Source organism: Calonectris borealis, chromosome 9 (genome assembly GCF_964195595.1).
Source record: "Calonectris borealis chromosome 9, bCalBor7.hap1.2, whole genome shotgun sequence".
In the NCBI taxonomy this organism is placed as follows: domain Eukaryota; kingdom Metazoa; phylum Chordata; class Aves; order Procellariiformes; family Procellariidae; genus Calonectris; species Calonectris borealis.
Window position 1 is genome coordinate 12,242,933 of NC_134320.1, and position 114,960 is coordinate 12,357,892.

The window sequence follows — 114,960 nt, forward strand, 5'->3', positions numbered from 1 at the left end:
TTTCTGAATAATCTGACATTAATGAGGTACACATTCTGCAATACATTGCTTTGCCTATTTGCAGTGAATTTACCCAGGCTAAAGTGATTGTATGCCAGTGTACAAAACTTTCATCATCAGAGAATCTTGGTGTCCTACAGCAGTGCACTGAGTAGCATAAATAATGACTTTTCAAGAAGGCATAAGAAGTAGTTTGACAGAAGAGGAAATGAGGAGAGACCAACAGGAATGTTTTAATCATGTTGTACATGCTGTCTATGGGCATAACATGGTGGTTCAGAGTCTGTTAAAGAGAATTGGTTTGGGTGGTTTTAAAAATACATGTTTCGGACTTTTTATATTTTTTTTCTATTTTTGACCATACTCTTTGGCCTATGTGCCGTTTACACATGCAAATCTCATCTATTTATTCATAAAAGTTTAATGTTCTGTTCCATTATATATCTAGTCCATCAAATATATCAATATGAAACACTTTTATCTGGTTTTGTTTCAAGTGTATGGTAGATTATGGGCTATTGCTATGGCTTCAGTCTTTACATAAATCTCATACTATTTTGCATCGTAGTCTTAAAAAGATAATCCTTTTCCAGAATAAACAACTAGATTAGTGTCAGAGACTTGTGATTGGGTTCATTTACTTCTCCTTTGTAAACAACTAGATTTCCTATTTTGAAAGATTATGGTATTGCATTGCAAATGTGTGTCATTCTGAAGTATACATGTTCCCGATTAGTTTGTGTTTTGGAATACCTTGCCCAACAGTGTATGGGCATTCATATCCCAGATTTTAACTTTAGCATTAGCTTTTTGGCTGCAGTCTGGTTTTTTAAAAGGTTTAATGCTAGGGACTTGACACTTGAAATTTGCTGCTTATTGGCTAGTGTTATTACCCAAGTTTGAGACACACACATTTTGATTTCTGAATCACAGAATCATAGAATCATAGAATCATACAGGTTGGAAAAGACCTCTAAGATCATTGTGTCCAACCATCAACCCAACACACCATGGCCACTAAACCATGTCCCTAAGGGCCTCATCTACACGTCTTTTAAATACTTCCAGGGATGGTGACTCAACCACTTCCCTGGGCAGCCTGGTCCAAGGCCTGACCACTCTTTCAGTAAAGAAATTTCTCCTAATGTCCAATCTAAACCTCCCTTGGCGCAACGTGAGGCCATTTCCTCCTGTCCTATCGCTAGTTACTTGGGAGAAGAGACCAACACCCACCTCACTACAACCTCCTTTCAGGTAGTTGTAGAGCGCGATGAGGTCTCCCCTCAGCCTCCTCTTCTCCAGACTAAACAACCCCAGTTCCCTCAGCCGCTCCTCAGAAGACTTGTGCTCCAGACCCTTCACCAGCTTCGTTGCCCTCCTCTGGACACGCTCCAGCACCTCCATGTCCTTCTTGTAGTGAGGGGCTCAAAACTGAACACAGTATTCGAGGTATTCATCTAACATGCTGACATACTTTATTAAGCTCACCACAGAAACAGGTTTACTGTCACAAATATATTTGTTTGGCTGTTAACCCATGTTCCCTCTAGTACTTGAGATGCCACCTGCGTGCTTAAATTCTTGTGCTAACAGAGATTCTGTTTTTACAGTTTGATCTGATGGAGAATTCACTTAGCTATGTCATACTGCTTCAGCAGTTCTGGTTCGTATGTCATTGTGGTTCTGGGCTAAAATCTTGGATTTATGTTGCCTCTTGGGAAGATGAGTATGTATGGCTCTATTTGAATTTTAACCATTAAATTGTGCAGGTCTAGCAGCGAGGGTACAAATGATGTTCAGTGAGGAAAAAAGTCCCTTTTGTAAGAATGGGAAGAACAATGCTACGGTATCAGAAAAAGTTTGCAGTTTTTAGCAAAGATGCATAAGGTGCCTGATCCAGTAAAATAAGACGTAAACAAAGTCTGACAGACCTTGGTGCCTTAGAACTGTATAAAATGATTGCGTGGCAAGCAGAGTAACACCAGCTGAAAAGGAAGGACTTTTTACTAGTCCCTTAAACATGATGGTAATTACATGTCATAATATAACTTAAAGGGAGAGAGGAACAGAGGGGTGGAGAAAGGGAGGAAGGCAGGAATAGGAAGAATTGGTAACTCAATTTTGTTTACTGTCTGGGGACCACTATGGTGGCTTAGATTTTTGCAGTCATAGAAGTGGTGGTTGGAAGGGATCTCTGGGGTCCACACAGTCCAGCCTTCCACTAGAAGCAGGATTGTGACCTGTGGTATTTCAGGTCAGCCATGGCTTTGCCTAGCCTGCCCTTGAAAGCCTTCAAGGATAGAGACTGGACAGCCTTTCTGGGCAGTATGTTCCCGTGCAGCACCACCCATGCAGAATCGCATGCATCCAGTCACAACTCCAGTGACTCAATTTGTGGCCTTTGCTCCTTGTTTTACCATTCGCTACAACTGAGAAGAGTTCAGCTCAGTGATCTTTGCCACTCCCCTTCAGATAGTTGTAGATTGTTATCGGATCTCCCCTTATATTCTTCTTTGCCAGCCTAACCAAGCCCAACTTCTTCAACGTGTCTTCACAAGTCATATGCTGTAGGCTACTTACCATCTCATCAGCCCTCTGCATGCCCCCCTCCTGTTTCTTGGCATCCTTCTTAAACTGGGGAACCCAAACCAGGACATACATAGACTCACTAGCACTGAATAAGGAGGGATAATAATTTCTATTCATCTGCTGCCCATGCTCCCTTCCTAATGTAGCTCAGTCTATGGTTCACTTTATTCACAATGAAAACATCCTGTTGGCTCATATTCAACTTAGTGTCCACTGTGACAGCCACATGCTTTTCGGCTGGGCTACTGCTCAGGCAGCCTGCACTGGTGCCTGGCGCTATTCAACCCCATGTGCACAGCTCTGCACTCCTTGTTAAACTTCATGAGGTTTCTGTTGACCCAATTTTTAATTTTCTCAAAGTCCTCTCAACTGAAGCTCCACTGTTTGGTTTGAGAACCACCCCTTCTAAGTTAGTATTGTCTGAAAATCTGCTGCAAGTGCATCCTGTGTCATCATCCAAGTTACAACGAAGGTAATTAATAATACTGGCCCCAGTATTGACCCCAGAGTGTTCTGCTTGCACTGGCCACCAACTAAACATCAAGCCATTGATTACTACCCTTCAAGCCCAGCAATCCATCCAGTTTCAACCCATCTAGCAGTTCATACTCCTCAGCTTTTTCCTCACCTTGGGCTTTAACCACTTGCTTAATCCCCATTGCTCAAAATGGCAGCTGTGCTGGAGAGCGTACAGACTGTTCAGCCCTCTAAAAATGTGTATCGATGAAAATATAAAGTGCTGATTTAGCTTCCCAGCACTTTTCCTCTACTATTGCTGCAGTGCTGATTACTGTCTTCCCTAAAGCTCTCATTAAATCACCACCCTACTTCCCATTAAATGGTAGTATTGCAGTGATTGATAAGGAAATAAAGATTTGAAGTAACAGCTTGGTTGCTGTTCAAGATACAGAAGAGAAAAAGCATCTTGCTCCCAGTTTTGTTCGATCACTGAACTTTTAACCAGTGCAAAGTATCACCAAATAACCTGGTCAATTCTTGCTACACAGTTATTGCTAAAAAGAAAGATAATTTATGGTATTTAAATATTTCACCTCCTCTTTCTTTCAGTAACCTCTTTGGGTTACTGAAGAATTCTGTATATTTGGAAGGGCATGTTACATTGGTCCTGAGTTAAAAAGGAAAAAAAGGAAAACAAGCCAAACTTAATAATTTAATTTGGCATAGCGATTGCATGGTAGTACAGCTTTCTTATAACACCCTAAACACTTTTGGTTCCTCTTCATTTTGGCAACTCCAGAGACTGCCAAACGGAAATAATGCATATTTTCTTGGTTTTCCCACTGCCTTTTTGAAGAGAACCCTTGGTATCTTTGGTGGATTTACCGCAAAACATCATCTTCAAAGAATACCCCGAGCAAGTATGAACATTTTCAGCAACTCTCCCACCTCCTCCCATGCTAGCTGCAAAGTCTTACCCAAATGGTAAAGAATGAACTAACTTGCTATCTTCAAGTTCACCCAAGACTGAGGATAGACCATGGGAATGGAATTCCAAAGTGGAAGAAAAAGCAACATTTTTATCATTACTGGCATGGAGATTTCCATTTGGACAATAACTACTTGCCTTTTCTCTTTCTTCCCTCTCTAAAAGCTGATGCATTATAGCAGCTACAGGTACGGGAGGGATCAGGAGGTCCTGTCCAATTTTCTTAGATCCTTCAGAGACATCATGTCCAAAAAACTTAGTGTATCCTGTGAGAGATGTGAAAGTTTCCTGAGGTGTATTAATAAAAGGACAAAAGGATGGTCCTCAGCGAATGCGGATGCTGAAGAGGTTAACAATTCTGCCTCAGAGTGGCATGGCTATTTCATCAGTGCCTTGTCAAGATGCACATTAGAGATTCCTCCAGCAAAATTGAATATTGCTATTCCACACATGAGGAGTGGGGCCAGGTTCTTCCTGCCACAGGAAAAGGGAGTGCAGCAAGAATGAAGAGGGAAAGTGAGTGGGAGAAGGACTCTGAACTAGAGGAGAAGCCTAAAGAGCTGGCAGGGGACATTGGATGGGTAGGAGTATGTATAGTGGCTTCTGCTTCTGAACTGAACTGCTGCCACCCACATACTTTTAAGTCCTTCAGGGGCAGCAACAGCACCAAACCTGGGTTTCCAGGTTGTAGATGAAGAAGCCAATGGGAAAATGGATGTCCTGCGACTCCTTATAGTTATTTCCCTGCTTCAGAAAGTCACAGCACAGGAGAAATGGCACTTTCTCACAAAACAAAAGAAGGTGTGATAAAACAGTCCTTTTTTGCAGCATTACTTAATTTCAGCCTCGTACATTAGCAATCCAAGTTGCATATTGAGAAAGTAAAATAAACTATCTTATCAAAAAAATCCTGTTAGTTGTAAGTGCTATTGTAACACTAACATGTTTTTCACATGCTGGTATCTCGCTTTTCTGGTTTAAAACGCGTGAGCATAAGGGCGTGGTTGCCGTTGGTTAAACATCAGAAGTACCATACTAGGAGATAGGACTCAGGGGCCCTCTGCTATGACTCACAGTTGCGCTGCAGTCACTTCCTCCTCTGGGTCAAACCTGTGCATGAAGAAATCTCAGAGCATTCAGTGAGAACTGTATGACTTGGTCATGGGTTGCACCTGTTGCAAATATACCAAATTAACTGCAAATTCCCCTAAGGTCAAATTAGCACTCAACTAGTTAATATAAATTAAAGTATTGAGTTCAGTGGTACCAGGGTTTAGTCCTTCAGTCTATGGCATTCAAGTCACAGTATTAATCTGTGTGCAGCATTTTCTAAATTTTCACTCTTGAAGTACTTTACTCCAGTGGGTACAAAGTAAATGTTTTGCATATGTCTTGTCTAAACCGATAAATTTGTTTTTACTGCAGATTAAGCATAATTTTTTAAATGTATTGCTAGCTTTGTTCTGTAATTTCCTTTATGCTTATCTTGACAGACTCTTAGATCGGAAGAATCTTCTGATCTGTAAGTATGTTGAAAATATTATATAAAACAGTATTTGTGCCTGTAAACTTTGAGTTCTTCCGAGGTGGATTTGAACTGTGTGATTTTCTCTTCTGTTTCTCTTTTTACTCTGTAGCACCACTGCCGAAGTATTGCATTTTTTTGATAAACAGTTCACAAAATATCATCACTTTTATGAAATATTAAGATCAACATTTTAATAACTTGATGTGTATAAAATCCCAAAGCAATATCTTTTCAGAAAAACTATTTTTAAACACAAGAACTGCAACAATATTATGATTCATGAGAACAGAGCAAGTAAACAATGATTAGTGACAGGAGGAGAGACATACACTGTCCTCCACTAGAATGAGAGCTGTAAGTATTTTAGCCAAGTTACAGTAGGTAACTTATTCAGTTCGCAGCTAAGTTGCATTGTGCGAGTAGTGGGTCAAATCTCATAAGGTCACCTGCATCAGTACTTGCACCAGATATTCTCAGGTTGCGGGAAGCTGCCAGGGTGTTCTCGCTGTTCCTGGACTTTGCTGCTGTCGTGCTCTCCAAAGCTGCACCGGCCGTTTTGGAGGGCCAGAGTGTGACTGATCTGCATTAGGCCAACAAAACCCAGATGTCCTGTAATAGAGATCGCTGTGAGAGTTCAGCCAGAACTATTTGTACAAAAGCTGATGTTACGTGTCCAAGATAGAGTCATTCCTTCCATATCAGTTACTGTTCCGATGTCACTTGCTTCTTTTGTTGGGTTTTTTTATCTTTGTTTATGTAGCAGTCATATTTTCAACAGCCACAGTTTTCCCTAAACAGAGACAGGGAAAAGGAATGTAATCCTTGGACCATCATTTTTCAATCTTTACTGCCTCAAGATCTTTAGAAAATGTAAATAAATACAAACAGGAGTGCAGAATAGAAATATATTTTATGCTTCTTTTATTTGTTAGCATTTTGTAAACTTCAGAATGAAATTCAAACATTTATATTACAGCCTGGGTTATGTTTCCTTGGTAAGTTTTCACTCCTGAGCAGTAAACACAGGGCTTCCTTTGAAATCAATACGAGCACAAACTAAACAATTGTTGCCTTGTGCTTAGTTTGTCCATATCTCAGTATATAAAGAAACATTTGCAACTTTTCAAAGTCAATTAAACTTTCAGTGCTACATTATCGCTATGCCAATCTACGTATGAACCCCCTCCCAGAATATTTCTTCTTCCCCTTTCTGCAGTACATTTCTCCAGTGAGTCCTAAGTGAAGTCAACATTTCTACCTTTGATTATATGCCATCCATGGTAGTCCCAACAGGTACTGCGCATCTTGCGCCCACTTTCCAAAAGACATTACACGCATCAGAAACCCGGTTTTGTTCAGTAGTCTCTAAAGCTAGACCGAGCATCTCATGCTTTTGTGAGGGGGAGCAATTCCCACATGCTGTGTGGGGCACACAGACCACTATCGCTTGTTTTCTCACCATATGACAAACTGCAAACCAACAGGATCAAGAGGTCGTAGGACTAAAAGTGGTAGATCATTTGTGTGGATATCATGGTCTGGATAATGAGGGTTTTTATAGGAAAAGGAAACATCCACAAATTATGAGCAGTTATTGTCAAATTGTCCTTGGGGAGGTAAGACTTCTCTGAGCTTCTGAGATAAGGGTGACCTGTTGGGTGGAAGGCCTGCATTCATGCTCTGATTCCTGAGCAAGCAGTGAAAACCATGTATTAGCTGTAAGAATGGTTCCCATTCAGTACAGAACGAAAGTACAATATAGGTCATTTTGTTTCATTGTCAAATTAGTAACTGTTTTTCAATATTACCATTTCTATTACTTGTGCTTTAATATTTTAGAAATTACTTCGTATTTGGTAATATAATGAACTAAATTGTTCTCTTTTTTTTCTCCCAAATTTGACATTATTGCTTTAAATGAGGTAGAATTAAATTGTTTTCAGAATCTGCCTAGCAACAAAAGATGCTCTCGCTCCCTCTAGTGGAGAATAATAAAATAGTTTTCTTTCCGTTTTTGCATGTATAAACCGTCAAATACTACTACCAGAGGTTGAAAGCTTTTCTGAATAAGAACATATCATAATTTGTGTTTAATGTTTAACATAAATGTTATATGACTAGTAGTTTAATAAAAGATATTTTCATATTAATATTTTTTCTGCAAGTGTACTGTTTTTAAAGTGATCTTTAATGATATGTATTATAAAATACTTATTTGTGTAAATATTTACAGATATCTAGTCACATTTTAAAATAACAATAAAGGCCCAGAAGTTAAGATTAAAAATAACCCCTAATCTCAAAAATAAAATACAGCGTGCTTAATGTTGAACACAGGAGCAGCTTGCATGTTGGTATTTGCCAGATTGATCCTCCGTTTAAAAAGCATGTGCCTAAATGATAAACTTTTTATTTTAAACCAAATGTTTCCAGCATTTGTGGTGTTCACCTTAAGAGAAGGAGGAGACTGCCACAATACTTGGATGCAATGTGTATCCATCTCTTTTTCAAAATTAGATGTTACAATCTACTGTTTTGTTTCAGTCTCCTAATAAACAAATTTTTAAAGAACAGCATAAACATCTTCCAAACATTTAGTATTTGTTTTAAGTGCAAATTGCTTATGTCAGTAATGATTTAATCCTAAACTAAGGATTAAACTAACTTATGTTAAGTCATAAACTAACTTATGACTAAGTCCATAATTAGGGTAGTAGAAGATACTTCTTCTGTATTACTGATTAAACAAGATATGCCTAGAATTACTCCACTTCTAGTTTCCAAAGTATAACAAGACCATTGTTTCTTGGCTAGATTCCTGTTACTGTTTTCAGTGGAAAGCTTGTTTTCTTATTCTGCTGCTGAGCTTCTTTTTAGCATATTTTCCTATTTTGTGTTTTTATTATCTCACGTTCTCTATTACTATTTTTCTTTCCCTTCCTTGTTGCCATGCAAAACTGCACATAGGTAGGTGGAGAAGCTGCCAGTCCAAAGGAATCTAAAAGATGATCCACATGGAGGTAACTTCACAGTCTTCAGCTTCTAGGGAGCGGGGCTTTCTCCACCTGCAAGTCACTGCCTTGCACTGGGTGTGTCACTGTGAGCATTTTAGTTCAAATTAATTTGAGTTTGCCCATTTGTTGTTCTTACCAAGTCACTAAAGGGTAACAAAGCTGTGTGTCTTAACAAGAAGTGTTGGGTGACAGTTCTGGGTTGCCACTGTCTCACTCAAGTACCAATCTCTTAGCAAGGAGGAAAAGCTTTTATGTTCTTGTACGGGGGAGTGACTCCAAGGACTGCAGTGCAATGAGTCACTCGACTTGTAATTGCTGTAAGTAGCACAGAAACTTAAGGAGTGGGGTGAAACAGTGACAAAAAGAATGTACAGAAGAGATGGTGCAACGCTCTTCAGAAATGCCAGTATGGCCTCCTGACTGAATCTGTACTTGAAAATCTCCTCCAGCATGAAGAAGAGAGGTAATGGAGGGACAGAGGGATGTGAGAGACAGTGCTTTTGTGGCTGCCGCAGCAGCTCTGCACTTCCGTCCCGATAGAGAGAGGCTGGCGTAAACGCATCCCAGGCTTTGGAATTTGACAAACTATTTACAGCCCGGTTGGCTTGTGTGGTGTTTTAGGGAGGGTGACAGAGAACAAAAAGCAGAGGAGCAAAGTGTGAATGGGACATTTGTCCACTGACTGTTCATATTATCAAATGGGGAGAGAGAAGTAATAGATTGCTGGCCAGGATAACGTCGTAATGTCATCACACACACCAGCCTGTATTTGTTGGTTATATTTTCCCAAATGCTCTATTCCTTTCCCTTTAGTGTAATAAGAATGTAATAAAGATCATTATTTGTGAGAGAGAAAGCGTCGGCTCCTGGGGCATTCAAAGTCAGTTGTTAACTTTTCCCTGGTTTCAAAATGGAGTCTCGAGCGCTAGTGGTCGGTAGTTTTCAAAGGACATGGCAGATGTTTGGAGATGCCCCTTCTCCTGCTGCGACGGCTACAGCTGAAGCGGCACCAAACACATGACATGAAAAAGAAAAAAAAGGAAAAACTATTAAATGTTCTCTAATTTAAATCAGTTGATCATCTGTGGAGTTGCATTAATAGGGAGTGCAAGTATGATTTTAATACAACTTTATTTTTTGTGTTAAGAAACGAAATTATTGTTAACCTTTATAAGCGTCATTTTGGAAGCACTTTTTGTTCATGTTCTGGAATGTTTTTTCACCCAATTAGTGTGTTCTTAACTTTGAGATGATGATTATTTCAGCCTCTTAGTATTTTCTGGTGCACCGTCTTTGTTTTCAAGATTAAATATTGCAGACCCACTTCTCAAGATTTTCTTTAAAAAGGCATGTACTTTATTCAGCTCATTTCATTACTGACCTGGCAGTTCCCTGAGTTTGTATTTTTTAATTTATTTCTTAACAGCAATGTAATGAGGCTGTACTGAGAAGCTGTAATTGGTATTAATGAGGCTTCCTGGAATGACGAGCCACCACAACATTTTACCGTCCCTAAAAATAACACGGTTTCTGCGCCTCCGGTCGCTCCTTTCCCCCCGATGCCCATGTGGAGATACCGCTGCCCTGAAGGGCTGGCGGCGGGAGGTAGCGGCTTCCTTTCGCCGCCCCTGTCCCGAGCGAGGGCGTCTCTGCTGCTCCCGGCCCCGCAGACCCCGCCAGGCCCGGGCGGCTCGCGGAGGAGAACGAGCGGAGGTGTCCCTCCCTGGCGCCCGCCCGCCACGCCAGGGGGCGCTGTTGGCGCAGGCAGCCCGGCCCGGCCCGGCCCGGCCCGCCTGGGCGCCGGAGTTGCGGGGCCCCGCGGCGGCGGGCGGCCACAGGCGCAAGGCGTGAGCGGGGAGACCGGGGCGGCAGAGCCTTGCAGTTAGGGGGTCTTACCTTCACGGCTGCTTGCTTTGTTTTGTAGAAGCTAGAATTTGGCACCTCTTTAACCTTATTTTGTCACGGATGGAAACAGCAGCTCAGTAAGGTACGTCACATGCAGATGTGACATTCCAGACTCTTCGGTCGGGTGTGAATCAGGAGTAATACCAATTACATCAGTGGAGTGACAGCCGGTCACACTGGAATCAGACACGTTATGGTTTCTGAAAATGTTGTTGAATTATTTGGTAAGGATACGCTATTTTTTAATATTTATTTTAACCAAGATCCCTCTGAAAATGTTGCTACTTCACATGTAGCTAATTAGATTAAAATATATTTTAATTTCTATATTAATTTATCTTACAGCTATTGCCAATTTATTGAAGTTTTGACAGGTGATTTAAGTAAGGCCATTATAGAAGAAGCAGGTTTATTGTTCAACAAATAAATTAGTCTACATCCTTGGAATTTTATAAAAGTTTATTGCACTAAGTAACAGCTGTTAATGCTTGTTGAGTATCTTTAGTATGCACAATTCATAGTGCTTTGCAAATCATTATAAACATTATATTGTTTCACAAACAATGCCATTTACGTCACGGAGAAGCCAAGAGACATACTCGGAGCAGACTGCTGAGAAGACTGGAAATAATGACCTCTGACCCCATTTTGATGACTCTTTGACCCAAAAAGAGGGTAGTGCTTGATAGGCGGGTAAGGCTGATAATCCTGGGCGTCTAAGGAGGTTACAAATTACGTGCAGTAAGCCTTAGAATATCTGGTGTTCACATCAGACTCAGAAAACTATCCATAGTTTCAATATTTATTGAAATACACCTGATATCTGTTAGAAGGAAGGGTTCCTTGCTGTCAGCTGCAGTATTCTGAGAGTATAGAATATAATACAGAAAGTGTATGTCTGACCTTTGTGTCAAAGTTAAATTACCCTAGTCTTTCTCCCTGCAGTTCTTCAGGGGAGGTGGGGAAGCTTCTGGGTCTCACCATTGACCTTATCCTCACTTTTTGAGAAAAAATGTTGTGGACTAACTAGTAAATGAGGAGGTCTTCATTTGCCGTAGTTACAACAGCTTTACAGAACCAAATCTAATCTTACTCTGTCAATAGCCAACTACAAACCTTCATTACCTTTTGTAGAGTTAGCATCAAGTTCCTTGGCCTGATTCTGCCAGAGAGCTCCAGGCAGTTTTAGATAACTGTTCTCACAGTATCATTTGTCAGACTAAGGTTTTGACTTACGCACGATCAGAACAGACATCACCCAATTGCCAAGTCATGGTTTCAAGTGGGAGAGCGCAAGGAAAGAAAACCGCTACTAAATCTCTCAAACGTTAAATTATTTTAATTAATTTCACCCTCAGTTTCATTCACCACTTATTAAAGTTCATTTATAAACAGAAGAACAAAAAGTCCTACCCACCGATAAAAAATGTTTTATGAAGTGCTTCATTTATCGTAAATAATGGAATACATTGGAAAGAAGTCTGGATTCTGTAAGTGTGTACATATGGAGTCTCATGAAAGACGGAGGTTTCATTATTGCCAATTACACAGGACCAAGTCCATAACAAGTTAACACGTATGACACTAATCTTGCAATGCGCACATCTGGGGCCTAAACAATACAGAATATTTTTCTGGGGTTTTTTTTTTCCTTATGTTTAGAGAGCTAGATTTGCATTTCACGTTGCTGCCTATGTTAAGTCTCTTGTTTTGGGAGGTTATTAGTTTTTTAATATTTTAGAAGTCTTATGTCTATCTGCTTAGTTCCTTCTGAACTTCTGGCCTCTTTAAGGTGTTTCACATTTGACGCCTAAAAATTGAGATGCTAATGACTTCTGTTGCTTTGATAGCAGTACAGTGTGTTGTATTGTTAAATGTATCTTGATTTATGTGTTTCTTAGTGCAGTGTGCTGGTTTTGGCTGGGATAGGGTTAATTTTCTTCACAGTAGCTAGTATGGGGCTATATTTTGGATTTGTGCTGGAAACAGGGTTGATAACACAGGGATGTTTCAGCCCCTGCTGAGCAGGGCTTACACAGAGTCAAGGCCTTTTCTGCTTCTCACCCCACCCCACCAGCGAGCAGGCTGGGGGTACACGAGAAGTTGGGACGGGACACGGCTGGGACAGCTGACCCCAAATGACCCAAAGGATATCCCATGCCGTATGACGTCATGCTCAGCATATAAAGCTGGGGGAAGAAGAAGGAAGAGGGGGAAGAGGGGGACGTTCGGAGTGATGGCGTTTGTCTTCCCAAGGAACCGTTACGCGTGATGGAGCCCTGCTTTCCTGGAGATGGCTGAACAGCTGCCTGCCGATGGGAAGTAGGGAACAAATTCCTTGTTTTGCTTTGCTTGTATGCGCGGCTTTTGCTTTACCTATTAAGCTGTCTTTACCTCAACCCACGAGTTTTCTCACTTCTATCCTTCCGATTCCCTCCCCCATCCCACCAGGGAGGAGTGAGCGAGTGACTATGTCGTGCTTAGTTGCTAGCTGGGGTTAAACCACGACATGCAGTTAATAACTTCTTTGCTTACAGTTAGCTGGAGTGGCCTGCAGCTGCTCCACTGAAATCTGTGGGTGTTTTTTAGCTTTGACACCAGCGTGAGCCTGGCTGTGCTCTAACCTAGCGGCTATGCAGCTGGTTTTTACCATACTTAGCTGGCTATGATAACATTGTATTAGTCAGAACAATGAGGAGGCAGAAGCAAAGCTAAAAGTGAAGCTTTAAGGATCTGACTCATGCAGTTTCTGGCACAAGGAGGTGCAAATTGCACTTCCTGAGTTTGCAGCACACCTAGCAAACCTCAATTACAGCCTACACCAAATGCGCTATGCTATGAAAAGGCCTGCTCACTGCCTCAGCACGTATCCATCTAACTTGCATGTTGTTGCTTCTCATTGCTAATTTAATGTTGGTAACGGCTTCTTGTAGGATGTTAGCTGAACGAAGGCTTTGTGTTGTTGCAATTCGCCTTACCGGTTTTGCAGTCTTTGCTCATTGCCACACAGAGAGGACAGCTTGTAGTAACAGTATCCTGATAATCTTCAGTTGGACAATAACTTGACAGACGTAGGGCTCTCATCGTCTCTGCCCTTACTTTTTGATATTGATAGGTGGAATACTAGTAATTGCAATACCACTCGTGGTAATAAGCAGCATATTGCCTGGTGCTTTTTTTCTCAGACATAGAAATAAACCTGCTTCTCAGATGTGTTCCATCTGTTCCATCAACCAGAATAATTTTATAACCCCAATTACATATAATTGTATCCAAAAAAGCCCGAAGATGGCAAGTGCGCTGGCGTCTTGCTGAAAGCATGTTGCAGCCCCTTTCAAGTCACAAGCCTTGTCTGAGAAATATCAACAAAATTTAGTACGTTGTAGTAATGTAAGATTCAGCATATACTGTGCATGGAGATAGCCACAAGGTATGCTCAGCATGAGGAACCAGCAAAAGGAAATTCTGTCTGCAAATCTGTGGTGGCTAGAGCAAAGGAGGAGCTTTCGAGGGCAAGTCAGAGAAGACAGTAGACATTTTTTACCCAGTGCCCTTGTCATTACACAAAATATTCTGGTGCAGATACCTCTGCTTGCTGAATGCTGTTTTCTACAAAGAATACCAGCTTGCAGCTGGTAGTGGACATGAACAAAGCGAGGCATGCTCCAGCTAACTTTTTAGGACTTTCATAAACATCTACTTTGGGGGAAAGGCTGTTGTCATTCTAAGGCTTGGAACCAAAATTTGTATGAAAAATATGGAGGTCTTGTGGTTGTTTCATCCACATTTTCCAGGCCACTTATATTTTTAATCCACAATTAAAATTCACTGTGTACATTTGAGATTCTCGAAAGTGATGAAGAGAGTCCCAGGAAAGAATTTTCCTTAAAGGTGAGTTAATTTTTCAGTGATACTGTTATTTATATGTATTTATTTCTACAGCACTTAGAAGATGCTCTCTTAAAACTCCCTGGACAAATGGAAGGTCATAGTACTCCATAAAAACAGCAATGATCCAATCACAGATGCAGAATTGAGTAATAAGCAGTGAGAATGGGTAGTGCTAATGTAGAAGGACCTTTCATCTTGCTCATCTATACTTGCCTGAGTGCCATGACCTTGTAAGAATCACTCAACCTATTCCTATGGGCTATTCTTTTCCCTATTCCTTCTCATATTACTTTTAATGTTCTGTTATTTAAGAGGATTTATTTCTAAAATATTTGTATGCATTTCTTAGAAAATTTTGAAACAGCTTTGAAGGCTTCTTTGAGGTGTTTAAGCTGGCTGAAGGGACAGGTGAGGTGAACTATATGCAATTAAATAGTTTATATCATTCATGCCATAAGAAAAATACCAAAAGCTCTTTTTTTTTCCTATTCTACCTGGGTGGATGAGGGATTTTTATAAAATTTTCAGAGAAGAGTCCTAGAAGACATATTGGGAACCCAAAGAATATTGACAGAGTGATAGAATGTCCTCCCCAAATAACAAAAAAAATTGGACAATAAGTGTTTATATTCTCTTTTCTGTGAGAAAAGAGAATCAGAGCAGCTCAGTTGTGTAAAATATGCCATAGGCTATTAACAGGTATTCTCCTTAACACAATTAATTAATTAGGAGAATTACATTCTAAGTAAGAGGATCTGAGTTTTGTTAGTTTTCCTGTTTCTATAAAATTTCAGAAACCACAGTAAATCTATGATAGCTGTGAGGTTATTGTATTTATTACAATATTTGTATGTCTTGCTATTACTGTTTTGGTTGAGTCTGTGGTGGCATAAAAACAGTGTAAATGCCTAGAGAAAGACTCACATTCTAAATATGTAAAAACATCTTAGACATTTTGGTTTTTAAAGTAACTTCTTTATTTTAGCTTCTCTCTAATTTCTTTTGCTTCTTCTTTTACAATGAGCAGTATTTTAACAATACAGAGAAGGAAACAGAAGCATGAACTAATCCAGTTTCAACAGAGAAAAATACAAGGTAGGTCAACCTTTTCTAATATACAATCAACTTACATCATATTCCTTTAATTATCAGGTGTTGATAGGCATGAGTGTATTGTTGAAATGGACATTACTTATTTTTTTTAAATTCATGTTTTCCAAATAAAAGCCTGGATATTCTCTACATGAAACTCATTAACAAAGGGATGAATTTAAGACTACAGTTTGTGTGGCACTGAAAGAATAAAACTATAGCCGGCAGCCTAAACTTCAAAAGAATGGGAATACACCAGGTTATTCTTCTCGGTAGTAAGAAAAGCGATTTCTGGAAAGGGTACTTTTATATTTAAACTCTGCAGGATATATTTGAAGATTACTCTTTATATTCTTCAGTGAGTCTGCTCCCTAAGATTTGATGACATATATGTCTTTAAGTATTGCCTTAGTACATTCAAACTTATCAAATTTTCCTACTTCTGAATTATTTTTAGTTCATCATCCTCCTAATTTACGTTCACCGTGTTCCTATACTCTTTTTGTATTGTGAAACTTCTCCAGATGACATTCCTAAATTTCAGAATAGATTATTGGTACAAAACCAAAATACCTTTGAGGGTGTCCCGCCTTCTTAACTTTTTACCTGTAGTTAACAACATTCTTTCTCATGAATTTGAATAAAACTGGGACACAAACTAGAAAGCATTCAGCATCAATTCCCATGCTTCCGTCTTGATCCAGTCCTGTCCCATTGAAACCAGCAGTACCCTTTTGCTTCAGTAGAAGAGAGCCCATTATTTTAGCAGGAATTACACATAATTTTCTGGCATCATGTACTTTGGTCTCTGGTAGTTATTTACATCTAAGGACAGTAAAGAAATCAGAAGTTATCCCTCCAGGCATCTAGGTTTCCTTTGTTCTTAGTTATGATGAGGATCATTGTGGTCCTAGGCAAGAGGAAACGAAAAATCAGAGATCAGGCGTTTAGATCATAAATAATAGAACATTTTGGGTGCATATATAATAGTTTTGAGAGGAAAGATGTCATCAGGATGTAAGTAAATAAGGAGCTTTTGCAGTGTAGAGAGATGATTGTCTTTAAAATGACGTGGTGGTTGTAGTAGTCCTGTATTGCAACAAGACATTGTTCCTGCTAGTGCGTTGTTACTGTATCACATAGGTGACAGAGAAGCCTACGGACATATTGCAAATGTGGATAGTTTTTCAGAATAGAATTAGATTCAGTCAGCTTTACGACATTACGAAAAGTTTAGAAATACCTTATCTGAACATCAGTGTGACCTGTTCACAAGTGATGCCTTCCTAGCATCTCACATTATAATTCACATTTTTTCTTGTTTGAAATCTCTCCCATATTAGGATTACAATTAGAATTAGGCCAGAATCAGAGCTGTTCGTACGGTGCTATTTGGGATGAAATTCAGTTTCCTAAATAGAGGCTTACAGTGCCTTTTAAAACACCTTGAGTTGCCTAAGACATCCATATGGGGCTGTCAGATATAATGGGGCTGTCAGAATAAGGAGACCCTTATTCTTCTGGAGCACAAAGTGGTTGAAAGGTGGGACACTCTATAGCATCCTGGTTTTAGGTAGGTGAAATCCCGTCCGTACTGTCAGCAAGCAAAGAGTGTAGAGTCAGTACTATCACAGCTACCACCACTCTTGAAAGGGGACCTCCTTCTCAAGTCACGTAGCAGCATCACTGACTGCAGGAAGAACCACATAGTCTACTTAGATACAGACACTTCACCGTGATCCTGGCTAAGCAGTGAGTGAATACTATGTCCTGAATGTCAGATTGGCCTGCCCCTCTTGAGAGGGAGGAGTTTCCTTCTGCTGGGAGTGTGTTCTTTTTGAATTTGCATCATCAGACCACTTCAGCAGCTAAATATATAAGTATTATAAATCTTTTTATTTCCACAGTGACCAAACATCACTTTCAGATTTTCAGTTACTCAGATTATGAAAAATTTGCAAACCTGTTTAGTCAAAATTAGTATGGAGTTTTGAAAGTCAATAGGTGCAGCAATTATAAAAGATAATATAAGACAGGTTAGAGTGGTAATCTGATTGCAATTTCCTTTAAATCTTTCCTAATTGATTTATCAGTGTAATATCAGTATAATGCCCATTAGTAGCGCCTGAAATAATACAACTAACATATCATGGGTTTATTATTTTGCATAAGTCCCAAACTGGAAGAGCTTTACTTCTATAGATAGTCTAATTAAAAACTCCAAATGAAATCTGTGATGCTTTTAAAATGAAGCCTTAGCTTCATGTATAAACATTGCTGATGCACAAACAGGTTTAATTTCCTATCAAATTCAGTGTTAACATTTTTAAGCTTTTGTAATACTGGAAAATCTGCAAGATGAAGACTACTATTCTATACCGGAAAACTCCTTCAACTATGGCAGAGGGCTACAGAAAATTTCCTAGAAGAACAGAAATATTCCTAGAAAAAGATTCCTAGAATATCCTAGAAAGGTATCAGTGTGGCATTGAGTCATATGCAATCTAGACTTTACAAGAAGTCTTGTATTGTTGTGGTGAAGCCCATGAAATGTTAAATTAGGGTAATCTATCTCTCAGTGTCTGCCAGGATGATCCCAACGCTGTTCTCGGTTATTTTGGTGGTTGAATAGTCTACCAAATGAGGACAGCTCAAAGGTGACTTAAACTTCAGCATCTCAGAAATCCTGTTTCTTCAGCCAGACAAGTAAAACCTGTGGGACTTTGTTTCAGTATTTCTTACAGGTAATTACTATTAAGCTAATATAGTCACACTAGTGTAAAGCCAGTCCAATCTAAATAAGAGCAATAGACAATGATTTCATTTGTGGCAGATGAAAACAAAATCTTGTTTCCATCGCAGTGCCTCAACTCTCAAGTTTCCAGTGAAAATCCCAGGGAAGTTCTGATACGCTACGTGAAAGAAGGCTCTGCCACGCCAGACCATGCATTTAACCTTGCATTTTTTTAAACAAACAAAAAAAATCACTTTTGCAGAGTGACATATATACGATATTCTAGAAAATATTCTATGAATTTCTATGAATTTCTATGAATTTCTAACCAGACAGGTAGTATAAGGATTTGTAGCATGTGAAAGTTTTGCTGTAATATGATAGTGCTGAGTGTCTGTATTGAATCAGTTTGTATCGTTCACAAAAGATTCACTATGGTAAGACACATTGATGTTGATCATTCCCTGTTAAAGATTCTTCTGATTTTGCGGACTACCTCCTAATAGCCACCTTACATCTAAGCACAGAACTGAGGTTCCTGTTAAATGCCAACTAGGAACACTGCAGACACCATGGAGCTGCTGCCTACACTGGGCATGAAGCCATGCTTGAATGTGTTGTGGGTAAAGACTTCATGAACAGGCCCCATGACTCCGGTACAAGAGCTGTGAAAATTCATAAATTGACATTTTACAATATGACTGCATACTGATCTAAACCAGCATACAGATCTAAACTGCAGATAAGACCCTTAAGCTACTGTTTCCTTTTGTCCATACACAGGAAATGAACAACTGATAGACGAATGACTAAGCAATGCATTAATTATTTATGCACATATAAAGTTGACTTTCTAGGGCCCCTGACAAGCGCAGAAGACAGTGGTTGAATTTTACTCTGTCTATTCTGCATATTCTAGCAAAAACTATAGCAGTTTCTTGCTTATTTAGTGGATACTTTCAGTGAGTTCATCCTTCTACACAATAAATGGAAAATAGACTGCCTACTGTATATCTGTGTGTGTATATATATATTTATGGCTGAAGTAGGTAAATGCTCCACTTGCTAAACATATTATACTAGGAGACCAGAAGGCTGATTTGTGACAATGCAGTGTGTTTTAAAAATGGTTCCAGATGCCAGTATTGACACTGTTAAACTGAAGCTGTATGACTGCACAGAGCCCCAGTAAAAACAGAAGCTGGCCTGTGTGGAGTAGTTTAAAGCTTTGGAGCCATAACTCTGAAGTGATGCATTAGTGTTAACAGGTTGACACAAAGAGGTGACTGCCTCCTGTGAGGGAAGCTGTAGTCGCTGGCCACTGCTTTCCCTTTTGCTTAAATAAAAGAAAAAATGTTAATGTTTCTCTTTTTGTGAAAAGGAAGTACACATGCAATGTCTGTCCCTGATATATTCATAAAATAAACTTCCTATACTCTGTGTTTTTCCCAAAACTTTTTGCAGCATGTGTAGATCATTTTAAAGCATGCTTATCTCTTCTCCATGTGCTCAAAGGCCACTTGTATCTACGGAGACTGTATGTCACTTTCTTGAACCATGCAGACTCAGTAAGGAGATGCTGACAGTGCCCCATCCATATACTGTCTGTATTCAGAAGTATTCTTGAAGAAGATAACTATAGGTGAATTATGTAAAATCTAGCTATACAGTTTTGTGAAGTCAGAAACTATACAGAGTACCTGTGTTTATGGCTTACTGTTACCTAACAACCAACCACAGGCTGGTCATAGATCTAATAAAAATTAGGCCACTGTGTTCTCAGAAGCAGCCATATTAGCCTGGAAACCTGCTTGTCTGTGGTAAGCCTATGGCTAACAGTTGAGCAACAACTAGCCATGAGCAAAATGAAAGCTTGCGTCAAAATTGTTATATGACTTTTGGAAACAGGACTTATGCTCTGAATTTACCTAACCGCTTTGGAAATGCTTTAACTGCAGTATTTGTGTACATACGTACTTTCTTAACTGTTGGTCACACAGAAGCAGCTGAGACTACTCAGATCATTCACAGTATCCTTGCCTCTGCAATATCTTTTTTGAGTGCTTGTCTCTGTTCTCAAGTGTTAAATTCAGACTTCTCGGTAATGTGTACTTTGATTAAATGCAGGGACCATCTATTAAAGATGTCTGAAAATCAAACACAAAATAAATTGCAAGTTATGTCAAGAAAACCCAGCATTTAAGACTGCATTTGAAAGATTCTGCATTTAAATAAAATTAAGAAAATATTGGAGGTTGGGGAGGCATTGAAATATCAGAAGTACAAGAACCTGAGACAGCTAGATTTCAGTGGAGGACTGATGCTTACAACAGAATAGTTTCAAAGACTGTGCACATAACATTTGTGTGTTTTTATATGTGGGGGGTTTTTAAGTTGGTAAGTAAAGCCAATTGCTAGTGACAATTGGCAAAGCCAATTTGTCTTTAAATGAAAAATTGTTTCCTGCTGACAAAAATTTTATCTCAAATACTGTTCAGAACTGTCATCTCTTTGGATATTTGAAAGCAAACATTCAGAGCAGATTATGTCATACTAAGTGCCGGGTTGATACTATCATGAATGTACCTTATTTTCCTAGTAAGTATAGTACTTGTGAAAGATTCTAGAGTCATGGTTTTGCAGGCTGAAATATTTTAGCCATTACGGTTATTGCAAGTTTATTTCCCTGCACTACCCATCTGCCAATTGAGGCACCATCAAGAAGGCTCAGCGAGCAGCTTATTCTCTTTATTTGCTTGCTCCTTGCTTTGCCCTATGAAATAGCATCAAATGAATAAATCTAGCTATCAAAAATGGTGCTTTTTATGATGAGGATACTTTTCATTTCCATACTTTCTATATTCATCTTTCTGCTAAATGGCCATCAAAAGGAGACAGTTAAGGATATGCTTTACAGGTTCTGGTATGATTTTCTTTCAACCATGAAAACAAATATATCACATGTAAAGGTTACAGCAAAATCAGCTAGCAAATGTGTGCAGACAAAGCTCTCTTATTGTGAATAGCTGCTAACTCTGCTTGTGGTTGTGGGGAAAAATAGATCAAGCTCACTGTACAAATTATGATATCTTTGGGGTTTTTGTTTTTTTTTTTTTTTTTACAGGACCTGGGAGCTGGCTTTGAAGGACATGAACGTGTTCGGTAATCCATCCGAAGGAAAATGCTCAGTATCAGTGCATGTAGAAAATGTAGTAAAAAACATCCCGTTATACACTTGATTTCATTTTTATTACTTCAGTTAGGTTGCTAATACCAAAGATAGTCTGAAAATGCTTTCAAATGAAGAAAGAAGTTCAATATTTTCTCCTGTGCCATCACCTCCTCTGTTGTCCCCCTTCTGTGACCTTGGTGCCACCTGTTATACAGTACAAGTACTTGATGTGAGAACTCCACCATTTGTAATCTGGATAATCTTCGTACAAGTAGCAAGTAGCAAGCAGGAGAAGAACTTTTACTTTGATGGCATTTAACCAGTGTCTTGCTGCATATGCTGGCCTTTGCAGTATTTACCACTGGGGCACTCAGTGAAACACCAAGTCATCATTTGTGCTTGGATTATAACAAAACTTAAAGATATTTGCCTATTACTAATAGAAGGCATAAAAGAAAGACTGGAAGATATATTCAAAACAGAACCTCCTTGGCCAACTGTGGTTGGAGCTACTTTTGCCAGAACAGCTGGAATTGTTTTAATTGTAGTTATTGTAGTTCTTATAATCTTCATTGTAATTAGCTACTGCCTCTTCTGCAGAGAAGGAAGACATGCTGGCCATTTAAATAGCTCAAATAAAAAGGCCAGAAAAACTATCACCATTCATGGACTGCAAATGAGTTTGCATCTTCTGGTAACAACTGTTGGAAGACACACTGGTAACACTATTTTACATTTATTAGCCTTTCTTGTTTTGTTGCACTGTGCTTTAACCCTGTGCTTTATGGGCAGCAAAACAAAGAACTGCAAACCAAGCTATTCAACGGACAAAGACTTGGTGCATTTACTCACCACATGGCAAACAGTAATGACGTAGCAGCTATTTAGTTTACTGAGTTAGGTGACTGATCCTAGATGTAAAACTAGCTCTTCCACCTCCTAAGAAAATATGATCATCAGCACTGTAAAATAAAGAAGAAAGCCTCAGATACTCCTGCACAAAGTGTTTTGATGACACTGGCTGGAACTTAAAGGAAGTTGAACTGTTTGACTTTAACAATTTTCAGATCTTTGTTATTATGGCCATAACTCTATAAAGCTTACTATGAAACAAGATTAAGCAGAAGACTGAATATGAGTTGGCATGTGAAAATGCTACAGGTTTGCCAAAGAAGATTTAAAACAGGATTTATTTTAAAAGAAATGGAAGCGTACTTTCACGGGGCTGTAGTAAAAGTGATTATTATAGAGAATACAGTGGAATCCAGTGGCAGGTAACTATTGTTAGATAGGAAAATAAAAGCAGTAAAGTAAGTTGGGAAACTCAGCCTTTCCAAATGCAAAATCAACTTGCAGAATCAAGTATCAGAATTGTTTTTAATATTTGAAAAGATGTACATAATTTTGTCTTTACTCATTACATTTAGAACAATTAAGTTTTATTAAGATTTTAAGTTTTTTGTGAATTTGTCCTTTTTACTGTTGTATTCTGAAATACGTCAAAATTAGGAATACGAATCCTTTTTATTTAATTACTTATTTAAAGCAATGAGTTCTTGATCTAACAAGGCTGATACATTGTTCTTGTAGGACCTCTAAAAGTGTCTATACTTGAGGGAAAGACATACATATTTTTTACCTCTTGCTTCCCCATGTTCACTGTATCCCCTGAAAAGTCTAGAGGTTGCCTTTTGGAGGAAGGTAAAGCTAATAAAATCTTTGAGTTTTTATTTTTAGAGAGGCTACCTAGACATAGAAATTTGAAAAACTAGAGTAATTTTTGTTGAAAATTTTTCTAGCATTGTCAGCTGCAAGAGACCCATTCATGAGTACGTACACCAGAAAATGAGTCAGCTTTTAAATGATTATAAAACTAAAGGAAAGTGAATCTGGTGTTCACTTGCCTTTTAACATTTAACCTTTTAGGGTATGCATGCTTTTAGCTTTGATATACATCTGTGAAACTAAAAATTATTTTAAAACAAAAAAAAAATTTAAAATAAAAGCTAATATTCTTCCTAATAATAGGATCCCAGAATCCTACCCTACGATGCTGTGATGAGGAAAAAAAGTTACACTGTATTTCAGGATAAAATTTTGGTAACGGCTACATTACTGTATGATTCACTACATATTTATATGCTTAACTTGTGACATTTAAATTTAAAAGCAGTGGCCTTGTGTATGTGATCTGACTTTTGCAGATCTAACAAGCAGATGAAAAAGAGAAGAAGAAAACTGCTTATTTAGCAGTGAGTTCAGATGAACCAATGAGATCCTCTACTGAAACCTGAAATACAAAAAAAAGGAGGAAGTGTGAGCCCAACCACTTGCCAATTTCTTCCGTGATCAGGCAGCAGATAAGCTGTTTTCAGCTTGGCATTTATTTTAGCTTAATATCATCATAAGTACAGCATGATTTGTACAGGAACTGAAAACTAAAGCCAGCTGATAATGAGCTCCACTGTGCCAGTTGGAATGAGCCCTGAATTTTAGGTATGATGGGGAAAAAAGGGTTTCCTGCCTCACAGCATAGCGTAAACAGAGAATGGTATCCAAGTAATCACTTGGAAAAAAATGGCCTGAGGTTTGTGTGTAAGCTGAGCCCTGCTTGGAGGGTAGTGCTGCCTGGTGCCTGGCAGGCCCCTGCCCGGGGCTGCCAGCTCGGTGCTGCTCACCAGTGCCCTTGCACAGCCGCCTCGGAGGGCCGAGGGCTGCGCTGCTCTGGGGGGCCTTTCAGACTACTGGGGGACTGCGCTTTCCCGAGCCCTTGTTGAAACCTAGAGTTCAGTGAAGAAAACATCACAGGATGTCAGAAACAACACATGAACTCTGAAGCGTACATTCACACCTACTATACGTGTCTTCCAGAGATGTACACGTTTCAGCATGACTGAAATGCTATGTAAAAATATGAAAACAAACTATATAATGATACTATAGGTCCATATGAGCAATGGAAGTTAAAAATTATGTCAGACAAAACAAAGGTGTGGGGTTTAATTATTAATATTTTTTTTCGCCATAAATAAATTGAAATCCTGCAGCTTTTCTTATTTCATCCTGTTATGCACAGTGTTGAAACCGGGGAGGAGAGAGAAGGTGAGAAGAGTCCTGCTACAGGGAGGTGGGGAAAGTCCAAGCTGATAGATGGAAAAAAGTGCTGTCTGTTTGAAGACTGGAGTAACACAGTATGAAGCGGTCTGTTCTGAGTATCACTTAACTGCATTGCAAATACAGTACCAGATTTAGAATAACCGCAAATTGAAACCTGAATAGTGGTGGAAACTGTCATCTCTACAGAATTTTGGTAACACGAGTAGAGTGATAGAGGGGGTCTCTCTTCTGAGTGTCTTGATCACAAGCGCTTGTTGCCCTGGCAAAGATTCTTTTACGTCCTAGATATCAGGAAGCAGTTCTCGGTTTTCCCTTTCTATGGCTTCTTTGGCTTCCCTTATAGCCCTAGGAGCAGGTGGTCCTAACTTCAGTCACTAGTGCAGATTTATGGTGGCTGTTATAACCATAGTAATTTCAGTATCTTTTAAAGGCAGAGTTTACAGTTAAATTAAATTCCAGTTGATAAACCTTTAGGTAATACCAGATTTTGGCATAGTTTAATCATTAGTAAGGTGATTATAGACCACAAACTAAGGCAACCACAGACCTTTTCAAACAAGTATGCTCAGCAAGTTACATTTAATAAGATGCTGAACATTCCAGAAGCATCAAATCCTTTTTTCCAATAGAGCTCCTCCTAATGGAAGTAAGTGGTAATGCCAGTGGAATTTTTGTCAAGTAGGCAAAAGCTAATGAGGGATGTAACTAATTTCTGACTTTTCCCCCCTTATTCCATATGAAAGTTCTAAAATTGCTACTTTTGCTTTGTTGTGTTTTTATGCTTTAGCTATTTTGTCCCTGCTCTTCCTCTGTATTTGTCTGGACATTGGTCAATTTTATAGCAACAGAGAAGCAGCCAACCTGCTTTCCCACAGTAAGTAACCACAGGCTTGAAATGGCTGAAAACTATATGCCACGTAGAAAAAAGGGACATAAAGACCGATTGTCCTTGTTCTGATCCTTTTCCCTTCAGTGGATTATGATAGTTATTGCTGGATGATATACTCTCACATTCTCCATTCTTAATGGAGAGGATGACTTCTAACAACTTATACAGAGGATTTCAGAGTGATGATGGCTGTAGATGGGTTATCATTTCAGAGAATGTAGATAGAAACACCTTGGAGTGTATCTTCGAGCTTGCCTTCACTACAAATGTTCTACTGTCCTTTTCAACACTAGTTCCAGGAAGCTCTCTTAGGCAATGTGGTTTTGCCCACGTGTAAAGATAGGTTGGGAGCTTTTACACATGCTGATTGAAAACAGTCCTTGGGTCTAAATAGGGTGGAGGCTAGACAGCAGTTTAATAGACCAGCAAATATGTTCTCTTCCACAGGAGCTGACATCTGCTAGCAGTAACTGCAATCACCAGATTAGTTTTCCAAATTTTAGATATTTCAGGAGAAAGCATGCTTTTATACATCTTTTTGCCTTTTAGTGTTTCTGCTCTGAAGTAAAGCTGGCATCACGTATATCATGAATCTCTCAGTGTCTTCAAAACGAAAGGTGATAGGTTTTGGTCATATGTCTTGTCTTCTGTATTCACAAGCACAGTGAGTAGTGTGGGCTCTGACAGTGAAGCAGTGCGCTTTTCAGTGCCTTTTTCGTTGATAACAGGGATCCTGGAAATCAAGTTTTGCCCTTACTGGGATATGTTCAGCCTGGCTTCCTAGGCCTAGAGCTTCAGTAGCACTTCTAGTAGGACCATATTGACTTCACTGAATTTGCAGTGATGTCACAGATTGAAATTCAGCTTGAGAAAGAAGGAAATAGATTCTCAGCTGAGTAAAGAGAAGTTGAACTTACATGATTACTTTCCAAAACAGATTCACTCGCAGCATTAGATATTTCCAACAAAGCTGGTTAGCACATTGCTGGCAAAAGGTTTTGTGAGCATGTTTTGCTTGGATTGTTCTGCTTTGTCAGCGTGACTTGGAACACAAAGGCTATTGTTTAAAAAAACATGAATGTTAATTTGCATTCCATTGCTGGGTTATTACACAGGGTGTGGAAAGAAAAAGCAAGCTCTGATTTAAAAAAAAAAAAAAAATACATTGTTTCCTTTTCCCTTTCTTCTTCCTCGTGCCTGATTCTCCTTTATTTTAGCGTTTCTTCTCCAGACTATGCTCTTTGAGCCAGTAAATGTCCTCTAGCACTTTAGGCAAATGTAAGCAATTCCACAGCTGTGTCTGTAGAATAGAATAGAATAGAATATTTCAGTTGGAAGGGACCTACCACAATCATCTAGTCCAGCTGCCTGTAGATCATCTAGCAGAGCTCTATAAATGTAAAAATTATTTTAACTTACAGAATCAATTCTGTAATGATATCTGTGAGCAGTGACACTTGCAATATACCTGCTCTGAAATTAGGAGGTAATTGCAGTATGAAAATCCATATCCAAGCTATTCTAGAAAATTCTGGGTGTAGTTTCAGAAGTGGCTTAGACCACACTGCCACCGTATCTGCCACCATCCATTGATTCTCAACCCCGAGCCACATGCTCCAGCTGCCTCCGTAGCCCTGGTTCTAGGGTTCATATAGCAGCGTGGAGAGATGGATGAGCTCGCTGATATAACCAGAAATAACCTTACCAAAAGAGGGTTAGTTTGGGTTGAACTGATGAGCTGGTCTGACTCAACCCGCAGCCTTGCAAGCGCTAAGGCTAGCATAAGGAGGGTGGGAGGAAGAGGACACAGGAAAGGGGAAAGAGAAGGACTGTCAGGGCCCGAAGGCACTAATAAGCCTTTATTAGCCCCACCTGGGGCCTCCCCACACCCCTGCCCATGGGCCCAGGGGCTCTATTTAAGCTCAGATGTACCTATTTTTGCCACAGCCATGCTGGTGCCTGTCTGTAGTTCCTGTTGATCTGTCCTGACAGCAGACCTGTGGACTGACTTCCCAGCCTGACCTTGGCTCTCTCCTGTCACTATGGACCTGCCTGGTGATCACGAGGCTGGGCCTCATCCTGACCTGTAGACTGGCTTGACCTCCGCCCTGCTCTGGCACCGTGGACCTGCCTGGCAATCACAGGGCTGTGTCTGACCCTGACCTGCAGACTGACTTCTCAGCCCGGCCTTGGACCTGCCTCATTGCCATGAACTTGCCTGATGATCTGGTTTGACCCTGGCTAGTACCCTTAGCCTGCCCTGCTCCCTTATTTTAGGACAGTAGGATGGTGTCTGGTGAGGCCCCTGCTCTGCTTGCTGTGGTTTATCTCCCTGTCCCTTGGGGAGCAGCCAGCCCTCGCTGCCCCCTGACAAGGACCAGGCACTGGTAGCAGTGTGGTCTCTGGCTCCCACCAGTCTAAAATAATTACAAGACTGTTAAGAGGTGGCAGTAACAATGAAGATGATGTTAGTTCTTCCAGGAGCTGCTTCTCAAAAGCAGCAGTCCTGCCTCTTCCCCAAGCACAGGTACTTGTTCCCACCCCCCTCCTTGTGCCAGCTCAAGCGTTTGTGCAGCAAGGCAGTGAACCAGAACAAACAAAAGTGATGAAGCTGGTTCTTGAAGAATACAAGGCATGGATTTACCTGGGGCAGGAACAAGCACCTCATGTTGAGAAGAGTGCTGACACAGCTTCAGCCTCAAGTGTTTGTGGAAGTCTGGCTGAAAGATCACCCAGGATAGGGGTTTAGCTCTGATCATACCAGGTCTGTCTGGGATCCTGGGAATTTGTGTGACTGGCCTAGGCTGAAGGGAGTGCTGGCATGTCTTCCTTTCTGTCACTACCCAAACTAGCTCAGGCATGAAGGTGCTGCTGCAGTTACATCCTGCAACTGGCAATGTAGATACAGCTGTGGTTGTTTAGGCCTTTCTTACACAAGTAAACAAAGCAGCAAACATGCTTGTCCAGATCCAAAGGTGCTGGGCACAGGGTTTACTTTCGGTTGATATTGAATGAGAAGAGCGTCAAAACCTAGGTGCTTGACTCTGCCAGCTTAGTTGTGTGAGGATCAGCCCATTTAGTTCTGATGCATTGTTTTGGGTTTTTCTACTGCCTAGTATTTCTATTGTTCTTTTCAAATGTCAGAATTGGCATGGAAGTAATGTCATGACTGGTGTGTATCTGAACCAGCAGTGTTCAGAAGATGTTAACTTCTAAAATCTTTAACCCCCTAAGTGAAATCTCCAAGAAAAAGCTCTCACCATTGACCATACTTGTAGTAGGGAATACAGTAATTAGTTGGAAATGGAGACTAAGCCATGCTCTTGATCATTAAGGTGTTCTCTCCAGATCTGGATTTAGGCATGCTGAAGAAGCTTGTGCTGCAGTTGATTGCTCTGGATCTGCTTCATGTCTTTAATATCCAGCTCTTATGTTATGCTAACTTAATTTTTATTAAATGAGTAAGGAGGGAAAGTTTGTGTAAGAACTGATAAAGCCAGAACTGCCCAGCAAATAAAAGGTATCTTCAACATAAGGAGGTAAGAAACCTTTGAGAAGATTAATGAAGAGAGAAAATGGTAATCATCAAGAATTTATTGAGTACGTTATAGGGGAAAAATACATTTTATAAATTACTTATTACTTATTGTTGGATATTCATAAGAGAACATTTGCTTTCTTCTGCCATTAATATTGAGGAATCTGTTAAGGACTTAATTAAAATTATTTGCTTTGGCACTAACAAGATACATTTGCATAAAGATTGTAATATTCTAGAAACTTCTGAAGTTCCAGAATTTATCAAATATCATGGACATATTAGGAATCATTGAAAAAGCAGTCTAAAGGGTAGTAAAACCTTTAAAAGCAGGCATGTGAAACAAACTGCTAGTGTAAGTAAGGAGCAAGTGATGAATGGTATCAAGGGTGGAAAAAAGACTAAGGATTATTTTTGTCTGGAATAGAGTCCCTGATGCTTGGTAAAGATGAAACTGTTGTGCATATTGTTGTGAGCTATATTCAGTCAGATTAAGATTAATGAGTGCCATATTATGCATTTTCCAGGGTATTCAGTAAGGAAAGGAAGCCAAAACAGCTGTTAATTTTTTTTTTTTCCAAGAGCTGAAAGTGTTGAAGGAGATTGGAATGGTACTTGGAGAGACATTTTATTATTTTAACTGTTTTGCCCTTCTTTCTATATCCAGCTTATGTTTTAAAGAAAAGTGGATACAGTCATGCTATCCTCTTCTTTGAAGTCAATAACACAGATGATTGATTCAGGCCTGATGGCCGTTACTTAAAATATCTCCACTTTTAGATTTGCAGCTGAGTAAACCAACATAACCAGTAAGAAATTCTTGGTGCTTATGAATGATCCTGCAAAGGTCCAGTGAGAATTACAAATAAAGGAACAAATGAAAGAAACTTACTGGTGTTAGTCCACAGCAACACTATTTCCTTGTCTGGTGAGCACTTCCTCACAGTAATTATATCATGGTTTTGGAAGCCTTTTATAACATTTGTATCTGACATCCTGCTTCCATTTGTCTGACAACACTCCTTCTTGGTTGGGATAACCCACTTGTGCATGTGGTTCTGGGTTCTATTCCTGAGTGAATCACTTAACCTCTCTGTCTTTTTCTCTTTCCATCCATAAAATTAGCATAATAATGCTAATTTATCACAGGCTATAGTTAGGCTCAATTAATGTTTGTAATGATCTCTGAGATTGTTGGATAAAACATTCTGTAAAAGTGTATTATTATTGTTAATAGAGCCTTTCGTACAACTGCACTCTAACAAAGCACTACCATTGCTCACTAGCTTTAGTCCTAAAATTTCATTGAAATTCCTAAGGACTTAGTGGGATACAACTTTCTGCTAGTGTGTCCATTTCTTTTCCTGACTCACTCACACCATCAGAAGAACAGCTGCAGTTCTGAAACACGGAAGAGCTGCGGAGTTTGTGCGAAGAGAAATGATGTAACTTCATAAGTAATCTAGGATGGAAAGCTTTTTAAACAGGGCCTCATTTACACTGACCTCAGTTCTGGCTGAACTGGTTCAGACTTCAGAGAGCTGCGATTTGTAGAACAGCTTTCTTAAAATCAGGTACCTGTCTAGTTGGGAATATAAATAGTACTTAACTGTGGAAATGATGTAAGTGTGGAAGTATAAGAGAGTGGTAGTAGAAAAATCTCAATCTATACCATTGGAGGAAAAGATCAGTAGTCTGGGGTTCATAATTAATGCTCTTGGGTTTTGGTTACATATACCAGGTTAACAGTTGGAAGACAAAGGCTTAGAACTCCCCCCCCCCCCCCATTTGTCAGGGCAGATGAAACACAAAGGAACAAGTTTCACAACTGGACTGGTTGGGAGAAATGGTTTGAGCAGATCTGCACGCCTCAAGGAGCAGCCCACACTTAGCAGCGTAATGGATAGCTGAGTTTGAGCAAGTAAGCTTGAAATGGATTTTTTTGTTGCTTTGGTTCTACGTTTGTTAGACTGTTTGGAGCTGTGAGACAGTCATCTATACACATGCGTTTTAGGAAGTGACATTTCTCTGTCCTATTATGTGACATTTGATTTTACCAAATGCTAAACACTTTTCTTGGAGCTTCCAAAACATTTTCTCTCTGCTGACACACTTAAGCTTTCTACACCTGCTTGTTCTGGTACTTGTATTATTCAAATTTGATTTCTTAATATTTTTAATAATGAGAAATGTGTGTTATTCTCATCTTGCCTTTTCTTCAAAATAGCTGAGTAGTCCCTATTCAAACTTTGGGAGGCGGGGGGAATCAGTAATTGAGAGAGACCATGTCCACAAAACTGTTCCTGCTTAAAGTCATATGTTTCAGAAGTAACTTTAATCAGGAGCTTATAAAAGGAAGTTTTCTGCTGATTTACTTCTAAGAAGATGTAAAATGCCTGAACTTCCTTTTGCAAAGAATGGATTTTATGTTGACTGCTCTGAGAAACTTCCTTTTTTTCAACCTAATTCTTACTGCCCTTCTTGTCTACTGTCTAGTATTAACAAGAATGATTTGGCTAAAATATCTGTATCTCTCTCCAGGATTTTATGTGACTAAGTGAAACCTCCTTCCATATCAAATCCTTGAGTCTGTTACTCTTTAAATGAAAAGTCTGTCCCTTAAAACTGGAGGAGAAGAAATAGGTGATGTGAACATGGAAATGCTCATCAACACGAGGGAAGCACAGGAAAAATGTAGGTATGGGTGTCAAGCAAGTTGTGCCATTTAGTACAGAGAAAAATAAAATTGATAAGAACAGAGTAAAAATACCATACCTAAATTCATTAATCAGGTAAATTAGCCAGGAGCGGTAGGAGACAGAAATCTGAAACCTTTGGCATAGTGTCTGGCAGCAGTTTAGAAAGCAAATAGGGCCTTAGGAGGTATAATGAGAGGGAGATACCATGCTCATCAGTAATTAAAGCACTATTCAGAGAAAAAGCAAGACAAAGCTACTTGTTATTGCCAACTATTTTGAGTGTCATGTTACACGGAAAATACAGAAGTACAACCTGTAGAGGTGAGTGCAAATACCTATAAAGGCATCACTTCAGATTCTATGGATAGATTTACAGTTTTTAAAGAAATTCTCTTTGCTGTTTGTTTACAGTGAATCCCAGGTATTCTAATCCTTAAAGATTAGTTTAGTCTATAGTTTATAGAGTACTAGACTGTAAGTGGCTGTTAGAAGTGTTTCACAAAAAAGCATATACAGCATGTCAATATATCTCAATACATGACTTGTCTGTGATTCTTCAGTTTAGGCAAGCCCATGCTTTTTCATAATGCAGATTCATAACACATTGATACAATGCAGTATATCAGAATACATTTCATAATATTCAAATATTTGCTATTTTTGTAGAATCTCAGTATTTGCCTTTTATAAGAGGAATTGCCTTTAAATGCTGCTCTGCTTTTAATTCAGTAGTGCTGAAAAACAACCCCATCTAACAGGAATAGCAGGAGTTTGAATGTGCATCTTAATCCACTTAGATACTATTTTCAATGGCCTGTTTATGTGAGTGTGGCAATTAAGAATGAAGGTCTGTAAATCATGTATAGGAATAACGAAGAACAACTGTTTTCTGTCCCAGTAAATAATGGAAGAATTTGTTTAGCCATACAGAGACACAGAAGGAATTATGGGAAAGCCTGGGAAAACTGTCAACACTCAACTGATTTAGTCTGTATCCCTGGGGCAACTTGAGCTAGATGTGTACACAAATGGAAGTCCAGGGCATGTTAGCTGGATCAGGTATACAAGTGCTTTACTTTGGCTCTGGAAAGGCAAACTGTTGAGGTTCTATCATCAGTCCTTTTTTTCCTTCCCCCCCTTATTTTCTGCAGCCCGACAACAACTAGTTGAGGTTTCAGTACTGAAGAAAGTAGCTTCTCAGTCATGTAGTGAGCAGTAGGATTTTGGACGGAAGGCATTTGACCAGCGAGTTTATTGCTAGCCTGAATGTGTTGGTATACAGATGCTTTCCTGAGTGTGAGTGTGAAGTCAGAGAATTTAGTTCATAATCAAGGGTGTGTTTTTTCTTTTCCAAAGTAACTCTAATTTCAAAGTGAGTATTCATCAACAAGGTGTTTTTTGCAATGGCACTAGTGGAATGATGAGACAAATATAATTGATGCAGCTAAATTCAAAGGCTGAAACAATCATTCCAAGAGCAGGTTTGTTGAAAGGCTGTAGCCGGTTCTGGTATGCACTTTTGGAAACACCCACCCTGGATTCCCAGCTGTGCTTCATGTTCCCTTGTCATTGCTTTGCAGTGATGGTATCACAGAACAGTTGACTACAGTTTCTTGAGGGCTGGGATTGATTCTGTCCTTTGTTTTCTGTATGTTGCTCGTTTACTTGACAAACAATTTAAAAAAAAAAAAAGGCAAGTACTGAGGTAGGAATGAACCCAAGTGTATGTATGTCCGTTCGTTCATTTATACGTTACTAAGCGTAACTCCCACATCCAGGGTGTCCTCTATGGGTAGAGGGACAATTTATTCTCTTGGCCCAGCGTGGGCCCATGTTGAATAAAGACAGCAGTGAGCTGATCCATATAAAACTGAAAGTGTTTGTCACTTTTTTCTCAAAGTCTGCTAGTCTTCCAGATATTTACTGCTACGAGGTTGGTCCTTGGCAGAGTTCCCAGTCTACCAGACTACCCTCATGTATTTCCTTCTTAGCATGACAAGGTGTGGCAATACTTTCAGACAAAAATCAGTACAGTTTTAGGGACTTTATGTGAGTCTTTCTTTCAATACCCTATCTCCTTTTGCTTCTGCTCTCCAGATGATCAATCTGGAGGACTTTTCCTTTAAGAAACCATATACCACAAAGCGAAGGCTGCACTACAAAGTGGCATTGGGACTCCTCATTCCTCACCAATTTTGATAAGCTATAGTATGTGAGGAGAGATTAGATGCTGTTGCCCTTGAGTGGTGATAAATAGAGGAAGAGGAAGCATATTTACAAGTAGGAAGCTTGAAAGTGGGAAAGGTTGCAGCACAAATGGCCTGTGAGATCCAGCAAGGATACTTGAAATAACCTCACTTTAAGCTAATTGAATAAAGAACTGACACAAGCTCATAGCATGGGCTGAGATAGTCCTGGCCCAGCACAGGCAGGGAATTTTGTAGTCAAGGATCAGGAGAGCCAGTGCCTTGGGTCTATAACAGTTTTAGCACAAATCAGGTTAGAGCTTAAATCCGAGTTTCTGACTGAGAAATACCATGCAGGGTGAATATATCTCTACCTTGAAAATTTGGGCCTACTTTGTGCAACCTACAAGTGCAATTTTTTCAATTTATTTATTTACTATGCCATGTATCATGCAGCTGTAGAAGGGCCTAGACTGATTTCTGAACTGAAATTATGTTGAGTCTGAAGCAAAATCATTGCAAATCTAAGCCTGGAAAATTATTACTAAGCACTGAAAATGGCCTATTAAAGCAAGAGGTAAGCATAAAGATTTGGACAAGCTCACTCTCCTCTTCACTGTGAGATGTTTATTCCTCTGCTGCGTTCGCAGCCAGCAGGCTTTTAGCATTTCCTAACTCACACAACCCAAAACACCTTGCTGTGTCTCTCCCAGAACAGTACTTCTCTGGGAGAAAGAGAATGCTAACCTCAAGAATGCAGGAACGGATATATTTGTTGTGAGACTCCGCTGAAATCTGTCTTTTGCTGAAAATCATTGTCTTTAAACAAACCTATCACTTGGTTCTGAAATTGTAATATCATAACTTTCTCATAAACCTAACAGACTGCTATATAAGGCCCAAATCGTCCCTTCTTGAAATCTATAGGAGCTTTGCCATGGTTTTAAACAGGCCATGACTAGCTTGATAGTATACATTTGACTAAGAGATGAACATTAAAAAAAACATCAAAATAAATCCATATTTAACATTCATAATTTAAAGTTCATATGGTGGCATGTATATAACCAGACAGCTCTTAGTTTAAAAAAACTCAAAACAAACAAACAAACAAAAATCCAAATAAAGGGTTGCTAAAATCCTAACTTATTTTGTAATCATGTATTGGAATAGCAGTTGTTTTTCCTGGTCTGGTCTGCCTTTCTGCTGGCAGGGTTTCCTTTCTGTGTGACAGATGTGCTATTTATGGAAGGGGATTCTGAATATTTTAAAGCACTGACTGTTAGGATCATCTCATTCCCAGCCTTTAAAATGAAAGAGAACAAAATGCCAAATAACTTCCCAAAGAAAAACCTCCAAATTAAGTAGATACCTATTTAATCACTAAAAAAGAAAGAAGAGGGAAAAAAGCAAAATCAGATTGTCTATTTTTTACAAGAAGTGAATATGTACATAGAGCAGTCTAGTTGTTGCTGTGCAACATTTTCTGATTTAACACAATACTTGGTATTAGTTTTCACTTTTAAAAGCAGGTGCTCTTTTAGGAAAAAAAAAATCATAGGGTACACAGGTTCCTAGAGAAAGAGTACGTGGCTGAAAATTTGGCTGCTTTCTTTCTCAGATGTATTGGCAGGTCGAATGAAAGAGAGTGCTTCTCTGTACAAATCTGGCCTCACAAGGATCTATTTATTTCAGGAGTTGGTCAGAAACCATTTATATTCAGTTATACATATGGTAAACAATATTTACCTAAAGAAATCTTTCAGTGAAATATTTTCAGAGCTAACATATTAATCTTCACAATTCTGTTCCTGCGTTGGGTATCAGCTTGCGGTATTTGCGGGTAGAGAGGAAGCTGTGAGAAGTCACTGAAATAGTGTGTGTGGGATTCTGCTCTCTAAACAGGTAGATCTTATGGTTTGTTTTACCTCACCTGATGGTTTAGCCTTCTGGGAAGGTAATTCAGGTTATAGTAAACTGTGGCATGGTTCTTTCATTCCCCCTTTGGAGACACAGTGACAATGAAAATAAAACCAGTTTTGCTTATTAGGCATTTAAAAAAAAAATTCAGATTAGCAGTTTTTAATGCTTTCTTCTCTGTAGATTTTTCATTATATATGCAAAATATTTTATTGTATTTTGAATTTTTCCAGAAAAGCTTTTTTTAACACTGATTTATAAAAATCTAATTCCCACAATTACTCTTGCACTCTCTGCAGAGGGTGATACCAATTTAACGTATGCGGCTGAACAATGTGCATGCTATTAATCTCGGAAGGTAACAGAAAGACGTTAAGTAGGTGATGTGAAATTTTTTATTATTATTATTATTATTTTTGCAGCTGTGGTTTAATATTTCAAAATTATTTTTTTCTTAAAGACGACAGCACTTTAGTATCTGCATTGACCTCCATGATGTCAGAATGTCATTGTGCAACCGTAGCTAAGAAAAGCCTCCGAGGAAAAAAAAAACAAAGGAGCTTTGCATCTTCCAATAACATGAGATGTGCATATACAGTATGTAGCACTTTGGAATTCATACTGTGGTAGTGAGTTGTTGCTTTCAGTTTGATTAGACAATCATTGTTTCGTTTTGCTTGCTTTGACAGTGAGTATGCTTGTACGCTGCTTAAGTCTTCTTAGTGCTATCTAGGTCAGTATACTTAGGATAGCTTTTATGTTCTGTAAGTCTGACAGATACCATGCCTGACAGAGATCAGCACCAAATTTTTTTATTTATTATATTTGAGGATAGAAAAATATTTTATAATTGATCAGAATTGTATACCACATAGCACCTACCGTTTCTGCATTGCAGATATATTTAGCTCTAACACTGCTTGTGGTTAACAGGGTGTAGCGTAGACACAGACAGCTGATCATGCAGTCAGACCCTGTGCTCGTGTGGTTTGTCAATACTGCTCAGGATTTTGATGGACTGTAAAAGAGAGAAAACAGAAAGGAAAGAAAAAGAAATGTTTTATTTGTATGAACATTAGACCTTTAGTTATGCTATTTTTGCTATCATTGTTTTTTTATTCTATTTTTTAATTCTGAGACTTAAAAATTAGAAAAGCACAGCAAGTGCATCCAGGATTTAATATGTGCGTCGTGAAATCTTTCTGCATCAAGAGGATGTTACTGTAGTCAATCCAGCGTTTCTCCAATAAGCAAGAAGATTGTTTTGTTTTCCTCGGCAGGCGGACTCAGCCATTGCAGAGGCAGATTTTGATAAGAGTTTGAAATGCTTACTACTGTATCATTGTAGAATTTGGAGTTTGCTAACAGTGTTAGTGACTGGAGCTCATCTTGCATCACCAGTTGATGACAATTTTCTTTGTTCCCTCCCACCCAGTTGAACCAAGACTCTGTAGCTGATACGCAATGTCACTTACAACATTAATCAGATACTGCATTTAAGGTGAGCTGTCCCTTGCCTCCTCCCTTACCAGAGCTGTGCTGCAGTGTGTATCTTACTCCTGCAAGCCTAAAATGGCAGGCAGGATTAACGTTGCTTGTGCTGTGTGCATGCTGTGTATTGAATTCATTATACTGTGCCTAGTATCTCAAATGTGAGTATGTAAATGGTCTGTGTGCCATGTCATGCAGTAGTGAAGACTGGTTTGTGCTTCATTACAGGCTTAGATATTTGAGCATCACCTTAAGAATTATTTTTTTCATTTGCAATGTGGTGAGCTGTTAGCTTGTCATCACATTCAAACTACATTATTAGCCCTTGGAAAAGGGGAAAAAAAAAGCAAACTGTGCTTCCAGATGGTGTCACCCTTTTTCTTCTTGCGTTTACTGTAGTTTAAATAATGTATATTGTATTGTTAATTAATGTGAATATCGAATTAAAGCACTTGAAACTTACATATTTATTATGCAGGTAGGAGGCACGTCGAATCTATTTTTAACTCTTACGCAGTCCACGTTGTGCAATGGGCTTTGGTTGTCGAGTTTATATTTTCAGCTGTGATATCAATAGGCTGATTTTCAGTAAATGTGACAAGTGGCCTTTGCAGTGGTCAGCTTCAAGCTTTGAACCCTCTGAGGAGGAGAAAAAAAAAAACCAACCTTGTATTGCAGTTTCGGAAAACCTTGGATGAGGACATTTTTTTTTCCCCACTCCTGCTTTCCCTATTGATAAACTCGGTTCTCCTGATCACGGTCTATTCAAGCTGCTTCCCATCTGAATTTTGACAACTGCTTCTAAAAAATTATCAAGAAGACCAAGAATAGAACTTATCTCCATCGCTTTACATAAAAATGGCTGGGTGCATTGCCATGCTAACACTGCACTAAGTGGTACACGCAGGTATGTTGAGATTTGCATGTTTTACTGATTTCTTGGTCAGTGTTGCAAGAACATGAAATGGGCTTTGGAATGTAGCTTTCAGTTTAAAAATGTATTAAACTGTTAATGAAAACAACGTAATATTAAATTGTTGGCTTCACATATTGGCATGACAATTGTTCTTATCTGTTTTTAAAAAAATCTATTGTGAAAGTAGAGCAATCATGTCTGTTAAAATAATCATATGTACTAAGGGCGTGGCAACGCTTATGCAACAAAAGAATTTTTGAAAACCCTATTGATTCAATTACATTTTAAAGCTGACTATAAGCATTACTAAGCTTGCAGTTAAAATGCAAAAATAAAAATTGAGGTAGATAAGAAAAATGAAAAATATTTAAATTGTCGTAAGCGGTTTTGTGTTTTGTGCGAAATCTTAAATAAAGATTAATATGCTTTAATGGTTATATTTTCACTATTAGCTACAAACATAAACCTGCAGTATTTCTTTTTATTTTAAGGTAGAAGGACTTTAAAGAGAGAGATTGATATAGGTGGCCCTGTCAGATTAAACTGAGTATCAGTTCACTGAACTGTGTGTTACTTCACACAGAAAAGGTTATGAAATAAAAACTTAACAGCCTTAGGTATAAAGACCTGAATTTGAGCATTAAGAATAAAAATAATTATAAGTATTGTATTACTTACACCAACTTTTGTAATATATTTGTTTCAGATAAATACTGGGCCAGAACCAGTTTCCTTGGCAACCAAATCCTTTTAAAAGGTGCACTAGAGATGTAGAAAGATGTTATTCTCTTTAATAGCAATATCACAATGCAAATGGAAATTTTGCAGTTGTTTCCTTTCAGTTCTAAACGAGAATCTGATCTCATTTTATGTTTCCATGCGGCTATCATTTCTTAAACGATGCCGTGTTTATAAAGCTGTACACAACAAAAAACTGTTTTATTCCTGTTTTGCATTGGTTGTTTCCAGAAACGTACCCCGGTTTCTTTTTTTAATTTAGCCTAGTCTTGCATGTAGGTCAAGGTTTGTACTGTGTGTATATAAAGTGATAGTTTCATTATCACAAGTATAAAAGTATCACTGAAATATTTAGCAGCTGAGAAATGTAGAGAATCAGATGTTTAAACCTTCTTTCACTTTTGCTGAATTCAGCCACAGTAATGCTAATAAACCTTTCTTTAAATCGTGGACCCATTCTGAAGTTCAGGTAAAGAACTGTGTTTAAGCATACTGGAAAAGAACTTCTGTCAGATCTTAAACAAGCCTTTATAGAATAAGCTCACTTGTGGTCTGCGGTAATTTGCAGACCTTATAGATTTTGCAAAATTTAAGTACTATAATTCCTTATTTCTATTTTTAGCTAATATTTTTAACAGTATCAGTAAAGTTAAATCTTATGTGTACCACAGGTTACTGCTTATACAGCATCAGATGTTACTAAATATCTCCACTGAGCTTATAACGCAGTATATCTCCTTGTGAGTCTCCTTTGTACATGACTTGAGAAATTCTCACTACTGCAGAGACTTTTGCAGCAGGGTAGCCATTTTCCTTTCATATCCTTGACTTTAAAACGACTGAGTATATTTTGTGTGGATGAGGATCCAGCACTGAAAATTAATGCAGAGGAGGTATTTAGAAGCACAGCCAATTATCAATAATAGCCTTGATAGTGTCAGTAATATCAAACTAATTCTCATTTATTTCTAAATATATCAGTTCAGTGCATTCCAAATAAACAGAGTATAACTGTTCAGGATTATGACTTGTCCTCTGTCTTGATAGGCCAATGCTTAATAATGATAAAAAAACCATTTGATTCATAATTACGATATTAGTTTGACGCAGTGCAATATTCCCCTGTTCCACCTAAAGAAGCAGAACTGAAAACGTAATAAACAGCATCTCTCAAGTGACATATTAAAGTTTGCATTTTTTTGTAATTTGATTTATCTCCAGCAGCTTGCTTCTGCTGATTATTTTCCTGTCTGAAACGTTAATATGGAGTGCGCCATTACATGTAGTTATCAAAATTGCATTTCTTTGTTTATTTCTTGTGTGGTTATTTTTAAAGGAAGTTGCGGAGCAAATGCTATGTAGAAGCACTCTATTTATTGCCGCTGATATTTATCTTTAGATTAGATGGGGCACTTAGTGATAAACTGTTCCTATTACGTCTTTGTGTTCAAACATACCCACTCAAGGCATTTAAAAAAAGTGTAGCTCCGTTACATGAGCATGCTTTGCTATGGTTGTTTTAAATCCATTTGCAAATTTGCTCTTTTGTTAGGGGGTGCAAGTCCTCTTGTAATTAATATGACTGAACTCAAGTGCTTTCATGAGTCTGGAAAAACTCATTGGCAGCCTGTGAACAGTAATTTCTTTTAGCTAAATAAACTGATTTATTTATTAAGGAGGAGTCTAGTAATCAGCAAGCTGTTTCCAGTTTGACTATTATACATGGGTTGCTGTATGTATTTTAATGGTAGTTGCATCTAGCTAATGCAGAGTGTCAGAATGTTATAGGCGGAGGTGCCATAAGAAATCTTGTGTAAACTTCATCCATTTGATTCTCTTTGGCTAAGGGGGCTAACCGGGACACGTAGGAGCAGGTGCAGTTTTTCACACCTCCAGCACAGCCTGCAAATGTTACTGGTGGGAGGGCTTGAGGGTTTTTTTCAGTTTTATCATAGAAGTGTAATTGTTGATACTCAGTCCTTCCTTTTATACTTGAAATGTGTTCTTTTATCCATGCAAATTCCATTTTTGCCTAACAGAAAATCTATACATGAGTAAAAATGAAATCAAACTAAAAATCGTTCACTCAGACACCATCCTACTTGCTTTTCAATGACCTTTCTGATTAAGATTACTTCTGCCTCTAAACTTCATTTTGATTTGAAACTGCAGGTCTGTCAGTGTGAAACTATCTGTGTTCAGATAATATTTGTCAGACTATTAGACAGACTCTGGTAGTAATGAACAGGTACCAATTAACCCTTTTGGGGCATCTAGTGTCTGTTGTACTTTGTCATGTGAATTGCTTTATTATGTTTTAAAAGGGCTTTATTATGTATAATATTACATTTGAATTCTAGTATTATCAAATTTGGGAATTCTTTAGCTTTGATAAGATCTTTTACTGCTGGATTCCTCCAAATGTGATGTTTAAGCTTCCCATTCACCGTAATATTTAACAGTCATTTGTGAATATGACTTTATTGCTATTTGGAATAATAATAATGGCTTAATGCAATTTTCTTTCATTCTGGCCTTTGTTATGAGCAGATGTGAGCTAGAGAATACTTATTCAAATCAAGATAGACTAAAAATGTAGTCAGCTAAACCAACAAAATAAAAGGTAAGAAGGTGAGCTATTTTTTAAGCCAAAATAATGGATCCTGTAGTTCCTGTGTAATGTTTTTTATAAAAGTATGTAGTATATTTGCAAATGGAAGATGGATCTATGTGTTCTTAATTGCTTCTATATAAATGCCTATTAGCTGAGTCATAAGGCCTTATCTGTAAGATTTTGCAGTTGTTCTATGGAACAATTTAATTTTGTTTAGTATCTCTGAAACAAAGCCCTGTTCTGAATAATTTTTACAGTATTACATTATAACCTTATTAGGATGTTTGATACATAATAACATAAAATCAGGATGTTTGACAATGATGAATAATCATTTAAGCAGAGAGATACAGGAAGTGTATTCCAGAGAATGAGAGTTGCCTAGAAATGTCATTATCACAGATACTGTGATGATATCTGTGACAAAAAAGACCAAAAGAAAAGCGGCAGAATGGAAAGAGGAGAAAGAAAAGGCCTTTTGAAAGACTGCAAAAAAACATGGAGGCTTTTAAGATAAAGGATAACTTGTAATTGGTTTCAGCAGTTTATGTGGAGTCAAGGGAGTTGGCTAGTAATGATGATTGTTTCTCCCTGTACCTTGATTTGTTTTCTAAACTGGCAAACTGTGAAGCTAAACTTCAAATACACTTGTTTCCCACTGCCTTTACCTTGTGAAACTCAGGACCAGACTAACTGAAGAAACTGTGAAGCCTCCATTATTTGATGTCTTATTAGGTCAATGTGTGAGGAATAATTTGGACATAGTTGAGATGGGGAAGGGAAGTAGAGCCAAGGATTGTTTTTAGTCTAGTTTTTCCAGTGATCCCAGTAATTTATTTTAAACTTGAAAATGTCCTTACATTTCTATCTAGAACATACCATGAAACATTAACACAGGTTAAACCATAATAAAACAATGCAGGCAGAGCAGTATTCACAATAGTTTGGTTAACGGTACTGTTTTATTGCTGGTATATTTTCAGCCTCCCAGATGTAGATTTGGAATCCTACAGCATTCCAGGGAAAATTTAGATGAGTTACACAATGTATCTGGAAATTCATACTTGTCTAATAATTTAGTCATTAAATTTGGATTTTCTCCTTTGCAGGCCAATACACAGTAGCCACAGAGTTCACAAAATTACTGAGATGGTTTTGCCGAAAATACCTGTCAATACCACTTTTAAAAGACTCTAACAGAACAACCTGATTTTAGGTGGGTAAGTTTACGGGGTGATTATAGCAAGCTGAAATGTCTTTAAAACTCACATAGAAATAGCGCTAAAATATTTAATATTTTAAAACCACTGCATTACATGATTTTTTTTTTTCCAGTTAAAGTTCTACCTTTTTAATGATAATTTAAGAGTTTTTCTCGCTATGGTACCGCATTGCTCTATTCTCATGTCCACATTGTTGGATTTTTCCATCTCCTGCTGGATTTTTATTGCCATAGACGTCGGACAAACAAAATCAGGCAGAACACATCTTTGAAACAGGTTGTTACAGCCTCCAGTGATCTGTACAAACCAAACATATTGGCAGGCAAGCAAACGTCCTGAGCTTGGCAGAATGTTAACTCTGGATTCCAGTCACTAGTGTTCATTACAAATCTGTGCCATACAATGAAGGTAGAGGAACTCTCTTAGCGACAATGCCCACTTCTAATATTGTTGGTTTGGTTAAGCTATATATAGTTCATGTAAAACTGACTAATCTACCTTTATACATGACTGTAATCAGGGGTAGTAAAAAACCTCTTGAATCATGAGCTGCAAAGACCACTTTGTAAATTCAAGTATAGTATTGTAATAAATAATCAGGATATTTCAAAACAAGAGTTTCACATTTTGCATGGCTTTTTCAAATATTAGCAGTTTCCTTTCTTCTTACTGTGAATGTGCAATAATCATCTTGGTTAAAATAAATGTCTCTTATCTGTGCTTTAGATTTGAGATATGTATGTATTGAATGAAAGAATCAGTGAAATCCTGATTAATTCATTAATTTTGAACGTGGTTCTTTGTATCATAGAGTATAATTTGTGTTATAGAAAGGGAGTAGTGTCATTAATTTCAGTGACACTAGTAGCACAAATTTCTATAGGAAACGGTTTGTTGCATCATAGTCATTAATGTTGTGCTATCTTGTAAGTAGAAATAATTAAGGCTACTAGGCAAAATGTAAGATAAGCAACCAAATTTAAAAACCAAAACAAAAAACCCTTCAATTCCTAGAATACATCAAAATGTTTTCTGTAGTTAAGTTTCTTTTTAATACACGATGTTGTATGACATAGAAAATGGTGATGGACTTTCAGAGATAATAAGATGGCATTGATGGTTTAAACTAATCAGCGAAACGTTAAAATTGGATAAATTCAGGTTACCTAGATTTACAGAAGCAATGGGCTACAAAATCTAAGTTGTACGTATTTTAAGTAAATTATCATAGAACACTTGCTCAGTATATTTTAGGTAGAATACTGGGCCATAACCTGTTTCCTTGGCAACCACATACGAATAAAAGGTACATTAGCAAAGCTGCAGATGTGTGTCAGTGAATGCTTATTAAGCAGCCCAATGCATTTACATACCATGTGCTCACAATAATGCATGCATCTTGAAAATCACCATATAAAAAGATTTCTGGGCATGGCCCAATGTGGATTCTTAATACTCAAAGGTTTTAACCTAAAAACCTCATGTTTTCAATGGAAATACCTCTTGTGATTTTTTTCATTGTGCTCTAAATTGGACTTGCAATAACTGGACAAAATTGGCATGGTAGGCTTGGTCTGCAAATCGAAACCTTTCTCCAAGATTCTGAATACTTATAGCACTGCTTTAAGACAACAAAATATGGACGGAAATGAAGGCTTATGGTGTCTTTCAGAAATGCTCAGGCATTCTAAATTTGAATCTTGCACCAGCATTCAGAAGCAAGTATGATTATACTGTTTTACACAGTGACAAACTAAAGCCACTAAATAAAAATGAAACTGGTGTTGCTTGTAGCACTCTCATTCCATCCAATGTATCCAGGCAAAGAGGTATGACCAAGCGTTGTCTTCTAACAGTCAACAACAGAAAAAGGCGGTGGGATGGGGTGGGGAGAAAAAGCTGTAGAAGTCGTCAAAATGGCAGTTGTTCATGAACTTTCAGAGTAAGATTTAGATGTAGCATTTAGACAGTAATCACGCTTTCTGTGCAAGTGTTGTATAGTACTATTTTGGTTTATATTCCTGGATTTAAAAGAAGCTCAGATATATAAGATAAGCTCAGATATATAAGTTTTGACAAATTTGTTTACTGACTTCAGCAAGTTTATGTACAGGTTATTTTTGGCCTTTCTTCTTAAAGTATTAATTTGTATATAAAATGAAAAGTGTATACAACCCTTCCGGTTAACTATGTTATCCCAAGATGATATGTCTTTAAGAAGTCTAAAATGCTAATAATTGAAAAGACAGGAAGAATGGGAATCTGCAAATCCTGAGCTTAAATTCAGTTGGTGTAATCTGAGAAGTTGTTTATGTGACCAGTAGCCTAATTAAAACTCCCTTGAAATCAAGGAAAAGATTCCCATTGACATTTTTGGAGTGTGCAATAAGAGAGGTGGCTTCATACGTAACAATGAGATTTAGCAAATAAAGATTGTCCCGACACTGTTAAACACTTCCATAACTCTCAACAGTGACGTGTACCCGAATCTAGTATTAATTCCAGATCGTTTGAACACTATCACATGAATCTTTTCATGATCCTGAACCATAGACAATGTTGTTATATACCATCACGTGCTAAAATTCCAGTAAGCCTTTTGAGCGAATAAGAGTTCAGGAAATTATTAGGGAGGTGCAAGACAACTGTTTTTTCTTTTTATTATTTGTTGCTCCCTATCTGAGCTGAGCTCACTGTCAGGCCAGGATTTGTGCCTGGGGCAATTCATGTTGGTGGCAGAGCATGCAGCACAAACCAGGGCTGGAGCCATCAAGGTTTTCTTCTTACTGCCAGCTGCTACCTGCTTTTGCTACGATCCCTCTCCATTGCATAAGCAGGGGCCCTGCTATAGCTTTGAGTTCGGAAATGGGCAGCAGGATGGAAGAGAAGGAGTAGGGCTTGGGCTAGGCCACTTAGGACAGCTCAAAATGGAGCAGAAGAATATTTACGAGCATACAGCCAAAGTTATGGTGTATCAAATAAATTGTGATTCATAGTAATAGCTATCACTTGCACATTGTTTTTGGCATGCTAAAGTTTACCAATATAACATAAAAATATTTTGTAATATTTTAAGGAACATTGGAGATCAGTGGTGGTCGGTTAACAGCTTGAAGACCAATTCTAGCTTTCAAAATGGCTGTGTCCAGCCCTCTAGCAGACCAGCTAAATCAGGTGTTTCTAGGGGAAGGGATTTAGCTCTATTTTCAGTCTAGCATGATTTGCTACATCAGCTGTAGTAAAGGGCAAGAATGGCTGCATTGGCCTGGCCCCCAGCACACCTTGAGAATAACAGTGGCCCCTGAGCATGCAGCTTGGCTGCTGCTGTTGTAGATGTTGGTTCAGATATTCAAAGGATGTTTCCTCTGAAAATTGGAAAATGAGAGGCTGGGTTCGACTACTTTTTTTTGTCTTTCTGATAACTGAATGGGCAAGAGAATACCACATAGTAATTGTCTAAAATGAATAAAAATTAAATGTTTAATTTGCTACTTTTGTTTAAAGCTATTCAAATATATAAATTACTACATTTGACAACAGTCAACAACAGAACAATGTCTGTTGTTGTCACTCTGTCTATAAACATAGCTTCATGATTGCAATTGACCTATGCTAGCTAAGGACTGTGATGTGTCCCAGAAGCGTAGGAGGCTAGAAAGGGGCACATAAAAAAAATGAGACTTAAATGGAAAATAATACTGAGATTGTTCAGAGATAGCAAGAAGTTACGTCAGCTGATTCTTAGTAGCAGTACAACATAAGCTTTTATATTTTGTGCAAAAGAAGAATTTGGATTTATGTCAGTTATTGGTGTCGCTTCTTTTTCTTTTTTAGACTGGTGGAGAGACAAACGTAGAGTGATACCTTTAAAAATTGCTTGTATGCGTTCTGTTTAGTGTTAACGGGACTCAGATTAGGTCATGCCTAAATTGTAAGAAGGCAACATACCTTGGAGGAAGACTTACTTTGGTGCACAAGCACAGCTCACACAGTTTGAGAGCCAAATGAGTTCTGCCAGGCTCCTCTCCTCTCGACCAGACTTGGAGGAGCAGGCAGCTGCTGCAGGTCTCCATAACTGTGCTCCTTCTCCCTTCCTCTCCCTCTACTCGATGCTCAAGAAGAGGAGAAGGGTTACACAAAGGAACTCGTTCCCTTGCTCATATAACAGAAAGGGGAGTGAAGGCACTTTGGGCTGCTGGGTCCTTCTTGTGCCCCACTTCTGAGTGCAGTGTTGGTCTGCCTGGGGGGTGAAGAAGAGCTGTGTTTTTCTCCTCGGCAGCATCACTGGCTACTTTGACCTCAGCAGTGAGAGCAATGAAGAAGACAGTCCATCCAAGTGTTTTTCTCATGGATAGGCTGGCCTGGTCTAGGCACTGAGAAAGAAACCAGTCAAGCCCTGGCCAAAATCCTCTCACTCGTGGGGAATTTGCAAGAGTTGGTAACGCTATATATGTTGTTTCCTGCTGTTGTTTAAGAACTGAAACTGCTTGACTAGAGAGGAACATTGGAACATTTTTTTCCTAGGCGGTCTGAAATACTCTTAAGGAAAGAATACCACGTGCCATGAGTTGCAGAAGTGAGATTATCAGACTTCAGCAAAGCATCCAAACACCACCACTTCAGTCACTTTGGAACTGTTTTATACATTTTAAAGACATAGAAGTTTGCTGACAATTTTCTCTATACCTTGCAATTTTACATAAAAGTAGTAATCCACTGCTAAACTACTTGGACTTCTATTTAAAAAGAACGTAGTATTTGTGTGACGTTATGTGCAATCATTTATATGTTTAATGGGAATTGGTACACATACATGAGCAAGATTGCTATTTTTAGGGTATATAATTTGTATTGTGGTTTACACCCTGAACTCAGGACTGCAGATGCAGATAAATCTTGTCCAACTTCTCACAGATATCAATGTAGTTCATTCACGTAGGTCTGACTACAGCACCAGTTCCTCCATTTTCTTTGCATGCAATTGGTTTTACATGAAATTAATAATGAGAATGTAAAATCTTGGGTGCAGCCACGGTGACCTTATAAAGAATTTCTTACTCTGAAGAATATTTTTAATACACAAGGAGCTGATGGAACTGTGAATTCCAAATAGCTCAAATTATATATATATATATATATATATATATATATATATATATATGGAAATTAGTACCTTCAATTACAGTACTAGTCACAGAAAAGGTGATTCTTTTTTTTAGTGGATGAGTTGAAGTTGCCTTACGAAAACACCCTATCAATTTAAAAAAAAAAAAAAAGAGAAAGAAAGAAAAAACGAGTCAGTTTTCTCCAAATCTGTTACATTGTCTATAGATATTAAGACTGCCAGAGCATCAAATGATCAAGTACAAATAAATTAATGTCTCTAAGTTGGGGGTATCTGCTATACAAATGTTGGTTACACATCTGATTTTCAAAACAATTTTAAATAATAAATTTTAATTTAGGTTATGAATTCCTCCTAAATCTTATCTTCCTTAAATTTGTTTCATGTAATCTAAAAAGATGCTTGTATTTATTGTCGTTCAGTAATGCATTTCTTTCTTTTAAAGGATTACAATAGGTTTAATTTAATCCATATTATTGTATTGTTATTGACAACACATTTGTGACAAATGCTTCTTATGGCACTTGTGTCAGAAATCTTCATTAATACATATTAATATGCATATATGCACCTAAAACAATAATAAAGAAACAATAATAAATAAGCAATAGACAAAATCCAAGATTAAAAGTAACCTACATGTGAGTATAAAACTTTGCTTCTGAGTTATGTAGGAATAAAAAAGAAGGTTGTGAAAACTTTGGGACGTGCTTTGCTTTTGCAGTCAATACTGCTGTGTTCTTCAACTATTTGTTCCACCTCCCATAGCTGTTGGTAAACAGCTATTGATAAGAACAGCTCAGTTTGTCATGAGATGAAAGATGGTTATTTTTTGGTAGCAGAGAGTCCTAAGCTAAAGAGATACTCGTTGCTTCAGTAGGTGAACTTGTAAGAATTCCAGCGATCCAGAAGCAGTAATAAAGCTCTCCACAGAGAGGTTCAGTATTTCTAAGATGACCTTTTAATGTGGATTGTGTAAAATAGTGAAAGAAGAGAGATGTATAGATCAGTCACTGAAATGATGATAATTTCCTGACAAGAACAAATTTATTTCCATATCTTTTTAACAACCAGGAAAGCATATGATAGTTCCAAGACTGAATGCTGGAAGAAAAGACCTTCTGTCCTTATAACAGACTGTATATCTTATGTTGATATTAAACAGTTTCCTCAGATGATAAGCAGCATTTAAAATGAAAGGGCTCTAGCAAAGTTCTAACTTCCAGGCCCATCAAGGGTGACAATGATGAAATAGTTCGTGCTTATGGATTTTTTTTTTTGTCTAAAATGAAGCAGTTCCTACTATTCAGTGCTTCTAATGCATAGGCTTAAGATTTGAAAACAAAGTAACTGTCCAGTAAAAGCTCATACACAATAGCTTGTAAAAATAAACCCAGATTAGCCTTCAGCAAAATTAGTATTTTCAAGCAAGCTGTAAGACAAAAGCAAATTGTCCCTTTTTCAAACAATGTTTTCTACCTGTCTCAAAGCCCAGTTTTTCTCTTAGCGTCATGATTCCAAGTACCTGGGAAAACAGGTTTTGCTGACTATTTAAAGTGAGACCAGAGAGAGAGAGAATATATAGGAAGACTGTACCAAACATATTGGAGCATCTGGCTAAATGAAATCAAGCTACTTCCTTCTTTATCTAGGTAAGCGTTTGTTAGTGCTTATGAAGCACTAATAGTATTGTCGCACTTGTTTCCTGAGGCAGTAAATAGTCTGAAGAAACCAAAATTAGAGAATAAAACGACTGCTTAAAATAAACATCTTCATGGTATGAGTTTCTATACGTTTTAAAAAAAAAGATAATTAAAATACTTAGAGAAGGAAAATAAGGTAAATGTGACTATACTTCAGTAACCAAATGTAATTTATTTCAGATACTATTTTTTCAAGGAAATATTTAATCTCTCCTTTTTAGTGGGAAGTTATGGGAGTTATGCACGGAACTATGTATCTCCGTAAATGCTTCCTCTTTCTTCATATGAGAAAGGCTTTGAAGGAGTGTAAGGCAGTAAAAATCCTTTCTTAGGTTTAAGAGGAATTCTAAATGATGTGTACAAAACTGCATTGATGACCATGCTGCAAGGGGTTCGATATAGGGAACGCTGCATTTCCTCATCTTTCTAAATTTACAGTCCTTGCATATAAACAACTTGGCTGATATGCTAAATATCCCGGCGGGCTGTGTTAATTAAGCACAAAGCATTCGCTGTAAAATAAACACGTGAAAAATAACGTAGCCGTTAGTAAAGGGAGAAGGGAAGCCGGGGCGCTGGAACCGGGCTGTGTTTCACCAACCACAGGCAAATCTGATTACCAGGGATTATCAGAGCAAAATGGCGGCTGCGCCGTCCTGCCGCCGTCAGCCGGCCCCGCGCTGCGGCGCGGCGGGCGGGCGCCGCGGGCCACGCGCCGCCGGGAAGATGGCACCTGTCACCTCGCCCCGCGCCCGGGCACCCAGCGCACCGTCCCGCTGAGCCGCTGCTTTCGCCTTCCTCCCTGCTAGAGAAAACCCCAAAGACATGGTTTTAATCGCCAGGTAGCTCAAAACAGTGAGTTATTCTACATTCGAGCGTAAAATTGCGTAAGCGTTTCTGTTACTGCTAGGAAAAATCATGTTGCAGGTTAATATGCATTGCTTCCTCGGCTAGAGATTTAATTTAGTCCAGAGTACAGTTATTACCCATAAACAGGAAGTGTCTTCAAGTTATCTGCAGCTGACGGGTTGCCAAATGTTTGATGTCTCGGGAGGCTCCGTTTTCAGACAGACAGCTATACTGGCGTTACCGTGCCGCATCAGGAGCTTGTATTTTATGTAATTCGTGCAGGATTACGAGACAATCGATTGGAACGCTGCAGTAGCAGTTCACATTTAATGGAGTGAAAGCCTTTATTGCATAGCTTGCTTTAATAAGAGAAGGGGACGGGGCTTTTACTGCGCGCCCAGCTCCACCGTGTGGGCGAGCGGTGCGAGGGAGCCGGTGCGGCCGCGGGGCCGCCTGCCCGCTCCCCAGGGCCGCTGCTCGGTTAGTGACAGGTTTCCGCAAGGACATGGAGAAAGGGGTGAATCCTTTTGACATCAGAAAGAACCGGACATGCAGCGGGAGACGTGGGGTTTTTTTAATTATCTGTAGAGCCAGATCGGTTACAGAGTGCCCTGTTACAGAGACAGGACTCGCTGTGGTTTTCCAAGTGAGAAACATCACTGAACAAAAAGCGCGAGCCTGCTCTGAGCACTGATGAGGTTTAAAGGCTGTTTTCCATGTGATGAGAAATGATCACAGAAAGTGTAAAGTAGGAAGTGAGAGAATGAGTTAGGGATGCTAGTAATAGGAAAGAATTACAACTCTGAAAGAATGGTTCATCTGGTGGCTTCAGAGATCTGCTAATACTAACATAATATTCTTATGCTAAATTCCACACACCCCCCCCAGCTGTCTGAATTAAAAGTTAGAGGAAACAATGCGAGGCTGAAAAAAATTACTTAAAGTCTATAATGCTTATGAGGCTATAACAAATAGAAAAGGTAGGTATTCAATATTAATAGGGATGGATGCAAGCAGTGAGAGTCTACAAGAGAGAAAATATAAACGTACTTGTAGAAATAATGTGTAGCTATGCAGGCTGGAGCATTAAGCTACATGCCACTGCAAGCTATTAAACATAATTAGACATCATTAAAACTTCCCTGCCTGCCTGAGGTTGTAAGGAGACTGAAGGGACCCTGGTGGAGGCAGCCCTGTGTAGCCATACTGCCCAGGTGGGACTGGTGAAGTGATTCCATACAAAACTGAGCTACCATCATAAAAGCGATGGTTGGACAGTAGGTTTCCAGGTGGGCAAGGATCAGGATAGTAGAGCTGGGGGGGATGTGTGGTGTGTGTACTTGTTTCTGGGTTTTTTTTGCTTTGTGTGTTCATGATGCCTAGCCCTGTTTTTGCTCCAGAACAACATAGTGGCCCTTAGGAGAGTTAGATACAGATGAATGTTCCTTCTCAGTTGCGGAAACAGGCCGGAAACAAAACAGAGATAGCCTTCCAAGTATGTTAATAGAGTGGAATGAAACTGAACATAAGAAAATTGTGGAGTGAACATGTTTCCAAAATGTCATGTTGGTAAGTACCAGAAAATATTAGCATCTTTAGAATCCCAGTAGAAATGCGTGGAATAGGAAAACAGAGAGAGAACTGTTACTACAGTTTATCAAGTATCTTGCTGTTTTTTAATTTTGCCTGGGTATTAGCAACTGGCCCTAATGTTTTTTTTGTTGATGCCGCTAGCTCGTCTTTCAAATTTAGGTGACCGAAGTGGAATAAAATAATCTCTTCTCATATGTAATGGGGTACACTTGCCTGGCAGTGGATTTCAAAACTTTAGCAAAAGTTAAAAACAATATTCCTAGATTGCAACAGTTCTTCTTTGGTAGTAAAAAATTTTATATTTGTTGTATTTGGTACTCCTCGGCCAGTAAAACTGCTTGTGATCTCTTTGTTTACTTCAAAGTAATATTAATATAAAAATTAACAGTAGCTTCTTCCATCTGCAGTGTCCATGTAGAGCTGGCTGCTCTAATATTTATAATTAGCAGTGTCATCTGTGAAGCATAAGTAGACAAACTTGTGTTTGGATGCAACAATCTCTGATCTTTCCATTAACTTTTAATATTACTTATTTTCACTTATGACTATTGTCCTGGAGTGGTATTCTGTTAATGTCAGGAAAGGTAACATCATAGTTTAATCACCCTACTGACCATTACACTTAAGTTTTAGATGTATATTTAAATCTTATTTCTCAAAGTGATTCAACAACTTTTAATGACAGTTTAAGTCTGTTACTTGTTTTTGCAGAAAATCTGCAAATAGTAAGGTAACTCCCAATCAAAAATTCTGCTGTGCAGAAGCTGAAGTTATCTATAGGTGCACCAAAGACTATTAGGTTATACTACAACGGTACTTGTTCACATTCCTAAGAAATTATTTATGTCTGGACTGAGAGTAAAAAGTATCAAAATAACACACATAGTTGTGTCAAAAAAGGATGGCTTAGTAGGCTGAAGAATTTTGTTGACCTTTAATAGGTCAAATGGTATTTACATATGTTTTGGGTAACATTTATAAATAATATAGAATTTCTTCCATAATTCTGTAATACAAATCATACAGAAGAACAGTAACATTCCAAATGGACTTTCCAGTGTTTTCATAGAAAATATTTAATAATAATAATAATAATAATAATAATAATACATCTGAAAAGTTTGATCTTTGTGTATCTTGGTCTCCGTGTATCTTAGAGCACCCTTGGAAGCCGAAGAGCAGGTTTTCCTTTTGCAGTATGAACTGCAAATGGAATGTAAAATATTCCTAAAATATTCCATTTATGTGTGTGCTAGGTAGAGCATTCTGATTTTATAGCGTTTCAGACACATTTTTCACAAATGCAGGAAGCAAGACAGGTAAAATAAAAGGCAGTAAAGAATCATTACACACGTGAATAAATGGACTATTTGGAGAATGCATAGGTTGAGACAGAGAAGCAAAAAGTGTTGGCTCTGAAAATCAATTTGCTCTGGAATTTTTCTGTATAACTCTCCAATGAGATATGTAGCAGATGGTTTAGCACACAGCAAAAAAAATTAAATGTCCAAATAGCAAATGATAGTTTCTACTATCTTTACACAAGGAATCTAGTTTGGTGTTTTACTGAGCATACCAAAATATCCCAGGACTACAAAAACTGGCAATCCATGTTCATGCAAGTAGAAATTGAAAATACTACTTTTCTCCTTAGGAGAAGAAATTTTGAAATAACTACTTGAATAATAAGACTTCTACTAAAAACACTTGGGTTTGTAGGCCTTGCTTATAAATGCCTCTTAGTGTAGAAGTAGCAGTCTGATACATTTAGCAAACAGTATGTCAGATGATGTGTCTTTGAACTAAAACCAGCTGTCTCCAATAAAGAAACAGAAAAAACACAGGCCAGTTCCTATGGGGCAGTTCACTGGGAGGTAGAGTTGACATCATTTATTTCTTATACTCAGGAAAGAACTCTATCAATAGCTCCTGTTGTGAAATGTTTTTGATGTCTGACAGTTGGTTTCTAATACCACATCACATGAGCAAGTCAGATGTAATCTCAGACATTGTCAAGGAGAAAAAAGAATCAATTATGGGATAGTGGCTGCTTGCTCGAAGAAAAGTGTTCTTGTCAGTATCCTTTCTGTAGAAGACTCAATAGGCTAGAAACTATCTACAATTATATATGGGTTTTCAGGTACCGAAGCAAAGCAGATAACCATACCTAACTACTGTGAATTTCAGGTTATCTTTCCAAATGAATAAATATCTCTTATTTTAAGCCAAATAATTGTAATAAACAAACACATGATAAACTATGATTTTAAGATTTCAAGGCACGAAACAGTGCATCTGGATTTACAGCTACTGTGAGTGACCAGATAATCAAAATAATATACGTCTACACTTCTATCACAGTTATACTGATGAATTCATTTCTTGACATCCATGGCATATAAAAGCATCAGAGGTATTTTTTGTGAATCACAATTTTGTTTTTTCTGAATTCTGTGCATGGAAAATTTTCAGCCATTAAACTGTATTAGAAGTTTTGGCCATTTGCGTAGACAATACCTTCCTGATAGAAACAGTGGCCATGCTGCAAGGTACAAATTTTACTTCCAAGCTTCATCCATAATGTACCAAATTATGATCTTTTTCATAGTACGTTGTCTTTGTCTTCACCGTAAGGTTGTCATTGTTTTATGTATAATTTGATTTGCAGTGAAGTAGTTGGTGGATTTGTGATAAAGTGTCCAAAGTGTAACTAGACTAGCAAGGTTGAGCAAGGGTGTATGACCCATATTACTTACTTTGTGATGAAGACCCTATGTTCAAGAAAGGGTTACTTCCAAATAGCTTGGGTGAGGGAGCCAATGTGTTCTAAATGGCCGTTGCTGCTTGCTTAGTGAATATAGGTCAAACCTTTATTTCACCATTTGGATCAAACCCATCTTAATAAATATATTGGCATTTTTAATGTCAACTATTTGAGGGTAAGGGTCATCATAAAAATTTTCAAGCTTAACATTTCAGTTTGGAGCAGTAGACGGAACGTTTAGAAGGTATTCCTAACTTATCAGAGCACTACGTTGTGGTACTATTTTAACCTACCTGACAAAATATCTGCAGTTGCCTGTTTTCTCTAAGGTGCATTTTGATTCCACAAGTTGAAAGAAAAGGGTCTTTCTTAGTGATTGGTACGTGCCAGCAGGACAACTATTTCTTCATGACTTGAAGTCAGAAATGGGCAGGGGTAGTTGAAAACACTACTCAGAGATGGAAAAAAAGGAACAAACCTCATTATATGGAACAGATCTGAATTTGAACAAAACAATCATCTGGTTAAGTCAGAGATTTTCTCCAGATGCATACTGTCAAATTCATCCATTTTTTCCAGTCTATTTTTCATTCATATTTTGCATCTTTTAAGTCAATTAAATAAACCAGTATATTTATACAGTAACAGCCTGGCTAATCGAAACTTTTTTTGTCAGCATTAAATCTCATTATTATAAATTGGCAGTTATTTAATGGTATTTACTATTGCAATTAAATCTTATTATTTGATAGAAATTAAGAACATGCTATCAAATTATAAAGTGTGAACAGTATAAATCTAAACTACAACTGAAGAAAAAACATTCTATTACTCTCTACTCTCAGTTTTACTCACTGAATTTATAAATTCAGTTACTTATAAATTTTCAGTCATTTTACAGTAAGTGCAAACTATTTATCTAATAAAATTTAATCACTATTTAAAAAATGATATTCTACTTACATAAATAGTGTTATACGTACTCCACTATTGTTTACAAAAATGTGTTGCTTGTGCATTCATTTGTTTATAAAGCCTTATCCTGTAACTGAAACTTTATTGCATGGGATCTCTGATCCCTGTTTTAAGTATCAGCTTAGTAAGGGGATCAAATGCAGTTGTGTTGTAAAGTCATTGTCTGACAAACAGCCCCCGAAAACAAAGTCCTCAGTATCCACAGAACCACAGCAATTCAGCCTTCCCCATAACGTCTACCAAATACCTCAACCACGTGCTGGGGGAATTACCTCAAGGGTTCAGTGCGTCATTCAGCGTGAACCTGAGCAGATGCACCCGCTGGCGCAACAGAGGGCTGGCGACTGCGGTCCCCAGCGAAAGGCACGGGGTGGGCGACAGACCCATGCGGGGACAGAGAAGATCCTCTGCCTCCTGCTGAGGAGCTACTGCTGCTGAGGTGTTCTGCATCCTTGAGCTGTACGTGGATTACCTTCAGTATTGGTGGCACGAGTGAACCTAAGATGACTTCATCCTGAAGTGCTATGACAAAGTTTTACTCATTCTTAAAATTTAAAGTTAATAAATTAAAAATATGTATAAAATAAATACAGAACTATAAACTTGATCTGTAACTGAAATGGATGAAAAATGTCTTCTAAATATATTTACATTCTTTTTTTTTTCTTGTAGATGACAGTCATGTCCCATTCCAAGGATCTCAAGGATGACTTCCACAGTGACACCGTACTTTCTATTTTAAATGAACAGCGCATTCGGGGTATTTTATGTGACGTCACCATAATTGTGGAAGATACCAAATTTAAAGCCCATAGTAATGTGCTGGCAGCTTCAAGCCTTTACTTTAAAAACATTTTTTGGAGTCGTACTATCTGTATTTCAGGTCATGTACTGGAGTTAGATGATCTCAAAGCTGAAGTGTTTACAGAAATACTGAATTACATCTACAGTTCCACAGTAGTTGTTAAGAGGCAGGAGACTGTAACGGACCTTGCAGCTGCAGGGAAAAAACTGGGAATATCATTTCTAGAAGATCTTACAGATGTTAATTTTTCAAGTTCCCCGTGCCCCTATGCATACTGTACTAATGAAAAAGAGACTGTCAAAGAGGAGAAACATGAAAAGAGACATGAAGACTCTGCTGTGACAAATGGACCACGAATTACAAATGCATTCTCGATTTTTGAAACCGAAAACACTTTGTTTTCTCCACTTGATTTGAGGGCAAGCTTTAAAAAGGTATCTGAGACAATACAAGCACCCATCAGCCTCGACAGAAGCGATGTCTGCAAAGATGCTGAGCCAGCCAGCACACTGGCCGAACATTCCTATGCAGTTTCTTCTGGGGGAGATACTTTTCAAGGACCGCCTTTTCTTGAACAGGACAGCAGCCCTCCATACAAGATGGGTGAAGACCACTATGAAAATCTCCAAGCCACACCACTCGTTCAGCCAGGAAAACAAGCATGTAGTGCTCCTAAAACAGCCTTTAAGCCCCAGGGTACTGGCCTGGCTGTAGCAAAAGTACCGGCCTCTACAGTAACCACTACAGAAGCCCAACATGAAGCAGTTACTGATCAGACAATTATTTCCTTTCCAAAACCTCAAAATAAATCAGGAGATTTCCATTTATCCAGAGAAGAGGAAAACAATTCTGCTAATGCCTCTGGATCCGTGGCAACTGTTGTTCCACCTGTTTACAACTGTAACTGTTGTGCAAAATCATTCAATGACAGGGCGTTACTCAGTACTCATCTTCAGCTCCATTCAGAGCATCAGGAAACTTTCATATGCAAATACTGCAGCAAACAATTTGCAAATCTAAATATACTGGAAAGTCACGAACAAGTCTGCGTGAGATCAAGTAGCGTATCGGTTCACAATGGAAACGAACAAAATTTTGCAGATAATTATACTGCTACGGACGGACGGAATGGAAGTTCATATGCAAATGCAGAGCCTCTATTGTCTGAAAACAGCATCACTGATTATTCTAATGCAAACTGCACTTTACCAGAAACAGATCATTTGGTTAAAGTCGTTGATGGGCAGATATTATATACGTGCGTCGTTTGCAAGCGTAGTTATGTAACGTTGTCTAGCCTTCGAAGACATGCAAATGTGCATTCATGGAGAAGAACATATCCTTGTCACTACTGCAATAAAGTATTCGCATTAGCTGAGTATCGCACCAGACATGAGATCTGGCACACTGGAGAAAGACGGTATCAGTGCATCTTCTGTCTGGAGACTTTTATGACTTATTATATACTAAAAAATCATCAGAAGTCTTTCCATGCAATTGACCATCGTCTCTCAGTAAATAAAAAGACAGCCAACGGAGGCTTAAAACCCAGTATGTACCCATACAAACTTTATCGACTTTTACCTATGAAATGCAGGCGACTACCTTATAAGTCCTACCGAAATTCTTCATATGAAAATCTTCAAACAAGTAGCCAGGTTAACGAAACCGCTTCTACTAACTGTTTCATTCCGAGTTCTCTTAGCTCTGAGCTACCACCACTGAATTTTCAAGGTAATATAATAGCAAACAACAGAACTCTTGCCTTGGATACATCTGCATGTAATGATACAGCATCTTCCACAAATACTCAGAATTCTTCCTCTTGGGGAGTAGGTATCTTAAATTCTGACCTGCAAAGGGACTTTTTCACAGCCGAAAAAAGAGTTTCCACTGCTGTAAATGACTCTGGTTCTCAGGAGTGTGATTCCTCAGTTGTGTCTTTAACTAATGTGAATGAAAATTCAACCTCTGTCATCAGTTACAGCAGTTCTGCACCCTCTGTTATAATGCACAGTAGCAGAGTTTCATCAGTAATAATGCACAGTAAAACAGTCACTTCTGTAGAAAACAGTAAGACAGAATCTTCAAATAATCTACCTAGTCAGTCTGTAAGTGATGATCGTAAATATGGGTCAGATAATTATGGGAAGTGCATTACAAAATCAAAAACTATTAAGGAGAAAAAGAAAACACTGCTGTACAACAGAGCAGAAGCAGCTGAGGATACACAGCACGTCACAGGATCTGGAGGTTCATCTAGCAAAACGACAAATGCTGTCCAAGAATCGAGTAAAACTGAAACGTACATTGCAAAGCCTGCCTTACCTGGAACATCTACTGACAGCAATGTTGCGCCTCTTTGTCAAATAACAGTAAAAATTGGTAATGAGGCTATTGTAAAAAGACATATATTGGGATCTAAGCTGTTTTGTAAAAGGGGCCGAAAATCTAAACACGAGTCCAAACAGGACAATCTAATTGATGAATCAGAAATGGAGATAAAAGAAAGAAGCCCGTCTAGGCTCTGTAGCTCAGAATGCCTGGAGCTGACGGAAATGTGTGATGACGTAAGTGACCAGGACTCCAGTGATAAACCCTGGAGACCCTATTACAATTACAAACCAAAAAAGAAATCCAAACAGCTAAGAAAAATGAAAAAGACCAAATGGAGGAAAAAGCACGGAAGCAAGAACACCATTATGGAAAGCCACAACACATGCAGTCGAGAGTACGCACTCAGGAATGCTCCTGAGGAAAAGGCGATCAGTCAAGAAGAGAACGCAGAAATGCCTAATCTTCATTGTGAGCTCTGTGAAAGAGATCAATCTTCCACTGCAGAAATTCAAGAACACGTACACTGGCATGTAGCTACTTCAAAGCCTTACATTTGTGAATTATGCCAAAAACAATTTCAAAGTCCATCCACTTTAAAAATGCATATGAGGTGTCACACTGGGGAAAAGCCCTACACTTGCAAAACCTGTGGTAAATGTTTCTCAGTTCCTGGAAATCTACAGAAACACGAACGTATTCACCTGGGTGTCAAAGACTTTGTCTGCCAATACTGTAATAAGGCGTTCACTTTAAATGAAACACTCAAAATACATGAAAGAATTCATACTGGAGAAAAACGCTACCACTGTCAGTTCTGCTTTCAGAGCTTCTTGTATCTTTCTACCAAAAGGAACCATGAGCAAAGACATGTACGTGAGCATAATGGAAAAGGATACGCTTGCTTTCAGTGCCCCAAAATTTGCAAGACGGCAGCTGCTCTGGGAATGCACCAGAAGAAACATCTATTCAAAAGTCCAGGTCCACAAGATAGAAAAGAACAATTTTGCAATGAAAGCACTAAACTTTTGGAAAACCCACATTTCCTTAGCTCAGAAGGAAGTGAGGTAAAAAATACACAAAGTGTAACTCCAGAAGTTATACTCTGAGTGACAGGTGTGCAAAAGAGAAGAAAAATCCAAAACTATATACTGGAGAAAATATAGATGCATTGAATGGGGAAACATCTCCATTCAATCTAGTATCATTTACTACGATCAAATTTCTTCATCTAAACGTGTTAATATATGCAAAAGAAGGAAAAATAACACAGAAAAGAAAAACTAGTATTTGCAATAATACAGACTTAATGTGAAAGACCCAAAATACTTCTGCCACAGTAGACTTCTAACAGAGAGAGAGAGAGAGGGAGAACGAAAAAAGAAAAAAATATGACCAACCAAAACCCTTCTACCTAGCATTACAGGAAACTAGTCACTGAACTATTTTACAGTGCTGTTTTTGAGTCAGAATCATTCTGGGCAAAATAAATATGTAGGTTCACAGTGTACTCTGTAGAAGGAATTTTTGCTGCAGAAACCATATATTGCATTTTTTTTTAACAAAAAGTAATGTGTTTATAAACAAAATTGTAATTTAGTGTATTCTAAAGTGAGGGTGGGAAATGTTTCATGAACTTGGGTATGCTGAAGTACAGTTGAGTTCCGGCGTGCTTTTCTGTAACTCAACATTTACAAAACATATTCAGGAATTTAAACCTCTTTTCCTTTCCATATTCAGTTTTGTAGTTACCATAATAACCGCTAAGTCTGAGTGCTTGTGTGGAAAATATTCCAGATTTATGATATCTCTGAGACATTTAATAAAGATTCAGTGGAACTCAAAATAGCCAGTCTTCCAAACTGCATAAATCCCAATGTCAGTGGCCTGGTAGAGCTATTCAGGTGCATTTGTCTACAGAAAATTGTTCTCACGAAACAGCCTAGCTTAAAGAAATCCTGTATATGTGTCCACCTCCTGGTGGGTCTGCAACTCCTGTCTTTTAGAAATACCATTCTTCTCAGCAGAAGAAGAGGAGATTTAGACAGAGTCTTCCTCCTCATCCTGGAATAATGCCTGGACAACAAATGACAGAGCAGCTCCCCATAAATACTTTCATTTTGGGAGGAGTAGGTAAATACTCAGATTCTTGCTTCCATATATATCCCTTGAGGCAGTCCCTATGTATAAACAGGGATAGGGCCAGTTTGTGGGATTCCCTGTCATCCCCATGCCTTAAATACAACATCCAACCTTCATATGTCCCTTCTCACCGATCCCCCTAACCGTGCCAGCATCTGGCCCCAGGGAAGCCTCGCGGCAGCGTCCCTTGGCCCAGCACAGGGGGCCCATCGCAGAGGTGCCTGGAACGGGCTGCGGAGGAAGACGTATCGGCCCTTCTGCCTCCCTCATCCTGCCGCGCCGAAGGGTTACGGGGAGCCCTACGGCTTCACAGTTTAGTAAGCATCGGGAGAATAGGCTTCTGAAAGACATCACCAAAATATTACAATTAGTATTACTTTGTGAAAATGTGATCAATTTTAACTGAGATTAAGGGATTTTTAAAAAGTCAAAGAGGGTGTATTGTCTACAAGTTGCATTTTGTATGATAGGGCCCTGTTGTACTCTTATCTGCATTTCCAATTAGTCATGTACATTCGTCTCTATGAAGCGTTAAAAAATTAAGTCAGGACAAAGGTTAATGATTCTCAACTTCATTCTACGTGCAAATACGGTACACAGTTTGTTTACTTACTTTGTCTTCTTGAATATTTTAAAAGAAACTATAGCTTGGGTACAATAAAACTACAATTGAAATGATAATACAGTATTGATTGAAGTAATAATGTAGTCCACTTATTTATTCTATCATTGGTGAATGCTATGAACCCCTTGAGAAATTTTGGTTTCATGGCAGCTTTGGTTCCATTTAAATAAGGATAATAGAGGAATAAACACAGGAAAGTATGATGATGTTTCAAAGAAAGTACACGGAGATATCTTCTAAGTGGACTTGTATGATGATAATTATAGACCAAAGCAAATAAGGTAGAATATTTATAAATATAAAGATAATTTTACAAATATTTTATATAACTGTATAGTTCATAAGAAAAATATTGATAGCTTGTGTTAGTTTGGGGGGGTTTGTATATTTTGATAAAAACACAATGACTTTGTAACTCTGTATATTCCCTACAGTTTATAGCAAAGCAGTTTTAAGATGGCAATGTCATGTTTATAGTTCAATTGTGGCACTTTTACTACAAGTAACACGTTGCAGTAACGAGTCAAGTATTAATGACCAAATTAGAATTAAAGTAAGTGTAAGAGAAGATAAATACTGTACGTTGTCAAAGACTGTAATTTGCTACATAATCGCATCTGTATTTTTGTTTAGAAGAAAATATTAAATGCAGATGTTAAGGATTGATAAAGAGTCTAATTTTATTTTTAGAAAGAGTGATTATAACTCTGTTTTTGCTTAATTAAAATAACATCTTCCTATTTTTCTGTAAGTCTCTCCGTTTTTTAAATTATGTTAATACTTACATAATCTATAAGATACAGAGATATGTATCTTCTAATAGTTATTTCGTTAGAAGATTAAGCAACACAGTTACCAAAGATTCCCTTCGTTAAGGTCAAAACAGTGAATCGAGAACACGCCAGAGCTCAAGGGAAGTGATGGTATCTCCTGGCATCGTACCATTAAGGGTGAACGCAATGCCGAGGTGAACAGAATCTACCTGCTCAGTATCTTAAAGGACTTGGAAGACAGGTGAACTGCGTTTAATACTTTGCAACATCTTAAATATGTTTTCATGAGGACTTGAAACTTTAAAAATGCTTTTCTTTTCAATTCTGATAGTAACCTTGCATTATAGATTGTGTATTTTACACACTGTACTTCAAATCTTTTGGGACTACTGTCAAGAAACATAGTTCAGAATGCAAATATCTAATTGCATAAGGAAATATGAAGATACATACAAAATAGAAGATTATGCATATTCAGAGTACTTCCCTCTTCAGCTAGGTGTCACTAGTCTGTAACTTGCATTAAAAATTAAACTTAAGCTAAATTATGCAGGTCATTTTGGGATGGTCCTCAGGAGACATATATAACTAAAGAAAAAAAATTTAGAGGTTTGCTACATATAACAAACACATTTTTCTCTATTTCAAATGCTAATTAAAAAGACAAGTGAACCATCCCAAAGTTTGTGCATTTAAACAAAATGTTAGTCAATCCTCATTTATGACATACCGAAAATTAGAACAAATATACTGAATAATACTGCTGTTTTCTGTGAAATGAGGTAACATGACACAGCTAAACTACAGGCAGAAGCATAAGAAGTAAGCCAGTAAGTGTCATCATCACTTTTATTTGTTCTAAACTTCCTTCCTAATATAGCAATTATCCCTGACAATTCAACACCATGGCTGACATTAAAGGTTGTCTCACAAGAGCCAAGATCCCCCTACTTAAATCCGCATTGTTAAATGAAGAAATCTTTCCCCTAAGTTTGCAAGTTAGCACACCAGTGTTTGTCTTAACTATGTCCTTAGCTGAACAGACCTGCCTGTCATACAGATGCTCCTAAAATGTGTAAGAGAGGCCGAAAATGAACATAATGCAATTGAAACAGTATTCTGAATATAGTATGTTAAACAGGGCACTTTTAAAATAAAATGGAGTGTCGGGAATTAGACAATGGCAAAACTAAAAGTCGCATTGATAATGTAGATTGAGGTCTGTGCTTCGAAGGAAGCTGATGCTAAGTTAAACAGTAAACTCCAACTGTAATCATAACCTTTGAGAGAGTATGGAAGAACTAGAATCACACGATCTAACTTTTAAAATGTTGCAACCCACCGTTTAAGCATACATCATCATTCTCAGAGTGCTGCCCTGCTACGTTTCTCAGATCAAAGCTCTGACTCTGCCCAGGTTAGCCTCAGCTCACCAGCCACCGGTCAGGCAGGGCAGCCAACCTAGATAGGTGACTGTAGATAATCAAATCCTCAATTTGTACTGTAGAGGAACCTCTCATTTCTAACAGGTTAAAATTCAGCTTATGCAAACTCATGTCTTTGTGCAGATTCGGGTATTGCATGTGTACAAATACACCCGTTACTGCCGTGATGAAGCAGCTTATTCCCCACCAACTCCCCGCCTGCCATCTTTAAACACATACCTGTCCTCCCCCAACTGCCATGTGGAGCGCGGGGATGAGGAAGGAACCTCACCGCTGCCGAAGGAGCAGCAGGGGAGAAGTTGGACGCAGGAAAAGCCACCAAGGAACGAGGCACGGCAGTGCTTTACTGTCAGATTATATGGCTCAATGCCGTATCATAGTAATAATGGCAAGATTTGTGCGGGAGAAAGACAAAATGGTCATCAGAGCACCACGGCAGAGGAGTTCAGTTAGAGACAAATGATAGATGCTGGCCTGAAACTTTCCAAACTTCCCTTTGCTTTAACAGAAGGACAGACTGAAGAGGGTTTCTAGGCGAAAAGTGAAGAATCCTAGTCGCCTACTGCTTTATAAAACAGCTTTAGCCCACTGAACTACCTATGTTCTAGGACACGTCAGTCGCTGAAGGCTTTCACCAGACTGTGCCTACAGGCCCGGAGGCTGGCGTACCCTCAGCCCGCGCCCGCCGCGCCGGACACGCTGCCCGCCGCTGACGGCTGGGTGGATTGTGCAGACGAGGAACGACGCCCACCGCCAGCGTGGGACTGGGGCGAGCTCCAGCCGTAAGCAAGACCCCAAGGAGTTTCACATTAGGATCTGCAGCTTCAGGAAATGTCGGTAAAACACACGATGCAAAGGCCCTTTAACTCTTGATGAAGGCGGGCTGCTGCTGCGCTTCATCCGTAGCCTGCCAACACCTTCGGGTGCCTTAGGGCTCCGGTGAGCGAAGCGCTGCCCGCTGCAGCGCGCAGGCAGCCGCGGCACCCGCGCTCTCAGGCAGCGCTGGACGCTGAACCGTTTCCTACTTGTTTGATGGCATTTCTTAGGCGGCCAAACAGGCAAGCGTAAACAAGTGACAGCAGAGGAGGATTCAACAGACGCCACCGCGGGCTTTCCGCGGCGACAGGCACTCAGCACACCAGAAATCAAAGCAACCGGCTCCGTCACTCGTTTCAGCCGTTTAATGCGATGAACGTTAGTGTGGTAAATGCAAGCGTTGAACGCGCCTCGCAGCTGCAGCCCCTGTAAGGGACACACAAAGGAGCAGGGCAGTCAGGGCAGGCTGCGGGAGCGGCCGAGACCACCGGGCACCGACCGAAGCGCAGGCGGAACAGCAAGACGCCGCCGGCGGGAGCTGCCCGGGCCTGAGCCCGCGCCCGCGCCGCCGCCGCCGGCAGCCGCAGCAAGGGCGGAACCGCCGCGCAAGGGCCTGCTGGGAGACGGGCGCCAGCGCGCATGCGCCCCGCCGCCCCCCGCCCCGCTTCGGTCTCTGGTGCCCCCCGAGGGCGGCGGCCAGCGGGGGCGGAGCAGCAGCGGCGGCGCGGGGCGGCTCGCGGGCGTGCGGCGGGGCCGGGCCGGGCCGCTCCCTTCCCCCCGCGGCGCACTGCACTGCGCAGGCGGCGGCGCTGGCGCGATGGCGGCCGGGGACGGCGGCGACGAGGTGCGGGTGCTGCAGAACCTCCGGGGGAAGATCTGTAAGTGCGGCGCTGCGGCCGGGGCGGGCTGCGGCGGGGCTGGGCTGGGCGAGCGCCCGGGCGCCCGGGGCCGCCGCGCTCCGGTGCCCGCTCCTGCCCCTGGCTCCGCGGCGCGGGCCGCCGCCGCTCCCTCTCCTTCCCCGCGGCAGGGCGGGCGGGCGCTCGCCTTGGGGCCGCGGGGGGGGGGGGGCGGCGGCGCTGAGGGGGCAGCAGCTCCTCGCGGCGGAGCCCCTCGGGCCGGGCGACGAGGAGAGCCCGGGGGGGAGCGGGGCCGCGCTGCGGCGGCGCCGGGAAGGGGCTTTGTGGCGGGCGCGGCCGGCACGTGCGGGCGGGGGCGGGCGGGGCCGGGCCGGGGTCTGCGCCGCACCGGGGCCGGGCGGGCGGGAGGGGTGCGGCGGGGCCGTTGGAGCCCCGGAGCGGCTGGGAAGCCACCGTTGCTCCGAGGGTTTCCTTGAGGCAGCGGGCGAGCAGAAATGCCCCCTCCCGCCCAGACCTCGGGCATCGGAGTCTGTTTGTCAAGCCGAAATTGCGAAATTACTGATGTGCGGGAAGTCGGTGGTGGAGGGCCGCTCTGGAAACGGTCATTAATGCTTCTGTTTCTTTGCGTAGCGTGTGTGCGAGCGAGAGGGAGACAGAGAGAGAGGCTGGTGACTTTATTTTGGTGGTTAGGAAGTGCTGACTAAAAATACCTATACATTCAGCAACGTGGGAAACCGAAGGATGAGCTGGGGAGGAGGGGCCGGGGAGGAAAACAGATAGTGCGGTGCGGCTCGGGAGGACTTCAAAGCAAGTAGGAGAAACAGGATGTGCAGCGGCTTCCTGGAGGGGTATCAAAATACATTCACACAATTCAGATGCAGCCCGTTTGTTTCCTTTCTCACGCAGTCGATCGACTTTTTTGAGAATGAAGCGAAACGAGTTGAATTGGGCATGGCGCTGGGGTTGAAAACCGGTTGTGAAAATCTTTTGGAGGATTAGGTTTGGTGGAGGAATGGAGTCGTGTTTGCTTAAGTATCGTCATGCAGTATAGGCTTGAATAGGTCTTCGGTAAATAGAAAACTAGGTCATAAAAATAGGAGACGGCATGAGGTATAGCTGGAGGTACTCTCGCTCCAGTGTTAGTGATAGAGTGATTGCCTGTTGAGCAGACAAGGCTGAATGCACACTTACTGAGATCTTACGTTGTTAGCGATTATCACAGAAATAATACAAGTCAGCTTGCCTTTAAAAAAGAATACTGTTAGTTTTGGGGCTACAGCATTAATTACTGAAACAGACTTATTTATTGACACCATTCTGCTTCCTAACTTTTATCATGAGTTTTTTGTCAACTCTGGACAACACAGCATTCAAGGAGTTTTACATTTTGTGATACTTGAACCTGACAAAAGTTTTCCATTAAAAGACAAAAACCAAAATGTCTCGAGACTGATGTCGAAACTGGTTTTATTGTCCCATTTATGTGTCCTGGATTGAGCCTGCAGTTGTATCGTAACTTTGAATGTTCAATTACCTGGTAAAAGTAACGGTAAACCGAGGACTATGACCTGCTTCCCAGGAAACACATAAAAAGTTGGTTGCCAAAGATGGACCTGTAAGAGCTGTAGGAGCCCATTTGGAAAATGAGTGGAAGTAATAGCTGCAATAAAAGATGTGTCTTGAAACAGTGTCAAAATCACTTTGTAAACCTACTTGTTTCTTCTAACAAAACATTGTTTAAAAAAAAGATGCAAGTTAAATATGCTGTGGAAGCTTGCGAACCCTCAAATCCTTAGATGCTCTTTCGGCTTCTTTGCACAGCACAGACTGTTTTATTTTCACTTCTTGCTAGTATTTTACTAATGTGCTTTTTAGGGGAAAACCCTCTGAATGAACAATAATGGACAAATGTAATAATGTAATCCCCCTGGATCTGGAGGGATTAGCAGTAGCAGACCTCATTTTGGAAAGTTGATGTTCATAGCCTGTAAGAATTCCTTGTAACATGTTTCTTAGAAGTGGAATAGATTTCGGTGCCTAAGCTTTGTCGGCATTTAAACTGCTATAAGGCTTGACACAGACTCATTTTATATGAGAGACCATGGTAGTTTTAATGAGGTAATGTCAGTTCTATGTAATTCCATATGTATAGAAAACATAATCTGCAGTAAATTCTTATTTATACTGTTGGTTTTACAATACACAAATAGGTGGTAAAATCTAAAGTTAGTGATGTTACAGAAATCAGCACAACAGATTTAGAACTGAGGCATGTACTTAAAGGTGGCTTAAGTGGCTGTTACATACCTAGCGGTGAAAAAACAGGGTAGGAACACATTTGCATCCCTGGTACTCTCTCTGTTTTGTGGGATACCAGTGTTTGCAGCCAATCTCCTGCCTCCGGTTTTCGAGTAAGAGGCAAGATGAACTGTTCTTACCAGTTTAAGACCCCACAGTATTTTTTGAAAACGTGCTGGGTTCCATCAGAAATCCACTGAAGGTCTGTCTTTTCTTTATGACCACTCTTGTGTATTGGTGGCTCTATTTTATGTGTCATAGTAACGGCAAAAGTGCTTTACAAAGGTACGTGGATATCATGTAGTTTTAGGCCTATCTCATAGTGTAGTGTTTTAAGCTTTATAACGAGCTTCTGTTTTCATTTTATGACATACAGTAGTACATTTATAGGTGGTAAGTGATTTTAGTTGCTTTGATTTTTTTGGTGTGCTTACTGAAACCTGTCTTTGTGGAGCACTTGGAAAATGTCTCTGTCATCTTCCAGAGCTCATTTGACAAAATTCAGGACACATCCTTTTTCACACTTCTTGCACTGAGTTGTTAACACTGCGTGGTTATCTCGGATTATGCTGCACTTCTGGAGTGGATTTAATTGTTGCTATAGAATATGTTTAGTCCTGTGAAGCGAATACTTTGGAGTTTGTGTGCGTAAACATCTTCTAAATTTCTTTGTTCCGGGTCCCTATCAGAGGATGTACACTAATTGCACACTTTCCCTCCTCAGAGGATATTGTGAATAGCATGTATCTATCCCACCTCCTGCTTTTGCGTAGTTTCTGATGCACTGTTAACAGTGAACAAGCTTTAACTTGATGTTTTCATGTAGCGTCTACATTTAACAAATGATGTGTAGGCAAAGGAGTTGGAGAGAATGGTTGGATTTGGTAGGTTGCTCCGTTGCTGCTATTACTAACTCATAACATTAAAGTAATGTGGAAAGTTTGAATTTATTAAATGTTGTACACCTGAATTCCTATTGCTCTAACACTTGAGTTTTTATTAGTATTGCAGCTTTTCCCTTTTGTTTAGGTTTGATCTAATCTTATTTTAAGTGAGGTTTTATTAGGTATTTATATAGAGAACCTAAAAAATATTTTCTAAATACTTAAAAACCCAAACCAATATGCATAATTGGCCGAAGTGCGGGTTGTTTTGTTTCTGGTTTTTGTTCTTTTTTTTTTTTAATTTACTATTGCTATTTTTTACTGTTTTCCCAAAGTAGCTGCATGGCAATAAAGTAAGTTAGTTTGAAAGTCAGGTAACTAATAGCAATTGTGAACTTCTATCTTTGCAAAATAAAAAGGTTGATGTTTATTATTTTAGTGATGCATTGCATGGTTTCCCTATTGAATTAGGCTACTAAATATGTCATGTGAAAATAATTTCTGGTTTAAGTTAGTCCAGTGACTGAAACTGGTGAATTGATATGGTCAATACAAAATAAATAAGTCTGTTATTGCTGCTGTTTCATCACTTGCACATTTCACCATTTGAACTGCAAGTTTAAGTATCACACTATATAGTTTTAAACAACAGCCTCTGTGAAGAGGCTTGAAATATAGTTCCACAGTTAGATCTAAAATTGGTTTAATTTCTCTCTTCTCTGCAAAACAACTTGGTGTTTCTGACTAACCGTTCATACTACCTACACTTTCTAAACAAACCCTTGGAAAACACTGGGGTACATTTCCGCAATATATTCTCTCACTTCTTACCTTTTTCCTTTGCATCCTTTGAACAGTGAAACATATGCGGTCTTCGGAATTCAGAATTGCGTACTTGATGAATGCGCTAAAAATCTAAACGTTCAAGCAGATACCTGGTGTTGCTCATACTTGATTTTTATGCAACCTTTATAGCCTTAGGTTTTTGAGGAAAAGGTAAGACTTAGTGTAATCAGTCAAAGGCTTGTGCTGCTTTGGACCACTATATGGCTGAAAAGTCTCCCACAATTGCAGATATTAAGAGGTATTTGGAAAGATGTGAAATCTCATGCTCTGGGCTTCACCTTACAAGTGCTCTGAGGTTATTTTTAACTCAGAACTGAGAATCATCCCCCCTGCCTCTCAAAAACCTCAGTAAATTTGTCTGTGCCTTAAAGCTAAACACTTGGGCTACAAAATAAAGGTTTTTATCTCATTAAAAAATCAAAAATTCTATTTCTTCTATTCTCTTGGGTAGAAAGTTTCTTTTAATACTGAAAGACTGCAATACAGTAGACATAAAAATTGTGAGTTATGTAGAAATATTTGATTTTTACTCTTTAAAGAAAACATGAAACTGTAATAATTGTAATTTCCTTTCAAAGTCCACTGTACAGTGCCTTTACAGTGCCGATTAAGTAATGCTATATCTTGAATATTTTATGTAAAAGTAGGATGGTGAAGCTACAGAGTATTAACTGAAAAATAAAGATTCTTATCAGGAACAACTGACACATACAGTTCATGCTTATTAATTACAAACTACAGTATCAGAAGCTCTCTGGGGATTACTAGCCTCTTTCATGAATTTACTTTTGTATTTTCTTTCATATGTTTTATTGAAATAGCTTTTATTTTTTTTTAAGGCAATGTTCAATCATTGATACTTTTCTCGGTTCTTCTGCAATATCTCACTTAAGGGTAATTTTGAGTTTAGTCTCTTTTTGGAGTCTAATGGCATTAAAAACCGGTTCTGTTCATGTCTCTCAATCTGCCAACATTAAGTGTGGTGTTTAAAAATAATCTGTATACTTCCTCCTCTCCCACACCCAAGTTGATGAAAAGCTCATTCATGCTTCTGAGAGCACAAGCTTTAACTGTCGAAGTCACTTATATGTCTGTTCATGCTTTCCATCAGTGTACATATCCCTGACTTGGAAAACATCATGCATGAAGTTCAGTCTCTCCTCCTGTTAAACTGCCACGTTCTCTGCTCAGATACAGTTGTGGCAGCCTTTCCAGTGCCAGGCATTACTTACTTAACTTTCAAGACTGTAATAACCTATTTAACAACAACAAAAAAAAAAGGGTGGGGGGCAGGGAGAGGGAGAAAACAAAATTCTGATTTTACATCTTAACAGCTAGACAATAAAGCATACTCTACCGTGCTTCGTATCTGCAGTTTTTTAAAAAGAAACATATGTATGACACTGCAAATCTAGTTTCAAGCTGTGGTCTTTTCAAGTGGAGGTGATATGTTCTTCAGACATAAGTAATTAAAACGCAATACTTTGATGTAGTTTTCATCCTATTACTTTTTAATACATTATATAAAATGTAGGCAGTGTTGATTCTACATTTCATTGGGAGAGGTATTTCCAGTAGCAGGTAAGGATGAACGCTATTGTAAAAGGTCCTGGTTAAGACCTAGTGCAGATAGCAGTTCTGGTTGCCTGTGTTTAAGGTAACAATTAAAGTGGAACGGGGCAGAGAGTAGGAGCCTCTCGTGTGAGAGAGTACCAAAAAAGCTTGTCCTGTTTCTTTTAGCAGAATAAAAGGTGAAAAGGGTCTGTTTGCTGTCTTCAAAGACATTCAGAGGGGAAGGAAACATCCAGGGGGAAGTAACTGTTTAAGCTAAAGGACAGTGTTGCCGTAAATAAATGTAGATGTCTGCGGCATTCAGATTTTGGAAGAGGTTTCCAATTTGAGCATTGGGAACTGGTTTTAGCTGTAGCTACTTCGAAGTAACCATTTCCGAAAAGGGCTGCCTGATGTCCAGCGTGTTATTGCAGTGGCTGGGACTGAATGCCCAGCAATTCTTTGTATTCCTGTGCTGACGATCATCCTGTCTCATTAGAAACTTCCTTGTCTACTTGTTCTTATCCATGTTGCATTTTGTCAGTAGGTGATTTTCCCCTTCTACTAGACCAAACAGTTAGGAAAAAATAAACAGTACTCGTAGCTGAACCGTTGAAAATATATCAGTCAACTTAAAATGAACGGTTTATTGTGGCAAATGAAATAAAGATTTGATGGGTAAGTTCTTACTAATCAGCTTCCTTTAGCCAAAATATTTGTGGGGAATATAGCGAGTGAACAATAGCTCAGCCAGATGATGTCTTGGTCTTACGACCCAATGCCATATCGCCTCAGGCTGCAAGCTTCGCGGATTTAGGAAGCTAGGCAGGGCCAAGCCCGAGAGGAGACCTCTCGAGGGAGAGGGCAGGTGCGGCGGGAGGTGGTGCTCATCGGTCGGCGCGCTGCCCTCTTCCTGCCGACTCCACTCCACGTGAAGCTGGATGTAGCAATTTCTGTAGACTATTGGATCTTACGAATTGAAAATGGGTATGGAAATGCATGCTAACTGAATGGAGAAGTAAATTTTGGACACACGTTAAAACTGTAAAATTCTTGTGCCTAATATTTTGTGGGTTTTTCCCCCCGATTTTTACAGTCATTTTTTTTATTTACAGATGATGCCAAACACTTAGTACCCAACAAAATGAGAGACTTTTTCTGTACCATAAACTTGGACCAAGAAGAAGTTTTTCGTACACAGGTAGTTGAAAAATCTTTAAGGTAAGCTTATTTTTTAAATGGAGATGATAAGCAAGACTGCCTCAGTTCAGAATAAAATCAAGATATGTATCAATGTGCATGTGCTTTTGCTTGTACCTCTTTAAAATGAGAGCTGACTTGTGGCAACTACTCAGTAATGTTACAGCAACGTGTAAATCGTGAGAGTAGTTGAAAGAAGACAAAATTGAGGCTTGTGAGCAGTACAGTGTTTTTAAAATGAAGCATGCTAAACCATATTTCACTATAACTTTATTCTGTTCCGTTGGGCAGCATAACATTCTTTTTCTTGCCAGGTTGTTTTCAAGGGAAAGAAATCTGCTTGGTGCTTGCTGTCCGTGTCATTTCCTCCTTCTGATGTGCAGTTGGTCTGTATCGGTGGAATTCTGCTTTTAGTGTCTGTCTTGTAAAACCTGTTTCTAGAATGAAGGAGCCGGAACTTTTCCATGTGTAAGAGTTTTGTGTGCTGTGGGATGTCCCCCTGAATAGGCCTCATTCTCTCCTGAAATTCTTGTTTTGGGAGCTGTAACGAGTACTCACGCAGAATGGCTTGCTCTGCCTCCCTGAGCAGCGCTGAGCTGTAGATTCTGCTACATCTTACAGCCTTAAAAACAATCAAACAAAAAAGTCCTGATAACATAGCTGCAGTGGTGTAGGTGCTCTTACGTCCCAAAACTCTTAAGTTCTCTGATGACCCATACTGAAGCATCGTTGCAGAGCAACTCCCCATAAAGTTTCAGTTATCTGGAGGAGACATTAAACCTTCCTATTAAAACGCAGAAAGCCTGTTCAAACTCTTGAAAGTTTTCCTAATTCTGCTTGTTTCCAGTGGTTTTATTGTTAGTGTTTGTTCTTTGAGCTCTCTCTCTAGATGTTTCCAGGTGAGGAACAGCATGCTGCTCATATGGCAAATTTAAATAGGGAATTTTACTTTTTCAAAACATTGTTTTGAAGCCTCCTTATGCTTCTGCGTGAAAAGCAAACACCACATACATGCAATCAGGAACGAATATTTTGCTCATACTCCTGATCTGTAACTGCTGTAGTCAAATCCAGAAAATTTTCAGAATTTAACTGGCTGCAATTGAGATTGATTACCAAAAGAAACTCTGTTGAGTAATCCTTCAGAGAAGAATGTTAGACTGTATTGATAAAGCAGAAACTTAAAATTTCCCTTTCAAATAGACAGTAGTTTGATGGGTAAAAGGGAACCCAACATATCTTTCAAAAAGAAAGACTTTGCGGTTCGATTTTTGACATGTTAATAATGGAAACCCTAAAAGTTACTACTATGCTTAGAAACAAGACCTGTTACAGACGTTTTTATTATGTTCTGTTTAAGAATTATTGAATTTATATACTTTAATCACCTGATAATGAAAGTATTAATTGCATAGTAAAACATCTGATAAAAAAAATCGCCTTAGATTCATCAAAATTTTTTTAAATAGTACTGAAGTTTCAAGTGAAACTTGATTAAATGAAAACAATGCCATTAGTACTTTACAGAGGAAGGAAGAAAAATCTCACTATAACAAAACAACAGTTTGGGGGTGTACACCTCCTCCCCCTCAAATTGAGAATTTTTCAGGTGATATGAAATTACTGTTTCTAAGTTGAGAACACTTTATTAGGAGTTAGAAGTCAGTGTTCTGAATCACTCTTTGCTCATAGATGCCTTTCTGTCTCCACTGACTACATAGGGAACTCCCTCATCCTCTGAATTATGGCTGCGTTAAGTTAGATTCGCAGTGTGAGTAGGGTTCCATACAAACTGATGAAATGTAATAAAATAAGTCATCCTCTATTAGCAGCGACCAGAGTTGAATGCTTACACTTGATTACTGGTGTGTATGCAGTTATGAAGGCTGACACTTGTTCCAGAAACTTAATTATACCATGTTGTTGCTTGTTATTGTGTTAAAGTAGAATACCGTACTAACCTAGAGGTACTGGAAGGGAAGATGAAAGCTCTAATCTCTTATTAGTCTGAAAACTTTATAAATTGCTTTTCACTAAGGTGTAGTACAGTATAATTTTAGTCATAAATACAACTTTGAATTTAATCGTTTTGTTTTATATTATTTGCTTGCTTTTTCTTACGCACGTAATTCACAGTCTGTTTTTGTCACTGTATTCTGGGTTGCAAATTTATACTAGCTGTAATCTAAATTGTATTGTACAAATATCCGCTGGTTAATCATCTGTGGAAGTAATTATCACTAGAATTAAAATTATCTTTGACTACAGTGATTGAAAACTAATGAAGAAATGTATTTTTAAAATGTGCAAATAGGTTTGGGCTTCCACCAGCACTGGGACTATTGTTAGAGTGCAGATGTGAAGCAAATGATTTTTCAAAGTTAGAAAAACATGAATTAATATGAAGTGAAAGAAGGCTATTTTGACTAATGACTCAAGAAATGTTTCCTGACATGGTGTGGGATTTCTGTGGGTTCTGAAGAAAGAAAATTTTTTTCCCTTGGAAAGTTTAAAGAACATCCGTGAGGCTCCTCAAATATCTATGGGCAAATATGAGGAATTGGGGATGGGAGGGGTTGTGGTATGTGTGTGTTGCATTTTTTTGTTCAAACTAAACTCAGTTGGTTTTTTTTTTCTTCAAACTGGACTTTGTGTGAATGCAAGGTTATAGCAAAAATTAATTCTCTTGTTGATATAATTGTTGCTTTTATCAAACGACAGATCTAGGGGCATTGGTCAGTTTTTGTTATAGAACTGCCAGTTTAATGTAACAAGGAAGGGAAGAGCAAAGGAGTATGTCACACATTTAAATTTAATCTTCTGTATTACTGTAATCCAGTTCTTCCTGTATGACAGTCTGGTCTTCCTTTGAATTAGCACTATCTTCTAATTTTGTACCCGTCACAGTCTTTAAAGTTCTTGCATCAAAGTCACAAATGAAAGTACTAAACTGACTGAATCCCTGAGGAACAGGTTGAGTAAGTTCTCCATTTTAATTATTCCTCATTGGTATAACCTATTGTACCCCTTCAGCCAGTTCTGTATCCACCTAAGAATTTCTTTACTAGTCCTTTGTATTCTCCATCTTAAATTTTCTCTCTGTGCCTCATGCTTTGCTAAAGAATAATCAACAACTGATTCATAAGGCAGTGGTGTTAATCTAGGTAAGGAAAAATGTATCAACATGAATAAAACAATGCACAACCTTCTCTTTATGCTCATACTATTGACCTGCTCTTTCTTGCCGAATCTGAGACTTCATGTAATGTTGAGATCAAAATAATGATTGTTAGTGGCTGATAATTTTTTGGTGGGACGGGGGGATATAGTTGTGAAGTTTGCTCTCTTTAGCCGTAGGATATGGCTGCTAAATAGGTTTTTGGAAGTCTCTGCTAATAGTCTCCATCCCAGACTAATTATCTGATTATAATTGGATGCACAGGGTTATATAGATCCAGCAAGAATAGGGACTTAGCAGTTAGCGATACACAGTTGTTGATGTACATTGTGGTCTAGTGTTCCTCTTAGGGTGCCTGACTGAAGCCGAGTTGTAGCAGAGTTTCCCTGATGCCAGTGCCAGCTAGTTCACCCACTGTTCACTCTTTCCGCTCTAATATCTCTTTGTTGGTACTGCTGCAACTATTATTTGTGTAGCTGTTAGGGGAGCCATGTCACGGAATTGACCTAAGTTTAAAACAAGCCTTTGTTTCATCTTTTTTGGTCTGAGTTATTGTGTCAATACAATTAAAATGAGCAGCAAAGATAATAAGGAAATTGAGGCTCCTTACGGCTGCACTGCTGCTAAAGGTAATGCTCATGAATGTATACCTTTAGTGGTGTTGCTGACAAGAAGAACCTAGCCCTCAAAATCAAAGCTGGATTTGTTGGCTTTGAAATAATTAAAAAAAAAAAAAAAAAGGCGGGGAGCTGAAAAACCACAAGCAAATTTTTCAACTGAGAATTCTTAAATTATTTTTCAGTGTAGTCGAAAGGCTAATACTGATTTGTCTGCTCTGAAGCCTATGGTAAAAGGTCTATGTTTGAACAAAAGGAACATTTTCAGTTGTGAAATTCCTCATAATGAATTCCTGCGGTTAAAGCTCTTGTTTCTAAAAATCAAGTCTAGAAATCTGGAATACTAGATTTTTCACCTATGTTCTTTCCCACTTTTTAAGTTAGTTATCAGCTCTTCTCTTATTTTTAACTTATTTGATGAACCATTGGTCCTTAAGCATTTGGTGTTTTTTCTGTAATTATTTTGGAGGGAAGAGAGTAGGGATGATACCCCCTATTCTTCCTGATATCCTTTTGGGTAGGTAATACTCTGAACTGATTGTTCCAAACATAAGCACATTTGTATTAGTTTAATAAAGTATTGTAACAATACAGTGTACAGAAAGGTACTTTACTGGGAAACAAAAAAACCCACTTTGTTTCTGGGTTTGGTATAACTGTCGTCACAGTACTTTTCTGTAAAAAGAAAGCAGAGGCTAAAATTAGTTTCGTGAAGCTGAACACCTTTCCTTGGTGATGTTAATACATTGTAATTGAAAGTATTTTAAGAATTCAGTAGTTTCAAAATAGCAGGGTTTTTTTTGTGGATGCACTTGATTTTCAGAATTCACAACTTGCAGTGACACAAATATCACTGTGGTTTTGTTCAGTCTTTTGAAATACAGCGTTCTGACTACTGGCTATGGTTGCATCAATAAGTACTCCTTAAGTTTAATGGAAGTATAAATTCCTTGAGTGGAGATACCAGCACATGGTATGAAATATGTCTAACATAGAGGACAGAGAGTCTTTTTACGTAGAGGGCTGTGCAAATGGCAGTTAAGTAGGGTGAACTGTAAACATTATATTGGACTTCATTAGGTGGAGAAATGTGGTGACCATTTCAGCATGCGGGAGAACGTGTATTTGAGATTAACATTTCTCTTTTTCACTGTTCTGTTTTATAGTTGCTAATGCTTATGGCGTCTTTTTACATCTTTACGTCTTTGAGCATCACATTTGACACAGAAGTTAGAGCTAAACAAATGTCAGTTAATGAAGTAATTCATAAATGGTGGTTTAATGTAATTTAATCGTGTACTGAATGAAAAAAGAGAAACATAAAACTTGTGAGTGTCTCAGGAAGTCATTTGGGGTGGGTAGAGAACCAACGAGAATAATTTCAAGACAGAAAAATAGAATTGAAATTGCAGAGGACACACCACTTTGTGTGTGCGCTCTGATTTTTTTTTTCTTTTTTTTGAACATGCATAAGGCATTCTCATGAAGTTTTAACTTTCAGTGTTATTGTATGTTCTTGTAATGAAATGGTTGTGGATGGCTTTGATGATAGAAAAGTATAGTGCTAAAGGCCAAGGTCTGGGACTGCAGTAAAAATGTAGCATTTTAATGTTTGTCTCCTGTATAAATTACATAAAGTGTTCTTCTATTTTAACTTTCAGTCTTTCTTTTCAGCCCTTATTTTGGGGAAGAGTTTTACTTTGAGATTCCAAGAACATTCCAGTGGTTGTCCTTCTACATTTATGATAAGAGTGTTCTACAAAAAGACCTGCGTATAGGTAAGTTCTGGGATACTGTTGACATCTTGCATAACATTTGGTTGTTTTCAGTATCATTCTCTGTAGTATTAAGGGTACAATTATCAAAGTGATATATTTTTCAAAACACAGTGTATAGTGCACTTAAACTAAATGTTCTTTTAAAGTTTGAAAAGCAGGATTTTGTTTCCTTGTTTTATTATAGTATACTAAAATATGTTTACTTTTTAGGCTAATAGGGCATTTTATAGTCTTACGATTTTTTTTTTAAATTCGACTTGTTTTTTCTCCACTTCTGATTCATTGGAATATTTTAATAATTGTCTCTACTTGTAGGTCTTTAAAGAATTAATTGTGGAATAATTCCACAATAATTGCAGTTGTGGAATAATTCTTAAAGCTATAGATAATTTTTTTAACTGTCAGTGCAACCTGTAACTTAGTGACTTATAAGGCATTTTGCAGCAACTTATGTAGCTTAGGTGAAAAATTACAGGAGGTGGATTTTTTTTTTTTCCCCCTCACTGCATAATGGCTCTATTGCAGCTGCTATTTGGATATAGTTGCTATAAAACTCTTAACAGTGTGCTGTGGAAGAAGCCTTCACATTACTTGAATTGAGGAAGGAAATAATTTGCACCAGGATGCTAGATAATTTGGTATAATAACAGCTTTGCAAATAGCAATCAGAAGAGTAAAAGGCATCTGCCTTCAGTTTCCTATTTAAACATTCTTCAAAACCGTTACTGTTCTCTCAAATGTTTATTATGTTATTTCCAGCCACAAGTGTGTTCTTTATTTTACCTAATCTTGTTATTAGTGATATCCAAGATAACATATCGTAATTAACTTAATTTGGCTTTACATAAACTATTTTTCTACTTTACTTATGCTTCATGTTCCTTGTTTCCATGAGCTTTTCATATAGCATCATAAGCTTAAAAAAAAAAAACACTAAAAGAAAGAGTTTAAACAAAAATCAAACTTCAAATCTATTTAAATATTTGTCCTATTCAGATGAAAGTGATATTTATGCTTATCTCTCCCTGCCCCCCTTCCCCAGGAAAGGTGTCAATCAAAAAAGAAGATTTATGCAACTACACAGGAAAAGAGAACTGGTTTATGCTTCAACCTGTTGATTCTAATTCAGAGGTTCAGGTAACGATTAAATTGCACATTTACATTTTCTAAATTAAATATAGATAAGTGCGTGTAATGGTAGAAGTTTATATTGAGCTGTAGCTGATAGAGGTTAGAATCTGTCTAATTCTTGTGAGACAGTTGTGTCTTTCAGCTTGGTTAGAGAATGATGCATATTCTACACTTCTAAACTGGCTGTATTGTTCTTCATGATACTTAGAACTGGCAGAAGGCTTGAAGCAACTGTTTGGGAAACATTTTAAGAGTATTTTGATCTCTTAAAAATCTTTGCAAGAGGAGCTATATACTTGAGACAGGTGAATGATTTAGGAGGCTACTGAATCTTTTTTTTTTTTAGTTTTGGTGTTATCTGAGATGATGACTGATTATGTGACATGAAATGGTTAAAGTCTGCAAAACTGGAGGTACTTGTGCTGTGGTCATTTATCTTATTTTGAAATACTTTCTGCATTCAGAAAGTATCAAATAACTTGCACTTCATAGTTGTATTTTGGTCTGTGGTTTAACTTCTGACAGGATTGTTCTAGTAATATGTAAAAATGAGATGGCTCTAGAAGTTGTAGCAATTCTCTTTTTGGTTTGAGGAAGAAAACAGAACAGCATTCTTGAGCATCTCTTAGCCTTGTTGCTGTGACAACTAATTTATTAGATTTTAATAGTTTTTTCAGATTTTCCTGAGGGCGAGTGTCTTGGATTTGGCAGTGTTTGTATTTTTCTGGTAACTTGGAAGTCCCTCTGGGTAGGGAGAATCCCGTCTACTTTTACAAGAGGTGAATGTGCACAGAATTCTCAAAAAAAAGACATGTTATTTTCCAGGATTAATCATCTATGAGCCGTAAATTTAGCATGCAGCTGTCGGGTATATAGGAGGGCATGTGGTTGCTTTACATGAAGATAGATTTTCAAAACATCTGAATACTGCTTTCTCTTATCTGTTGAAAATCAGTCCTCGTTCAGTTAGGATAGAATGTAATAGAATAGTTCAGTTGGAAGGGACCTACAGATCATCTAGTCCAACTGCAAGTTGTCTCATTCTTCCAATTCTTCCATCTAATCACTCTGAATATTCTAGAAAGTCCTTTCCAGGTATAAACTGAAATGCAGTTTTTGCTTTGACTTAAATATTGTCATGCTTGCTGTGTTTCTTCTAAGTCATAAAAATGTATTGGATGAAAGATTACTTTTTGCCATAATACTACATGAGTAAGTATGAAAATTCAATTATAGTATTCCATTAATAGAATTTAGAAATTTCTTACAGATTAGAAATAAAAAGTTTTAAATTTTCCATGGCTTTGTAGCTCACAGTGGAATGTAAGCTCTTATTGATACTTTTCTGTGGCTGGGACATGTGTAAAGCACTCTCCTGCATGACACTTCCATTAAAGGATGACCTTTTCTGCTAGGGTGTGTGCTCCTCATGTTAATCTTCCCTTGAGTTAGGGCATTTGGGTAGGTTCTCCTCTGTCCTGCTTCCTTTCTCCATGAAACTTGTAAGAGCAGAGCTGAGACCAGTTCCCATTTGACAGATTTGGCTGAAATCTTGTTGGTTTGGATGTGCCATACTATACTGAAATGTATTCCTAGGAGATTCCCAAGATTATTGGTGGGACATGGCTGAAAATAGCAGGCTTTCACATAGTGTACGTGCAGAAAAAGTACACGAATGTTTATAAAGCTAGATAACGGTTTGGGGAAAAAAAATTGTTTTCAGGTGTGCTCTCCTCCTTACAGCACTATACATGTAGTTGACACTTTTTCCTCTGGTTCCCTCCATGTGAGCATTTTCCAGAATTTATGATGGGTGCAAGATGGCTTATAAGTATTTTGTGTTCCCTGGCTATATGCAGGACACATGGCAGTTTGCTTGGTTGGGGTTTTGATTTCTTTTTTTCCTTAAATCTTCACTTGTTTCAAGAAAATTGTACTTTCTGTGTACCAGTGATTTCTCATACAGGCTAACTTTGGTATAATGAGCAGCCTGTATACCAGGCACTTTAGTGGTGGAGGTACATATTGAATATTGCGGTATACAGCTTGTAGGTGTACAATATCCATACCAAGTCATAAGTGCTTTGGCACTGGCTGTCATCATCTTTACTAATAAGCATATCCTGGATTTTTTTTTTCTTTACAGTTCATCAGTTCTTATAGTTTGTATGGGAAGTTGTCAGTTCTACCATGGTAGGACAAATGAAGGTATCCCTGGAAGACATTTGAGTTCATTAATAACTTTGACAGTTTCTAGAAAGGCTTAGAAGTATATTAAATGTAACATTTTGTCTTCTGTGGAATTACCAAGAATTAAACTTGCCGATTCCTACAAAATAAAACTGAACCGGGAGGTGGGGAAATAAACAGACCAGTCACTTTCTAAAACGACCTTACTTATAATAAATTTAGGCCTTCTCTAGGGTCACAATCCACTCCTAACGCAGAAGCTGTAGACCAGTTGTTTTCTGTTCTGGTTCCACAGCTCTGTACATACAGGTAATCTGAAGTGGAGGTGATTAAAAGTTCAGCAGAGTAAAAGCACTATGTGCTTCAGTTAATATAAGTTTTTGGTGAAAGAAGGGTGATGGGTATTTCCTTTCAAGTGTGTATGAGAGGAGAGCGGCCTCTCCCCAGCCGTTGGAAGTGTGTAAAAATTACTTTGATTTTTAGAAAGCATCTGCTCTGTGTTTTGATCTTAGCTGTTTTTTTGTCTTGCTGCTGGTTACAATATTATGAATGGATATTCATCCTGTTTTCTTAAAACTTTTTCCTTTGTCCACTAGTTCTTGAAAAGTATACATGAATGTGGGAATACTAAGCAAATAAAGTAGCATGTGAAAAGTCGAGTGGAACAGACCACATTTAACTGCAGCTAGCGCAAACTTTTTTTTTTTAAAAAAAAAAAAAAATCTTCACATTTACTAAAATGCATATAACCTCAGCGTGGTAATAAAATTCTTAGGATTGCTTGCCTCTCCCCCCCCTTTTTTTTTTCTTAAATCTTCATTTAGCTGGTTTGAAATGAGGTCATATTGTTAAACATACCCTTGGTCTTTGTTATTCATAGCAAGAAATGTTTTGTAGAGATTTGATCTATACTTGCAAAATACATTGATAAGGTCAAAATCTTTCACACACTTCTAAGGTTTTTGAAGGTAACTTTAACATTCGCTGTTCTCTTTCTTAAAATTGATAGGATTTATAATTATTGAAGTAAGGTACTCCTAATAGATTCCCCTGGTGTTCATGTAGAATGTGTAAATTTGGAAAAAATGGAGATGGAGCCTCAAGCCAGCTTGTAGATTCCTGGTGGCTCAGATGTCTAACCCCAGGAAAGAAGGAAGGTCTGGGTAAAGTAAACCTCGCGGCGTTATCCGAGTTGAACAGATATTCCTAGTACTACGGAACTATCGGCCATTGTATCGTGCTAGGAGCTCAGTGCAGTAGACAGTAAGATGTAGTACATTTCAGGTATATGTTTGCTCTAATTCAGAATGGGAAAGCTGGAAAAAAGCTGATGGAAGCTGATAGAACCTGTATCTGCTCTGTAGAGATGTTTGTGCAGTAAGCCCATAGAATTAACAATTTGGGCGGTACTAAGTGTGGGAATATTATGTAATTTGTGCAGTATTCTAGAGCCCCAGTTTTACTTTCCATGTGCCGCAAGGACTTTAGTTTACCAAAGATGCTTCTGAGTGAATAACCTGTGTTATTTTAGGTTCTTTTTTTTTTTTAATTAAAGTTCTCTAACTTTTGGCTTAGAGTTTTTTTTCTTCTACTTAGATGTTGACATAGTGTTATTGGCATAAAGATGATCTTTCTTATTCTTATAAACTCAATAGTTCAGTTGTGATACTTGTTCTATTGAGTTGGGGGAAGTGGAAGGAAGAGGACAGAGAGTTCAAGAGAAATACTGTGTAATCTAGAGCTTCTGACATTGAGGGAAGAACTGGAAAATAACTGTTAGTGTTTCTAACTCTGTTTAAACCCCACCACCACCCTCAATAACTTTTCCAAGCGTAGACTACCCTTCAGACAAAAGAATATGCATCTCCTCCTCTTGAATTTAAAGGAGAGAAGGTTTTATGAAGGAAGCTAACACTGTCAAATGTTACTTTGTGGTACACTTGGAATAGTAGTGCGATTCTGTATATAGAATGTGGGCACAGTATATAAGCACCTGTTGGCGTAAATATTTAAAATACAGTTGCTGGCCCAGTTTCCACTTAAGAGCTTTAGAAAACTAGAAAACTTGTATTTATCATAGATACTTGTAATATTTCATAATGTGGAAATGACCAAAATATCGAAACTGGGGGGAGAAAAAACCTCTTAAAATACAATGTTAAAATGCAGTAGCAATTCTAAAAACAAAACTGTGTAACTAAATTGTTTTTGTAGTTCTGAAGTTTAGGTTGGTGATTTGGACACTCTGGTTTTGGCTTCTTTGTTACTATGTGAATCTTGGCCACGTAATCAACAGCTCCATCTTCCTCTAGTCAGTATCTGAAAATGGATTGTTAATCCATTTGTAAAGTTAAAATGGTGCCCACCTGCCTTTGAACAACCCTGCGATTTACAGATGAAAAGTGCGTTCACATGAAGGGCGCTGCTTATTTATGTATAAGAATGGCTGATTTCTCTTTGTGTTTTGAACTAAAACCAATCTGTACAACGACATTTAAAACCTGGTTGCGTGTTATGTCAAAAGTTCTGATATAGATCTGCAGATCAGCCACTTAGGAAACCATCGCGCTGCTCTCAACAAACAAAACAACAAAAATGTACCTGAAACTCTCCATGCGTCAGGGAAGTATTTACTTAGAGCCATGTTATTGTAGCCAGCACGGTGCTGAGTTTTGAACAAACTACATCTACAGATAGTTCTCAGGAGCTCTATTTTACTCCTGCTGATCAGTGTAGAACACATGATTTGTGTTTGTTTTTTTTAAAAAGCAAAAGGAAGATGTTTAGACCATGCACAAGGTCTGCCTACTAAAACTAGTTAAGTCAGCTATTACAATAAATACTACTAATGTTGTCTTTTTGTTTGTCATTCAAAAACTTTGCCTTGTAAGGCTGTTAGCATGCTTCTCAGTATCCTGTTTTTATCCTGTAAATCTATTTTTGTAATTGTGTTTCTCTGCTTGACAAATATTTTCTTAATGTACCTGTGTTCCAATCCGTGTAGTAACAGTTTGCAAAACACTTGGCAGGCATCCCAAAATAGTTACGTTTAAAACTTCCTTATAAAAGAAACTTCACTTCTCCTCCTGTGTGACGTACAGAGAGAGAGAAACACAGCCCTTGCCCCAGGGGATTTACAATAAAAACATTTCAGTTTTATGTCAAAACGTAAGTGCTATAGAAATGTGTGCAAGGTCAGCTAAAGGTTTTACTTCCATCTTAGTGTTGTACAGCAAAACTGTAGTTCAAATTATAGCTTGCTTCCTTTGCCACACTTGAAAATTACCTTCCAGGTCCCTTCCCTAAGAATCATATTGACGGGTAGACCAGTGTCATCTGATGTTCCATTTAACAGACAGACAAATTCCAAGAATACTAAGGAGAACAAGGTTTAGAGGAAAGACTGTGTCAGTGTCTCATTATCTTGGATGTGAAAGCCAGCACAAATAGCCAGGCGTGGAAAGGAGTAGCAGTATGGTTCAGGCAGTAGATGTTTGGAGCAGGGTTATAGTACCAAATTTTGGTCGTCCCAAGAAGGCTGCATATCACGGAGCCTTTTATTGAGAGGGTAGAGTAGGCTGGCCCTTGCTGAGTTCTGAAGTTAATCCATGCTGTTCCATCATTTATGGGTTCTTTTTCTTAATATATCTTACCATGTCAGAAAAGGAAAAGGAGGAAGCCGGGTTTAGCAGTTATTGCCACCTTTTCCTCTCCTTTAGGTTGTGTGTACTGTTCCATGAGGACATCAGCAGACTTCATAAGATAGCTGAAAGCTACACTGGGATGCATAATAAATTTCTAAATGACCTTCAGTCTGGTGGGATGGACAGGATTTCACAGATGGATATTAAATGTTACTGGTTATGGCTACTGCATACTAGTCTACTTTTCTAAATATACCTAACTGCTTTCAGAGTCCAAGGTCACTTTAGAACTTTCTCCTGAAATGCTCATAAATTCACTGTCAGTTTGTTCAAGGGTTCGTCCTGTGCTTAGGACAAAAAAGCTGAGAGGGACTTTGCTCTTGGTACTTCCTCATGCTGGAAAAAATATTTTTGTGTGTGTGTTAAATCTCTGGAGACTTGACCAATTCATGTGCTGGCTGCAGTTGAGGATAATGTTTTTCTTTATCATTATCTCTCCAAGTTCAAACGCATTCATCATACTCTACTTGCAGGATACGTGCTTTAGAATAGATATTTGCTTGAAGTGGATATATTGGAATTACCTTAAATAGCTTCTAACTGTAAACTGTATTGTTGTTCTAATTACTACTTTTAAAATAAAGGCTTTTAAAACTATTTGTGTTTCTCTCTTGTTTTTTCAGGGAAAAGTTCACCTTGAATTAAAACTGAATGAACTGATAACAGATAATGGATCTGTGTGCCAGCAACTAGTAGTACAGTAAGAAAATAAATTAATCCTTGAATATTTAGTTGTTTGTTAGAACATTATGTGATTTGTCTCTCTTAATGCTGAATGCCTGCACATCCTGGTACCCATAACATTTTTCTTTTTATATGACTTTCCTCGGAGCCTATCTTGCTGAGGGAATGGGTATATGCTTAGGGAACTCCTGCAGAAGTTTTTCACGACTGCTCATCTCTGTTGGTCCCAAAGCACTTGCTTTTATTAGGACTCAGCATGGCTATCTGGTATCATTAGTTCAGTGCCTTGTAATTCCAATGGGGCGTGGTGAGAAAGCTAGGAATGCCCGCTGCAGCTGACAGCCAGAACTTGCAGTACTGCTGTTACTGACAGAATTGAGCTGCTAGGGGTGGTGTTGGGAACAGCATGAAACTTTTTCAGTAGTAATATTTTGGTTTGGTATGTGAAAATCCACTTTTAGTTTTGCTTCAGAATTACTTTCTCGTAGTTAACCATGATAAGGAATGTTTGTAGAAAAACAAAGTACAGGAGTTGCTGTTTTGGAGCAGCATAACGTTGCCACATTTCTGTAAAATTTCTTAGCAACAACTTAAGGAGTTTTCATCTACCAAACTTAATTTTGACTCCAAAACGTGTGACTCCAAGTGTAAAGACGTTACAGCATGTCAAAGAGCCTCACAGAAAACAGTAAACTTTTGGTATATGTTATTTCAAAAAAGACAAATTTCACTAATATTGAAGAAAAAGCACAGAATGAGACATATTGGAAGATACTAACCAGTCTGTACTCTTGTATTGTTACTCTTAGAGCTGTGTTTGATAGTGATCCGATGTGATGGCTTTGGGAGTCTGAATATACAGGTTGCAGACGTTAGTCACAGAAGACCAAATTGTACATGTACTCGTCATTCTGTTTCTTTTTATTCATTATTAAGCAATACATTTAAGGCCAGAAATTGGCAAGAAGCTAATGCAAATACAGCTATAAAAAAATGTTTTGACACTATCATAAAAAGTTTGTCTGATAAAGGCATACGAGAAGATACCAGTCTCTCTAGAAACTAATCCTATCCTTTATTTTGGAAGAAGTCTGACAACCTTCTGTGTTACTTGCCTGTGGGAGACTGCTTTCATTGAAAACACCAGTGGAAACCAATGACTTGAAGAGACTCACAAGAGATTGACAGCATTCTCTTGAGACTCTTCTTTACCGTCTCGGCATGAGTAAGGTTCAGGAGAACAAGCCAGTCTTCCTGCCGTTTTCTATTTTCAGTGCTTCAGGAGGAAATAAAGGCTTTTCTGCACTTGTCTCCTAACAGGTTGTGGGACAGGCCATGTGAAGAAAAGGGTACAGACAAGGGGCTTATAAAGACTAAGGGGAAATTAAGATTAAAAACTCAAAATGTAGTAAGATTCTTTAATTTTGCTTTCCAACATTGTTCATTAACTTATATTTTTATTCAGAGTGTGAGGTTTTTTTGTTGTTTGTTTTTTTTTTTTAAATCTTCTCTGAGAATCTAGTATGAAGGAAAGGTTGTATTGCAAAACTGTGAGGGGAGGAAACGGTGCGTGGTCTTCCGTTTGTCTCAGTGACTTGATGTTCAGATCCGCTCCAGGGAGCAGGGGGAGACTATTACACTATCAGTTTTGCTAATGTAATTTTCATTATGAAGTTTAAGTTACATTCTTTCTGTCTTAGTCAACTATCTAAACCAAGATGAGCAGTTTAGTTGTAGCAAGACCTGGCAAAATAATCTCTTTGCTTTTGTGTTACTTGGTATGAAAAGGGAAGCTAGTTCTGTGATAGAACTAAGCCAGTGAAACTGGTAATGCTTTAGTGGGTATTGTAGGCTGATAATTCAGGTAAGATATGGAAACTTGCTGTACATCCATGTATATTTATAACTTAAAGATAATTCTGAATGTGTTTCTACTTGTATAACGGGTGGCAGCATGGTTCATTGGGAGTCGTGCTGCTCTTATTTCTGTATCCCACTTGCAGCACAAGGCAGAATTAGAACAGCTTTTCCCCCACGGACTATTCACCACCAAAAGCTGGCTGGAGCTTTATGACTTTGTGTTTTATTCCCAACTTAACTTTCTGATAGATTTTTTTAAAAAATTTATTTTTTTATATATCCATGCACTTTTGTCTAAGTTAAATTATTTTTTTTAATTTTTAAAATATGTTTGGAGTTTTTGTATGATGAAGAAAAGTTGCTTTAGAAAGTTACTGTTGCAGATTGCAGTTTTGAGTAGGAAGTGGGTTACTCACTGTGCCCTCTCTTAGGATCTCTTTATGACAGAGATAAATGATCAAAAGGAAACCAAGGTTCTCTCGTGGTTGCTGTACTCACCCACTCACTGACATGTGGGAGAGGACTGTGCGTTAAACGCTGCAGTATTACATCAGTACTTTTGTCTTCATCTGAGATTAAGAAATGCACTAGAGTTCCTTAAACTAAAAATGTTTACTAGTATTTTATCACGCATGCTGATAGCCTTGAAATAATTGGCTGTATAAGTAATATATTGTACATAAATATATTTTTGGATGTACATGTGAGAGTATGAGAAATAAGAAATCTCTTACTGGATATAGCATTACAGAAATGGATGAGGGCACTTTTGAGACCCTTTTGATCTTAAATCATGAGGAACTTACAGAAAACACATGTGAGATTCTTTGCCAGAAAATTTCAACTCTTTAGAAGTCTGCTTATTTTGTAAATTTCCGAGGATAATTAGTCAGTGATGCACCTTCTGCTATGTTTTGTTAGTCACCAGGCCCTGAGAAGTCATTGTATTAGTAACTCCTTTAAAAAAGCTGAAAGATAGGAAGTAGCAGAGCTGTGATTGAGTGAATAAGGCAAAGAGTCGGCATATATGTGTATTTCTATCCCTGCCTCTTCTTGATCTGTCCAAAACTGAAAAAGTATTGGCCAAAGAAAAAAAAAAAGGGAAAAAAATTTCTTAAAATACAGGCTATAATACTTGCCTTTCAGAGCCGTGTTTTACTTCATGTCCGAATTAATGGTCTCTCAATGTAATGAGACAGGGAAGCTTTTAAACCTTCACCAGTTACATTTTTTGTAGAATAAGAGAATTCTAGATACTTGTGCTGGCTTCTGTGCATAGGTAAGTTTCTAATGGATTTCCACCATGTATTCCCAGTCCAGAAGGTCTACAAAGATGAAAAATAGTAGCTATAACTTTCACAACACAAGATTAAAGATCGTGTTAAGCGCACAGACAATAGCAAGTAATTCAAGGGCTGTGATTCTGAGCATTATCTAGAATCCCCCGTCACCTTTTTGTTTGTGGATGAACCAAAGCGATAGGATTCGACCTGACTAGGAGATGGATTCATATTATTTTGGTTCTGTAGACATGGTTGTAGAAGCTTTTTTTGCTGGTCTTCTAGATGGGTTTTATGATGAGGATTGATTTAAAAACTGCAGGTAATTCCAGTAGGAAGCAGTTTTCAAAAGTTAAGGATTTGGACTACAGAGAGCTGATGATGTTAGCCTCTTACAGCTAATGTGGGAGGGAGGAAGGCTTCATTTCTCATGCTAGTATGTGTAGTAAACCCCATCTTTTCCAAACAAGAAGTTGTTGGGAAAAGAACATGTGGTTTTAGAAAGATAAGTGTTACTGCGTATGATGAAAGGATGGTCAGTTGTCATATAACGAAACCAAGAATGCGATTCCTCATATTTCTTTTTGTCCTCTATCCCCCTGCCCACGCCCTTCTGTTTTTGTTTTTAATTTAGATCCTTATTAGGGCTCTATTCCCCAACTTTATATGAGGGAAGTAAGCTTGGGGAAGGATAAATATTAATGTATTGCAAACTATGTTTGTATCAGCAAAGCTGTGGATAACAGTCAAAAAAACCCCTCACTTCTTAAAAACTGGAAGTTTCCTTCTTTTGCTCAAGTTGACAAAAAGTGGTCACTCAGAAGACACACCACAACTGACTGATCTGGTCTTGCTTGGTGCCGGGGCGGGGGGGAGGGCAGGGGAAAAAAAAAAGCGGGGGGGGGGGGGGGGAATGGTGGCCAATTTTCTTAAGGTGGGACTTTCTGAAGCCAGCTAGGGCTTTCAGGTCATATAAGCATTCTAAAAACATGATATTGAAATACATTTTTCCCTGGAGAAAGTAAAATTAAGACTTGTAATTGCTTATCTTATGTCAGTGAAGCCCTTACACTTTTTTTGAAATACAAGCATAAAGTTAATCTTCCTTTGGTGAAGGACTGTCTTAGAGACCACTTACAGAGGGCTAAGCCCTGATTTTACACATAATTTTAGTATTAATTGGAAACTTGCTGTTAAATTTAATGCAGATACACCCACAGACCATTTCTGAATTAAAATTTTGTCTCCGATTCTAGTTGTTTCCTTTTCTAATGTGTGAATGAGGAGGGGAAAAAGATAATGCAATAGATTAACTGCTGACTCAGTGTGGGCTCTTTTTTTCGAAACCACAATGGCATGTATAGTAGCACATTTCAAAAATATATGCTTGCAGCTCTCCTTTCTGGGAGTCTGTAAAAACAAGTTTGCATATTTGCTGCTGCTGAAACAGATGATACTTGAACAGCTTCTTGCCAAATTAGGCTCTTGGATGGTAGTACTTGCCTCCTCTGTGTTTAACATGACTTCAACTCTGAAAGAAACAGTTCTGTGTATTTACAATGCCAATACTTGAAAGCCCAGAAATGGCTTATTACAGCTAGATTTTGTCTTTTTTTTGCACTTACTTTTCTAATAAATTATACACTATACTATCTTAAATTGACCTGTCAGTTTGTTACTGTCCTGTTTATCTGCTCGCATGAAGTCGTTCTAGGGAACATGATTTTTATGAAGTGTACAAATCTTTATGATTGCAGTTATTTAGTTTCGGCACTTGGAGGACTTGAGTTGATTTGAATAGTGGAGGATAGAGTCCCTCAGTCATCGAGGGGGGTTTATTGTGGGCTGTGTCTTTTTAAGGACTTATTTCCATCCTATGAACTGAATATATGCCAGTTGTATCTGAAAGGCTCATATTTCCTGAATGAAACTCTTCTTGCAGAACAAAGTACTGAGATGTGAAGCAAGAATTAATGTAAACTGAAAGATCTCTCACACTGTACCATAACTGATCAGCAGCTTGAGAAAAGAACAAAAGTCCTTCTGCTAGCTATTGCTTAGACTTTGCATAAAGGTGTAGTAGTTTAAAATATAAAATAAAAGGCTTGTAAGTTCCTGTCTACTTCTTCAAACTCTATGCATTTATGCCTTTTGAATGAAAATTCCTTGTGCCAGCCTGGATAGATGAAACCATTTGTCAAAGCTGAGATATTTACCGTATGGTGGAAATGTATTTATTGTGGTTGTCAGAATAGGAATGTATATTTAGTGTTATTTTCTTTTTTGATGGGTTGAAGTGTTTGGGGGTTTTTTTTGTTGTTGTTTTTGGTGGGTTTTTTTGATTGTTTTTTCCTGTTGTAGAAGATTGCAGTTCTAGCACGTTGGCTAATTCTTGCTAGCTGGTAAATTTGTTGAGGTTGCACTTTTCTGTTTCTGTTAAGTCTACTCTAACTGAGCCACTTCAAACATCTTCAAAAATTTTTAAACATGTTTAATGGAGGCTGTTTGTTTGGTAGCTTAAAACTATCTGCAATAATTCAGTCTTGTGTATTTGGTCCCGAGGGGGTAACAATCCAGTTTGATAGTGCTAAGTTGATTTAATGGCTTCCTACCCTTAATGACTACTTGCCTTGCACTGCCTTTGGAGCTTGTGAGATCTTCTGTGTGACAAGGTTAATTCAGGTTGTCAAACTGACTGAAAACTGGCTCGAAATCTAAATAGCTTTCTGTAAGGTTATTAAACAGAATCACCATAGGTGATAGATGCAAGGCAGGAGTGTAAGAGGAAATCCACCATTTGATTGATCCACCATTTCGGTGCAGTTTAGTTGACTTAGCTGTGCTGCCAGATGAGGGGTCTAAAGCAGACTCCAGGCAGTAACTGGAGAGTTAAGGGATGGTTTTGACTGGCTAGCTTAGAGGAGAGGACGGAAGGGGAGGAGGTGAGATAAATTTGGAACAAATTCTTGAGCCTGATGGGTCTGAAAAGGAAAGATTTGGGAATATTAGGAGTTGATGGTCAGGGGGACTGGGATATTGTTTGTTTTTTGAGATGTTGGAACAGGGTAGGCTGTCTAAGCTAGGTAGACCTTACTTGCTGGCAACAGAACTGGGACTTGGGCAGGAGATGAAATGGAAATGCTAGAGCTGCCTACACGGGGAGACTGACTGGAGCATGGAATCAGCTTGAAGTGACAGATCTATATGATGAATCCGGAGATTCTAGTTCTGCTACAAGGCTGTGTAGTTGTCAATAAAATGTTTTTCAACTTGCAAGAAATCACAAACAAGTCTTCCTTTAGTTTGTGTATGTTGCGGTCAAGCTGTAAGAAGATGGGGGGGCCAGAACAAACTGTTTCTGTAACCAAAAGTAGGGCATTGTGGTCAGTTTTTGTTGATACGATAACACACCTTTTCCCACAGGATCATTATGTCAAGTACGCGGGTCATTCATCCAGTGATCAGGGAAGGAGTGAGAAACTTCATACATGGGGAAAGAAACTGCTTTCTGTAGGATTTATCTGTAGGATTTACATCTGTTTTCTAGAGAAATCCAGGAGCTTGGTGAACATGACACAGGCTGTAGGAAGAGAAATTGTGTTGTTCTGTTAAAATAGTTGAATTCTCTCCAGATAAGTTTGACTTGATCCACCTGCTATAAATTTCCTATGAGATTCAAGTTGAGGCTAACTTATAGGTACACTCAGAACTCACACCTGAAACCAAAAATCTCTGGGAGCTGCAGGGACAGTATGTATAGTGCTACAAAATGCCTGATAATCTGAAAGAATCAAGCCCTGGCTGCCTCAAATCAGATGTCCCAAGTGACTGAAAAGTCTAGACAGTTTAATTTTGTCGCCACTCTTGTATGTCACGTATGTGTTGGAGGAGGAATCAATTAATGCTTATGAAACAACTGGATGTTTCAAGAACCCATTTAAATGGTGGGTTTGAAATCACTGTAGGGTTCATTGTGATTCAAAAATTATTGAAATGCTGAAGGCCATGTGCTTGAAAACTGGAAGAAAAATAACAAATGATTGTACAGTGGTTCAGCACTAAATGTTCCCTGTACTGGCCAAGACAAAGGGACTTTTGGGGGGGAAAATACCATCTGGTTTATAATCGTGCACGCTCCGAAGAGGGTGGAGTTTTGAGGCAGCACAGGAGTGTTAGTGTCTGTTCTTTCCCCACTTGTGAGTGTTTCAGTTTGCAACTGTTGTTATTCTTTTAACACTGTTTCTCTACAGTACAGAAAGCATTTACTTAACAACAGTGAGTAGCTACTGTTGCTGCTGTGTAACTTTAACTTGATTTGCACAACTTACATTCCAGGTAGAATCATAGAGTCATTTAGGTTGGAAAAGAACTTTGAGATCATCAAGTCCAACCGTTAAGCTAGCACTGCCAAGTCCGAGTGTTGCAGATGTACAGTCTGAGTCTCCCTTTCTATAGTATTAGAACATTTACTTGATGATCTATTTTCTCCTTAAGTTACATATGGTTTTTTATTCAAACTGACTAATTATGGCAACCAAAACTTACCTGCATTAATTTAGTTAAATTCCTGCAATACATTATTTAAAAATAGATGATTTTAAAAAGGGAGAGCAGGAATATTACATTCAGATCTCATTTGTGTCTTACTTTTTTACGAAATTTTGTAATCTGCTGAATGTTGCTGGACTAATAAATACTGCAGTGTGCATGGCTACATTAGAGCATCATTTTGCTAGGAAGTCTGGTTTCTGCTGTAAATTTACAAACTGTTTTGCTTTACTTTTGTTGTTCCAGCTGTTTTTAGTTAATACTCATATGTGGGCAGCATCTGAAGGTTAGTCAGCTTGCTGACCCAGCTCTGTTTCTAGTAGTGTTGCTGCTGTGGTGATTCAAAAAGATTTCAAGTCTTCAGAAAAGGTCCAGAAACTTTGTCTCTGTCCCCATGAGCATTACTTTCTAACCATCCCGTCCCTTTTGCATCAGGAGTGGTGAACAGTGTGCCTATGTACCTGTTAAACACCAGCTTACAACTTAGTGTATGAATTATGGAAGAAAACAGTATTTTTAAAAGGGCTGTTTAACCCTGATCATGCACTATTGTGAAAAGAGTTTGAAAATAAACTTTAAACATTATTTCAAAGGTAAACTGATTTTCTCTTTGTGGCTGAGTAGTATGAATGGATCCTCAACATGCTAGGGCTATATACTAATAGTTTTGGATGCTTCATTTTAAATAACATTTCAGGATATGACTTTGTATTTCGTAGCTTACTCAACTCAGAATGTAGTTTAGCCGAAACAAAATATTTAAATCCATTTTAACGCCTTCCAAATGTAGTTGCTGCCATGTGGATGAGGCCAAATAGCACTTTGTGGGCCTTGAGAAATCAAATTTAAAAGTTAATGAAGTATGCAGTTTCCCCTAACATAGCAGTTCATTTCACTTAGGATTTTGCCATGCATGTGTGATACTGGAATGTCTTATCAAAGCAGTTCCAAGAATTTTGTTCTCACGGAGCCCCCTAAGTCTGACTGTACACTTGAGTATTACCTCGTGTTACCATCCAGAGATCTGTAGTTACGATCTCCTTCATGTACATACATTCCATTGGATCAATGTATATATCAGTGTGTAATGCAGCAGGACTTAGAAAAATCTTTTAAAAAAGAAAGGATTGTTTGGGTTTTATTTTTTTAAGCCAAAGACATTGCTGTACTGATCTATTGATTGCCTTTTCCTTGTAGCATAAAGGAGTGCCACGGGTTGCCTCTTGTAAATGGACAGAATTGTGATCCTTACGCAACAGTCTCTCTTGTGGGGCCTTCCAGGTAACATTTTAGTATAAAATTAATGAATCCAAAATGCTGTGATCTTAAACTAGAAAAGAAAGTCATCGGTTTTAAGCAAAATCTTTAAAATGTAGAAAAATCTTAAAATGCTTTCTGCGTACATCACATCTTCCGTTGTTACTGTCCTCTCCCCTTCCCTACCATACTCTCAAATTGTGAAGGTGTTTGAATGGCCTGCACTAATCAAGAACCACTTGTCACTCAGTTCTTTATTTCTTCTCAGGTTTTGTACTGGACTCTTGATATCTGCACCGTACTTCCTATTAATTTTTGTCAAATTCCTGTATGGGACAATAGAGTCAATTGCTCAGCTGCCTTCCTTTGTTCCCTATTTTTCTTAATGCGTGAGTTTCTTTTTAGCAAATGTATAGCAACTGGGTGGAAGCAAGAGCGTAGAGCTTCTGGTGAGACGTTTCTAATGCCAGCACCTTCAGGATGCTACTGAAAGTCCCCACAGTTTAAATGTCTCCTTTTTTTGGATCGGTAATCCTGAATAACCGTATATCCCACATACTCACTATCTGCAAGTCCCTGCCCAGTAACATCTACAGTCAGCTAGGTTTCAGTTGTTTCTTTTTTGTGACATGAAACCTAAGTCCGCTACTTTCTCTGGTACTGAAGAATTGCCACTGTGAGCGTAGTACCAGAATGTCTTCTAGCAAACTGGCATGTTTTAAAGACTTTGGAAGGATTGTCCCCGAGTAAACTCTGAGCAAATGGGGCATTTTTTCCTCCTTGGTAATATATGATCACATTTTTTTAGGTTTGGGTTGGAGTTTTTTTGGTGGGTGTTGTGTTGTGTTGTTTTGTTTTGGTTGGCTGATTTTTTTTTTAAGAGGACTAGGGAGATTCGACCATTATACCTAGGAAGCATGGTGTTGATTGCCAAAGAAGGTAAATTGACATATATTTCCTGCTTGAGCCCTGCGATGTAGATGGAACTGGGTGAATGTTGGTCCCACACAATGTTTACCCTGTTGGCATGGGAATATATGTGCAAATCTGACAAGTTCCTGGTTAAGATTTTCCAATCTCATGCATGTGTGACTCATGTACCATGACTGGAATATTTATATGGCCCGCGCCTGAAAATAGTTAGTTGATGTCTACAACAATTTTTCTTCTCCCTCGTCTGTTTTTCCCCCGCATTTTGTATTTCTCTTAGAAAGCATTTTTATACTATCATAACCCTTTACTAACTAAATAAGACTGTACTATTCTATAAAACATACAAAATTTAAAAAAAAAAATTATATAAAACACAAGGGAGTGGGGAGCAATTGTTTTCTTTGACCCTATGCTATTTAGCATCTAGCATTAGCCGCGATTGTAACCTGCAAGCAGTGGTAAAGAAATTGTCTGCAGACTTAAGTTTGAAACGCTTTAGAAATTGTTGATATATTTTACTTGATATGTGTAAGTTATACTCTTGTGAAATGAAGTAGAAGCCCATCTGGGCTGGACAGATGCATGATTAACTAGATACAGCACTTGAAATTTTAGCTTTTCAAACTGTATTGTGAAGATGAACTAATTTTACTTTAAGATTTTCTTAATTGATCAAAGTGATCTCTAAAATGACAAAAAATGTTTTAACTTAAATGCATGGCTCCTTCTTGACAATAGAATGTCTTTAAAATTGTCTGTTTAAGTTGTCTATGGTAAAAAATTTTACCACATTGGAACAGGAATGACCAAAAGAAGACCAAAGTAAAGAAGAAAACAAGCAATCCGCAGTTTAACGAAACATTTTATTTTGAGGTAACTTTTTGTGTAGTATTGTGCCTATTTATCTATTTTATGCAATCCTTCAAATGTTAAGCATAATACATTTGAGGCACATGTGATAGTTGCACTACAGTTCAGCTGAGAATTGGAAGTAGTACAACTATTACATGTGCCTCAAATGTATTATAATATACTGTGTTTATATAGATCCTGGTCGTGCTGTGGGACTTCGGTGAGAAATTCTTCCATACTTATGTATAGAATATCAACATGTGGCGTGTGTTGACCTGCTCAAGATACTTAGTGTAATTTCTTAAGTAGCAAGATATTAGGATAAAAATGTGATCCAAATCACTCCAATAACTTTATGACTTATGATTTATTGGAGTTAAGCTGAGAATGCAATCAGTCAAGAAATGAGGAAAATTAAAATAAGGTTACAATTGTGGTATAACTATGGCAAGAAGAGTGAACTTCTTATTTGTTGTTTCCTTAAACATCTCCGAATTAACTTTAATGCTTTTTTAGGGCTCATGCTGAAACCAAAGAAATTCTTGCCAGTTTCATGGTTTTTTTCTTTCTTGTTTTTTCTAATAGATCTATACTATAATTCCCTTAGATATCAGCTAGCCCTTATCAGGCTCCACCACAAACCCTTCTTGTCCCATTTTTTACCTGCTTTCTGTCAAAGGGCATATTGTTTGGTGAACTGAACTTTTTCCTTTTTAAAAGGAACAGTAACTATTTACCAATGTTAAAGAGCTAGGGTTTTCTTCGTTTTTTGACATCCATAATACAACAGTAAAAGGTGTGTTAATAGGAGGAATTTACTTGCAGGTAACCAGGTCTAGCAGTTACACCAAAAAGTCCCAGTTTCAGGTGGAAGAAGAAGATATTGAGAAACTAGAAGTCAGGTAAGTTATATAGATTAGAAAGTAATTTGTTTTATCATTAATAAATCATAGTATTTTATCATCAAGACAATAAAGAAAGGTTTTATTTTAGTGTAACACCAGAGAATTATTGATTAGACTTGTAGAAAAGATCCTTCTAACATATAAAATTACTTGAATTTTTTAGTGTGTTTTCTTATTGAAGATGAGGGGGTTTGTTTTTAAGAAAATAGTGGTAGAGTGTATCTGGCAGCCTAAACTTGTTTCCTGTGCCTCTGAGTAAAGAGGCTTGAGGACCTCCTATCAATATATATTAATCTGGACACAAGATTGATAATAGAACTTGTACTGAAGGATAATAGCATACCTGATGCTAGTCTATGGTTTCAAATGTAGTTGGCTGTTTTAGTAAAAACAGAGGGGGAAAGCCTCATTTATGAGATTCTTACGGTTTCACATTGCTTCTTAGAGGAACATTTGCGTTGCATCTTTTCCTTGCAAATGCAAAGAATACTTCAAAGTATATTCACCTTTTCTGCTCCTTTACCCTTAGAGCAGGTCTGTCTGTATTTGTGCTGTGTAGTTAGAACAGTTGAGAGCCCCTGTACTCAGTTTCTTTTCTTTATTGTGCTCATGCACATACATGCACCAAATCGACTGAATGATAAAGAGACTTCAAGGCTAGCATATGTTTCCTAACAGGCATCAGAAGAAGAATTTAGTGGTTAGTTTTAATAGCCATTATAGAACTAATTTGGTATGTGCATTTTTAACTATTAACTTCATGAATATCTTAATTAGAATTGTATATTTCATTATAGATGCAAATATATTTAGAAAAATAGTCATGCCCCAACAAATCTAGTATTAATTTTTTTTGTTCTTCTTAACAACTGCTGTCTGTCAGAAATGTCAGAGAGGTAAGAAGTAATAGAAAAAACCCAAGGTGCATGTCTGGAGTCTGTGATTCCTTTTGAGGTTGTAAGCATATGAGCTGCTGTTTGGAAAACAAGCGCATGTCTTGGTGTGGCATTGCAGTATGCCAAATTTTAGCAATTAGTTAGGGATATGTAAATATATTGGTTAAAAAGTTCACTTGAATTACCTGAGAAGAAATGTGCACAGTTTTGGGGGTAGAGACTGCTCAGAATACATGTATGTTGCCAGTATCACTTTTATTTACTGATGCAAGGTCTGCGAGTCTAACTCTCACTGTTTGTTTCGTTATCTGTTCTTTATGGGTTAATAAGCCACTCGTTTGATTTTTCTTGATTTAATTAGAATGGAGTGAGATTTCTAACATTTCCTGCCTGCGTGCATGTGGATTAGTGCTGTAAGGCAGTTACTGTTAACTTGAAGATTTTTATTTCTCTCTGGGAGGAAAAAAATTAAGCAATGTTCTTATTTTCAGGGTTGACCTATGGAATAATGGAAATTTGGTACAAGACGTCTTTCTAGGAGAAATTAAAGTTCCTGTGAAGGTGTTAAGAAATGATTCCTTTCAAGCATGGTGAGAAATGGTGGCTCAGAAGTGAATTTGCTTCTGTCTTGCAGATCTTCTCTTGCAAAGGATATGTTTTATTCTAACTATCCTTTAAAATATGTCTTCCTCTTTTAGTCTAGGTAGAACGTCTTTCTAGAGTTTCCCTGCTCAATAATTAACCTTGCCAGAGGGTACATATAGCTCTTGTCTCCCCCCCAGTCTGCCCACTCCCACAGAATAGTTCATGCGTTTGAGGGGAAAGTGTGGAGAGTGAAAAAAGGGAAGGCTGACCCTAACTATCTTTCAGTCAGCTTGGTGAATTTTAGCAATCTGTGTGCTTCTCAGCCTAACCAGCAAACCTGGCACTTCTCAGAATTGCATCACTTGTAATTAAATTCCTAACTCAGACTTCCAGAATGACTGATGAAGAGTTTATTTAAAAATAATCATTAAGTATGGCATTTTTTTTTTTTTTTTAACGTTGGGGAGGTTCAAAAAGTATCTTCTGGAACCAACCCAATGTCATTTCAGAGGAGCAGGCACAGAAGTTTAAAAGCTGGAAGTGTAAGGCATGAAGGGAATTCAGGGAAGAGAGACCTCTGCTTATAACATAGCAGCAACCTCCCTTCTGAAGTTCTTGCAAGTAGGAGCCAGTCCCTAGCCCCTTTACTGTCCCAAATGCTTGGTGGCAGGAACTGATCAGTACAACAGATTCGAATGCCTCAAAGTGTGTAGAATATTCTGCTTTTAGTGCACATTTCAGTAGAGGGAAAAGAGTGGAGGAAGCCCTCACAAATCCACGTAGAAAACACATAGGAAGGAAGTGGGTAAATAGGAACCAAATGGAACACAGGTCTTGACCAGGAACTATTATGGCTGTCCTCCCCGTACCCACCTCAGACTCCAAGTGTCTTGGACGTGTCAAAGTTGAACTCTGATTCTTAGTCTTGGTGTTTGAATGTGATCCTAAACATAACAAATGTTTGTGTCAGTATTTTCAATTTTTTTACACTGTGTATTGCAGACACAGGCTTGTTCTGCCAGTGCTCTGAACTGATCAAAAGCTGGATAACCATATTGACATAATGACATGCCTCTGATAACAATCTGCTAAGAGAAAGGTTATATTAGCATGGACTCATTACCAGTGTATTGTGTTCATATAGCTTTTTGAATTGACCTGATTCATGTCCGGTTCACTTGAAGCATCGATAGAGAGGTTTGTGTCTGCTAATATACTTTGTAGGCATACCTTGTATTGAACATCCTCATATCCAATTATGATCTGCTTATCAAAAACAGTTGTGTGATTAAAAATAACTAATTTTTTCTACTATTACTAATTTACATAAAATGTTTTTGAATACAGCTTAAGTACAGCAGATAAAACAGTATCACTAGTGCTAAATATTGGGAAAGTAAGCCTAAGAGTCATGCTGTTAAGTAGAGGTTCTCCTTGTAGATCAGTTTTACTTTATATTAGCATGCCTTCATGAGCAATGCATCTAATTATTAAAAAAAGTCTGATCTCCTGATTGTAGAAGTACAAATATAAATGATTGTAAAAGAATATTTGAAGATATGATTTCAGTTTGTCAAGCTGAATGTTGAAGCTATACTGTGACACTACTTAAAAGCTGTTAAAATTTTTGTAAGGCTGCACCTCCTGTTGGAATACAGCTGAACTACAGCAAAAGCCAGTGAAGAATTGTTTAATATATTTTGTATTGAGAGTAGGAAAAAAGCACAGGTTTTTTCCTTTAATCTTACTTGTTTCTCGGGAATGCAGCCTGATAATATTATGTATTTTTACTGGTTTCAGACTAGACCATTTAATACTGGACACTAGCTGTTCCATCCGCAATGTCCAACACCCTAAATATAACCTAGATGTGAAATGAGAAGGTCCATATAATTTCTAACTATTCCTGCTGTCGCAGTTGAGCTACAAGAAGTATATCCTATTTCACTGTTTGGAAAGATATGAGAAAATAAATATATGATTCACTATGTGCTAAAGGTGCATCAAATGCTGCTCCTTTTTTTTTTCTTTTGTGTCTCAAGTTTTTTCATGTGAATTTTATTGCCAGTTTTCAGACTCCATTTATGTATACTGAAATAATAAAATGTGATACTTTGCTTTATTGTAGAATTAGTCAAATCAATGAAATCTGAATCTAAGATTTTAGAATTGCCCTGTTGCTTTCAGGTACTTACTTCAACCAAGAGAAAATGGAAACAAGTCTTCTAAAACTGATGATTTGGGATCACTTAGATTAAATATCTGTTATACTGAAGACTCTGTACTGCCATCTGAATACTATGCTTCTCTAAGAAACTTGCTGCTAAAATCATCAGATGTTCAGGTACTTTTGTGGAAAATTTCTTTTAAAACGAAAACTTAAAATGAATTATGCAGTCCTGTATGACACAGGTCTCTTATAGCCTTTCTTCACGTCAGTATTGGTGAAATACTGGCAGAGGAGAAGAAAGGTAAAGAGGAAGCAGACTGCGACTAAAACTTTTGCTAGCCCATATTCGAGTACTACTTCACTGGAATTCAGAAAGAGCTGAGTGTGTAGCTAGCAGCAGTCAGCAGCTGTCTTTTTTACTTAAATGAAATAACTTGATAAGTTTTTGTATTGAAATTCCCAACTGTAGAATGGCGACAGACACTTTGGAAGTGTGAGAACTGTATTTTAATCTGCTCTGATTATAGTTTTAAAAGTCCTATAAAGATATATGACATTATAGTAAAGCAATTGCTTACTACCTCTTACTTGGAGTTGTGACAAAGCCATACTCTAACCCTTTAGGGAGAATGAGAAGGGTGAGTAGATGCTGAATTTCATTCTTAAACGTCAAGTATAGAATAGATGATACCAATTGTTCAATTAAGTATTTCTGTAGAATGTGAACTTCTAATTGCCATGTTATACAGCAAATGTTGAAACTTTCTTTTAAGAAGCTATGTCTATAGTCTTGTTAGATTTGATCTGTACTTTGCCAAATACATGAAGAACATTTAACTCCTTCACTCGTGATTTCACATTCTGCTTTCTCACAGCCGATTTCTGCATCTGCTGCCTACATACTGAGTGAAGTTTGTCGAGACAAGTATGATGCTGTTCTCCCTCTTGTACGATTATTGCTACACCACCATAAGCTAGTTCCATTTGTTGCTGCAGTGGCAGAACTAGATCTGAAGGACACCCAGTATGTATTTAATGTTTAGTGATGTCATGGCTTTTAAAATTATTCGTAGAGTTTCAAGGGGCTTCATGATACAAAAGGTCTTACATGATAAGTAAGCATTGATAAGTAAGAATTTCTTTCTCTCATTATGTAAAACTGACTAAATACATTCATCTTTTAATGCTAGTTTATAAAATTCATTCATTAAAATCATTGAAGCTGGGAGTCAGAGTTAATGATTGTGTGCTATTTGGTAAAATTTTGTAAAATTTTCTTGGAGCTAGTATACAGCTAAACATAGCAAGCTAGCAGTCTAGAGTCGTGTCTAAGAGCACATAGTTTTTATTTTATTTTAAAACGTCATCATTTGGCCACTCTTCAAATTTTACTGGTCATTAGATTGGTACTTTACATTTTAAAAATTGCTGAGAATCTTACCCTGTTTCCTTTAGTATGTGACTTAAATAAGGGGTATTCTTTTTCTGCAGAGATGCCTTCTAAGTAAGTACGTGTCCTCCTGTATGCCTTGAAAGTAGCAAGCACAGGAGTTTTTCCAAGTAGCAGTGTATGGCCTGCGAATTTGTAGCTCTGTGGTTAGGAGAGAAATGAAGTAGACCTGAGTAGTGGCCACTGAGGTGCTGAGACACGTCCTGTGGAGATTTGGAAGGGTTTTTGTCACCACAGGATGGTTTATTTCAAAGCTGACCTATTCCAGATTTAAGTAAGGTGAGACAATTTAACTGTGTAGAAAGAGGTGACTCATGGAAGCTAATCCTCTGGATTGCATTTTAGTACACACATTCCTTTCCGTTATAATTGAACTGTAGCAAAGATTAAACTAAATCTCTCAGATTAGAAAGATTTACTTTGCACAGCTGGCTCTCAGTTTTCTTCAACAGCTGTAGTGAATAAGAAGCATAACCCTAGATTAACCATGTTTTGGTTAAAGTGTCTGAGTTTATCAGTGTAGTGTAGCAGTATGCTATTTATTGTAGCTCTAAGATTTTTTTCACCAGGACTGTTGGAAGAAGAATTGTGTATTGGTGAGGTACAAGTCTTCATTATTTTGGAATTTCCTCCAATTGTTCTTTCTCACATTCAGCACTGGATTATAACTTCCGTTGTCTAAAATTTCTTAGGCTTTTCCTTATGGTTTTATTTATATTCCTGGTTTGGGTAATAGCTGTAATAATATTCTTGTTTATTCTTTTTCTGTTCCTGAGGGCCATTGTAAGCTGGATATCTAGGTTCTGGAATTCCTGGCTGAAATATAGGAAAAAATGTTTTCAAAAAATAATTATTTAATATCAAGATAAAGTATTCATCAAATTTTGTAACTGAGCTTCTTATTTTTTCCTGTTCAACTGAAATCAATTCTTTTCTTACAGAGAAGCAAACACAGTCTTCAGAGGCAACTCGTTAGCAACTCGGTGTGTAGATGAAATGATGAAAATAGTGGGGAAGCACTACCTAAAGGTTACTTTGAAACCTGTTATTGATGAGGTAGGTTATCCTACTGAAACTGTTTTCAGGACACTTAGCCCCCTGGGGTATCATGTCTCTTTGATAGGCATTCTTCTTACAGCTCCCTGTGTGGTAGTAATCGCTCAGTTGGGGTAATTCTAGAGGAAAGTTAAATTGAGCAATAATTGGTTAAGTTTAGTGGGAGGAGCTGCTTTTTGTTATTTTATGTTCCAGATGCTTGAAAGTAAACAGTCAATGACAGTTGCTTCAGCCTCTAACACATTGCAGAATTTACCCACATGATGCTTTCTATAATTGATCCATGTAAAAAGGCACACACAAAAGTGAGGATGATTATTTCGTGCTGTTATGGATCGTTAGAACCTTTTTAGTTTTACCCCTGAATCTAGGACAGAATCTAGATTTTAAATAGGTGCGTTTCCATGCTTTCTGTCTGAAAAACTGAACTTGTATAGTTTTGTTTGTTTGTTTCAGATATGTGAGTCTCCTAAACCCTGTGAAATAGATCCCATCAAATTAAGAGAAGGGGATAATGTAGAAATTAATATGGTGAGTTTCCTAATCTGTTTTTCCTAATTTAAACTTTCTTAAAATCTGATAGAAAAACATTTTAAAAAGCAGCTCTGTGTAACGGAAAATGAGTAACTTAAAGTAGCAGTACAATTCTCTGATTCCAGAGTAAACAAAGGAAAAGTTGTATTTTCTTATCCCTGTTTATAAAAACAGCAAAGGAAAAGTCCAGCAGAAAATGGGACAGGGAGGAGAAACTGAACAGAGGATTACAGTCTTCCTTACCAATTTTTTGGGTGTTGTGATTCCTGATGTTCTGTACTCAGCATCTAGATGATGAAGTAGCTAATTAGGACTGCTTTAACACTTTTCATTGAAGTTTTGCTTGCCACTTGCCTGTTACCAGAGGAAGCTAAGGCAATAGTAGCTGCAACAAACTAAATTAATATTCACTAGGTATGCAGGGGAAGTGCTCCTTCTTTGTAAAATGTTGGATATTGCCAGACACTGCCTATATACTTTAATGTAAGTGAATATCATTAACCTATCTTTTAGCACTAGTAATCCCATATAAATATCATGAGGCTTTTAAAATATGCACTGTAATAAAATGCATAATTGAATAGTCAGGCAGTGTTTTGAAAAACGGAATTGTAGCGTTATGTTTGTGTTCAGGAAAAAAACATAGAAATGCAAGTGTTAATGGTCTGAAAAAATACCTTTTTTCATAATTGCAGGAAAATCTACGCTATTATGTAGACAAAGTATTCCGTGAAATTGTACAGTCAAGTATAAGTTGTCCTACCCTAATGTGTGATGTTTTTTATTCTTTGAGGCATCTGGCTGCTAAAAGATTTCCAAGTAAGTATTCTCTAAAAACTTTTGAAAATGGTGTTCAGAGTAAAATACTTAACTTCTGCAGTTACCTTATGGGGATTGTTAAAATTCTTGCCTTGTCCAAAGCTGTGCCCTGAACTTCATACCTTGACAATCAGGCATTTGTTTTTCTGTCAGTCTGTAAGTTATAGTAAAGCCTTGTGGTCAATCAGCAACAATTTTGTGTTTTCTGATACAAAAATGTAGCAAGTCAGAAACACTGCAAAACAGCAGCAAATAAGAAGTCAGCACCAAAAGTATGAGATACTAGAAGAAAAGCACAAGTAATACAGGAAGTGATTTAGTTGAAAGATATGTAAAATTTGGAAGAGCTGATCTGTTCGTTGCTTCTAAAGAAGCAAGATGTAAACTTGAAAATAAATTCGGTATTTACATCTTAACTACATGAACTGCAACTATGTTAACTATAACTAGCATATTCATAACTTAAGTGTCCAGCTTTACTACTTATGGGTAGTTTTGGGGAGGGTGGTTAATGTGACCAGTATTAGAACAAGTTTTACTCCTTCAGAATGGTTTTAATACAAGAATAATGTGGTGGGTCTGAAATACTCTTATACTTCAGTCAATTAAAATCTGCAATGTCATATAATAAGCTACAAAGGAAGAATATACTTCTCATAATCTGGAGCCTTTCTTTGATTCATGTTTGTCACTGGAACTGACGCCATAAAGTCTCTAGTTAAGACAATCCTTTCAGAATAGCTAACTTCCCAGGCAGATCAGAATGAAGTGGTCATTAGAGTAAGAACGTGATCCCACCATATTTCCCGGTGTAAAGCTGTAAATATACCCAAAATATTAACTAAGAAAAATCCTCATTTACAGCATCAAAATTATATAACGCCATGGTTTTATGATGCAACTCAGAATTGGAGTTAAAGTTGTTCATATGGGTTGACTGCATTTGTTGGGCAGCATTAATGTATTTGAGTTGATCGGTGATTAGCTTTACGGGTGAATAAACCCGATAGCCCTAGTGTTTAAAGGTAACTGCTACAGTGTTTTCTCTTTTGGTTCAATGTGCATGCAGCCCTACCTAATCAACACTGTGTAAATGCTTGCAGTGATCTCATCGTTCCTAGTAGTGGGGCTGATGAGCCAGTTTTATGAGAACAGAACTTGTTTTCGGAGAAATAAACCCTCCGTTATAAGTAGAACATTTCTTACCATGATCACCTTTCTCATTTCATGCACTTCATTGATTTTTCTATTCTGTTTTAAAATACAAATGTCTGCTCTGATGTTATCTTCCTAAGGATTTTTATGTTGACTGTCTTCATTATTTCCTATTAAGTTTAGTGCATGTTACATTTCATGGTTTTTCTCTGCAGATGACCCTCATGTACAGTATTCTGCAGTGAGCAGCTTTGTGTTTCTTCGTTTCTTTGCTGTAGCCGTAGTCTCACCTCATACTTTTCATTTACGACCTCACCATCCAGTAAGTTTCGTGAAGCTTTGTTCTGTTTTATTCATAACTGTCAGATCTGTTTATCTGGGAAGGCATAAGTTACTCTCAGTGGGTCTGCAACTGGGAATAAGATTACTAAACGTCTCTAGGTTGAGTTCTCAATTTTATACTTCACAAAAGGAACTAAGACATTTGCAGTTCTTTAAGCATCAGATTTCTCAGTCTTTATGAGGTGTTCTCAAATGATGTAGAAGAGCCACGGATATTAAAGACGCTGTGCCTTTTTTGGGAATGTGCTGCTTTGTTAGAATGGCAGCATGACGGAGGGTTCTTTAAGGCGTATGCCTAAACTGCATTGGTTCCTTCCACTGTGGAAGTTAAATATCCAGATGTCACTTTTACTTTTAAAAAAATTTTTCCATTTGTGTCTTAAACAGAGGTTGTAGAGTTATCCAATAATTGGTCTGTGTATTTATTCTGGACTCCACTAGTTGCAGTGGGTTGCCAAATCTTCCATTTTCAGTTTTCAAATTGTCAAGTAGGTATGCATAAAAAAAATAATCTTCAAAGACAGGAATATGGAGATAAGAAAAAAATACTGTATTATTTTCACATAAAATACAGAATATGTATGAAAACTCCTGCTCCAGAGGTTATCTTTATCAGCTTATTTTATCTACTTAAGTGTGTTGTGCTTTCAAAAGAAAAAAATGTACTTACTTACTCAAATTCATTCCAGTTCATTGAGTAAAAAGATTACAGGATTTTATCACTTGAGGGTTAAACATTTTAAAGGGAACAGCAAGGCCCCTGTCTGTGGCTGTGTTTATAATCCTGTACTAAAACACAAGCAGTGAGGTAGCAATCAAATTAGGCAAAAGCCTTAAAGACCAAGTTTTAAGTTCACTTTGTATCATGAAAATTTCCACCATTTGTCCAGCAATAGTTCATTATGTTTAGTGTCAAGTGTTGAATAGTCCAGAAGCATTAGATGTGTAGTAAAAATTACAGGATTTGAGGGGGGGTTGAGATGTTTTATAGGTAAAAATATTTTTCCAAGCACTAACACTAAATTCTAGTGGTAGTGAGTAAAATATTGAACACTGTGCAGTAGCTTATAAAATATACATATATTCGCAAAGCACAAGTGCTAATAGAGGACAATACTGCATACGCATTTCTTCTCTTTGGGTGAATAAGAAAAGGAGTAAAGATGTGTCACCTGTACTACATTGTGTAATACAATATTTTTTGTGACATTTTCATTTTAAAATCAAAGTTTTACCTGGAATTGTGAAAAAAAAAGCGACTTCTGAATTTTGTTTCTTTATTTTAGGACGCACAGACTTCTAGAACATTAACTCTTATATCAAAAGCCATCCAGACTTTGGGGAGTTGGGGAAGTTTGACCAAAAGCAAACTTGTAAGGCTACTAAAATTCTTTCTTATTTCATAGACAACATTCTTTGAAAGGTTGTTTATGTCAATATACCTTTTCTTTCAGTCAAGTTTCAAGGAGACATTTATGTGTGAGTTTTTCAAAACATTTCAAGAAGAAAAATTTACTGAATCTGTTAAAAAGGTACCTTTCAACTATATTTTTTTTTTTATGGTTGATGTATCTGATCAGTCTTAATTATTAGACGGTTGTGTTATTGTTCAGTTTTCTACTAGAGAGAAAAAGAAAAGTTGTGGTCCATTTCAGATCTTTTTAAAAAAAAGAAAAAAACAAACATCCACACAATCGAATACACAAGAGTTATACATAGTGGAATAAGCTAATTTAGTTTAAAAGAAGACGTATAATTTTTTTGAAACAGACTTTATTAGATCTGCTGTTTAGGAACTAATTAAAGAAATCTTGTGTGGCTTATGGGCATCCCTTGTTACCTTGTTCCAAGTCCCTGCAATATATTTTCATTTCATCGGTTGCATAAAGTAATTGTTCTGTTATGGGAGAAACTGTACATGTATATTTTCAAAATAGCTTTTGGTTGTTCTGTGTTTCTGAATAGTATATATTCCCTGTGTATTTTTCTTTAAGTTCCTAGATGATGTTTCCTCTACTGAAAGTAGAGAGCCCAGTGGTCTGAGTGAGCCAGTACATCTAAAAGAAGGGTAAATACATCTTGAATCTATATCATGCAAAACAGAATTGACTTTACTGTTTTTTCATTAACGCCCACATCAGATTAATGCTCATTAAAATGTTTGATGTACTGTAGAAATTATGATATTTGTAATTTGTGATAATTCTTTGTTAGTTTGCAGAATTAGTTTAAACCAACAGCTGTAAACTTACATAACTCACCTTTTAAATACTTTGGAAAAAATAATGAAAAGCAGCTTAAAATCTATTGAAGCCTGTCTGCATTTCTGTTACAATTCAGTGTGTGCTCTGTGATGGTTTATTCAGGATTGTTAAAGTGTATTTTAAAAGAACGGATTAATTTAATTTAGAATTACTTTGCATGCTGTTTAAGCCCAGCCAGCTAAATGTTCTGCCTTTAAAGTAGGGGAAAAAATTACCCTATAATTGGAATCCTTAATGGTAAATGAGAGAATGCTTTTATAAAAATTTGAGGTGAAAATCACTCTTTCTAGGAAATGAACTGTCTTTTTTTTGAAGTTGATCAAGAATAGCTGATGAATTAATTCAAACAACATTTATGGGGAAGAAATATTTGTATTTACCTGAGAGGCAGATTCATAGCAAATAAAGATTCTTCTGTGAAACAACTATCCGAATTTCAAACAAGGAAGAAATGTACCTCTTATTAAAATACTAAATAGAAATGAAGGAGACAATTGTAGTGGATCAACACTTAGTTATAGCAATTTAGAAGCTAATCTGTATTATAAATTGATGGCTGTTGATCAAAAAAAAATAGTTGCCAGTGAGTACTATGTACTAAAGTGTACTGAATACAGTTTGTGTCTACCCTTGCTATTGAGTCATGTTCAGCATCATTTCATTTATGTTCAGTTTCTGATCCAGATAAGGCCAAGTACATTCACATGTAGAAAGTGGCAGGGAAGAAAGTATCTTGTAGCTGGATACATCTTACTCCCTTTTGGGAAAATTTTGAGTTCTGGATCTGAATAAGTAAGTACCCGCTCCAGACTTACTGCTACAGAGTCTGGACTGTGTATTTTTCAAACTCCTTTCCTGTTTATGGAACCCTGTACATGATCACCATATTGGGTGGTAATCTTGAGGGTCTATTTTGAACAACTTGTAGATAATTTTTTTTTTTTTTTAAATCTACAATGAAGTAGATTTTTATGTTGCTGCGTGATGAACAATAATGGGTTATCTCAATAAATGGTTTTGAAAGCTCTTCAGAAAACTAATGGTTGCATTTCATTTGATTCTGTCTTTACAGAGAAATGTACAAAAGAGCTCAGGGTAGGACTCGGATTGGTAAAAAGAATTTCAAGAAGCGATGGTTCTGTCTAACAAGTAGAGAATTCACCTATCACAAACAGCAAGGTAAATTATGTTTATTTTACAATTATTTTTATTTTCTCAATATTTTCTAAGTGTTTGCATCTATTTGTGCTTTTTAAAATGCATAAATTTTTTCTTTTCCTAAAGTACGTATGATATGTTTTAGTTACCTTTGCCCTGATTACCAAATGCTTCTGTCTGTGATTCATGTACATTTTCTCAATAATAAAAATGCGCATTTTGAGAACTTAACCTACAGTATCGGTACACTGAGGTTATAAAACAGTCTTCTAAAAATCACTTCACTCACCTGTTTACAATTTTTTACAGATAAAGAACCAATTTTCACTATTCCAATCAAAAACATTCTTGCAGTGGAGAAACTTGATGAGAGCTCCTTCAACAAGAAAAATGTGAGTCAAAAGATAATTTATATGTAATGCCTCACGTGTTCTTTAAATAAAAGATTATAATTAGCTTATAGAGTTACTGAAACCCTACTACTAAACACTTCAGCAAAAAATCTTTTTTGGATCAGGAATAAAAAGCTGTATGCAGTATTCCCAAGTACTCTGAACATGGAATTTTACCTCGAGATTTGGATCTCTGCACCAACTTTTCTGACTGATTTTATGACTTCTGCCCCCCTTTCCAAATTTCTGGAATGAAGGTTAAAACTACTGTGACCTTATTATAAAGCACTTTTATGTAAGGTATTGGTAGTGTGTATTATATTACGTTCTTCTAGAAATGTAATATTACCAAACTTATATTTATTCCTTTTGATGAGAACTTCCTACAATACCTTCATCAGCTGAGACAGTTGTCTGTGCTCACAGCCTCATTCTGGACCTGTAACACATCAGTATTTCTGCTGTTATTTCAATCAAAAATTCTGAGGCAGTGATAAAAGTACAGCTGTTACTTAGGCTGAGGATGGGTAAAGGATAGACTTCTGGGAATCTTCTGTTACTCTCAGGATATGAAGCATGAAGTCTGAGGTCACATTTAAAGATATGTGAATGAAGAGGACATAAAATGCATCATGTTCTAATTCTTTAAGGATTCTTTTTTGAATGAGGAAATGGTGTAGGCGGAACACAGGGAGCTGTTTTGTTTTGGTTTTTTTTCCTCCTGAACAGGGCTGTATAGTAAAATGAAAGAGGTGGAAAGTTGTCTTTTCTGCCCTGTCTCACTTTCTGCCTTAATTTGGCTTTGTTGAATTGCCTGAGCTTTGAAATCTATTTTGACATATTCAGAGTTGCTCAATAATTGGATTTTTTTTACTGAGCAGAATACTGTTGCGTTCCTTCAACAGATGTTTCAAGTACTACATGGAGAAAAACCGCTATATATCCAAGCAAATAACTGTGTAGAAGCTAGTGAGTGGATAGAAGCTCTTTGCCGAGTAACGAGGTGCAACCAGAAGAGGCTTAGTTTTTACCATCCTTCTGCTTTTCTGAATGGGAACTGGCTTTGCTGCAAGGCTACGCTAGAGAACACAGTGGGCTGTGCTCGTTGCACTGCGTAAGTTGCTTCTCAAGTGAAAATACATATGTTTTGTAGAACAAATAATGTATGATGCACTATACAACTTGAAAATCTGAAGGCAAGGCTTTCCATGTCTACTTTAGCAAGTTACACTACTAAAAACATACTTTACTAATAAGGCCCGAAGTACTGGATTTTACTAAGTCTATTACTTCATCAGCCACCATATGAAATAAAGGTAACCAATTCAGCATGTAAATCAGAAATATGGAATGGTTGATTTCTTTCCACACAGAATAATAGATTTAATAGCTCAAGTTTATTCAGATGCCAGGGTGAATGCAGAAATATGACATGCCTAGGTCATCTATATGAAATAATTGAAATACCTTGCTGCAGAGGGCTCAGCCTGGAAGTATCGTTCTTTCCCTAATGACATTGTCTTGTTTTATACAGTCACTTTTTTATTTTAACCTCACATATTTTAACACACAGAAAATCAACTAAATAATCTTGGATGTAGATTCTGACAAATCATTTGGGTTTTGTAGGTATGTCAGGAAAACGAATAACGTCTTATAATGCCTTATTAATGCCTTTCTTTAAGCTGCTGATTTCTGAAAACAAACAAATGCTCTGATCTTTTTTAAAAATAAACTTATCCTTAACTGGATAGGTTGCATAAATTTACAGACTAAAGATTTCAGTCAGTCTTCTAAAATTCAGTATAAATCCTACAAGATAACTTTCTGAAAATATATATAATACTTTTTCCGTGTTACTCAGTTCATTCCTATATTAGGTTTCTCAACAGTTCAAAAGATTCCTGTTACTAAATAACTTTTGGTTGGTTTTGTCTTTCTGTTTTTTTAACTGTTCTGGTTTATGAATGTATCTTGTCCTTCTGTCCTGGTTACCTTTCAAGTATAGTATACTTTAAAAGAAGTGTTTAATTGTCATTTAATAACAATTAACCTTACTTTGATATTTTTGAAATATTTTTCTCTTGACATACTGAATAATAAATTCTATTGGAAACAGCAATTTTTATTATTGCTGTATTCATTGCCCTCAAAATTGTATATGCCTGTTTCTATAGAACACTTGCAACAAATGCTGTTTTGTGTAGCAATTGTGAAGCTGTCTATGAGTGATAGACATATTGAAAGGCTAAGTATATTGAAACAGAATCGTTTTTTACTTGCTTTCAAACCTTTTAAGAATGACTTATATTGACTACCCGTCTCTTTTTCACCTTTTAGAGATGTTCCTGCTGATACTCAAATTGAGATTGATGGAGACAGAGAGACAGAAAGAATTTACTCACTTTTCACTATCAACATGTCTAAACTACAGAAGTTGGAAGGTACTGAAATAATAATTCAGAAGAATTATACTGATGTTAGTCAGCTTTAATTCTTTAGGCCCATAACACCAGTTTGATGTCTTAACAATTTACCTGAAAATAATAGAGACACAGATTATATTTTTGTCTTCTTAGTGCTCTGGTATCAGACATTCTTCAGTCATTTCTTTACAGTAGACATCACATTGTACTAATTGAATTTGCATATATGCAGTATCTTTAATAGTCTAAACAGACATCTATAGCCAGTTCCTCTTCTGTCTTTGCTCTCCTTTTCCTGACTACGGAGTGAATTCTGTTGAACATGGTTGAGTTGCAAGAAAGCATTGTTCTTCTGTTAACGTGAATGGGAAAGAGCTGGATGCTCAAGATGCTGAGCACAACCAGCAGAGAACAAGCCACAGAACTGTAAATACGTCTAGTTGATACTGTCTCCTGCTTTTGTCTTAACCCATTTTATATATAAGCTAGAGTAATTTTACATTTCAGAATCACCATTTACGTAAGAGTTAGATCTGTTTGTTAATTTAATTATCGAAATTCTAATTGGGATAATTGTGGTAATTTTTGTAGAGGCTTGCGGAAGTATAGCAGTCTATCAAGGTCCACGGAAAGAACCAGATGATTATTCTAACTTCACAATTGAAGATTCTGTAGCAACTTTTCATACACTTAAACAGATAATAGATATAGTAGAAAAGCTGAATGAATCGCATGAAAAATACCGAAAGAAGAGATCATCTAGTGCTAAATATGGTAGTGAGTAAGTATCTTATGTAATTTTGACAGACATAGATGTGTATTTTTAAAAAAATAAATCACGGAATAAGGCCAGGCTTGTTGAGGTAGAGATAATTAAGCTAAAGGTAGCTTTAGACAACACAAAGACATGGAGAAAATAAGGTACATCATTTGTAGTAATGCAGCTTTTTATCAGTTGGTAGAAGTTGTTCCTCTGGTGTGGGGTTCATCTGTGTTCCTGTTGAGATTCCCATAAGCGGGTGCAATGAGTGTCGTTTCCTTGCAACTTAACATCTGAAATGCACACAAAATTTATCCCTAACTGTTTGCCTACCTTCTAATTTTTTTGAAATTTCAAATTCCAGTTAAGAAATAATTAAAATATCAAGTTATATAAAACTGTAAAAATTACACTGCAGAAACATATCTTTCATGCAGTATATTTAATGTTTGTAATTCACTTGCCATACTCAATGATAAATACTATTTATGATGAAATTAAAATAGTCTGTTCTTTGGAGTACATTGTTGTTCCAGAGCAGATTTTTTCAATTCTCTTCAATCCTGGCTGATATCTATGGAACATCACTAGCAAGTTTTCTGATTTCTTCTTTGCATCAATAAGGCTTGATTCACCACAAAAAAAGAATGCTCAAACCCCGATTTGGTTTGCCTAGTTTAGTATTTGACCCAAGTTGTTTAAAAAAAAATTTACTCTGATTTAGAGGTCTCACATGAAAGTATGTGAGGTTTTCCGCAAATCGTGAAATTTCACAAGTAGTGGTAGAAATTATGCAAAAAATATAGGTTTGCTTAATAAATTAAAACTGAATGATAAGAACTAGGAAGCAAATGTTAACCTTAATAATATTTATATATAATATTTTTTTTTTCCAGAGAAAATCCAATTGTTGGAAAAGTTTCCTAACTGAAACACACCGTGGCACACTTGGATGAAAAAAGAAACTGGAAATGTTCTTAAGTGTTTTGGGTTTTTTGTTTTGGTTTTTTTTTGTATTCATTTATAATGAATATAAATTCATTATATGTATTTTTACAAAGTATTTAAGAACGAACATAAATCCCGGTTGTGTTGACAATCTATTTAATATTTAATAGAAAAATATATACTTGGAAATCTGATCTTAAGGTTTATTCTCATTTTGCTGAAGAACTTGAAGTTCCAGGTTCTTCAAGTAACAGGTGTGAATAAATCTAAATGTTGTTTTGCCATTGTTGTCTTATTGGAAAGAACTTTCTAAACAAATAAGCTTTTTAATGGAAGAAAATCCACACCGCATTTGTTGGTTGGATTACATCTCTCAATACATACACTGCAAACTTGCATGACTTTACCATGAGTGCCTGCCCTGCTGATAAGGATCTTGAAATAGAAATCCCAAGATACTATGACATGGAAAAAGATCTCAAGCTTCACACTCAATTCATTTGACTTTTTTCCTTGTATTAGGTGTTGTCAGGACTTGATTTATCTACAGCTGAAGTCTTACAAAATCATGCAGTATGCTGCAAATAATCTGGACAGCAGATACCAGTGTTAGTTATGTTTTTAAGTACTAAAGAAGAAGAAATCAGGGAACTTATGTTGTACCTCTTGTTTACATTTGGGGTGAGTAATATATGGAGTGACATTAGACCACTATCTATTTTCTTTAGGATTTTTAAGGTACACATTTTTTCTTAATCTAAAGAAATGCAGGGTAGCAACATTCTTTTTAAATAAGTTTG

At 37.9% G+C, this 114,960-nt stretch overlaps 2 protein-coding genes and 2 long non-coding RNA genes across 13 annotated transcripts; 3 read left to right on the forward strand and 1 right to left on the reverse strand.

The window, feature by feature from the left end:
* Positions 1-10,480: 10,480 nt before the first annotated feature.
* Positions 10,481-23,108, forward strand: LOC142085846 (uncharacterized). Its single transcript, XR_012674841.1, has 3 exons — positions 10,481-10,707; positions 15,402-15,469; positions 21,325-23,108. It is a non-coding gene; the product is annotated as an uncharacterized LOC142085846 (long non-coding RNA).
* On the reverse strand, positions 15,328-50,753 carry LOC142085845 (uncharacterized). Its single transcript, XR_012674840.1, has 4 exons — positions 50,518-50,753; positions 37,676-37,851; positions 36,604-36,739; positions 15,328-16,376 (listed from the first exon to the last, which is right to left on the reverse strand). It is a non-coding gene; the product is annotated as an uncharacterized LOC142085845 (long non-coding RNA).
* ZBTB38 (zinc finger and BTB domain containing 38) lies at positions 37,166-62,288 on the forward strand. 8 transcript variants are annotated; one of them, XM_075158265.1, is made up of 3 exons: positions 37,166-37,222; positions 42,590-42,700; positions 56,385-62,288. In XM_075158265.1, exon 3 carries the CDS (start codon positions 56,385-56,387, stop codon positions 59,958-59,960), a length of 3,576 nt encoding a protein of 1,191 aa, XP_075014366.1. In that variant the 5' UTR covers positions 37,166-37,222; positions 42,590-42,700; the 3' UTR covers positions 59,961-62,288. The 8 variants fall into 8 exon arrangements, with proteins under 8 accessions (XP_075014366.1, XP_075014364.1, XP_075014362.1 ...); XM_075158263.1 differs by having other exon boundaries at positions 42,590-42,696; XM_075158259.1 differs by lacking the exons at positions 37,166-37,222; positions 42,590-42,700 and adding exons at positions 50,191-50,386; positions 51,781-51,949.
* Positions 62,289-65,389: 3,101 nt separating this feature from the next.
* RASA2 (RAS p21 protein activator 2) lies at positions 65,390-114,443 on the forward strand. Of its 3 annotated transcripts, XM_075158268.1 has the most exons (24): positions 65,391-65,530; positions 72,204-72,309; positions 77,758-77,861; positions 78,904-78,998; positions 85,510-85,586; positions 94,456-94,539; positions 96,249-96,321; positions 97,126-97,202; positions 98,593-98,691; positions 100,874-101,030; positions 101,732-101,880; positions 103,248-103,362; positions 103,819-103,893; positions 104,592-104,715; positions 106,086-106,192; positions 107,499-107,585; positions 107,667-107,744; positions 108,207-108,280; positions 109,549-109,655; positions 109,944-110,026; positions 110,932-111,140; positions 112,367-112,470; positions 113,044-113,233; positions 114,109-114,443. In XM_075158268.1, the coding sequence occupies exons 1-24, from the start codon at positions 65,470-65,472 to the stop codon at positions 114,137-114,139; spliced, it is 2,466 nt and encodes an 821-aa protein (XP_075014369.1). In that variant the 5' UTR covers positions 65,391-65,469; the 3' UTR covers positions 114,140-114,443. The 3 variants fall into 3 exon arrangements, with proteins under 3 accessions (XP_075014370.1, XP_075014369.1, XP_075014371.1); XM_075158269.1 differs by lacking the exon at positions 113,044-113,233 and having other exon boundaries at positions 65,390-65,530; positions 114,109-114,376; XM_075158270.1 differs by lacking the exons at positions 65,391-65,530; positions 72,204-72,309; positions 77,758-77,861 and adding an exon at positions 79,339-79,411 and having other exon boundaries at positions 78,909-78,998; positions 85,517-85,586.
* The last annotated feature ends 517 nt before the right edge of the window (positions 114,444-114,960 follow it).

Bases quoted from the DNA above. Each gene is read 5' to 3' on its own strand.
- RASA2 (XM_075158268.1), top strand. From the start codon at position 65,470: ATGGCGGCCGGGGACGGCGGCGACGAGGTGCGGGTGCTGCAGAACCTC. The intron at 72,310-77,757 runs GTAAGCTTATTT...CTTTCTTTTCAG, and splicing joins GTAGTTGAAAAATCTTTAAG to CCCTTATTTTGGGGAAGAGT. The intron at 101,881-103,247 runs GTATGTATTTAA...CTTTTCTTACAG, and splicing joins CTAGATCTGAAGGACACCCA to AGAAGCAAACACAGTCTTCA.